Raw genomic sequence first — 128,100 nt, forward strand, 5'->3', positions numbered from 1 at the left:
CCACCTGCGGCTACTCTGCTTGCCATTTTTGACAATTTTCAGAGCCTTTGGTATGTTGGTCCTCACTCAACTACCTGATGAACCTAGAAATTATGGAGTGCTGGAGACTGGGCAAGTGCTTGGGAGACAGCTTGCTTGAAAAGGCTGGGTGAGATTTCCACCTTCTGTTTCATCCGAATCCCACTCATCATTTGAAAAAGTTTTGATCAGGCTGTAAAATCAGTTGTGCTCCAGGTGGTCCTGGGCTGCTGGGAACGGACATGTGTTTCCTCACAGCATTAAGTGCTTACGAAATGGAAACGCTGCAGAGGCTGCCAGTTGTCGTTTGTTCAACGAGCAGAACGGTCAGCAGTGATTATAATGCACCACCACACCTTGGGTTTAACCCGTGAACCACAAGCAGAGCCCCTGCAATAAATATAAATAAAGCTGAGAAAGGGCTGCTGATACATAAATAAATAAAACCATCTGCTAAAAATTGATCTCACCTCCCTTTCAAGAGCCCCCACCCCACCCCCCAAACAGACGGTAGCTGCCAAATGCATGTGTGCTGCTTGCCTCTCTGTCTAGAGAGCCATGGTGGATAGCATTTCCAGACTGGCATGAGTGGATCCTTCGCGGGTCACTGGCTCGGTGAGTGGACCCTTTTCAGTTCAGTGCTCGAGCCTAAGTCATAACACACTCCTGGATGAATTGTGGCAGAAGTCTGGCAATCAAAAATGGGCAATGGGATACATGTGCTGACAACAGACTGTATGCCATGACTATTGCAATAGAAAGTTTGATGTGCTTTAAATTTTATCTTAAAATTTCTAGTGGCCAGCTCCAGTCTCAAGTTCTGGGGTTTTTTTTTGTTTGTTTTTTTCCAGAAGACTTTTTTATATTTTGCTAGTGGATGCAGCGCTACTTAGACAGAGACACCTTGACAGGTTAACCAAGGTTATTTAAGCCAGCAGGAATATAAGGTCTGATGAGAATGAGGTCTGTGTGCATTGAAGACCCATTAACTTGGCTATAGGTTTGGATTATTCTACACCAGCAAATTGTTTGCATCCTTTGGCTATGTAAATACTTTAAATTTTTACGGATGTCACATAGAATGAGAAGAGACAATCAAAGAAACTGCTAACCCAAGCTAGGTAATTAGAAGGAGTTTTCAGATTTTTGTGATTGAGAAGCACAAGACCCTTTGTTAAAAAAAAAAGTTCACCCTGAGTCCTTGACCAAGATATTTTGAGATACTTGGGTGCTGAGGAGGACTTACAAGACTGCCCAAGCATGATGAAGAACTGGGTGGAGTACACATAAGTGGCAAATAGATGTGACAGAGAGCATAAAGAATTTTTTGATGGAGCATTTCAACCTCTTTGCTGAATGAGAACATGGCCCAGGGCAGGCAGATCTGCCTGGCTGAACATTTGCTGGAGGATAAGGAGATGAAAACAGAAAATAACTGCGTGGATGTGTTATGCCCTCTCCTTGGGCCTTTCCATCTGCAGGGCTGAGGGCCATGCCCATGCCTAGAGGATCCGTGATACATGCCCTGGGTAGGATTACCCACCTCATAGCCTCCTTGCCCTTCCTTTCCTGTCCACACTTCAGCCTGCTGCACAGAATAGATTATACAGCCAGGATGGAGATCAGAGCATTTGTAGCAGTCAAAAAGGTATTTTATAGCAAAGTCAGCACACATATAGACTGTCTTAAGAGAAAAAGCTATCTACCATAAGTATCTGTGATCAAAGGCATTTTTAAGATCCAAAATATTCAGAAGTAGCCAATATAAACAAGAGAGAAAAAATACCTGTCCTTTTTCCAGCCTGATGTGCAATTTGAACGAGGCTTGCACACCTGCACACCTCTGCAGTGGGCCCGTGCCAGCTTGGGCTTGGCACCTGGACCAGCTGGGGGGAGCAGGTCATCACGGTGAACCCCGAGGTCCTGGGTGCTGAGGGCTTTGCAGTACCCGCCAGATGGGTCACAGCTGTACGACTGCTGAAGGGTTTTCAGCCCCTGAATTTTCAGGCTGAAAGATGAGGCTAACTTCATGAAAAGGCTTCAGCCGCTCTTCAGCCCCTCTGTCCTTCAGGAGAGAGGTTAAAGAATGACTGAACTGAAATACTTCTGCAGGGCAGCTCTTCCCTTCTACAAGCAATTCCCACCATAAACTTCTGAATAATAGAACATGGGATAGCAAAAAGTCTCATATCAGCTCTGTTTAATGAAAGCGTAAGTTTAGTGGCAAGTATAAATTTTAGTGGCAATAGTTCCCCTTTTCTACTAAGTATCACAGCCCTAAACACATAGCCATAGCCTCCCCCCCTTCTAAGTACTAAAAATTTCTGTTTGAGAGGGAACAGTCAAATGTTTTCAGGCTGTTTTGTTGCATTTGTCATCTTGCTGGTTATGGTATTTGAAGCCAGTATTTGTTTCAGAGGCAAAGAAAGTTAGTTTTCCATCAGTTCCTCTGTTTGTTTCTGGCACTTGGTCTGCTGGAATTAAACTACATTTCTCTCTTTGTTTATAAGCTGTTCTCTTTTTCAGCTTCAAACTGTAATACAACCTACTATAACTGACTACTATATAAACTATTATACTAAATTAAAACTGTTTGTTCATGAATTTCATTGTGAAACTGATATTAGATTTGGGGAAACGGTTTTGTTTCAAGCCTAAGGATTCTTTTCTATTGAAATTTCAGTATTTGGAGAAATCTGTCACTGTTCCTATCTTTGTAAGAGTTGCAGACAGGGTTTGGTTTTCCATTTACAAGGAAGCAGCTTTATTTCATCAGGTTAATATTGCCTCATTTAGATTTGATCTTGCTTGTGTTTAACTCTGAAGTCTCCTGAGATTATTTGAGACCCACCATGGTTTTATCTTAACTGTGATTGAACAGTGCTTGATATCTTTTCCAATTACTATTTTCCTCATTATAATTTTGCCTATCATCCTCAATGTACTGGCCATTAGTAGGAGGAATTAGACGTAATTAGTATATCAAATAAGTATTTTTCAGATGTCAAACAGCAAGAGCAATAGGTCTGCAAATCACCTCTGAGTACAACCTAACTGAAAGCACATGCTAACTTCTGGTCTTCTGAGAGTGAAGAAGGAGAGTGCTTTCATCAGAACCATGTACTTTCTGCACATTGAGATATTTATAGGTTCAGCTTTCTCATTTAGTCATTCTGTTTTTCATCCAGTGAGTGCTGTGCCTTTTCAGCTAAGGAAGAGATATGTTCTGCATCTGTTATTTTTTGGCTATTGTTACCATTAATAAGAGTCTTGTATTTTTATTTTCAAGGACAATTTATTGTACTATATCTCCACGCGACGTGGCTGATAGGAACCAGCTTAATCAACCGCTCATGGAAGAAAATGCATCTAGAATTTTAACTAGACTAAGCAAATGTGAATTACTTCACTGCTTTTAAGCAGAATGCATATATCCAAATTAAAGAAATGACTTTGCAAGTTTATTTGGTACTGTTGACACTAGACCAATTTCATTCATCCATCCACATCCACATCCATCCTATTGGATTTTACTGACATTATCAAGTACAAGGCTAATGCCTCTTGCTAATCCTCAGCTTTAGCAGTCTTTACTGTTGTGCATTACCTCTGGGCTTGCCTGTGAAAATCAAGGAAGGTACCTTAACTTTTACAAAAGATGTATTTCAGGCAATCAATTGGACATCTCATTTGGTAAAGGTAATGCTTCAGACTTCCGATAGCAAGAAGTCATGTTTCAGATGACTTTTTTTTCCTAAAGAACAAATTAAGAAGAATTTCATGTTCTAGTCTGGGTTGGGAGATGCCAGTTTTGCTGAGTAGTAGATATTGTGGGGGACCTCCCCAGTTGTACCCTGGTATATCTCACACTTACGCAAGAAAACAGGGAAACTCCAGAGTCACACAAGAAATCCTATGCTTTTGGTTGGTTCAGGTTTAATTAGAAGAAAAAATATTACATATTGCACGTGCACTGCTGCTAATCCCATGTATTGAAAAATGTAAGTCCAATTCCATGAAATGTGAGATTAATTAAAATATTTAGGCTTCCTCTGATTCTTGGAGTTTGAGCCTTTAAGACATCAGAGGTTTCTTATTTCATTTTCATATTTGTCTTCCCAGCCATGTGGGCTAGAAACTGCCTTTTTTAAAAATAAAGTTGAGATTCTTGCATATTAAATAAGTTGAGCTGATGGGCCTCCAAAGAAAACATTCATTACTGTGTGAGTGTAATAAAATCTTTCCACGGTGGCACTGCATGCTTAGTCTTGTTCCTTGTGGGCAGGCTCAAGTGTTTGGAGGACGTTGCTTTTGGGTGGCCGGCTGATCTCTGTCCCTCTCACAGGGGTCGAGGGCAGTGCCGGAGGCCAACGCGTTTAACACAACCCAGTGGATTCTCCTCATTATTGCTGCAAATCTACAGTTGAGTTGGTTTCCTATGTTCCTCAGAAGGCAAGTGTCTGCATTCATCTGTTTTCAAGATATACTTTTCTACTTTATACTTCTGACCTTAAAATAATGCTTTTCTATGCTTTTACCATGACAAACACTATACGAATAAAAATGCAGTTTTCTCTAACACCTGAGAGTCTCGGGAAATATCAAAGCCGTGCTGAGCTAAACAAAGAGGAACTGCCAACATAACAAAATAAAGTAGGCCTCCAGCAGCTTAGCACCACGTGTTTTCATTTCATAGATTTAGAATGGTTTCTATTAAAAAACCAGCACTTGCCCAGTTACATAATACTATCATTTTGTGGACAGCAGTACTGTAACTGTCCTTATAAAATATGGTATTATTTCAGTTCATTTTCCAAGAACAACTTTTTCGCTTTACGTCTGTTAAGTCTAAGCAAGCAGAATGAAGCTGGTAATTAGTTTACAATGAAATAGGTACACATTTTATAAAACAGTAGTTCAGCACTAGTCGTACAGGTGAGGTGAGATGTGCAGGAAAGCACTGGCACGCCTAGAGTTGCTGTAATGTTGTGTTGGACCCCATTGACAGGGAAAGTAAAGCAACAACATAACTCAAACTATACCGGTGCGCAGGGTCTGCGACACAGCCCGGGAGGGGTCCAGGGCCTGCAGCTGCTCTCCTGTTTGCATTTCCTCGCACTCCGGGTTATGCGAGCTCTTCACCTCTCTCCAAAAGAGCGGGCTTCTCTACAGGACAGATGTTTGTTAGCACCGGTGGATTTCGTCATGAAAAAATTCCCTGTGCTGCAACTGAGGCTCACAAAGAGGCAATTTTCTCCAGGCTGCAAAGGTGACTACTGTGCACTATCCGGAAACGACAGGCTAGAGTTTCCGCAGACTCTTTAAATAAAATCCAGCCTCTCCAGATTATCAACACTAAGGCCTGCAAAATGCTGCCTTGGCACTGGCCAGGGAACTTCAAACCCCAAACCTTTTATCGTTGCACACTGCTGTCACAGTCAGTGACATCTCAGCGATATTCCAGTTTCCAGAAGGACGGAGGGGCGGAGGAGTGGCGTGCTGAGAGTCCCAGAAGGGTATACGTAGGTCATCTGGATAGACATTGCTAAGCTGATTTCAATGGACGCACACAGATTTATGTCATCTGAAGATCAAGGCTTGGAAATGTTCCCGTCTCTTAAGAAAAAAAACCACGGCTCATTGTGCTCTTTTCCTTCTCTTCTTCTTTTCTCTCACACTTTATTTGTCCCAAAGTTTTGTTGCAACCTTCTCCTTCCCCTCTTTGGTATCATTTTCGACAATCAATTGCATGATCTTTATTTTTGGTTTTGTACTGCTACATAAAGTCTTCTACCTGGTATATTTCCAAACCCCGACGAACACGAAAAATGAAATGAAGTCAGATAGTTGGTGAAAATTTTCAAATTTCATGTAAAAAAATAAAGAAAGAGGACACATTAAAAAAAAGTAGAAGAAACAACATTTCAGCAAATAACTGTGAAATCTCCCATCTCTTTGCCCTAATTCACAGTCGGAGCATTTGTTAAGTCCCTCTTCAAAATAGTCTTCTGTGGATCTCCCTGGTTTGCAGAGCTGTCATTTTGCATCTGAAAACAAAGGCAGGCCCTGGAGTTTGTGTTTCTATTGGACCAGTTCCACTGATTTCAGTGGTACTACTTGAGCAAAACACCACTGTTTATTGAAGATTAAAAAAAGAGAGAAAAATTCAGATATAAAATCTGAATTCAGATCTATTTTTCTCTGGGAAAATACTTATAATGTCTGAATAGATACTGTTTGGCGCTTGAGAGTGTTTCGGAGAATAGTCTGTACTACCAAGAAACAGTAATTTAACTCAACACAAAATAGCAAATGTCTACAAATTGACGACTTACGGCTGTGTGCCGTTCAAGACAAGAACCATACCATGTTGGCCCGAGTTTTTAATATATGATTTCTTGCCATTATCATTCTAGATGAGTTAAATAGAACAGTGGAGTTCTGAGGATATTGTCTCTGTGCTAATAATCACAGTATTACTAAGTGGTAATTGTTTTAAAATGTAAGATAACGATTCCTGACACACAGCCAACTACAAAATTACCTTCTTGTTAATGCTTTAGCCTGAGAAGAAAAAAAATGACTTGGGACTCATTAAATCATTAAGAAATATAACAGGATTTTTCTTCTTTTGCATATGTTTGCTTCTTCTGTCTCATCATTCTTAGGAATAAAAATAATAATAATAATCACAGGTCATTTTGCTGTCATTTATGATCTTGAAAAGTTTTTCTTGATCTCAATATAATGACTTTACTTAGCTTTCCTGGAATCAACATGGCATTTGATTCTGTAAATTTTTATTAGAGAAGAGCCACATTTAAGATTAATCACCTTACTTTTTTCTTCAATAATAATAATGGATTGTGGGTTTTTTTCTTAGATGAGGAGGAGATTTCTGTCCCAAAGAACATGATGGGAGATTTGTCACTGACCGTAACGCTGACACCACAAATTCCAGATGCTGACCCCTCTCACGTACTGCCCAGCACAGCTACAGCACGAGGACCCAGTACGAGACACGGGGCCACGGGACTGTCACAGGGCCGCCTTGGGATCCCCTGGCTGCAGGGAGCGATGGCAGAACGATGACCCACCTGCTTGTGCTGACGGGTTGCTCCTCCGGGGTCGGGGACCGCAAGGCGGCGAGTGGCAGGGTCAAACAAGGGAAGGTTCTGGGGAAAGTGTCACCAACCCAATACCAGAATAATCTGTGCACCTTGATAACCACTTCCTGAGGGACCTCCCCAGCAGCACAGAGTGCATTTCCTCACCCGGGCTGGATGAAGCAATCAACCATCATGAGCCAAAGCTGCACAGAATTACTAGTACCCCTGAAATCTCTCTGCTGGGTCGATCTCTGTTTTTCTTCACTTAAAGAATGTATCTGGATGTGCTATTGTTACTGGAACAACCTCTGGAAAGCATATGGTGACTCCAAGCAACAAAACATATTTTATTAATGTACCATGGGTGATTACCAAGACATGGTTGCAAATTTGAAAAAATCTGTTCTTATTTAAATGTTATAAATGAGGCTTTAGGAATGACTCAGATTTGCAAAAACTGTTTTAAAATATTTCTAAGTGTGGTTTTTTTCATGCTGATGGAGATGAACAATAACATCATGGAAGTAGCACTGCAGAAAAATGAGTACATGAGGGAAAATAAGGAAATCTGAAGCAGAAACCACAGTCTCATGGTTAAGGGAAAAAAGAAAGTATTTGCTGCAAGTTGTAAGGGAAATGTAACTGTTGGATTGACATTCTAAGTCTGTTGTTGGGGTACTTTGAGAGTAAATGTTATTATACCAAGAAAAAAGAGACTGTCGGGTCCTGACAAAACTAGATGCCAGAGATTTGATTCATCGAGCCCTGAGTAATTCTTAGGTGTAAACAGAAGCCCCCAAACCTACTCCTACGTATTACTGAAAACTTTCACTGTTTTGTTTTCTCAGCTGGATGAAAGTTGCATCACAGTTTGTCTAAAGAAAGAGCTTTTTATGTCAGAAAACATATTCCCCAGTAAGTCGCAAGAGACCAGTCTGTATAGCAGAAAACGCAATAAACTGAGATCAAGGGTAATCCTTACTCTGAGAATACAATGGTAAACACAGTATATTTTCTAACCTAGAAAATCTCTAGCTTCCTTGGACATACTGAGTGATTAAGCCACAACCTTTTTTGCCTTCTAAAACAAGAAAAGGGTTCTTTAAGAAAAGAAAGAAATAGTTCCACTAATTTGGTTATTTTGGGTCTGTCCTTGGGGTGTTATTTACTTGTGCTGCTGCAACTACACCAGCAACATTTGAATTTAGTGATGTTCATACACAAAAAGTATTCTGAGAGCTCTAAATATCTTTCACAAATGTACTGGTGACATTTTTCGTGGGACTTGTGATATTTTGCCTTTAGTCCTCCTTCCATCTCCCCAAATATTTACATTCAAGTGCTCTTTGGGATCTGTTGCATATATTTCAGACACGTCTTTTCTGCATTTGATGGGAACAGCAAAGAAGAAAAGGTAATTCAGCCAGGAAAGTCCGGCTCCTCAAAGAGAATGGTAAATAAGGCAACTCAATTACCCTATTGTACCTTGGCAAGATTTTGAATACTTCTGGCTTGGTATTTTCCCAAAAAGTCAAAATTGTCCAGACATAATAATGAAAAATACAAAACAATCCATTTCATTTCTAACTAGAGCAGATCAGAAAACATGCTTGCATTTATTTTTCTTCTCTAAGTCTCAAGTGCCTCAACTCTGTATTTTGTTTTTGTGAGACTCAAGTCAAAGGAAGAAAGAAAAGTAGCCAAATATTAAATAAACGTTTCTCAGAAAAGACGTGACTGTGATAGTCAATCATGATAAGTCAATCCGAGGTACTCCCTGGATTATCTTTTTTTTAATACCAAGAGGAAAAAAAAACCACAATGATTTTTTAGAGATTTTCAAAGAAATAATTTAAAAAAATGCAATACATGTTCACCTTTTACAATTCTATCCAAACTCTGTAATTGTTAAAGACGTCTTAAACATTCTCTGGTAAGTTGACACCAAAATTGGATGACTAATGTTTTTTTCCAATTAAAATGTGGCTTTACTTAAAAATAGATGTACCCATTAAAACTTTTCCACCATTTTTCTTTTTAAGATTGATTCTCCTCCTGTGAAGAGAGCTGTGCACCCATAGGCCTGAGTCAGAATTCTGTCCGTATATTTTCCAGTAAAGTGCTTCTGTAAGACATATCAGTTGTATCTTTACAGTGCTTCTGTAAAGAATACATCAGCTGAAAAGAACTTCATTGTGGGTGTTTCTGAAAAAACAATTGAGACAAATCACCAAGGTTAAGGCACAGTGACCTTCTAACTGAATACACTAAAATTAGAGATGATTTCTTATCCACACACCTAAAACTCCAAGTTGGCAAGGATTTGCTGTCTTCACCTTTGTATTCAAAGCACATATACTGCTTGTTTGCATCAAAGGCTAAAGACCGAACGCGTTGCAGCTAGCACGTTGAAGTCGGTATCTTGCTATGCCTGCTTCAGTAGCAATCTATGCCACCGTGCACTGACAAGTTGATTTCCACTCCCAGCGAAAGCAAGAAATTAATGTTTGAACATGGCACTCTCTGAAAAGGCAGCTGCCTCTTTCTTGTAACATCTTCAACCTTTTTTTCTTTTTTACTGAACCTGAGATTTACTCATTAATGCCTTAACTTAGCCATTAGAAAAATATACTGAATTACATAGTTAAAGCATTCCAAACAGAAAAGGGGAGAGAGAGCAAGAAAATAGAGACAGAGGGGAAAATTCCTTTGTCTAAGCCTTACTCATAAACTGAAGTCGAGGGTGCTTGCTGTCTCACACCATCAGACCTTCACGTCAAGTATTTCAGCGAGATCCGCAGACTTTCTCCCCAGCCGCAGGAGAGGCCAGCTCAGTATCAAGGCACGCGAGGCCTCCTGGCCAGCCACTGTGGTCTCTGCTGAGCTCTCGGGCTGGAGCGGGTGATCGGTGAGTCCGTTTCACGCCAGGATAAAACCTCTTGGCCCAGCAAGTCCTAATCCAGCAGTTTGCTCCGAGGGCCTGGGAGAAGCAGGTTTCAGGGAGGCGCGGCAGGGCACGGCACTGCTCCAGCTCACCTCAGTTACCCGGGACCAGCCGCCTCGTGGTTGCTTCCTACTGCACCTCGGCCGAGAGCGAGCCAAGACCCTGTATGTAGGTGCCGCTTGCAGAGCTGCAGCCCTCTCCCCACTGTGAAAAAAGTCCTTTGAATTCTTGGGGGGTTTCACAAATAGCGCGAAGTAAGGGGAAAAAAGAGAAGGCAAAAAAATATGCTGGCTGATAAGGATAACCACAGCAGCACAAAGTTGACAGGAGATGTAAAGTAAGATTTCCCTCAACTGCAAAAACCTATGGCACTTTGACAAAAGTTGCTATTTTCTTTCACGCTTGCTGATGCTAGAGAGTCCCTAGGGCCTACTGGGGCTCCTGGCTGATGAGCTCATGATACTTACACCTCTAATAATCAGAAGTTATTCCCATGTGGATGGGCTGATAGACAGACTGACAGAATCTACCTGCAGGGTAGAAATTGCTGTGAAACCATAACAGCAGCACTGAGAGATTGATTTAGTGAGCTGCTGTGTTTTTCACTACTCCCCCGGAGTCCTGTCCACAGGGATAGGATTATTCTGTGCTGGTGCAGAAAAAGAGGTGGGCTGAGAAACTGAGCTACAAATGAACCACTTTTTTACTTTTTATTTTTCCCATGGAAGTTGGAAGGACTCACCTGGGTCCTTCAGTTGGAAAAGCGCAAAGTAGTGAGATTATTTAACTTCTTGATACTAGTTTGTGGACTTCTGATGCTTAAGTCACCTGGCCCAGACTTCTGCCCAGTATAGCCACAGTAGAGTGGCTGCCATGAAATCGCTCGATCTGAGGGACTGTCAGCCGCTGTGGGGCTCCTGGCAGTGCCCTCTGGTAGTCTTTGAACCATCATAGATCTTTAGAGGAGCAGAAAACCGCCAGCTCTTCCCATTTTGGACACAAGGAGATAGTACCAGTCTAGGCTCTGGAGCCTAACCAACTTATGGACAAGGGGGTGGCAGTGCTCTTTTCTCCTTACCTCTATCTTTGCATTTAGCCCTGGCTTCTGGAAGCAGCTAGTTTCTATTCCTCAATTTATTCCTTGTAATCTTCACCATTTTCAGCATGTGGTATTATTGTTCACACTACTGCTTCTTCAGCTATGGCGCTTGCTTTTTATCCCCTGAATTCCCCTGGGCTTTACATCCTAGGGGCAGCTGTACACTTTGTGCTGGTAAATTTAAATTATATTTCTAACTCTATTTGTATGGAAGATTAGTAGCGAAGTAGGCTGAAGAGAGGCAGTAAGTCAATCAATGAATTAACCTCCTGGTTAAATGCCTTAGCATGTGACAGGACAAATGCATCATGATCCTTCTTTGTTTTAGAACCGTAAATTTCAATCAGGGAGATTAGTGCAGTTGGTAATGGCCTAGAATGTTTGCCTTAAAAATGATACCCTAGATGTTGGCCAGCAGACAAGGATTCAGCCTCTAGAGGCTCAACAATACGCTCACAATATGAAAAATGTGCTCTTATCAAGGAGTGGAGACTCCAGGCTCAGTATTGATTCAAATTTATGAGCGTATTTCAAAGGCAGCAGAGGGTTTATTTAGCACAGACGACTGGCTGAAAACAATGTTTAGCTTGCTTCGTAGGGCTGGGCAGAGAGGTAATACAGCAAGCACCAAATTTTCAGCCTCCTTTGGTATACGTGCAAAACTGCGTATGTAGAATTGCTCTCACGTTCTATAAGGGAGAAAACCAAAACCCTTCCATCTGAATGACAGACCGGACAGATCACCCCGCATCCCTTGAAGGGGCAGCTCTGGCACAGAAGCACCCCTTGGAGACAACCTGCAGTGTCAAGGAATTAGCTGTGTGACAGCTAATATCTGGGCAACTCTGCAGCTCTGTGCCTGGGAGGAGAGCAGACCCTGGTTCCCTGGAGAGAGCTAGATAAGCTTCTCGCTCATTAACGAGGACTGCAGAGGATCTGGTCCCTTTCCATGCATTCTTGAGGAAGTGACATTTTATGACAATAACTAATTTCGACTAGAGATTTACTGTAAATGTCCTGGTCTCCTTGTGGACTAGCCAACTTTGACGGGGTCTTTTTCTGAAGACATGTTCTTTCATAATTGCCCATCATGGATTAAAACTTGTGCCATCCTCTAATTCTATCGTGACTAAAGTAGGCTCATACCTTTTAACTATAGCTGTGTATATATTATCTCACAGGTTAATGTGGCAAGAAAAAAAACTCAAAACCACCAGCTCAACTCCCCCCCCCCTTTTTTTTTTAATATTCATTGACTGTCTTAGACTTCTTGTTTCTACTTTAAGCCAAAGATGACGCATTTTATGGGAATGATTCCTAGACTTAAATGTTGCTTGAAGCTTGCACATCCTTACATACATTTTTAAAGCTTAAGAGAGATATTTTAGATTTTTTCTAAAAATTAGAACCTTCTCTTCTATTTTTCATGACCTTCAGCTATTGCTTTCTCCAAACTCTTTGGCCTTCTAGATGTGCCTTATTTCTCTCTATTAGATCATATACAAATTTAACCATGATAAAATAGCGGAGTTAAGTTCTCTCAGGAATTAATCTGAATATTTTTTTTTTCATTCTCTGATTTGCATTTTTAATGAAGATATATAACCTTATGATAGTTTTTAAATGTGAAAAGCATTATATATGTTTAAAAAATCTGTAAAAAAGATCTGTACTTTGTTAAATATGATGGCTAAAAGTTCACGTCTTAAACTCAACTCTTTATATAATTCATACTGACAAAATTTAGAAAGGTGACCTTGATATCTGAGCCTGTCTTGAACAGATAAATCTAAATGGGGTTTAGTAATAGCATCAGAAGTCTTCCTCCTTCCTCAAGATAACAGGAGGGAAAAAGGAGAAACAAAAATAGAAGCTACTGAAAAGAATGTATATAATTCTCCCAAGAGAATTATAGAGAGAAATTATGTAGAAATAAATAAATGAGGGAGCAACCATGGGAATAATGACATGGTCCTTTAAAATCATAACAAAGTTTTCAAGAACCGAATCTTGACACCATTTAGAAAGAGATGACTATTGCATTTAAGTAGGATTGAAGCAGTTACAGTATAAAAGTGGAGAGCAGTAAAAATAGATAATAACTTAAAGGCATAAGGAACCTTCCTGGAGAAACAGATTTCAGTTTGGCCATGGTCTGAGCCCTGGCACATGCAGAGAAAATTGTTTGAAGGATTCCCAATCTAGGGTGTCACCAAAGCTGTAGGTCTGCCATTGGTATTCCTCAGTATCCAAAAAAAAAAAGGCAACAAAACCCTCAAAGGCAGCAAACAGTATTTTTAATGCTCAAAAGTCATTAAATCTATAAGTGAATTAAAAAAGATTATAATTAGAATTTAAAAAGAATTTTAAAAATTGGAGCCAGACTTGACAACACAGCAATTCAGTGCGCAAAGGTCCCATGTCAATTAGCAATGTTAAGACAGAAATAGTAGATGACACCAGGAGAAGAGTAAATACTGTATATTCTTTAAAAGTAATACGGTAATAAAGAAAAATGACGTGGGTGATACTGAGCTTGGACAGAGCTGAGCAGAGTGTCCTACTCTGTGCTTTCTGTGAGACCTCTGCCAAAGACAAAGCTTTTGTTTGTGGTCCTGTCACCCAGACCTCCATTACTGCACGTGTTAACGCAAAGTTCCCTGGTAAGCCTTGTAACGTGTATGTTTGTCAGCTTCTCCGCAGCTCAGAAAGCGCCACTCAAAACTGGCTTCTTGGTTTGTAGGGGAAATCCACTGCTGCTTAAAGGACCTTTTACTGAAGAAGTTGCACAGAAACTGGATTTTGAGGGCTTGTACTTGTCCTGCATAGGAGAAAAACTGTAACTCTCTTTACATCATAGGAAATAAGGGGAGAAAATATAAAAGAAAAGTAATGGTTTGGACTTTAACTTAGATTCAACATCTGATAAAACAATGTAAATACAGACTTTTGGAAAAACAGAACATTTGAAGTAAAAAGGGAATTGACGTTTCTAGGTTATTCTACATTAGTTTAGTGTTATTAAAAGTATTTATTTACATCGTTTACGATTAGAAAAATAATTTGGCATCTTGTTAAAGGCATATTTTCTTTGCTCTAGGTATGTGAGTAGTTAATACAGACCAAATCCCCTTCCCCGCAAATTATTTGTGGCAATCCAACAGCAATTTAGAGGAGCAGACAAATGAAATTAAAAACATGGCACAAAACATTAAGCTTCTTATTTAACAATTTCATAGCAGAGGTGTTTGCCGCTCTTATGTGGGGTTCATAAGCATGACAGGAGAATGCAACAACTCTGTGAAGCAGAAAGTACAACGTGTGTGTCTTTTGAGATAGGACCATTCTTCTAACCTAACAAAAAATTACAGCATAAAGATTCTCTAAACTGAACTATGCAAAGATGTTTATATTGTGTATTATACTATATTTAGCTGATATACCCCGAAGAAAGAATTTCTCACTTAAAGGGAGACCAATTATATAACCTTTGTATTTTGAGGATCCATCTGGAGAATTTTAATCACTCAGACAGCATGAATGATTCATGTCAGCTCGGCTTACAATCAATTGCAACATGTAAGCAGCTCTCTCATCAGCACAGGCCAGCAAAAAAGGCACCTTGATAGAAACAGTGCTGCTTACAGTGTATGGTATAATGCATATTAAGATTTCTGTTTCTCCTGATATTCATCAGGAAAGCAGGATACCAATAGCAGCAATCCTGACAATATATAGCAGCAGGGACAACTTTAGCACAAGCTAAGATTTATTACACTGAGAAACAGTGTAATATATTTTCCAATCTAATAACACTGACTTTTACTGATTGATTTTTAAAACATTTTGTCCAATAAGCTGTGCTCTTTTATGCAGCAGACCAATGCTCTAAACCTGTTTAGTATCTGTAGTGAAATCATCCTCTCACTCAAGACAGAACATAAAACCCAAAAGAACCCAAATGAGGCAGAGCTGACTGGAGCACCTTGCAAATGAGGCAAATGCGTTATTTGAGGTTTGTTCTGAAGGAGCTAGAATAAAGGTATTCTAGGGTCATCTGTCATGTAAGATAGATCTTGGCATCCTCCAGGCTCTAAATTACAAAGAAGCATTGCCTTTTAGTCCATTTTGGACAGAAAAACATAGTCAGATGAGGAAGGTAAAGAAGGAGATGAGATGTATAGGACAAAGGCATTGGAGGGAGAAATTGCAGTTTGGATGGAAATATAAAAGGAAAAAGAAGATGAAAGACATTAGTAGAAGCGTTACTGAATGCGTGTGCTATCTGTACTCTATGGAGATTTTATATGTAGCTGTGTAGTTATCACTGTCATTAATAGCCACGAGACTCCAAGAAAAGCTTTGTATGTTTTTTCATTGACTTTCCAGCCAAAGAGAACAAGATCTCCTCTCTAAACATAGAATGAATCATCCTGTAAAATTTGCAAAGATGGTGTCACTGCAAACAAGTGACTCTAAATCTTCATTTTGTTAAGTAGAATATACCCAAAATTTCTCATTATAGGGCATCTCCTCTAGGCTTTGAATAACTTACATATTACTTGTCCACATTTGATTTTTTTTAAAGGTTTACTTCTTTCCCTTTCTTTGTTGAACTTCTATTTTGCTGCACAAACTGAAATTAAACCAGAGATCATGTGACTCCCAATGCCCATCAAAATTAGGAGTTTGCACTACTTTTGAAAATTCCAGATTAAGAGCTCCCAGTTTTTACCAGGTCTTATTGTGCTGCTTTGGCTGATTCACCTTTCTCTTCTGATTTCTTATTTGTAAAAGAGTGATAACATCCAGTCATCTCAGCAATGTGGTCTGAGATTCACTGATTTATAGCTCTTTATCTTATTAAATGCCATGAAAGATACTAACTGTTACTGCTACTGCTTAACAATAAACTACTATGGTTTTTTGCATTCTATTGCCCTGTTCTGTTAATAGCTTTGTTTGTTACTAAGCATACCATAAAGGGTAATCTGTATAGGGCAAAGAGCCCTTTTCACTGTCGGTGATGTAAAGTTGCTGCAGCCTTTTGTTCTGAAGCATTCAAGTAAGTTTCCCCAAAAGACTAAGTTATATTCCCTGTATTTATAAAGTCTTGGATCTTAGACCTTTATAAAGATCTTAGTGTGCCTGTTCATTCTCAGAGAAGCAAATACTCAGTAGAATACAGATATGAGAAGGCCAAAAAAGGGCAATGCTAACCTTTTCCACTTATTGTGAGCTTCACATGTACAAACTATTGCATTAATATTGCACTAATGATGAATATGGGTTTAAGAAGCACAAGACAGGCAAGGCTCTATCTGCAGCCTGAATAAATGACATATAAAAATACTGCAGTTGAGGTCAGCTCAGCAACAACAGTTATCTGCAGTTATTTGCAGGATAAGCATAACCCAGGCTTTATGTCCTTATTGTTGATAATGTTGGAAGGCATGCTGGTGTAGCTGTAAGCCTTATAGAAATTTGAGTCCTATGTTTCTATAGGGGAAATTTAAATAAATATTTTTCTATTTCAACAGCTGTAGTAAGCTTAGCTGTATCCTTTAATTTCTCTCATCAGTCAGTTTGGATTGTTTTTAAATGGGGATCATAGAGGAACCATATGCTCAAATATATTCTTAACACATTGTTCAGCCTAGGAGAACTGAATTTGCTCCTTAGGAGGTTAATTTTTCACTGTAATGTTGCATTCTGATTGAATTTCCTAGCAGTAGGCGGCCTGTTACATTGTACGACAAGGGCCACTTCAATGAGCACCAAAATAAAGAGGCAGAGCAGCTCTTCTTTTAAGTGCTTCATTGCAGCATATGAATGGCAGCACAAAGGTTTTGCAGAAAGCAGTGGTAAAGGCAGATGGTCAGCTAAAGCAGAAAATTGTTATGAGATACTGAACTCATTATTTGAAAAAAGTTTTTTGTCATATAGACTCAGAGTCAAATACGTAGCTTGACCTGTCTTTCACTCTCAGAGGGATCAGTGGTCTGTTTTAGGCCAGGTTCTCAACTGTCTGTGCAGTCACCAGAGTTATATACTATAGCTTTTTTAATCTGTAAATTCAAATTTTATGAGGTCCATGTTCCATAGAACTAACAGTTTGAAAGAGTCCATATGCACAGGTCCTGTGTCAGATCCTTTTGCATGTAAAAGACTGTATACTTCCAAAATGAGCAGACAGCTCCAAAAAATTGCTGGCATTGAAACAGCCAAGGTTGTCTTGAGAGAGAAATATTAACAAAAGTTCTCTTTTTTCAGTCTTGTATTTGTTTATAAAGGAAGTCCTAGAAAATGGATGACAAAGAAGTATCTTGAGAGTCAATTGAAAAAGTCTCCACCTCAGTTCCATAAAGTCATCACTTTGCCCCAGGTAGATTAAAATCTAGGTTGTATTTCAGGTATCAGCTTTGTCAGAAGCCTAGGCCGTGGAGGGGAAGCAGATCCTGCAGCTCTACAACAGAGCAGATAGGTGGTCTGTAATCAAATGCCCTGAAATGGACACTTTTCTGTTTTCCTCTTTGCTCCTTTGCTCTGTACAATTAAAAGGGAAGGGACACTTTTTTTTTTTTTTTTTTTTTTTTTTTTTTTTTTAAGTAGCTGTGTTTTCTAGCAAAAAGACATTGATAGGAAGTTCCCTGATCAGTTCCTGTTTTAAAGTTTTCTGTTATTTTTTTACTTATCAAAATTAAGATTTAGTAATACCAGATGGACTTCAAGCTCATGAATATCAATACTTTTAAGTAACCTAAGGAATCTCAAACACTCCTTGGCTGCTGACTATCCAAAAAGTAGAGAAAGCAGAGTAGGTGAGCCCAAGAACATATACTGGAAGAACTGCAAATAAAAGTACGGCTCATGTTCCAACTGAAGATCAATAGTGTTCATCTTTCGAGACATGCAGTCTCAGCTTGTTGCCTGTCAATGGTTGTTCAGGTGGGAAGGATAACCACTCACTTGCACTTGTTCTTGAAAGGCAACAAGTTTCCAGACAGACCTCAGCTTGATAGGCAGCAGCTCTCACATTGCCTAGAAGGAAGAGAAGAATTAGGAGTCTTAGGACTAATGGAAATTTTTGCACTGGGCATTACATAAATATAAATAAGTACTTTCATAACAGTGTAAATCAGGATCAAGTCCATTCTAAGTCAGCGCTAATGTGGTATAAACTGGTGGGCACAGAAGGAAATAAAACCCAGGAACACTGCTCCCTGCTAACTGCATATGCTCTTTGCAGCCTCCAGTAACAACTCTCAGCATGGGAGATATTTTATATAACAACATCTGGCAACATAATCCAAACAAAACAGCAGTTCACACAAGGGTATGTGAGCAAGCTTGACATGTGCTATTTATTTATGAATTTCAAAGAGGTGCCTGTATTTAGTTTTCATTCATATATTCCGTATGTCCTCTGAAGAGACCTTATGTGTGGGCTGTGTTGACTATCAGACCATGTTGTATTTAGGGATGACATGACCATAGCTAAGGAAACCTCCAATTGACAGATACAGATTAAGGAGAGATTAATCACAATTTCCATACCATACAAAGAGATATGGCAATATTTTCAATAATAAATACTACTAACATATTCAGCAGTGAGGAATATTTACCTAAATGTTAGAAAAGGGTTATGCACTAGATACATACTGTATAATTGATTGTAAGAAACATCTTGACATAACATTGAGTATCAAACATAAATAGCATGTTTTGATCTAGGAGTGGTGCGCAATCTCCCATTAAGTAGATCTACCTTTCACTGTTTAGATGGAGCATATCTCAAAATCTAATGCCTTTCTTGATGATGGAAGACTATGCGTGCCTAGTATCATAGAAATCATATCTATGCCAGTCATTTGATTGAGATCATGATGAACTCAAGACCACAACAGTGTAACACTTCTGTATCTAAACATGGATCTGTTCGTTTCCTCTCCTATCTTCTAAGATCCTGAGTGCACAAAGAGACCTCAGAAATAAAAGATACATGACTAGATAACTTTGTTGTTACTAAATTACAGATCTGCAATGTCAACTCCTTGCCCCCTTTGGAAAAATGGTATAGTTTTACAGTGATCAAGAATCTTAAGGTACCTGATTTTGACTAATGCAAGATTTCCGTATTAAGATCTTCTGGTCAACACTTTAACTAGATTTCTCTCCAATTTTTAAATTAAAGCCTCAAAAGGGATTTCCAGACACTCTGCAAACACATTAAGCTGGTGAATTTACATATCTCCAATCTAAAACCCAACGAAATAGGAAAATACTTTGGACAACACTTGTATGAAAACAGGTTTCTAGAATACCAAGATATAAAGCCTAAAAATTAGAATCATTTTATCCCCACATACTGAACTCATGACAGTTTCCATAGCTGGAATGAGAAGTTATAAGGCTGGAAGGGATATTTACGGTTTGACCTGCTACACAATACAGACTAGGAAGACAGTTTTATTAGGTTATTTCTACACCAAAACTCGTAACTTTCAAAGGCATTCTCCGTTCTCTGTCACACCAGTCACCAGTGAAGTTGTTCCAATAAAGTTTAGCCTTGCCATGAAAAATTTGTAGCTCATTCCTATTCTGCATTTTATTTGTTTTATTACTAGGTTTCAGCTACTAGAGCTGATTATTCTTTCATTTGTTGAGCCAAAAGAGCCCTCTACTGTTTAAAACCTATTTTCACTGAGGGAACTTCTAGTCTACTGTCAACTGTTGTGTTACATGAGTGTAGAAAAACAGTTTGCTTTAGTTGTTGGAAAACAATCTTGCTTATGCTGGCATCATTGTTATAGCCCTCTTCTGAAACCCTTCTAAATTGCCAACAGTTGCACGGGCTGTCATTGCAAACACTGGCATTTCAATCGTGCTAAAATTCAAAATACTTTCTCCTCTGTCCTTAAGTCTCAGATCTCACCTTGAAATAGTTATTCTTCAAAACATCGCAGTCAAAAAGGACTCCAGTCAGACATTTTCTTTAGTGTGAATGAAGTAACCACAAGTAAAGACATGTGTGTGACACCATTATAATAGAGAAGACACCTATCTACAGTACTGTTTTGGACTGCATGTCATAGCATAATCGCTCCATCCAGAACACAAAAAAGGAAGGAAAGTTTTACAAAAGTAGGATGACAGTGCTTGCAAACACATTCAAGGTTTCCAACAGTACAAAGACTGAAGCTTTTTAAAAGCGTAATTTATTTTAATAGCTCTCATTAAAACTATGGTTCCTAAAAACTTAGTACCTTTAACAAAAAACTCTGCTTCTGTAGAATGAAAGAAATTTGCTTGCTGAACCCCCCAATTTTCATTCCTTGAAAGTTTGTTATGAGAGTTAGTTATATGCTAGCTGCTACTATCCCTCTTCTGACAGGAGGATGTAGGTCCCTATAAACCGTGCACAGCAATCCAAGCAGCCGCTCGAAAGGAAGACGTGAGGACCTTCTGACAAGGAGCACCAGTGTCAAGGCGATGGCACGTTACGTCCCTCTGCCCACCGCAAACGTAAGGGTTGTGCTGAGAAAAAGAAAGGAGGAGCAGACAGGGCAAGCTGGCTGTCACGGTGGGTGCTGCAGATACATCATTACGAATAGTCTTTTCTCCCTCTGACAGCAGCGGAGGTAAACTCACTCAGTGGAAGACTGAGTCCAAGAGAGTCAGGACTAGGTCATCTATTCCAGAAAACCAAGGCACGAAGAATGAAATACTAATTTTTTCTGTGCCGGTTTTGCATCAGTTAATTGCTACGCGTGCCTCACATTCTTGCCCGAGCAGCCGAGAACAGCATGCCCTGTGTACTTAGCTGTCGCAGTGCTGGTGGGTCTCAGCATGAACTGTGCAGGAGGCCGGGTAAACGAACATGCATGTTTCTTAATTCGTTATTAATTATAATTGGCATTTATGTACCATTTCATTTAAATTGATCCAGTGCATCTGAGATAATTTTAAGGAAATATTCAAGAAGCTGAAACCAAAGAGGCTCTCTCAAGCCAGACTAGCGAACCTCGGTTCAGACACTGCCATTAGCGGCCCTGCAGAACTCTCTGTGGATCTCACTGAACAGTGCAACCTGCATTAATTTATTTCCAACAGCTGATCTGTAGAATGGCCCTTTTCCTGGTCACTAGGTCTTCCTCACCTTTTTCTGGCATTTCTGACAAGGAAGATGCCCAAGTTACAAATTATTAGCCCAAATCTTAACAGCAAGTTAACTGTGCACACAAGATTGGTTTTATTACTCCTCTGGATATTGTTACCAAATCTCAGTTTGATTCTCTAATTAGTCTGTTTTGTTAATTAATTAGGCTTATATATCCATACTGTGAGAATGTTTTCTCAAGTAATTTGTGTTCTAGTTGGCAAGGCTCATTGGAATTCGACAGAGAACCTGAACGATGCAGAGATTCAAAGTTCCTGTTAATTTAGTTTCCTACCTTCTTGTTTTTATGAAATACATATTACTGGTATTCTGGATGAGGAACAGGCCAGGGCTTCAACTGACTTGTTAACAGACAAGAGAATTTATGTGGGGAGATACATTGTAAGTATCTTGGTCACAAGAAAATGTTATTTATCTTAATTTTTATTGCAATGGGTTATCATCTAAGGTAAAGTCATAGTTTGACTTTGAAACAGATTTTAGGCTTTGTCTTGCAATAAACCTATTTCTTGGCTTTTCTTATGGCACCTGACTTCATGCAGCCCTACTCAGCATGGCCTATTGACTTCAGGAGGAAATCAGCCAGGCTAATGCATGGGGGAAGCTCTAAGCCACCACTGTGCGCATGCTGAACCCCACAGAAATCGTAACACCCTAAGGGAAGTAAAACAAATCACAGGACAGGTGGGAAAAAGCATATCACGTGCACCTAGTGTTTAGCACCACAAACCCTAAATTGCCATGTTTATTGCTCTTGAAAGGGTGAGGTAAAGTGAGATGAAATGAAACAACTGACAGCGACTTTCTATAGCACAGTCTGACCCAAAGCGCGTACGTGATCCTCGGGAAAAGCCGGCATCATGACGGAGAGACAGCGCTCCCAGGGAGGCAATCAAAAGCAAAGAAGATTTCACACTCCTCCTGCTATTCTCACAGGAAAACCTCTTCTAAACTATTCACCAGGCCCATTTGCTATCAGTCTGCGGGATACAGTAGCATTTTCTAGGCATCTTTTTAGATTTCCACTTACAGTTTAAATTAATCTATCAATCTTGGACTTTATTAATCGTCACGGAATACAGGCTGGTATAGATCCAGGAAATCAAACAGGCCTCGGCAGGAGGGATTTTTTTTAGAACAAGTAGCACAATGATCAGAAAGCAAGAAACCCCCTGAAAGAGTGGCTCCCAGTACAGGGCGAGAGACCCACACTCCCTTTTATTAGTCAGTCGGGATCACTCTTTGTCTCGAGCGTGCTTGCACACTATGCTTAAAGGTCAACTTGGCTGTTGTTGCTGTTTATTTGGTATTATAATTTGCATTTATTCAGAGATGCAATAGTAGCAATTTGAGCTAGTCCAGTCTGACCACTATGGTGTGTTAATCATTAACTACTCAGAGCCACACAGAAAGAGGAATTAATTAACACCGTAGCACCCACACATATCACCCTTGCGATGACATCAGCCTTTGAGATTGTCATCAGGCATTTTTAAGATTTTTTGTTCTTTTTGTCTGAAAGCATACAGTTCCCCTCAGCTTCCATAAGGAGAGTTAAATATCCAATTATAACATTTTTTACCATCTAGATCATGAGCTTATTCTTCAGAATTGGCCTGAATTAATGATAGGTGTGGAAAAAGGAGAAGTTACACATCATTGTCAGCTGCATGTTTTTCAGGACAAAACCAAATCCCTGACCCCATTTTTTAAACCCTCATTAGCAGCACTTCTGAAGAACGTCAGCCCGCTCCGCGTCTCGCCAGAGAGCCTGTCCTGGCAAACGAGGGGATTGCTCTGTCACAGCAAACCCTCTGTCAGGCTCAGGAAGCCACAGCAGCTCTAAATACGACACCTTCCTGATGCTGGGCAAAGGTTTAGCAATCTATCGTGCGTCTGGAATGACAGTGATTCACTACCAGAACCTCAGAGAAATTAGCACTGAGCCAACTGTATTTTACCCATGAGAAGTCCAACTTATACAGACACAGTCTTTTTCCCATATTAACCTTAACTTTAGGAGCTATGAAGCTTTCAGAAACCCCCTAAATTTTCCTTTCCCTTCTCTTTCTTCCTTATATTTACACCTTTCCCCCTTCTGGAGTTGATCAAAGACCTGTCTTGCAACAGCAGCTTTTACAATGTGATCTTCTGACAAACACAATCCACCTGTATGCTCCCAGCTTCATGCAAACTATTTAGTACATGATGTGTTTCCCACTAGCTCACTAGCTGGTATTTTGTAATTGTATACAATTACATATAATATACATTATAAGTATCAATGTACACATGTAAAATAGAGCCACTATTGTATAATTAAATGTTTAAGTAAACACTACACTCATGAAACTTTATAGCAACCCTATAAAAGCACTGATTAATCCTACATCTTTCTATTAAAAGTACATATACATTATTAAGTTATACTGAAAGTTATATATTAAGTGTAACTCAAAATTTGTATGTAAAGTTTGCTCCATTAGGGAACTAGCCCAGCTTCAGTGAAAAGCATAAAAATTCAGCACTGCCTTATTTGCTTTGGAAAGTAACATTTATGGGAATCATCTATTAATTGTCATCTTTTTTTTGTGATGAAGTAAAAAAAAATAAAAAAGGCATGATTATGCATTATCACCATTTTAACCAGGAAATTTGCTCTGAGATGAGACTTGAAAAATGATATTAGGTGGAGAGAGACTCTTACAATCCCTTTTATAAACAGGATGTTTGTAAAACTGGTTCATAACTTGCAAGTTGCGGGTTCTTTAAGAAATAATATGGAAAGCAGACTGCAATCAGATGACACTATTTCAACAGTTGCCAAGATGTTTCTATCATCTTGTCTGCTCCTCTTAGGATGTTGGAACATCATTAATAGTCAACCTATTAATGAATCTTCCTAATACGAATTTTCAGAACAAAGTTATCTAGTAATATTGATTCTTTGTAAAATACACGACTCCTGCACATGTAAGCACAAGTCCACACTGCTATTAGCTCTTATCAGTTGCATAAATATGATTTTTTTCAAAGGAGAAAAAATGGAGAGGGTGAGTCACACAAAGTTTAAGCAACATAGTCAAGTTCACACAGTAATTCGGTGACAGAGCTAAAAGTAAAAATCAGCTCTGCTCTTCCTTAACATTCTGACCTGGTGGCTGGACCATGTGTTGTTGCTTGTGTGAAGAGACTGGTCAACCAGCAAGTGTAAAAAGACAACTTCAGTGTCTGGGGGAAAGAGAGAAACTTTAGAAATAAGATTTTGTGTCTCTCGAGTACTAAATCTGATCTTGTCAGAGCGCGGTTATCTTCGCTTATATGCTTAAAGGTGAACATGAGCTTCTGATTCTCCAAGATTAACAGCATTCGATAGTTTATTTATAGAAGCACAATCACAGTCCATTCTGAAGAGACCAAAATCACAAGCATTCCATTTTAAACCTTTCTCTATAGCACAGACATTGAGTTTCAGACAAGTAAATGAAAGAGACCGACAAACCAAGCTATAAAGGTCTGTCAGTAAAGACAGTGGTACCTCAATAGAATGTTATTAGACTGATAATCAATTTTTCTGATATACTGTGGCCCTTTTCTTAGCAAAACCAGCTATTTGAAAAAATCCAGGAGTTGAAAACTTCAACACTGTAACAAACGGAATATGAAGCCATGTGAAATGATGGCACAGGAATTAATGACCAAGCTACTAAACACCTCAGGTGCCTAAGATGGAACTTAGAATTAGGCATTCATTAATTGATAGCAGAAGCAAAAATGGGAAAGGTGGAACATCAACTAGAGGACAAGAGTATACAATCCACAACTGAGAATTCATAAAACCAAGAGTGGCTTTTTCCCTTCTCTCTGAAAGGTAATCTCTCCAGACACCCTGGGGGAAGTTCACTGGGAGGTTTGACCCATTAACTGCAGCAGTTGCTTCTGCTTTTGGAAAATACAGATCTGTAAGCTGCACATTCCCACCTTGGTGTGGCGGCCTGGGATTTGTGGCCTGAAGACTGGATGTTTAGACTCACCAGGCTGGCTCCAGGCCCTGTAAATGCTGGGCTCCTTGCAAAATCCCCACAGCTGCGCGTGGCCGCTGGGCACGGCTGCAGAACCAGTCTCGGGGCTTCCAAGAGCTGCTGACACTGACAAGTGGTGCTGTATAAACACCATTTCATTAGGGCGTTTTAAAGGGAAATTTTTGTAAATTAGAGCTGGGAATTTTGTTTGCACAAGGTTTACAGCAAATGGACTCCACATTCCAGGCAGGTCATAAACTGAATTAGATTGTGGTTTAAATGTGAAACCTTGCAGTGGTTCACCTCTCTTGCTGTCACTGTGGTGGATAAGCAATGAGGAGGCTATTTATGCAGAGGTAAGTGTTTAAATACTAGCAAGATTGTATAAAAAAAAACCACAAACCCATCCCAATAATCTTAGAAATTGCAAGGATTTTTTTTCCAGATTAATGATTATCTGTGGCATTTGGCTGTCTGTCTGGAATTTAGTGTATCTTGCTTTGCCTTTCTCTATTCTACTGTTTTGTTTTAAACTTTTAGTGTTTTCCAGGGCATTTTCAACATTGCCTTATAAGTATTTTTTTTTCTTTCATACCCTGGACAAATAGGCAGGAGGAATTTATACATGATTGGGCGAAATAAAAGGAAGCAAATATTTTCCATTGCAACTCTGAGGTTGGCCTCCTCATGTAAATCATTTATGGAAAATTATGTTTAATGCTGTTACCCAGATTCTCCAAGATAAAGGAAGATGAATGCTAAAGCTGCTGCACTGTAATCCATTAGTCTGGTATGTATGATGGATTACAATTAAGTGAGCCACACAGAAAACAGCTGTAAGTGATCCTCCAGCTGACCTTAACTTTTGAAGCTAATTTTCCACCATCAAGGTGAAGATACATCTGCTACAGCAGTAAAAAGCCTTCTATGCACATCACATCCATCTTTCCCGCTGTGCTCTCCCTCAGCTTGCTTAAACGCTGTTTACCACGCAGGCTAGGACACAGTATATGTCTTTTGTGTGTGGGAAGGTCTCAGAAGGCATTTCCACAGTATTACAGCAAGGCATGCCAATCCTGTTGGGACATGCCTTAGGCAAAGCCAGCAGGCAGTCCATCCTCTTCCACTGCTGGTGACCCTCTTTTCAGGGGCCTTCTGGCTCCTTCCCTGTGATGGCCCTGCGGTATGCAATCCACTGTCATTAGATGTACACACCTTTTCAGTGCTCCCTGGCTTACTGCAAATGTAGAAATAGGCCTGTCCTGTGACAGGAGAAATGGACTGCCATCTGCTAAGTTCAGCATACTGAAAAATATGATACTGAAAGACGCTTAGTTATTCTGAATAGATTCCTGATTATCCTGAATAACTAGCACTGACTCGTAGTGAATCACGGGGACATACGAGGAGACATACAGGCCAATTTGATCCACGACCAGTTAGGACACCTGCTAACCTTGCATAACCGAGCGCTCTTCTTGTGTGCATGGCTTGCAGCCCTCCCCCTGCATTCACAGACAGCAGAGTCACTCCGGTCAGGGGAAAACCTTCCCGCCCTGCTCAACCTGCTCACACTGAAAGCTCAAAGAAAAGGGCCTGCTGATTCAAGAACTACAATTATTGTAACTGTGCTATTAAAGAAGTGGCTGACAGTAGCTGAGCTCATCATAAAACATCAGGAAAGATGTCAGTTGCCCCAGATTGTATCCATATTAGTTTACAAAACTAATCACTGTAGATATTCACAGCTGTTAAAAAGCCCAGAAATTTTCAGCTGCAATCTACATTCCACATATGGCAACTTCATTGGGAGGACATACATTGTTAGTGCAGTTTGCTTCTTCCTCCATATTTAAGAGGAATATACGTGATTTAAATCAAATATGTCTATAAAACTCATAAAACTCCCAATGGTTTGGTAATGTGCTGCCTGCATACCTGGAACCTCATTCAGGAAAAAAGTTTCAACAGTCTGCTCTACTCTTTTACCTGTTAACCTTGTAAGGCATGTAAAAATCACATCAGATATGTTGGTGCAGAAATACCAGCGTTGGACCATCGCTGGCTCATGCATGAAAGCAACAGCAAAACTTCCTCGCTAGAGATGGCGCATTTGCCCCCCGACAAAATGTGTAACACAGTATTTTGGTTAGTTGGGGGGGGTGGAAGGCCATGACACGCTTCTGTTAGCCTCTCTTTTTCTTTACGGTCAAGGAAGAAAATGTTATGTCACCCCTTCTGGGACATCACGCTGCGTGAGTTAGCTGACTAAAAAGAAGGTCACACAATCTTCTTTTATACCACAAAGCATGCACAGAACTGATTTTAAAAATTCATAATTCAGCGAGATCTTGAATCTCTCAATAATAATCACTACGTTTCCCACTTAAGTCTTTATTCCACACAGTTTGTCTTTCTAAGTTCAAAGGGAATAACATAGGATTTCATCTGTACACAGTGAATGTTCTACACAACTGTAACCTAGCCCTAAAGTCATTTGTTAGGAAATCAAGCAACTTGCCATGTTTTCGTGTCAATAGAATATTTACTGGCATTTAGAAGACAAGCTGGTCTGTGAGCAGTAAAGTTAGTGAAGTATGATTTCCTCTGGATCTCCATCCTATGTCCCCTATACAGGCTCTCCGTAATAACTGGGTGCCTATGATGCCCCATTACAGTGAGCTCCGCTTGTCTTCATGCCTACTCCTCCCCACTCCTGAGCAGTGTCTTTGGCTCTTTTTCCCACCATCTAATTGCCATTTTGTCAAGAAAATTTATGTGCTTTGGTTGGTCTGAAGTATCTGTACCTTGATAAATCAGCCAACTAGCTAAACACAAGAGAATATTGTTCAACAGTGCAGTTTTCCATTACTGCTTACTAGTTTGACTGTCTTTTCACTGTTCAGCCATGGATTTTTGTACTATGTGAAGGAAATTTATTTGCCATCTCAACTTTTCCATTTGATTCAAATGAAATGAGTCAGAAATTCAAAAATTAATAAAGAAGAGAGCACTGCAGATGGACAGACGTCTTGAAAACAGAAGAGGAAGGCAGCTACCTTGGTGACAGTGCAATACAATGGGACAGGAATTTCCAAAGACCTTACTACACAAATTACTTCCAAGGAACTTGAATGAAGATAGAAAAATAGTGCTTCTGTGACACCCTTGTCAGTTTGTATTTGTCAGAGATAATCCAGATGTTTATGAAGGATGTAACGTTTTTTATATAATCACAGCTTAAAGATAGGTGTTTACGAGTGACTTCTACTAGAGATAAAATATCATGACCTGATATGACTGTAATCTTATTTAAGATACATGAAGAGTACCTTAAAACCTAACACCATCTCTCAGCCTTAATAAATAATCAAAATGTCTAAGTGCATGATGGAGTTCTCTGGAGAGAGAGAAGCTAAGTTTTCATTTTTCCCCAATCATTGGAAAAGAAGTCTTGTAATGATCTTGAGCCTTTTTGAGTTTCTGATGGGATTTTGACCAAAGTGAATGAAATAGGAACAGTGAATGGGTTTGAAGTGCTTATTTATATTCAGAAAAAGAATCATACTCAATATTGCTTCAAATCACCTGTAAGATAAAATGGGAAAATAACTATGTTGCAGTGTTATGCTTTCATAAGAATTAGGCTAACCTCAAGGCTTAGGAAGTTTCCATTCCTGCTGATGTCCCATTCCCAGGGTTACCAGTCTTGCTGCCAGTTCAGACAGGAAGTCTAATGACCTCATTCAAAAACTGCGGCAAACCTTATGAGATTTCTCATGAAATGGAGCCATGAGACTGTGTCCACTGAGCTGAAGAAATGAGCAATGAAGCATAAAACAGTCACAGGTGTGAATGCAAGTCTCAGCAGCATACGTGTATTAAAATCTGTGAGAGTGACAGTGAGGATTAGGGAAGCCTACTTGACTAGGTATCACGTAGGCATCTGGAGAAACAGCATCGTATCTGCCGCGGCAGCCCGCTGGGCGTCTGCCTTTCCTCCGATCCCCTGGCAGCGAATGTGGAAACACGTCACAGCTCAGGAAAAGGAAGCTGACTCTGGGGCACACACATAAGGAACACTGATAGGAAAAGAAGTGAAGCGTCACAGGCAATAACAGCCCATAACAGCATCTTTGAAATGCCAGGAGCATTCTGGAACTGCTTTGTACCAGTTTTTGTTATCAATTCCAGTGATAGCAGCAAAAAAGTAAACAAAAAGCTCACTTGTCTGGATAGTATTCCAAAGAAGACAGCAGTTATTATTAGTCATGAGTGATTTCCTTTAAAAATATTACCATTATTTCTGAAGCTGAGATTAGCTGTTTAAATCCTGATGAATGCTTCTGGAAATGACTCTGTTCAGCTGACAAGCTTATCTGGCCTCATATGAAGCTGTGATATTTCACTTTGCCTGCACTTCCAGTAAACAATATGAAACAAGCAAAAACAATCTGAACGGCACTATTGCGTGTGTTTGTCCAAATTTCAGTATTTCCAAAACTCAGACTCAGTAACCTAAATGTACTCTTAATGAGATAATTCTACCAAAGTCAATATTATCTCTAACAGTGTTATTACCATTAATACTTGGTGCTATATAATCACACCATAAAAAAATAAATCCTGCCTTGGATATCTTCGAGCCTAAATACAAGGGGCGGGGGGAGAAGAAAATAGGGAAGCTGGTCCATCTGAGCTCCTTTCAGGAAGCTAAATACTCAAGATATTAAAAACTGCAAGGAAATGCAGATGAGGCAACTTGGCCCACTGGACACAGCAAAATATAGGTTTCCTGATTACTATCCATTGGCCTATCCTTTTCACCATGATGCCTCCCAGAAGAATTAGTCTGAAGAACATGGAGAAATATGTTAATACATTTCTCATTGGTGGGCATTTTTGATATGAATTGGCAAAAAATCCTCTTGAACTTTTTAATTCATGTCTTTTCATCCACTAGTAAACATCTGCATAACCTTAAAGCTTCATTGCATCTTTAGAGCCTATCACTCCTCCTTTCAAACAGCCTTATCCAACATGCTAGCACAAGTCCTTTTTTAATGGCTGTAAGTCAGGTTCGAACAAGTTTATTACATAGCTGTAAAATTATATTGTCATATCCGTTAATGTAAGTCTGACATTAATCTTTGATGCCTGCTAAATGACAAGTGAAAACTCATTTCAGAGCTTGTCTTTCCCATAAATCCTTGCATTTTCAGTGTTTTAGTAAGTGAATGCATTATAGAAGGTACTTAGAGTATATTCTCAGCAACATGATTATGAAGATTAATAAAATTAGCTCTTCTCACTTTCAAACAAATATACCAGCCATAAATAATGAAACTTCAATAAATTACATCAAATCTGTTCAGATGTGGATATAAGCTATGCAGGAACATACTTATCATATGGAAGTATCACATTATGTATTTATTAATCCAAATGAATCACTATGAACACTACTTGTATCTGAAAGGAATCATTCCTTGCTTTTCCATCTTTAAAAATCAATCCTTAAATACAGGAATATTTTAAGGACTGCTCTCTGATGATCTCACAGTTCTATTACTGCATTTGGCACAACCAAAACTGCTACGTTTATGTCATCTTCAGTTCCACCTGACTTTTGTCCATGACTTCTCAGGCTGCTTAGGCTATGGATAGCCAAGAAATCCTGGCCTTTGAGTAAGTTTCAGACAAACTCCACGTCACATTTCCCTGCTGCTGCCTGGGATGTGTTAAACATACTGCTCACATTCTGCATGGCACATGTACAGCAATTTTGGTCCAGGAAATACCAGACAGAAATGTGAGAACCATTATTTTTTGAAATTCAAGTGTTGGCAGGTAGACGATGTCCACAGGAATCAGATGGAAGTGACTGTTTTCAAACAAACCGAAGGAAAAGGAGGTTCCAGCACACATCACCCTCAGCCTGGGTGTGGGTACCACAGAAGCATATTGTCCCATTTTCTCTAAGTGTTGCATAAAGCTAATGTCATCCAGTCATTTTTGTTGTCCCATTATTATTTCCATATTAGACTTAAAATAAAATTCATATTTCATTTGTCTGTTCTTTGATTGATGCAAATAACTATTTAAAATCATTAACTAATGCAGATCTAGGGTGTTTCAAATGCTGATAATCCAGCCAAAGAAAAATAAAATTAGTAGTCAGTTCCTGTTTCTATATTGCTAGTATTACAAATTTTTGAATCAGTCCCTTTTCTACTGTTATTCCTGTTGGCATTAATCCAGCAGTGATTGCCAAATGCCAGGGTAATGTGCTGTCAACATTAGATCTACAGGCATTCTGGGATACGAAGAAATGTAGTTCCCATCATAAAGAAAAATGATTGAGTTCTTTGCAAAATGCCAGATTTTTTTGTTGTCTTTATTTATGTCATAAGCACACTGCTTAATGTTGTATTTCTTTAAATGCTGTTTCTCCTCATCTGTTCAGCATGCAAGGGAAAAGTAAAGAAAGCCCTGGAAAAGAGTACACAGAAAATTTTCACTTCTCCAACAAAGATGGACTGATACAAATATATCCGATCTAAATACGCTGAATAATAGGGATGCTGGCATCCAGTCTGTGCTCCACATTCGAAAGTATTTCTGCCATGAACTGAGCCATCACTTAAGACAACTTTGGGATGCTCAACACATGAAAATTCTACAGTTCCTTTTCTAGCTAAGAAAAGCATTGATATAGTGAAAATGATATCACAACACAGGGAAGTGTAAAAGAACAAGGAACTATTGTTTCCATGGCAATTCAGGCTCCTTTTTTCAGAAACAAGTGAAAAGGCAGTATGATGAACGATTATCTGAAGGTCATGTTGTTCTTACCAGAAAAGTTAAAGAGAACACACTGGTCTAATTTCCCCAGTTGGGGTGCATGCTGCATTTCTAAATAATTAAAATAAGTAATTGCTAAAAGAAATAATTGCCTCAAATGCCATCTGTTTATTTTAAAATCTATTTTTCTAAAGGAAATAGCAGCCTGCTCTTGAGGGAGGGGAGTATACCTGCCTGTTCTTTAGAGTCACTCGTATATTTATATGCTCAGAAGACAAATGAGAAAGTTCCTGTGTATTTTTGGCATCCCTAGCTTGGTAAAATAATGGCATTCCTTTAAACTCAAACACCTCTTAAAAATGAATAAAATGTGTCCATATGAGATCTTGTTTTTGTATCCAGCCAGTTTTTGAATAAGAGCCATTTTTTCAAGGCTCTGTCTTACCAAACAATGCAAATAGGCTTTTAAGTGCCTATATACAACAAGGATGGATGCAATATATATTGAAAAGTAAGTAGAAGGGCTCCTAGTAAGTACCCATCTCAGTTTACACACCTAAGAAGTAGGCATTTAAAATATATAAATGTTAAATGCAGTTTAGTTTTTATTTTCCCAAATGAATTTTATGTTTCGATTTCCTCTGAGATGTTTTGACCTCACTGAAAGCAGGAGTTAAAGCTTTATGTGAAAAAGAATTGAATGTTTAAAAAGTGTAATTCCTTTTTCCTGCTCCATTTTGTTGTCTGTGATTTACTACAGATCCAAAGTACAGAGGGATAGAAACTTTACTGGTGTTTGGAGGAAAAGTTATTTTTAGTGTTGTTTTGTTGCCAAGGCATATAGAAACCGTATGTACTACCCTAGAAAGTTACCATGAAATGTTTGTGAAAGGCTGCCTATTTCTTCATCTTTTCTTCCCAACCACAAAGTTTTTCTCCAACTAAAAATACATATGTTCAGAAGAAAAGTCGCAGGAGTCACCGAACAGTTTAAAGCAGAATTGAGCAATAAACGTTTGATCATGCACTGTGTAATATAAATACAAATGAAGATCTTGAACCAGGACAGTTCTCACACATACAACTATATTTTTCTTTAACAAAAATGCATTCCTGAATCAGAACTTCTTGAGGTTATGTTTACTGACAATGAGATACAGAGAAATAAGGCTGCCTGGAGCAAGAGGAGAGGAGTGCAATGCAAAGAGCCCCGTTCTCCCAAACACCGGTCAGAAGCAGTTCGATTAAAATCAGACAATTTAATAGTAGCAGAAATGAAATCGGAGCTGGGAAAAAACAGCTCAAGTCACAGAAAAGGTGGAAAAGGATGCTGCTTCATGGGGGAGAAGGGAGAGGTGGAAATAGATAGTTGCTGGAGATCCCAGAACGGAGTGTGAACTTCAGGAGTGTTGTTTAAGCTGGCTCAAAAAACATGTGCAAGTACAGCCTTGATAAGCTTTCACTCAGCTTAGAGAGAAACATCATCTTTCAGATAAACACTTGTTAGGAACAGAAGGGGAAACCCTTGCTCATTTGCAGATAACAAGTACTTTGCGTTAAGCTTCTGCAGAAGAAAGATTTAAAGCAAGAGGTAGGTGAATTGTACGTTATCATTGGCATGATTCCATTAAGGGAAGACAATGCTTGTTACAGTTGTTCTAAAAAAAATATTAGTTTCTTTTATCTCCTTCTAAATCAACTGCAAGTTTTTAAAAGCTATTGTGATATTTTACAGGCAAAAATAAGAACCAGCCTTTCTTAGACAAAAGCATCCCTTGGTTACAATAATGAGACTTCAGTGATCTTAATACTCCCATGCCACACTAAGAAGAGAAAATCTCCTTTCTTGTAAATTGGATGCTGCTAGGACTATTGAAAAGAAAGGTGCAAACATCTTGTACTGAGAGAGAGACAACTCCACTTAGAGAGGGGCTTTTGCATGGTTCCAGCTTGTTGGGCCATACAGGTATGCCCCGAAAGCACAGTTGGACCTCGTAGGAACCAGCGGTGTGTGCATATTTATACGCACAGGAATAACAGGCATTTTTCTCAGAACACTGAGCTCAAGGGACAACTCCCTCTGTGTACTCTGACCATGTAGGTGGAATATACGAATTAGCAGAAAGTACTAAATGCAAGAGAAAGTAAGTACAGGAAAACTAGATATAGACACAGGTATAGATACAGGAGCAAGTATTGATAGAGATATGCTTGCATGAGTAAGCCTGGGCAGGTAAGAGTCAAAGGTTGCTGCCAAGAGGAGCTAGATATGCAAACACAGAGGGAAAAGAGAGCGTTGTTTGATGTTATTGAGGAAGGTAGATGAGCGGTTGTTGCACTGTCTGCGGTTCTGTGACATCCTGTCAACCGCAGAAGTGGACGTACACAAGAAAGCCAGTAGCTTCTTGAGTATCTTAACTAATGTAGCCTGCTGGATACATGTCTCACAGCTGATTGTGAATTCCTAGCAAAGCTTTTCTTGTGGCTGAAATGCCCCCAGAGGCATGGCAGAGAATGACTTCTGTTTCTAAGAATGTGCAGGTTCACACTGGGGCCTTGTTTCTCAGATCACTTTGTAAGGGGCACTTAAGATCCTCATCACTTTGTTGAATTTGCTTGCAACCTGTCAGCAAGTTCAGAAATTATTAGGGATGAGATAAAAGCACATAGACACTTGTGACATGAGCCCTGTTTCTTAGAAAGCTACGTTAAAATCTGAAGAACTGGGGAGCACTTCATATCTTTGCATGTCAGAAATGACTTGGGTTCACTGAGATACATAGTGGTAACCACATCTCAGAGGGCCAGACGTAGGAACTACCTCCTCCAGCCCAGGTGCACCAGCAATTTGCATACGCAAATAGCACGATCATCTCACACACACAAAAAAGTGAATATATATATTAATAAGCTGTTGGCTACATAAATACTGATGGATGGTCTAGCTAATGTTTGGGTAGATATTTGTGAGTCATTTAAAAACATACCTATATATTTATGAAATGAGCACAGGTCTCATATTGGCAGTAGAAAGTTTTTGCAGCCATACTATATGCAGCTATATTCATGCACCTATGTATACACACATATTATGTATACTCTCACCTTTTAAAGAGGTCAAATTCCAAGATTACACATTGTTAGAATAGACATGATGAACTTTAAGAATTTAACTTTTTATAGAAAAGGTAGTATTTTATAAAACTGTTGTATATAAAAAATGTTTACACACTTACATTCTTGAAGCAATCACATGTAAAGCTGCTAAAAATAAACAATGTAAAATTCTCCCAAATCACATTACTCAAGTCTTTCACTAATGTACACTTGACTGTATTTTATGGAAATATTTCTTGTTATGCTTGGAAATGTAAACCCTCTTCTGTTTCTATATACACTAATAGACAGCTGGAAAGAGTTAAATAATCATTTGCAGCTAAAACTCTTTGAGTTACTGAAAAAAAATAGCTCATTAATACTGACATAGAAAAATCTTTTTTTCTGTTGATTCTGTAGATATATGAATGCTCACAATATTTGCAAAGGAGAACTGTGCTGAAAATGGTAACAAAATTATGCATAATTTCTGTAGCTCAGGTTCTGCCCTAAGAAGTTAGGAACAAGCGAAGACAGGCATGGATACTTTGGAAAGGGGAAAAAAAAGTTAAGAACATCTGTGAAATCACTAAGACAGAATATCCAGGATATTTAGTCTGCCACTGAATATAGAGAGCAACCAACTATTTTACACAGCATATTCAGTGGGTCTTAGCCTCCACACTTTACCCAGTCACTGTCCCCTCGTAACAAAATGTGACAAAACCACCTATTCTATACAAAGTTCTTTGAAAAGCTTGATAAAAAGTGATTTTTCATGAAATAAAAAATGTTTAAAAATATGTATTTCAAGACAGGTTTGAAAAAAACAAGATTATTTTATTCTGGTTTTGGAAAATTAAAATAAAAATTCCCACTTAAAAATGAAAAAGTTACAGTTTTCAAAATTTTTAAACTCTAACCCTGAAAAATGAAATCAGAATTGCTGGTTAAAACACTTTTTAATTAATTTGTGTATCAGTAAAAGGCAGGATCACAGACAAAACATAATCTCTAAGCTTTTGAGATAGTGATTAAGAAAGCAACAATAATAATCAAATATATGAGACTGGATTATCCATAATATGGAACCTAAATATACCAAAACACATAGTTACTGACATATGAAATTATGTTTATTGCAGTAGTAAGCTTATGAGAAACACACACAAACTATCATTGTAATAAAGAGTGGATGGTAACAGATGTAGTACTTTCTCTTAAATGACTGGACAACGCCAAGGAATACTATACACATGATGAAAATATAACCCAGTACTTCCAGCACAATAGGAAGGAGAAAAATTCATATTTCATTCAAGCCAATTGTTGGGTATTTCCTTCAGCACTGTAAGTTATTTTAGAGGTATGCAAAATATGAAAAATAAGATTTTATTCCCAGACAAATCGATTTCATTAACTACACTGGGGTGCATGTGTGCAGCTGTTAGCACAATATTTCCTAATGTGTTTAGAAGATGTTTCAGAGAAAGAGTAAAATTCAGGATCATTCCCAAAAAGAGAAAAAGAATTGCTGAAGAAATGTGTTCTTCCTGGTTTTCAGTTGGGCTGAGTACAGTTACCCCTAGAAGCATCTTAAGAACTGCCCTGCACTATGTATTTAGTCATGCTAGTTAGGGAAACGAGGAAGGCTGAGATTATTTCACTGCTAGAAAATGATACTACACTTGCGAAAGGTAAAATATATATATTAAATATATATATATAAAATATATATATAAAAATAGAGAGAATTTAAAGGGAATATAGTGCAACAGGTACAAAATGAGGATTAGTTGATCCAGATACACAACATATGTATCTACTCATATGCCAGTGTCAAAGCACAAACCAGAAGCAGGTAGGTTTCATGCAGAGCTCTGTGTGCACACCCACCCATCCCATGCAGCCTCTGCGGAGGAGAACCATCTATACGTAAGCAGGGAGGCAAGACTTCTTGCCTGTTTTATTTTTCTTTGAATAAATGCTGTCTTGGATCAATTGTGTGTAGAAAGACTGAAGACAAGCTTAGAGGATTTAGCTGAAACTGTCCTGTAACTCTGTGATTTTGGAAGAAAACATAAAAAAAGAAAAGAAAAAAGAAAGGCAGGAAAACAAAAGCAGCAAGCTAGCGCTCTGGAGAGTCACACCTGCCAAATGCCGGCAGAGCAGAGTGCTCTGCCTTCCCAGCGTGTGTTTGTCTATGTGTCTGGCTGGTGAGTCCTACGATCACATGCATCCCTGCTCCTGCCCCCTCCCTCCTCAGCCCTCCGTCCCACTGCACTCCTCGCAACTTTTGCAAACTAGCCCAAAGCAGAAGCAGTTATCGCAGACAGGCTTCTTTATCCTTCTTCATGTCCTGGGGACTTGCCAGCTGCCAGGGCACTCTGTTTTCCGTGTTTCCAAATAAAGTTCTGGGACTTGCAAAGGAGATTTATGCAAAAACAAACGATAATGATTGCCCTTAGCAAGAATGGCTTATGTTCTCAGCTCTGCCTTGCTCTCTGTGCCTTTGGGCTGATACTGCTGGAGGATTTGTCCCAGGCTCTACTTATGGAGGATCAGGATTATTACCTGCAGGAGATTAGCAACAGGGATCATTATTATTCCTTTCCGTATCCTGGTGAAGAGTATTTCCCTTTCACGGAGCAACCCGGAGAGGAAGGAACTATCCGTGCTGCAGAGACAGAGGAGGAGCACCCAAGGTTCAAACCAAGCAGGAAGGAGTTAAAACCGAAGAAAACCAGCAAAAAAGGAAAATCTATTCTTGAAACTCCACCAGGTAACTTTCCACCTCCTCCTCCAGAACTTGGAATCTGCTGAATCTCATGCTGACTGTGACTTTTAACATTAATGAATATCCAGTTAATGATAGTCTTGGTAATAATAACAATCAGTGTGCTTGTGTGATGATGATGACGACACATTAATTTTTAATATTCCACAGATCAGATCCTCAGCAGTTGTACAGGCATTTTTAACCCCTTCCTCATCAAGTAAAGAGATTTGAGAGAGCTAATGTATCAATTATGTTGCACTCTGGCTAGTGTATGGACTTTTCCTTCTTAATTACATCTGACTAATGACCTGCCATTAAAGCTACAGTTATATAAGCTGATGAAGAAAGGCAGATTCTGTAGTAAGAGCTGGTGGTATATGGTGACACCTTGTATTATTCCTTGTTATTTTAATCTAAGAAAGGCTTCTGAATTAATTTTGTTTATGAACTTGTGAATTACTTTGATATTTCATTTTAAAGCCCTCCAGAGGAAAATATGTAGACAAAGACCTTCCCTGTAAAAGACTAAGCCATAGCAGACTCAATTTAATTAGTGACCTGTTAAATAAAGGAATGAAGCAGCAATAAAACTGCATTTAAAACAGGACTGCCCCTAATTCCATCTTTCTATTGCTTGCATTTGTTTATACAGAAACATGCAATTGTTAAAATCTGCAGAAATTTGATCAGTTATTACAGCATAGTTGCTCCCATTAAGAACTAGTTGCACCTCTCTGAAATAAGAGTCTGTTCTTGTGTTCTCTGAACGCGTGGTAAGCTCTTTACTGTTTTGGCACATTTAGAAGTAAATTTAGCCCATGTAATAAACTTAGGAGTTGTAAAGTTAGGGGCCAAATCCTGTTCCCCTAAGGCTGAACTCTAATTTACTTCAGAAAGAATCTTTTAATATTAACAGCTGCAGCATATGGCACAAATTTTGCAAGTAAGTCATTAATACATGCAGTACAGCAAAATAGTGAATGAGGGGTCATGTAGTGACATTATCTTTTCCAGTTACATGAAGAAGGTATTAAATGTAGAACTGTCACTCAATTATCCTTTGATTAGCAAAGATCTGAACTTATAGTAAAATATGGTTATAAGAAATTACCATTTCTGAAATCTTGAAAATTGTTTGTGGGGCAGCCAATTTGGAATGCCAGTATAACTCAAGACAGAAAACACAGATGACAGAAGATATACCTTCTCTGAGGGGCATAGAGACATGAGACATCTGTAGCTCTGGCCCCCTGGCCCTGTTAGGGGCCAGCAGCCAGACAGCAGCTTCCAAAGCAGATGGTACTGCCAGGGCCATCTGAAGTACTGCCTTAAAATGCTTATTATCTAACCATGGGTAGCACATGGATTTTAAAGCTACTTCAGCAGAAGCCAGGCTTTTTCCTCTATGTGGCAGAGACAACCCTGAATTCCCACTGCTAGCGGGATGTTCCCATGAGGTTTCTTGTCTGTATGCAGGATTTGGTTTGTAGCCCTGTGCACCTCGCCTCCTGCTGCAACTGCACATAGGTACAACACAACGGGCCATATTGCTGCCTTCGAGCTATAAAGATCAGTTGAACAAAACACATTTTCACTGGCAGAATTTCCTATGCAGTCTTCTCTGGGGACAATTCTCTGCCAAAGAAAGGGCAGATGACCAGAGCACTAACTTGGAACTCCTGAAAACTGCTAAGATTCATCACTTGTCCAACAGCTGTTCTGCAGTTCAGCTCTGCTTTCAGGTTCCCTGTTGGCTCCTTCCCCATTTCCCTGTCATTCTGGCTTCACAGATACTCCAGTCTCCAGTAAACATAGCAGCACCATAACAGGGATGAGGATATCACCTAATTTGCAAGGACAATGTTTATCTTTACTGTGAGACACGCCTTTTGCCTATTCCCTACCCAACAGGGAACACCTTACAGGTTTTGTAGCAGATAAGTGACAATGCAACCAATTAGGACCTCGGACTTCCTTCCTTATGTAACACTGATTCCTTCCAGAACTGTTTTTTTCTTTTTTCTTTTTCTTTTTTTTTTAGGCACTGTGGATAAAGTAGCACAAAATTCAAACTGTATCATACTTCTGGCTCACTGGGGGAACAAAACGAGGTCTTACAGACAGTCTGAATTTGGGCATTTCCTAAGAACTTTTGGTTTTACAAATGAAAGCACATTTCTTTATCTATAGAGGAGTTTATGGAATTAAAAAAGACAAAAACTCCTCAGATCTTCCCCCTAAAACCCTCCATCATGTGCCAACTGATCGAAACATGCAGGATTCACCTTCTAATTTACTACTTTTTAACTTCAATCCCACCTTCAATCACTGAGTCCAGTGAGTCTTTTTTCTTCTGCATTCATTCAGGTAAATTCTTTCTCCTCATTTTCCTCCTCTTGACAAGACCATGTGCATGGTCAATGGAGAAGCTCATCACCAACATCAACTTAGTTTGTGCTTCCACAACTCTTTTGAGACAGCTGAGCAACCAACCCCCAAACTTTCAATAACATGTGCAATAAGAGCTTTTAAAGGTTATAATGTTGTCAAGTCCATGATTTTTACAAAAAAAAAAGCCAGAGGTACAACTGATTCCCTCCACTAAACTTTTGATCATTGATCCAGAGAATGGAAGCTTGATACCTACTCAACAAAATGGACATTAGATTTATTTTTATGTCCAGAAAAGCAATGTATTTGCTTGGAAGCAGCCAAACTATTTTAACTGAAATAGCCATAATAAACTAAGGCAGACGCTCAGCAAAGAGAACGGTTATCCTTTAAGATGTAAGTAACTGAACAGGAGTCTTTTAACAGGAAGCACTAGGCAATTTTAACTGCAGACAGTGTTAGAAGTTCTGGCTATAATATATGAAATCTCTCCTCTTTACTCTCCCAAAAGCAGGCAAGGGCACCATGCAGCAGTCCAGCTGTACAGATTACATGTAAAATTCCAGCCAGTGCAGTAACACTAATGCTTAGTTGTGTGGAATCAGTTTAAAATGAATACCTGAAAACCTGGCCCCATGCAGATGTGCCTAAAAGTAATACATACCTATAATTTTTCACATTTGGACTGTTAAGAGGACAGCTAGAAATACTAAGTGTGGCTACTAAACAGATGACCACAAATAGTAACAATGAATCTAGTTCTGTAAATTTATGTGGCTTGTATATGTATGTATATATTTATGTGTTTATACACATTCCCAGAATTGGGCTTAATTTAATGGACACGTAATAAATACAAGAATCTGTTTTTTGTGAGGCTCACTGGAAGCTGGGCATGCTGGATTAATTAGTTTTTGTAACAAACAATAGACTGGCTCTGAACTGGAATGAAGAAGGCAGAGGAACACGAAATGTGTGATGTGCCCTTTGGCTGAGCAGCTGGTACTGATCAGCTTTGTATCAAAGTCGAAATCAAACACAAGTCTGAAGGATGCAGCACATTACAGAAGACATTGACTTAATTTATTCAAGCTAATTACTGCAGATGAGAGAATATGGATATTTTCAAATTGTGAAATATTATTATAGGAATAAATCCTATGGATGCTAGTGGGGTTGCAGTGACTTTTTTAACATATTGTTAAAATCAGTATTTGCAAATACTTGAATCAAGTAACAGTAAAAAGTTTCAATCTGCTTTCTTGTCCCTTAAATGAAACAGTACTAGGTCACCCTTGGAAGGTAAACAGTTGGATTAGCAGATCTCTTTACATCTGTACTTCCATTTTCTAATTCCATTCCTGCTTATTTAGGTCTTGATCCAAAGCTTGCTCAAATCAGCAGAAAGAGTTTCATTAACTTCAATGTTTTTCTTTTATGAGGCCTTTAATAGAGCTTAATATATGCCTTCTCAGTGACCATCTGTAGGGCAGATCCCTAGAGATGGTTTTAGGACACTGTCTGCATACAGGCAAAAATTTACCAGGGAGAGGTTTATGGGGCTGTGGTCCCCATCAGCACTGCTTAATGTTGCATATTTGCTGTAGGTCATGTGCCATGGGTGAACAGCTCCCACTACCATTCCTACTGCTGCTGAATCTACCACAATTAAAATCCCTAATTACGTACTGTTGCATACTTCTATTGCTTTTCAGTAAAGCTTTGAAATGACTTTGGAAAGACAAGGTTATAAACATTGAGGTGACACAATTCTATTCCGTATCTCCTTTTATATCTAACATTATACCACATGCTCCAAAGTTTCATCTACCCAGCTTTCGTTAATTTGAGACTACCTATCAGCCTCATGAAGAACAGATAAAGTTGCTATTGACTCCAGTGATACTGACCCAATTTGGAAGTTCAAATGAATGAGTATCAATACAAAAAGTGAAAGTATGTGGCAGTTACTCATTTTTAACCTCTGTATGTTTTCTGTGGTTTTATTACTTGTCCTTTGTCCTAAGGTGTGATGATAGTACACTGCAGTGTTTGATTCTGAGAGGTGCTGTGCATCCAAATTTACTAGCTTCAATAGAGGTGATGGGAGTGCCACACTGAGGGAATTAGGTCCTGTTAAAATTTATACTTGTTATAGTGGTTCTTGTTCTAGCCATAAAATAATTCTGTCTGTGAAATTTAAGAAGCCATGCTCATTTATATGCCAGTGCTCAGAATGGTTTTTAATACAAATCTATTTCATATTTCACAGATCTTTCAGTGCCTGAACTCTAGGTGAATCCAATGCATGCGTGTACTAGTTATCATCTACTACGCCCTTTATCTGAGGCTTTCCCCAAGCTTATTGAAACTCTTGAGTTTTCAGACGTGCCACTGTTTACTTGCCTTGCCTTTGCTTGTACTTGTGTAATGTGATTGAATGTTCAATAATGTTTCTGTAATTTTTTTCCTTTTTTCAATTTCTGTAGTACATAAGAGAATCTCACAGGTGGGTCTCCCACTGGAACAGGTGTCACTTTTGAACATATGAGATAGGACACAGTCAGCTGTCACAGTGGACAGAGCCTGCTTGTGTGATTACCTTCATCAGTGTGAAAAGCAGTAGGATGACCCTACTAGATCTCTGCTTTCTGTCAAATTTCAAGAGACACCAGGGCAAAACCAAGTATTAATCAAGTCTGAAAATAGGTCAAGCAGTGGGTACTTATCAGGACTTCCTCCCAGGCATGAAGGAAGCCCAAAGGCAGTTTTTGAACAAATGGGTGCTGAAAATTGCCTTTGCTGGGAAATTAGCAGTAAGAGATGAATTATGGCACTGTTCCTACTCATGCCTTTTGGCAAGGTGCTACACATAGTCTTAAAAATTAGCACTATACCTTAGTTTCTAGATGCTTGCCATTTGCCTCCCCTTTTTGCTGGTTTCCTCATGTAGTTTGGTGTGAGTGCAGTTAGTATCACCTCATGTCCTTATATCTTATCTACTAAAAAGCTAGGAATGTGGCCATATAGCACAGGAGGATGCTAGGATGGGGAGAGAGATTTGCATTCCCTGTCTGACAAGGAGTCAGTGAGGGAAGGCAAAGAGAGGATAAAAGGGTCAATGCAAGCAACCATGAAAATTATCTTGCAGAAGGAATTTGTATGTATAAAAGCAGAGTCAGACTGCATTTATTGAGGCATTTATCAGGATAGGAGAAAATCAAGAACTTGGGCAGAGTTCTTTGAGTGAATGAAGAGAGATACTATTCAGGAAAAAAATGGAAAGATTTTGGTGCAAAACAGTAATGGAGACCTGAAGAGAGCATGAAACAATAAACAGTTTATGAGCTCACTGGCAATTGCATATTGGTTTGTTTACTATTAACAAGATATGAGACAGTGTGAAAGGTGAGATTTAGCTGTAGCTGAAGATACATAAGAAGAGGCCACAGAAATATACCAGGTTTCCACCTAGAATTGAAGATGTAGGATAGAGAGATAGTCTGTGAATCAGCTATGACAAAATTGTGGTTTTGGTTGGGACTACCTAGAGAAAAGACAGAAAAGGAGAAGGGGTAGGATTTAAAATCAGGGCCTGTGAAACTCTCCCAGGAAGCCAAACTGGCAAGAGGGAGGTTCTCCAGTTGATACACTGAAGGAGTACCTAGAGAGTTAGGAGGAATCTAGGAGGGAAGAGAGTCATAGTAGTAAAAGTATTCGGAAAACTTGAAGTCAGGAGTGTTGAACTTTGCTGGCAAGTTGAAGATGGAGTAACGTCTCAGAGCTCTGGCTAGAACGAAGACATTAAAAACTTTGGCAAGACTCATTTTAGTGAAATGCAAGGGCCAAAAACCAGACTGGCCCAGAGGCTAGCACGAGTCTGTAAGAGAGCAAAGCCAGGAGTGTTTCAGACAGTGAGCTTAAGAGTGAAAGGTGTGAAAGGAAATGGGGCAAGAGTTGGAAATACAAAAGCAATTCAGATAGATCAGGAAATAAGCTTTTAGATTAGGGAATGGATTCAAGAATCATAAGGTAAAATAAAGTTTGGGGATAAATGTTCATGGGCTGATATTTAAAAAGACTATTGGTGATAAACTACTCTTATGGCTACTAAGAAGAAATAAGAAAGGATCTACAGATATTACTAATATTCTTGTTATCTAGTCTGTTGGTATCCTCTCTGTTAAACCTTGAGATGATTCCCATCTCTGAGAAGTTCACAGGGAGAGGAACCCTCTTTTGACCTAGAATGTGGAGTGTAGTTTTAAGAGTTTTGCATGAAGTTTTTATACCAGTAACTTTTAATAACCAACTCATTGGCCCTAGATGCTCCTTGGAAGATCTCCCACAAATTTTAATATGACCTCAATCATGTCCTTTTTGCCAGATGTTTAACAAGTAAAGATGAAAACATGTGGCTTTTAATGAGCATTCTTTCATCTACCAGCTTCTATTGTCTCCTCAGCACATCTACAAATAGAATGAAAAAATATATCTGTTCCTTTTAACAGCCCATCTTTTATAGGATGTCACACTGAAAGAGGCCAAAGAATGATTAAGAATGAATAAACAGCAATGCCTCTCACCAAAAACCTTTCTGATTAACGTTTCCCCTAGCCATGCCTTTACTGAACAATGTAACGTTAGAAAACTTTAGAATAAATACATTTGATTAAGCCAGAGAAGATAATTTTTCACCATGATTTGCCCAGCAGTCTTCTCTGTATTCACATTAATTTTTAAGGTGATAAAAGACCTCTTTAAAAGAATAAAAGTTCCACTGAACATATTTTAATAGTATGAATCTTAGTCTAGACTTGTTTCGGAAATGACGACATACCACAAATCACTCACTATTTGAACTTGTTTTTATCTTTTAATGTTATTCTCTGTTCAGTGAGCTGGTTAGCTCAATAATCCACGTTCAGATTTCACTTACTTTTTTTGGTTTTGGAAGGAAGACTTCTGTCAGCTGCGTGAATTAGACTCTATAAAAAAGATGAAGTATTTGCAGTTGAAGGTATGGTAAAGGAGTAGCACTTTCTTTAATTTTCAGTATCTGATTTTTTTCCTGGGATTTATGAGCCATACCCCATTCATTGTCTTTGTAAAAAGCAGACTACCAGAAGGGTTATTCTTGTTCGAGTACAGTCAAAATTTGTAGTTTGTGCTTATTCTATATGCAAAGGATACCTCAGATCTGGCCCTCTTGTCAGGCCTCTGGTGTAGTTTAGGAAGCATTGTTCACTTGTTCCATCTTGTGGCAGGGCCTGTCTTATAAAGCAGGGTTTTCTAAAATAAATGTACACAAATATGTGCCTTTTATACTTATTTTTGGGATACTTATGGAAACCAATCAAAAAAAGCTCTAATTTAGCTGAAATCATCTCCTGTTTAAATTGATTATACATGCCAAATACCTCATGGCCTTCATTCAGATCAAATAAACGCTCACAGAGAGAAAACAGTGGTTGATAATAATAATCATCATTAATAATAGGTAACTTTTAACCTGTTCCTGAGAGCTACCTTAAGATACAGTTTGGTATACTGATTAATAGGCCATGAATTAAAGATGGCATTAGAATTTTTTTTCATGTTTTGATGACTTTTCATTCAAGAATGGTTTTGGCCATCTTATCTTCACAGTTATGCCCCTAATTTGTAAGTTACTTCTCTATAATGTGCCTGAACATGCTTTCCATGCCCTGAGAGAATAAAGTACATGGACATGAGAATGAGGACGTTCAGAGAACCCTGTGGCTAGCAGAGTAGGGTGCCTAAAAGTGCAGCTTTTTGATTAACTTTGGGGGTGGAGTGAGTCCTTCCCTGAGCCATGATACTGGCAAGAGTCCATGCAGATACTGCTCACTAAGCAATAAAGCTCTCTCTTCAAGGATCTGTCTAGCTCCTTTGAAAGTCTTTCTCCGGGGAGTCTTCCTGTTGACTTCAAGAGGTGTTAGGTGTTTTGTTTGTTTTTTTACATATATTACCAAGTAATGGAAAACACTAGCAAACCTTTAGTAAAAAGCAATACACTCTGAATTCATTACTGCTGAAGCAAATACATTTCTAATTTGCTTGTAATACAGCAAAAGGAGCATTTATGATTTCAATCACCTAGGGTTTTTTGTTCTGGTACGTGGAATAACAGGATATTCTAAACATCTGTTGTGTGTGTTCGAAGAGTTGGAGCACAATCAAAAAAAAGCAAGTCATTTTATTCTTCATCACTAGCCAATTCTAAATCAACTTGACAGGTGCAAAAGGAAAGCTGTTTCTCTTTTCTACCCAGAGCTAAAAATGGCAACAGAAAGGTGAGAAAAACAAGTGGAAGAACGAAAAGATGCCAGATGGGATAATCCCTCTAGCCCTGTTTGAATTACATTACAAAGAATTTTCTGGAGAGTTCATTGATAGGTATCTAAGTCCTATTCTTGACATAAAGTAGTTCCTTTCTGCTGAAATAACATACTAACATTGACAAGCAATGATTTGCACTGTGTTATTATCGTTAGCATGGAGACGTTAAAAGATAAGCATTTTATTCCTTATTTACACCATGGCTTTAAAGTGACTTTTTGGTTCTGGAGTGGTGTTTAAAGGAGCTCTCTTATAAAAGCATATCAGGCCCAATGCACTGTAAAATACATTTTGCAAGAATGTCTTGTAAAAAAGTTATATGAGATATCACTAATATATGAGAGCTAGAGAAATACATTTTATTCTTGGATTAGCAAGAGTGAACAACTTCCTATTCTGACAGAGTAGTAAGCCTTAACATTGCACTGCATGGTCTTTGTGTGGCCAGGTCAGTTGAAGGACAGTAGGAAAATCATAATTGTGGTTCCTGTGCTGTGGGTTCGTGTCCACAGTGGTTTGACCTTATATTCCAGAAGATCACATAAAAGCCAGCAAGCTTCAGGAGAGTGTAATGACTTGCAGTAACTATTGATCATGGGTGAAGCTGAATCACTGATTTAATAATGAAAGTACCTGGATACAATATTAATCTTCTGTTTATTTCTGGTTACTTACAGTATGAGAATATTGCAAGCATACAGTGCTGTTAAACAATAAATACATAGCTCTGCTATATTCACAAGCGTTAGCAAGACGATGTATCTGAAAATGTGCTGCTGCATCCAAGAGTCCACACAAGAAGCGTTGTGAATTACATAATGAATGAAATTACATGAATACATAAATTAAACATAACTCATGTACTGAAAACACTTTTTTTCTTAGTTTATCTACTCCATAGTTTCTAGCTACTGACATGGAAAATATTACATTCAAACATTCAAAGTGAATAGTGTAGCTGATTAACCTTTTTTTTTTTTTTTTTTTGGTTAATCACTTACAGATGCATTTGGGTTTAACTTCTTTCCATTAATGTGAATTGTCTAACAGATTTCTTGTGTCAGCACGTGTCAGCTTTAGACTGTGAATTAGATGGAGTGTGTTACTGGCAACAGTATTGTTCTGCTATGATCAGCATTATTCTTGAGCACTCAGTTCAACAAAAAATACAAATTAAATGTTCATGAAGTTGATATTCCTTTTTTTTCCTCTTTTTACTTATATTCTTCTAGAAATAAAAGAGTTTTGAAAGATGGGTGGTCTGGTGTTCAAGACAATGGACTGCAGTCTCAGAGAGACGCTTCTGGCTTTTCCATTTTATAGACTCCGGTAACTAACCAAGGTGACACCCAAAGCTATGGAGATTTTCTATATGCAATGCCTGTGGAGAATTAGATGCCTGAGAAGGGGTCTAGCCAGTATGTAGAATGTGGAGAAGACCAAGGAAGGGTGTATGTCTTGCTGACTTTCTTCACTTACAGGATTGAAGACAGACATATGACCTTAGAAATGTGGCCACAGGTAGGAGTGATTTTGGTAGTGGTGGTTGATAGTGCAGTTGATATTTCAGTACTTCATCCCTCGGGAGTTAATAAAAAACTAAACTAAAATAATAATCTTTACCTAATCCTTAAGTTTGAGAACCATCTTTGTTCTCCAGCCCTCATTCAGCACTTCCTGACCTTATGAAAAGTGGAATAGCTCCAAGAGTTTGGGCTGAGAGCACCTATACCTTAGCAGCTTGATGTTCAGCAACATTCCCTATGAGATGTGCGTTCATGTCCGCAGTGAGAGTGGTTTAGCCACCTGGGCTGTTTGAAGTGAGCTAAAGGAAAACAGCCTGTGCCACTAGTTTGACTGATGGCCGTGTTTGAGCAGAGCCTGGTATGTCGGATATATTTAGAGCATAATACCACTGTCCTCTACGCCCAATACATTTCACCTCTCACCTCTAGGAACACATATTAAAGAATTCTTTGAATATATTGCCATTACCATCACAGACTTAATATATATGCACTATAGACTTTCTCTCTTCCCCCAGACAGCAGGGCCTCACACTCTACCAATGCATACATACACACTGTACATACATACATACACAAGTAAAGCCCCACCATGGTCCCTGCAATCGGACCAGCGCTAACACTGTAACAAACTGAACCTCTGTTGATTATGAACTTCACCCTCTCGCCCCTGTAAAACACAAAACCAAGAAGGCTACATCGGCTACATTCTCCACTCCTTGCCTCTATAGACCAGATTGCTTGGTTTAACATCATAACTTTAGCTCCTATGACAAACTGCAGGCCTGGTCCCTGTAAAACACACAGCCAAAGTCATTACAGCCATTCAGGAAGTCACCGCTGACAACCCACCACTCTGTCCCTCCCTCCCCGTGGTATCTCCTTTGTGGGAAGGGCAGGCTGAGGCCATCGCTTCACACCCCCCCACGCCAGCCGATCCCTAAGCCCTCCTCTCTTGCACAGCCTTTGGCACCTCCCCGTGCCGGCGGCCGCATTTCTTTAATTCCGCTCTGCGTGAAGGACCCTCGAGTGGTGACGCTGTGGAGGGCAGAAGGTTCCGTGTTTAATTCCTAACGGGCGGGAGCCGCCGCGCAGCCGGATTGGAAGCCGGCCGCGACCGGCCACGACCGGCTCGGGGCGGTTCCCTCTGCCTGCAGGGGGAGCTGCTGAAGCCCTCTCAGTCCTTCACAGAAATGAGAGTTTCTGCTCACCTCTTCAGAGATACTATATTTTATTGTGACAGGTTTATGGCTCTGCCCTGCTGTCAAGGTTCTCCTAAAACATCTGTCAAGTGAGGGGAAAAGTTCAGCATATCTTTAAGGAGTTGATTTCGGATCTGCGTTTAACACTTCCTTCCACCACTACCACTGCTACCTTCCCTATCGCCAGTTTTGGCTTTAACCCACATGATCCAAGCCATGACCGAGGTAGTAACATATGGAATGCAAAATGCTGCAGACGAGTTTGATTTATTTGGTATTGCTAAAAATAAGCAAGCAACAAATATGCATTTGGTGTTCTTTGGTGCTTGAATGCCAGTCAAATACCAATCATACTGCCATTTTGAGAGAACTGCTTATACTTCTACAAAAGGAACAGCATGGGAAACTTCAAAATACGATTAAAAGTGCTAGTATAGGAGTTATGCAGCTAAAATGCCACAAAGCTCTTTGAAAACACAGAGAATACCACAAAGCTATTCCTCCAGAAATGCACTCCATACTTTTATTCCATAATGCTGAATCAGGTTCTGTTTCTCACCTGTTAGCACATTGAGAAGTACTTTTTGTGCTCAAGGAAGTTTGCCTCAAAGTTTTTCCACGCCACCTCATGCATACAGTGCTTTCCACGGTGAAGAAAGTCCTGCTGTTGCGGGTTGGAAGGAGGACAGGCTGTCCAAGGCAGCAGCTGAGTTAGTGATAAATGCCAAATCTTAGCCTGCATCCTTCCCATCAGCCCATTCACGTTGCAGCAGAGATGAAGGCTGTTGGTGGCAACATATGTTGTTGATAGCACAACAGTATTCTTCAGGTGAAGGATGTCAAACCTCGGTGGGCAAGTGGTATATGTTTGGATTTATTTGAATGGGTTCCTGAGCAGTCCTCATTGGGTCTGCAGGTAAGTATATCACTTCAGGATGAATCTTCGGGCTTTCGTCACTGAGCAAGCATACTTCTTAGGATGCATGCAATTTTGAACTCACTGATAACTCACAGGATTTCTTTTGAAGCTTCTGACACACTTAGCTTTGCTTCATTGAGACCTCCTATGTGCTAAATGTTTAGCCTGTAGTTATGAGCCTTTGCTGGACCAGGGTTCATTGTTAATCAAAGCAGAAAAGATGTTTAGACAGAATGGATTTTGGGAATCTTTTGTGAACTGCACAAAGCAGCAAGCTCACAGGAAGCTGGAATGAGGAGGAAGGACCTCCAAACACTCAGTCATTTGATTTGGAGAGTTGCCCACCCTTTGAGATATTTGCCTAAACCTTGTTTGAACTGCGTCGGCGCCTTTGCTCAGTGGCACGGCTCTGGAAGCTTCATAAGAGCTTCCCTGCTGAATTTCCAGTTCTTTCCTCTAAAATATTGAGACCCAGGCCTTTCTCAAGATATTTTTAGCAATTCTTTTTCTGCAGACAGGAAGCATATAGGCTTGTGAAAATGCTGAGCACTCAAAATTTAAGAGATATTGACTGAGCTTTTAAAACCACAGGATCCTGATGCATGCTTTGACTTGAGGCAATTTTTTTCTTTTTTTTTCTTTTCTTTTTTTTAAGTTCTGTAAATTGGCTCCCCCATCACTAGCTCACTAGCTTGAAGGCAGGTATAGAGGAGGAGGTAATGTGGAAGGACTTGGGCATGCGGGAAGTGCCATCTTCACAACAGGACCCGAAAGCTGAGAATGTTAAAATTCTTCAGGCAGATTAGTAAAGACTGCCATGAGAAGCACAGCTGGTGAAATGTGGGAAGGACGGAGGATGACTACAGAATGCTTGCATGTCTTCTGAACTCCTTAAAAATCATGCCTTTTTCAGAAATGACTTTAAGAAATAATTAACTGACTGTGCAAACTGGGCTCTGTGCTTAGATTTCTTCATAGCTGGTGCATTTTTCAGCAAGATTCCTCTGCTGTGCTGGGTTTTGTTTTCCTGCAGTGGACCCAAAGACTGGGGCATGGGCCTGTTCCCACACACCCATTGCTTACACCCCAGCAACTTACTCTTCTGCTCTTTATTTATTTTTATTTTTTTGAGCCTGGTCACATTTCAATCCCTGTCTGGATTTTATTTCCTTAAATATTAGAGATTTAATTGTTTCTTGAAGATTTACTTCCTGTTGCTTTGAACTTTTAAATACTTTATTAGTTTTCAGAGTGATTTTCATGGGTGCCTCAGCTTCAGCTTAGGATACTTTAAGGGAAAGGAGAAAGCTTTGTTATATGAATTTCTAAGTCTTTTGCTTTTCAGGACTTCGGGGTATATCAAAAGAATCTCTGGTTATTTTCTGTGCGCAGTTGGCTATTGTTTTCATCCCCTCATTTGAACAGTTTTCCACTGGGCTCAAATGTATCAGCTACTTCTGACTTTTTTAGTACTGTATTAGAGCTGAGCCTGAATCAACAAACCTATTGGTTTTGTCTGTCAAAAGTCTGTCAAAAACAATAATTAAGTAAAAAGCAAAACAAACCACCAAACTTATTCCTTCTTTTACTGTACTCCAGAAAATGCAAACTGATTCCTTTTTAAGGGTTGGGAAGGAGCACAAAGTTTGAAATCAGGTTAATTGTAACCACACAATTTTCTTCTGAAATTATTGTATGAGCAATAGCTCCAGGCACTATGATGACTATGCTCTATGAGGAGTGTTTATTTTTATTCATTCTTATTATTATTTCCTATGAAACAATAATAACAGATGTGTTCTTTTTTTAAAAAAGCAAATGTCTAAACTTATTGCTAGATCAGACACACCAGATCTTTATAAAATTGAGACTTACACTTTATAAAAGGTTTTAAAACCAAGTTGGATTGATTTTAGGTATTTCCTGTCACAGGCTCCCTATATAGGTCAAGTATTTAGCCCAGATGTGGAACCTGGAGGAAGGATAGACAGGAACTGAAGCCAATCTGTGCATGGTGACAATTGCGGGTGGAACACATAAATAAACTCTCTTAACACTGAACATTCATTTGTACCACTTCAGTGATTCTTCCTTTTATTGGGCAACAAATTAGTTACAAGAACAGTGATGTTAATTGGAAGGGGCTGGTTTAAGCAATTTTGGTCTCTCCTCTCTCCTCATTTTCATATGAATGTTTTCTTGGCAATCTCTGCTGAAGTGCTCAGCCCTCATTTGAGGTTTTTACTGCTTTATACATAGAGGTGTTTGTGTGTAATTATATGTTTGTCTATATGCAGGGGAAGTAAAAGTTAATGTCACTTCTAATTAGCAGCGTTTTCTTTGGTAAGATTTTAAATTGACAAGGATTAGTTTTTCACAAATCAGCAGGAAAGAAATGACACTAATAAAGATTGTCCTGAAGTATTCAGCCAGGTCTCACTGCACATACAGATTATTTCTAATCTATGTTTTGTTGGTAAATGCATATTTTTAATTTTAATCATGAAAAAAAATGAAAGTAAGGTGGCTAAAAATGACATTTCAATTTACAGCTAAGATCATTAAAGACTGTCTGTGGCCTAGAAGGATGGCTCGTACTACTTCATCACCATACTCTGGCGCTCAGTTGTTCCCGACCATGAGCCAGGTCAGAAAGCTAAACCAACAGAAAACCTGTCTACTCAAAAACCAAGAACTGGGTAGCAAAGAGATCTTATCTTCTTCCCTGATTGATTTGTGTTAAGTTTTGGACTGCTTCATGAAGGAAGATAATACATCTGTTTCACTATCTTATCTAGCACACTTTCTACTTTTTAGGACAGTTTGGTCAACGCTGGAGCTTAAACTTGATTAAAACTTGCATGGCCCAGGAAAAAGCTATTTCTGTTTCCTCAAGTGTGACAGATTTACTACTTAGGAATGGAGGTGATTACAGTAGAGGCAATTAAAAGTTAATGGTGCATCAGCACTAATGAGAACTCTTTTACAATCTTTGAAGTTTTTCCTGCTCTAGGTGTATGGGCTTAATGGGTATGTGGGAGAGAGAGAGAAGGAGAGGAGTGGGGGATACCAGTGCAGCGTCATTCATTTCAGTGGAATTAGGCTTTTCTAAGAGAACTAGTGGAGATGTTCATGTGTGTTTCACCACTGAGTCTATTGCAATCTCAGGTATGTAGTTCTGATCCTTGAGAAAGAGGATATGTGATCTCTTTCCTATGTCCTCCCACTTGGATACTTCTTTTGTGCCACCTGGGATTCCTGTTATGCTCCAAAAGGGTGGCTCTGCAGCAAAATCCTTAAAGTAGGCAGAACTCCTGACAGAGTTATATTTCTAGGACCCAAATTTTGGAAAATTTCCAGGTTATATATGTCTTATTTAGTCAACTGGAGAGGCAGCACCCTGTTCTTCAGAAATATGCCGCAGAGGTCTTGAATTAAATTTACCTAATTGGCATGACTGAAGATTGATGGGAACAGTCTAGGAAAAGAATCCAAGGCTGTTTTGGAGCTAATCAAATGGAATAGTTTTTGATGAAGGATAATATTTTCAGATTTCTATTAATTTGGAAATTTGTTACTTAATTAGTAATCAAGTTATTGTTTCTATTCCATGTCAGGATTTGATGTCATAATACCGTCTTCTTACAGACTACACACAAACTTCTTATATTAGACATTGATATTGATCTGGGTGGATGTATTTTTTTTCCCTTTTCCCTCATTTCAGTAAAATATTGTGATATCAGTCAGGATCCTGATCCTATAACAGATATATTTCCTAAACTCTATTTAATTCTTGATCAAATTAAGGAAAGACATTTGCATGTATGTGATGGTGTTAAGGAATTTCCTGCTGTCACTCTGGGCAATTGTGCAGTGTGTAAAGATGCTACTATAATTTTCACAATAAGGGGGGGGGGGAAATAACTGTATCATCATAAATCAATTTTATACCTGTATAATGGTTTTCATGCAGTCGTATAGTTTTGGTGAAATACGTGCAAATGGAAATATAAGAGTGGTTAAACTTTAGTTCTTTAAAGGTACTTGTTTATTTGCCAGAGTAGTATCTTAAGATAGTAGTTGTCTTCTTTCTTGATTTTGTACTTGCTGACAGTATTCCAAGTTTAGATGTTTATTTTTAATAGACATGATTAATGTTCTTATTGCAGAATCTTTGGTCTTGCAGTATATCTGAGCAATCTGATATTTTCAGATATTTCTGGCATGAGCACATTGGACATACCCATTTAAAATAGTAATTTTAGTCCTACATTCAGCTTTTCTGAAAGCAATCTGAGTCAGTTTTTTGTCTCCATTGTTTGGCTAAGTCTATTTGTTTCGCTCTGGAAAAAAAAAAAAGAATGGTTCTTATTTTTGATGGCTGTACTCAGTTTTGTGGCTTTTGTTGGAATTGCAGAAAGTCATCATCCTGTGCTTCAGACAAACATTAGAGGAGACATTTAAAAATGACTAGCACATAAGTCAGCCTCACTCAAAGCTCATAATAAAAAGTTAAGAATTGATCTGATATTTTTATAGCTGTATTTTTTAGCCATTAAAGGGAATAATATGTCTTTTTCAGAGTGACTAAATGCACATACTGCTTTGTAGAGAATATGGAGGATTCGTCAGATTTGGATACAAATGAGTGGATACCTTTTATTACAAGCATCTGGATACTTTTTCTGGGACTATGCCTGCAGTGATACTTAAGGAATGTCTATGGTGATGGTCAGTACTGTAATTCAGCTTGCTCTCCCTTCAGGTTTTTTGTTAGGGCTGGAAGCGTCGACCAAGCCTGAAATACGAGATGCTGTTGAATTCCCGCCCTGGTCCTTTACACAGGCACACAGCAAGGCAGGAGTTTCGCAGCTCCCAGTTTCCGACTGCCCTATCTGCACCCCCACCCCACTTTTTCCTCTTCCTTTCTCCTTAAGTAGAGAGACATAGGGAAGGAGAGACAAGGCCAATTTTAGACACATCCTGCTTTATAAGTAAGCAGAAGAAGCAAATAAACAGGGAAAGGCTGTTCAAGCTGGAAGGTGAGCTTCCTGGGTATCGATGCAGGTAAATTTACCAGTGATCTGCGCCCCTCTTGCAGTATTAGGGACTCCAGATTGGTTCTGATGGCCATTTGTGCGGTATGCAGAGACTCAGTGTATTGGCTTGTTCACTGTGAGCTGCAGCTCTGAGTCATATTTCTATACGTACCCACTTTTCCTCTTTGAAGAGGCTGCTGTCTGTGGGCACGTATGGTTGCTACTTTCCCATGAACAGAAAGGCTACAGTTAGCAAGAGTCTGATCTGGGAGGAAAACTGAAATGCTGCTTGTGCCCAGCGTGTTGGTTTTATGCGTGTTGGACAGAGGTTCTGCATTGTCCACATCATAAATCACATCTCCTTCCAGGTAAACTGTATGATGGAGGCAGCAGCGTGCTGCTCAGGGAAGGTTATGTGGTGTCTGAAACCTCTGGAGTCTGAAAACTTGGGTAGAAAGCCTCCAGAGAACAGGCTTTCTGGAAATTCCTGCTTCCAGCTGTGCCAGGAATAATAGAAGCTCATCCTGCTGAAAGTGTTATTTTTTCATATCTAGATTCAGTCACAACACTGGACGTCCGAGGGAGCAAAAATGTGAAAAAAAATAGTAAAAAGAAAGGTGTACTTTCTGAATCTCAAAAACATTTTATGTCTAATGTTACTTAAAGGGTCAAGATAATTTATTCTTTACTTGCCTTGGATTACTGAATTTTCCTCAATGTTGGAAGCAGGCAAGGGACACTATTACCCTTGCAGAGAGTCTATACCCTATAACCTTTTAAAATAAATTGTATGTCCACTTCTGCCATCTGGTGCACAGTGTATAGGTAACATAAAGTTACAGTGCCACCTTTCGGAAAAGCATAAATGCCTATAACAGAAATGTAACTCATCTTGTTCCCCTATCACAATGAGAGCAGGAATATACAAAATATATTCATCTGGTTCAGATTTTGTGGCTTGTTGACTGTGGTCATGCAGGAAAGTGGTTCGGTTGTGCCCAGTTATGTTGCAGATACCTCTATTCTCTGCAGAAGCAGAAGAAGAAATGAAAGTTAAAAATGAAGCAGAGCATAGACTGAATTAATAAATAGTGCACAGAAATGGAGAGTGAGAGAGAGAATATGGTGTGATATATATGAGGCATAATCAGTATACATCCATATGCCAACGTAGCTTTGTCAGACCCCCTTGTTTCTGCAACACAATGCAAAAAAACAAAAGAAAAGTAATTGTGTTAGTTTTATAAGAGTTTATAAAGTGCTCTTAGCTCTGATTAGGGCACAATTTCTGATATTCCTGAATAGCAACATTTGAATTTTAAGGTCCAGTCAAGAGCTGAGGTAGGAGAATAAGAGAGTGTTAAGTGTCTTTGCACCACAGAGCTGTGTGTTGCTGGTAAGAGGTATGGTTGGGACACAACATTTTTGGCCTTGCCTTTGAATAGGGAGTAGGCAGATCCCTGGTTCTTCCTCATAATGTGCGCATCTACATTTCTGCTGTGTGACATAGATAAGAGAGGTGTTTTGTTTGGATAACAACGGCAGTGAATAATGCAGCGGAGGAAGGCTTCTCCAGCCATTTGCTCTGAGTAGGACGCGGTGCTGGTACAGCCGTATTGGCTCATACCTTTGGCTTTGCACGCGGGGCACCTCTAGCTGCAGCTGCCTCTGCCTGTGGATGTGCTCTTGGTATCAACAGCAGTCTCATTCGGTTTTTGGCTTCATCTAAAGCCCATGAAAATATTCTTCCTGATTTAAGGAGGCTTTGGACCTGGAACCTCATACCAGAGTTGCTTTTTGTGGTTTCAGATCTAAAGCATTTTTGTTAGTTTTTTTTAATCTTTAACAGCAACCATGAAGAGAAACGTGTGTTATAGTTTTGTGATAATACTACCCCTTCCTTCCAAGGGAAGTCCCCAATGTCTTAAACCTACGCAGTATTTGCTGCTTAAGCTAGAAAAATGCATGGCTTTGATACAACATTAGAGCACAATAATGTTGTCTTAGGATAGAGAAAGTTTTAGTTTCTATTTGATCCTTTGAACTTCAAACTGGGACTATAATTTGGTATTTTAAATTCTATATTGGGGATTTGTTTTAAGTGTATGTTGTTTGCTTTGTTCCTTTGCTGCTCTGGGAATGGGTTTATAAGAAAAAAAATAAAAATAAAAGCAAACTGTGTGCTTGAAAAGTCTTCATCTGCCTGTAGTGCTTCAATTAATCTGGGGTGCATAGGTGCCAGTGGCCTGAATTCAGACTAGGAGAGAAACTAGTTTGTATTACTAGCAGTACTTTGTGCATGAACAAAGTCAGAAGGTGGGAAAACCACTCAGACTGAAATCAATAAACCTGTTTCCAGGGAAAAGCTGGGGCAGACCAAGTATAGAATGTGACTCATGAACATCTGTCAAAATTTCACACTTCTGTGATCACATCTTCAAAACAGCAAAATTTAGCTAGACTATATTCCCTCCCCAAATGGTTTAAGACTGTAAATATAAGAAATTATTTAGAAAATGGAGAAGCTTGTTCTGTTTAATTCAGCCCCCACAAAGGCTGTCCATAACAGCAAAGCAATCCAAACAGATATTCAACAACTAACTGCTTGGTAGAAAAGTGCATTTACAGTTATTGCACCACTCAGGTGCATTAAAACACTTTGCATGTCTGTTACCTGAGTATTATTTGAGACATAGGAATTAGACTGTCAAAGTTTCCATTAAAATTTTCCACTATTAGAAGATGAATTATCAACTACACTTTTTACAGGAAAACCTCTAAGGTTAGCTATTACAGTCAAACTTATTATTCCGACCTCACTAAGAATATTTGTGTAAGACTATAATGATCTAAAAATTGGATCAAAATAGTATGAATAAAATAATAAACTTCATGTTTTTTATCCCTAAAAATATAGGTTTAATTGTGTGCTTATCTTCCATATGTCAGTAGCTTCACAGGTTTGCAGCTTCTTAGTTAACTATGTTTAAGTATTTTGCTTAAATGAGGCCTACATTCTGCACCTATCCTGAGATGGTCCAGAAGAAGAAATAGAGAATCAGAAATGAAAACTACATCTGCCTTATGAGAGATGATTTTGCTGTGAGTTGCCTGACCACACTGTTGACAAGATAGGTGTTGAATCTGCAGGGAACAAGATTTTAGGAGAGAGGATTAGACCATATCCAAGTGTGATAAGCAAATGTGTAGCCATTTACAGGAAGAAGAAACTGATAATGATTACAGTAATAGGTTACTACTAGACATAGAAATAGCATCCTAGAGCATATCAAACTGGCACCATCCTGATTCTCTTCCCAGCATAGACAAGTCATCTGTCATCAGCTGGCACATCCTTGTCCTTGTCACTCTCTCTTTCTGGGCAAACTGGCCAAAGGCCGAGATATGCAACGTACGTTTTCTGACGCTGTAAAGTGGCCTGCATGAGAGGGCCTGATTTTTAAAGGAACTTTAGTCTGTTGTTACTGAAAATCATACTTGCAGTGTATATTTTGACAGAAAATACACAATTTACAGAAATCAGCTACACTGGAAGGATCACGAGGTGATCATGTTTATCACAGTGAAAATCTCATTCACCTTCTACTAGTCAGTAGGAGTTCTACTTTTGACTTTGGTGGTGCAGGCATAAGGCCCAAATGCATAGCTACAGATTTCAGTGAAGAAGAATACCTGGCACTAAAACCATTATTTGTATAGAGAAAATTCTCTGTCAACCTGCTGTCAATGCTGTCTGGACTTCCACTTGTCTCCTCTGGACTGTTGTATCTCTATAATATAACTACCCTTTTGCCCAAATAAATGTTTTGAAGTGCAAGTGGATTCATACCTGTTTAAAAATGACAGAGCTCCTGGAGCAAAAACATATTTGAAATAATAAAAAATAAATAGTCAGAGTACATTCAGCTTCCAAATGTCGGGGGACTGTCAGACTGCAAAAGGCTGATATTTCTCTTTTACAGATCTGAGTATCATTGTGTGCGAGGAGTTAGACAAGCACAGACTTGTGGGAATTAAAAAGGATTATAGGTATGGCTCTTAAAAATATAAGTAAAGGGAAACATACTGCTTTTTTTCTGTATGAAAAGCAGAACATGCTCCTAAATTGATTGAAGATATTCTTTAAATAAAACAATCATTTGGCTGCCGTGCACCCCTCAAACAACAATAAAGAATGATTTCCTAAATGCATCCTTATTAGATAAAAGAGCTATAAAGACAATCAATGCTTATCTGAAAATCTTTATTTATAGCAGAAGAAAATAAAATAAATAAATAATTTAGGCAATAAAGATGAACATGAGTGTTTTCCCTGCTGTATCTTCTGCTGATGAAATTAATCTGCATTTCTAAGAATGCCTGCTAATAACATTGTATGATGGAGAACAGATAATATTGCAGCAGAGCAACTATAAGGGCATATTTATACTCTAGGTATAAAGATGACCAAGCTGGCTCTGCAGAAGCTGTGCTTTTTAACCAGAGCTTTAGTGGAAGGCATCAGTAGGGTACAGCCATCATGTAGCTGCAACTGCTCTCAGACCTGGGCTAATATTGCTGCACAGTGCAGAGCCATGCAGAGACAGTGCTGGCCTGAGAAGGGGTCTCGGTACCTCCTTCAGGTAGTTCCATGATATGGGTAAGCTCTAAAATGTAATGCAGCTTGTTGTAATGTTTGATTCAAGAGATGAGGCTGTGATTGAAGTAATTCTGAAGTGTTTCCCCCACTCCCTATGGCAAGGGATGAATGATGGCTAACAGTATTGAAGCATAAGAAATGCCTTACCGACCTTAGCTGTGATAAAATCATCCATCTGGCTGGAAGAAGCGTAATTGAAAATATTAGACATTGAGATATAGCCATTTAACATAGCTAATAGGAAAGTTATTTCAAAATGGAAACCTTACAAGAACAATGTTCAAGATACAAATTTTATTAAATCTGATTCCAAGCCCTGTCTCTTTTTAGGCCTTGGAATTAATTAACTTGATCCAGACGTTTTATTAGTGACTCATTTCTAAAATGAATACCTATTTCTGGTTGAAAATCATGCATGTCCTGGCTAGACATGGGCCAGGAAGAGAGAGTCCATACCTACCTCTTTGAACCTCTAAGTTTAATGCTTGCTATTCTTCTGCTGTAAAACATAAGTACTGTGGTTAGATATTGATAGATTTTGTTAGTAAGTTATTATGTACATAGTGCATGGATTTAAATGTCATGCAAACCCAAAGTTAAATTTCCTGTATTTACATGATTTCTCTTTTAACCCATTAAAGAAATGACCAAATAGTTAAATCATTTCCAGTTAAATTTATAAGGTTTGAGCTGGTCTGACTATTCATCTTACCTAATTTCTATAGCTTGCGTATTTCCAAACTAGTATGAAGAGTACAGAATCATTAAGGCAGTCTTGTAGTCTGTGTGACAATTTTCATTAATATATGGAAGTTTTTCTAAAATTACATAAAATATATTAAAACAATGCTTTAAGAAGTACCATTTTTATGAATGCCATAAATCAATTTCTTTTCCTTTATATTTGTTAAAAATAATTAAATTGTCCTGGATATCTCTAGTAAAGACAGAGTGAAAAAAAAAAAAAAACTAAATAATTTCTCTAAAACTAAATTTAAAGTATAACTCAGGAGATATATATATATATATATATATATATACACACACACACACACACACACACACATACATATATAATATGTTTTCTTTTTGTCCTGTAGTGAATTGGCAGCTTTAGGTGGATTGTATTACATTATAGTGCGTAACTGGGCTGTATGGGAAAGTTTGCCTTCACCTTCTCTACACATTACACATCAAAGTTTATATTTAATATTTTGGTATAACATACTTCTCTTTTTATTCTATTATTGATGATTAAGTTCATATACATGTGGAAAAATCAATATTTCTAAAGAGTTCGCAATAAGATATTATGGCTATTTATAGAAGACGTAATTACATTTAAAACCAAAATCAAAGATTTTCTCATGTAGAAAATGGCACAGATTTTATATTTTGCTGCTACTGCAAACAACAGACTTGATGAGTCCCAGATTATTAGCCTTATGAAGACCTACATGTATGGAAACATATAGAGGTCAATGGTCTTTCGTGGAGAGAATGTCTTTTATAAATTTTGAGTCAGGTGCTGGAGCAAAATACTTGATTTTTCTTATGAAAATAATAAAAAAAAGTCTTTAAGTGATTTGGTAAATTGGTAAGTTAGTGCAACAAATTTATGGCTAGAAATGATAGCTTAAATTCTAGTTCTCATTTCCAGAGAAAGCATGTTAGGTGTTCTCATTCTTATTTACATAAATAATAATGCATATAGAATCCTATTAAATTGATGGTAGAGATCTGAATGATTTCACCTAAAATATTGTAAGGCTTGAGGTCATTAAGAGAGGACAACATACTGTTAACAGTGTATTGCATAGTTTTCATCAGAGGTATCCATATTATGTATCATAGATAGCTTTTGCCTGCCCTTAAAGCCTCATCTTGCTTTCATTGAAAGCTCCCATTAGATTGAGCATTTCATAATATTGGCCTGTTAATCTAATGCATTTACAGACAATACAAATAATTCATACTTAAAAAAGTAAAGATGAGTCAGGCATGTTTAATTGAGATGCATATGACCATTTTGGAGATATTATTAGGCTTCAGTTTCTGTAGAAACAGAGATAATAGACACAAATAAATGCAGGCATTTTTTTCAGTCAGTAAATAGCCCATGCTGCAGTTTAAGGAACTCTATCTGAAATTCACAGGCAAGCCAAGAATGTTACAGCTTTATAATATGAATGTTACTCTTCATACTAACATTTCAGTCTGAATAAGACCAAACCTGCTTCTTGTATGTGCACAGATAAATATTTTTTGCTTGGTTTTCTAAAGAATGAGGCCTGTTTGGCATGGTTGTGTGGAGAGGGTTTATACGCCTGCCAGTAGTGTCTGTGAGCGTCTCGCGCTCCAGCAGCAGTTGAACCCACTGGATAATTTCAGCCAAGTTTGACAGACAGCTAGCAGCCTCACAAAGAGTGTGTTCCTGCGGGTTTCATGAAAAGAGATCTCGCTATGGAAGAGAGAAATTCTCCTAATATCTCTTTGGAGGAAGATGGGACTACAAATTGCGTTGCTGTTGTTCATACAGAGGAGTGGTAGGAGGAATACCAGGGCTGGGATAGCTCTGTAAGCATTTGCTGCTCCCTATTAAATAACAGAAAACTGGACTCTGAAATGCAGTTTAGAAGAGACCACGCTTCATTAGATCTGTTGCTGATGGAGCTGGCTATTCACTTTGAGGAAAATGGTCTACCTTTTTATTAAGTTATAGTAGTGCCTGTAGATTGCCCTCTAGCCTTATGTTAGGTGCAGCGTATAAACATCAAGTTAAGTGAAGTTTTGTGAAGTCCTGAGTATGTAAAAGCAGTCTGCTTTTATTTTAAGCTCAGACTTGTTGTCTGATCTTGACAGTACTTTCGAGTAGTGTTTGAGTACCTGAGAACTGTGAGACTGTACATAGAAGAAAATCTACTGAAGTGCAAAAGAGTTTGCAGGATTATGCCCTTAGACTGATTTCCAAGTACATCTTAATAACTGAGCTTGTTAAAGAAAGGCAGGAAGTTCCCAGCTATATAATTTGCTCCCAGTAGAGCTCTGTCAGGGCCTAAGACTTGTTCTACTCAGAGTGCAATGAAAGATGAAACACTCATCTAGAAGGAAATAAAATTAAAACAATTAGCCAATGAAACAAAAATCCTCTGAGCTACTCCTATCTCTGTTTTTCCTTATGAGTCCTGTCTCTTCTCTGTTTTGGATAATTAGATTGAAAGCTTTTCTAAAAGAGGAACTGTCTACATTTTGTCTCCTGTGTAATATGAAGATCATGGGTGGTACTTCAAAAATATATTAATATTTAGCATTTGTCTTTCCTGTCTTTCCTTGATGAAAACATAGAATTTTGGCCATGGATTCCGCAAGAATTTTTCTAAGGATGAACAAAGAAATACCAGTATGAATTGGCAGTTTGTAGTATTTTTCCTGAGAGCTATAGAGGAGAATATGAAATCACATACATGTTCTGCCAGTTAGTGCGTGGTAACACAAAACTTTATGTGAGGGCTAGACATGGCCAGGATGATATTCTTGGGTACATACTGTCATGAAGTTTTGATGAGCAATTATGAATATATGTAAGCAGTACACAGGTATAGAGCACGAGGATAAATTCTTTCACAGTTCTGCAGCAACTGTGGCACAAGTAAGTTTTCAGTCACAACTTTCAAGCAAGGCAATAAATTAGGATGGCGTAGGGATTATAAATAAGGGTGGTCTAGGGATCAGAAATGCAGTCAAGGATTCATGACTGATGCCTCTTTCTGTCATAACCTGTTGTGCAAATTATAGCAAACCACCTGCACACACACAATAGACTTCTTGCAAAAAAATTCTGGCCTGTTCCCAAAACCAGAGGTGTTATGATCATGGCGCTACAAAACCAAGTCTAACCTAAAAAGTACCAGAGCTATACAAGCATTAAATTGCTTTCTACTTCTGCCCTATACTGGCTTTGCCATTCCAGCTGGTGCTGGCTTTATTTATTACAATTTAAAAGCTCCCCAGATGTCTCTCTGTGCTTTTTGTTCATGTTCTGTGAAACACTGATAGTTGATCTTCCCACTCTCATCCTAATATTTTAAGGATAAATATGCTAAGGACTGTGTGGGGCTCAAATACTGTGGTGACTGGGGTCATCTTACACCAGAATGTTTTTCTGATAATAAAGAAATAGGCTCTTTCTGAAGTCTTATCTTCCAAAGCCAGAGCTCCAGGCTGGAGTTTGCTGCATTACTGGCTCACTGTAAAGGCAATGGCATCTGCTTTTCTCTGTTCAAGGCTTTGCACAATTTGGAGCTTAGAGAGATGGCCCCTTGTTTCAAAACTGCCCTGTTTGTGCTTAGTCATTACCTCCATGGAGTTCTGTAGTCCGGCCTCCTGGACCTTTGTAACAGATGCTATTGTGCAATGTGAGCGACTGTGATTGAAGTTTCCAGAATAGATTTTAATTAGAAACATAACTTCATACAGTAGCTTGGAATGAGCGCAGGGGAAAAAATCAAAACAAGAGATGAAAAAGAAAATGCCAAAAGAGAGACAAATAAAAGGCCATTTTATTGGCATTTTGTACTGAAAAATACTTGACGGGAAATATTATGTATATCTGTAAAAAACAAAAGCATATAGCAAGCAGTAATAACTATATTATGAGGACCTCAAAGAACCAGATCCTCAGCTGGTGTAAATCAGCATTGCTTCATTGATTTTATGGGTGCTGCCACTTTGCATTGACTTCAGTGGTGCTATACTCATTTATACCAGCAAGGACCCTGGCCAGTTTGGCACAAGTGAAAGAGAGAAATGTTGAACACTTGTTTATGGTTTGCTTTTTTTTTTTTTTTTAATTTTAATCTTTTGTTTTGTAGATTGTCCTCCACTTGGTCTTGAGACATTAAAAATTACTGACTTCCAGCTACATGCTTCCACAGCAAAGCGATACGGCCTTGGGGCCCACAGAGGAAGGCTTAATATTCAGGTAACATCCGTTTTTCTTCTAAGTGGTAGAATGGCTTAAGTTTGTATTGTTCTATAAAGAGAACCAATGGATGGTTATTGCTTCTGACTCCTTTGTCAGCTCATGTAATTCAAATGAAGGGGAAACATTGGAATCACAACAGTGAATAAGGTTGATGGATTACTCTTAAGGTTGTGGGGCATATTTCCTGGTTCAGAAAATGCTCCACACTGAATGTGCTGCAGATTCAAATCCTTACAGAACTCTCTGCCTAAGTAACAGTGGAGGTGAGGTGGCACAGAAATCTTTCTCAGCTATAGGAAATCATCCCAGGTCTGTTAACAGTGAGAGTGAAATGAAGCTCATGGACTAAGTTGCCTCTTTTTTGTTGTTTGCTTGTAATTAATGACAGTGGTTATTTGAAGTTGTGGTTTTAAATGAAGCACTTACCCTAAGGCAGCTTTTCAAATGCAATGAAAATGCTACAAAAAGTGCTGCAGTTTAGAAGCCACTAGCATACAACATTTGTCTGGTTTATTTTATCATTAAGATAAGCTGTTTTTATTTTATCATTAAGAGTTGTGCATTGCAGGACCAATTTCTATTTCCTATGTTTTGTGTTTCTTTTTTCTACTTTATTCATGCTACTTGCTGAATTACAGCTGATTCCAGTGTAAAAATATTCTCCTTGCAGATGAAAGTAGAACATTTAAAACTCAAATTCATGTACTAGACGTTGGCCACCAAGTCAAGAGTGAAAAGTCTATTTAACTTATTGGTTAGCTTTTATTAAACCTCCATTAGACATTTTTTCTCTAGCTGAACAGAATTGCTAGTTAATGAAATAAGAAAGGAAGTAGGAACCATGAACTCCAATCAGCAGTACTATTTCACATGATGCCCAATTCAGGATAATGGTAGGCAGCTGCTGGAAGGCAACAGCTGTGGTGCAATTCCTCCTTTTTTGTTGAGCTGAAACAGTTCTGTGAGTTTATCTAGAGGAGAACTGCTCTATTTTTTTGTTTGTTTGTTTTAATGGGTTGGCTTTTATCAGAAAAGCTCAGTAAACCTGTTCACTATGCTGCTATGCAAGCACCAGAATTAACTCAAGGTTAAGGCAGGAGCATGCTGACAACATGGAAAAGGGAACGGGCCCTTTCCTTTCAGAGTGCACGTGGTGTTACACCAGTTTGGGTTTGATGTGAGACTTACTTGCAGCCTTCATGTTTAATTTCTTTTGAGATCTGAGCAAGATTCTTTGCTTCTTTATTTCATATTCTTTGCTAGGAAAAAAAAAACTGATAATCACAAAAAGAGTATGTAGATGATGTTCAAGTGTGTTCTGTAGGAATGTTTATTTTCATAGAATCATAGAATCGATAAGGTTGGAAGGGACCTCTGGAGATCATCTAGTCCTCAGGCAGGGTCACCTAGAGCATGTTAGACAGGGTTGCATCCAGGCGGGCCTTGAAGATCTCCAGAGAAGGAGACTCCACAACCTCTCTGGGCAACCTGGTCCAGGGCTCCGTCACTCTCACAGGGAAGAAATTCCCCCTCACGGTCAGGCAGAACTTCCTGTGCTTCAGTTTCTGCGCATTGCCTCTTGTCCTGTCACACGGGGCAACTGAAAAGAGTTTGTCCCCGTCCCCTTGACACCCTCCCTTCAGGTACTTGTGCACATTGATAAGATCCCCCCTCAGTCTTCTCTTCCCCAGGCTGAAGAGGCCCAGCTCTCGCAGCCGTTCCTCGTAGGGCAGATGCTCCAGCCCTCTGACCATCTTCGTAGCCCTACGCTGGACTCTCTCCAGTAGCTCCATGTCTCTGTTGTCCTGGGGAGGCCAGAACTGGACACAGTACTTGAGATGAGGCCTCCCCAGGGCTGAGTAGAGGGGCAGGATCACCTCCCTCCACCTGCTGGCAACAGTCTTCCTGATGCACCCCAGGACACCATTGGGTTTCTTGGCCACAGGGGCACATTGCTGGCTCATGGTCAACTTGTCATCCACCAGCACTCCCAGGTCTTTCTCTGCAGAGCTGCTCTCCAGCAGGTTAGCCCCCAGCTTGTACTGATGCCTAGAGTTACTTCTCCCTAGGTGCAGGACTCTGCACTTGCCCTTGTTGAACCTCATGAGGTTCCTCTCTGCCCAGCTCTCCAGCCTGTCCAGGTTTCTCTGAATGGCAGCACAGCCCTCAGGTGTGTCAGCCACTCCTCCCAGCTTGGTATCATCAGCAAACTTTCTGAGGAGGCACTCTGTCCCCTCATCCAGGTCATTGATGAAGTTGAACAGGATGGGGCCCAGTACTGAGCCCTGGGGGACACCACTAGCCACAGGCCTCCAACTGGACTCCACGCCACTGATGATGATGCTCTGAGCTGTGCCTTTCAGCCAGTTCTCAATCCACCTCACTGTCCACTCGCCTAACCCACACTTCCTGAGCTTACCTAGGAGGATGTTATGGGAGACAGTGTCAAAAGCCATGCTGAAGTCAAGGTACACAACGTCCACTGCTCTCCCCTCATCTACCCAGCCAGTCATTCCATAATAGAGGGCTATCAGATTGGTTAAGCAGGATTTCCCCTTGGTGAATCCATGCTGGCTACTCCTGATCACCTTCTTTTCCTCCGTATGTCTGGAGATGACATCAGAATGAGCTGTTCCATCCCCTTTCCAGGGATGGAGGTGAGGCTGACAGGCCTATAGTTGCCTGGGTCCTCCTTCTTACCCCTTTTGAAGGCTGGAGTGACATTGGCTTTCTTCCAGTCCTCAGGCACCTCTCCAGTTCTCCAGGACCTTTCAAAGATGATGGAGAGCAGCCTGGCAACAACATCCGCCAGCTCCCTCAGTACCCGTGGGTGCATCCCATCAGGACCCATGGATTTTGTTATAGTTTTGCTTGTGTATATACATAGAAACCGTGAGGTATGTGATATAACTTCTCTCTGAATTATTTATATCAGTTCCATTTGTTGTGATCTTTCACTTTCCATGGCTTTGTAAAGGTTCAATTATTTAAACACCGAAATGACCATACTTGTTCAGACTAGGTGTCCTTCTAGGCCCCTGTCCTATTGTAGCCTTAAAATAAACAAGGAGTGTAAAAGTCTTGCATATATATGATAGTGGTGTCCAGAGCTTCCAGTGGGAAGCAAAGAAAAGGGTCTTTTGCTGGGAAACTAACAGAGGAGAGGCGCCAGGCAGCTTGTACTTCCAGAAAGCCCTTGAGGCTAGAATTAGACTGAGTTTCCATACGTGCATTTGTTTCTTATGGTATCCTGTTGCCAGTTAAGATCTCAGGGGCCTGCCTTTATCTTGCTCCATGTTCATCTGCCGCCGCCTCAGCTGCTGGTTAGCAGCAGTGTCCAGGCACTGCTGATTATAACAGTAATGCTTCTGCCACTTCTTTGGCAAAGCTTTCATTTCTGTTTACTGTGAGCATAGTGTCTCTGCCTGTACAGCACTGCAGATCTTATGTCAACTCCAGAGCCCTGCACAGAAGTCTCAGATGAAAAGACCTTTAGTCCCAGTGCCAATTAAAATAGTGTTTTTACTTCTTTGTTCTCTAATTTCAGATCTCTGTTTAGAAAAATCATTCTTTTTTCCTATGAACAAAAGTTTTCATATCATACTTGTGCTTGGTATAGATTTTCATTTTGTTGTTATTCTCTTAAAGTGCATTAATTCCATAGAAATTCTGATTACTGTGTGAAAGCTATGTTTTGATTCTTTTCTGGTATATGGACTAACCTGACTTAAGAAAAGTTGAAATAAGGAAAAAGGGATCAGGAGGAAGTAGTAACATGGCAGGGGGGGATGCTCTTTCTTTAGCCCCGTTATTTTAAGGCAGTGCATAATTGTAATCATACCCTTTAGACTCCTCATATTCAGTGTATAAATTAAATATATGCTAAGCTTTTTATCAAGCCCAGCTGAAATCATGGGAACTTAAATATGTAATTTAGGGTGCTTTTTTTTAAAAAAAAAATTTACACACACACATACAGAAAAGAGAAGACATAGGAGTGAAAGAAGAGCTTATCTGCAATGTAGAAGACAAATTTACACCCTGATATGTACACTTATTGTAATACCCTCATTCTGAATGAGAAAGAACCCTAAACCAAAAATCCCCCTTGAAGCATTGTCAGTGATGTATCTGGTCCATTGAAATTGGTGATATTTCATCAGTTTAAGTGGGATTAGTACAGTGCTGGTTCAAGGTGCTCTGTGGATCTTAATACTTTCTGGCAAGCACTGGTTTTAAACCCTAAGGCTGCTTCAAATTCCATCTTACTTTAAAATACTTTGAAACCTTTTCTTGAAAAACGTTATAACTCAGGTCAGTGATTGTATTTATATTTTCCCTTGTTCAGTTCTCCTTGAAAAAACTGTCTTCTGGTGTTAACAGAATTTTCTTTTGTATCTTCAATTTATATGCAAACTTCACTTTCTATATGTCAGAGTTAGTGCAGAGAATTAGGTGACTTTATGTAAGTTTGGCAGATGCAGTAAAATTGAGATAGCACACCTGAAATTTTGTTGAGTTTTCATACTTTAGAAAATGAGAAATTTTAGGATTTGAATATAAGTCTGTATTTTTCAGGTCTTTCAGATCCAGCTAGACTTGGACTGGCAAATGAGGTCAACAGCTGCATCCTCTTTTGTGGCTTAGGTCCACCTCAAAGTGTATTTTAGTAGAAACTCTGTAAAAATGGATGTAGACAAACCCATCAATTTCTGCCATTCTAACACTGCTGTGTCTGTGTAATATCCGCTCAGTGGGAGACTAAGGGATGATTCAGACAATTTAATTAACAACTGTGTTCTTGGGTATTTATTTTGTTATATATGCAATAATTAAGGTTATATCAGTGACGAAACAACAACTATATGCCAAAGTTTAAGATCTTTGTCTTTAATGTAGATTTACAAAATTTTCTGTACTCTTCATTTATAATTGGGAAACATTTAAAAATATGTATTGTATTATATGTATTAAAAATTTAAAAATATGTATTCTTAGGATTGCCTGAATGGCAATGATAAACCCATGCAGAAGATAACCCATGCAGATAAACCAATACAGAAGAAATGCCATAATAATGCATATAGCTTTTGAGGGCCATATGGAAAAGCTTCTGTGTATTCTGTGACTCCTATGGTGCAAAACACTTCATGGATTTTAGTAATGGGATGAATATCCATAGACCTCAGATGCTACATTTCTTTAAATGCTATTTCAGGTGTGGTTAGAACACATCTTACTGAAAAAATCTTGCAGCTTTTTCATTTTTGAAAAAATTTAAAAGACTTTGTGTTGTTTATTGCCAGCATAAATTGGGATGTAGGTGGGTGTTTGTTGGAGTAGAATTGGGAGCTGGACATTCCTGAGTTCTTATCCCCTTACATTAATTTGCTGTAAGATCTGAAAGTCTCTAGTGATGAAAACTTTTTAATTCTAGGACTGAGAATTGGCAGAAAATTTTCCCATGTGCCCTATGCTCTCCTTTGCTACTTTCAGTGAATAAGGATGTTTTTCCACCTCTAACTATTCTCTGATGGGATTGGAGTTGGCTTTTTAGGACTTGCATAACTTGGGGGACCATGCAGATAACTTCTCTGGATAAAGAGTCCATTAGGCCAATAGGCTGTTTATGCCCTTCAACTATATATTAAATGTATATTTCAAGTTCTTACTTTTTAAAGAGACTTAGCAGTAGATTTTTTTTTGCTTTGAGTAAGAAAAATATTTTGGAAGCTCCATATAGCTGTTGAGAATGAAAGTCTTGGGTGTCTTGGAACATATGCTTGAGTAAAAAGAAAAAGTGGAATGAATGATGACTTCATGTTTTCTTTTCTTTTTCCCATGAAAGACCTTTGGTTTTGTGGTTCTGATTTATGAAGACAGCTCTGCCTTTTTTTTCAGGCAGGTGTTAACGAAAATGATTTTTATGATGGTGCTTGGTGTGCAGGAAGAAATGACCCGTATCAGTGGATTGAAGTAGATGCTCGAAGGCTAACAAAATTCACTGGAGTTATCACACAAGGAAGAAACTCTCTCTGGTCGTAAGTACATGCTTACTTTTCCTCTGTGACCGGAGGCTTTCAAGCCAAGGAACTTGCATTGTATTGTGTTTTCTTTTTCTTTCGGGAAAGGGGAATAATGGAAATATAATGTTAAATAATTGAACAGAAGAACAATAAAAAGCAAAGTGTTTATATGTGGCATACAACACAAACTTGAATATAGCAAACTTCTCTAGTCATTATCTATATAGAGAGTAAAGGAAGCAATACAATTTACAGGCCTTTATTCTCACTTTGTTGAACTTGACTGTATTACATTTCCTACTTCTTTGTCACTATTTAACTTGGTTAGTTTATCATACTAATGAACAATGAGTGATCTGTGACATTTATTAGTACATAGGTAATCACTAGATAACTAGTAAAATTCCACAATATGATTCTTAAATTAACAGTTAATATTTATTTCTGTATTATTTTTTAAAAGAAGAGTTTACAACTAACCAAACACATGCAGTATGTTTTGATCAGAGCTTGAAGAACTTGAATGTTGCTACTAGATATGCTGTGCTGTATTTATGGATGGCAGGAAGACTCCGTGGAGTTATAGCCTCATTGCTGTATGGCTTTTAGGAAGGACTGCTTTTCATTAGAGGCAGTTCTCTTGTTGGCTTGCTGAAAAGAGAGAAAATACAGTACTGTAAAGCCCAGGAGCTTGGCTTCTGGGCCTGTAGTGCTACTGCTTTCAAATGCTGAAAGCACTCTTGAGCTTTTTGGATACTGCTTATTTTACAGAATTAGAATATTTAACTGTGAAATAACTATTTTGCATGGAGCTGGGTGTATTTGTGTGCGCTTACTGGGTTGTGACCTGCTTCTCAGAGTAGATGTGCACTGTGTTTTAGAAATCAGTTCTTCCATTCATACCACTTCTCTATGGACATATTGGCCAAAGACCAATTGCTCATGTTTAATATTTAGTTCACCAAAGTGTGAGGCTCCTGAAATGCAAGAATTCACTCACTACCCCCCAAATATTCGAATCCCATTTTGCACTGATGTTAATCCTACTAAGGAAGAAAGCAAACACTGTATGTGAGAAAATTAAATGGAAAAAGGAAAATTTTCCCCTTTGCTCTGCTAGAAATCTCTACATTCGCATTCAGCTTGAGGTTATAGTTTGATGCAGTAGGGATGTGAAAAAGGGAGTGTGTGTTGTTTGTTTGTTTGTTTGTTTTTAAATGCTTCCTTCACTAGCTCTGACTCTAGCTAGCATTGCTATGGAAGATACCAAAAGTACTCTGCTGACATCAGTGGAATTACTCTGTAACACAGCCCGTGTAAGTGAGGTGAAAATTATGTGCTAGGAATAGAGTAATCAGCTGGCCTAAACAAGAGCTGGAGGTTGTGGTTTATTTTCTTCCTGATCTTCACAGTGTTCATTCACAATCTCTTTTAATTTCTTGTTGGATCTTGCTGCACTACATCAGTGAATAATCCCACTCACGTTGCTAAATCTTCTTGGCCATGTAGGTTGGGGATGCACAGCCTTAGATTCTTTGTGGCCAGATCCCTCAATTAATAAAATATGCATGCTGTACAATAAAGGCAAACCCAAAAAATACCACTGTAGTTAAGAAAAAAGAAAAAGAACTTTTTTCCTTTCTACACTATAATTTCTGGTATTTCTTTTACACATTGGTGTGGGAGCAGGAGCCCTTTTGGCAAGAAGGTTTCTATATTTATTCCACATTGTTCTGTGTTAGGTAGATAATTATTCTAGCAAAGGCTTATTCCTTTCTGTATTTGTACTCTTGACATCTCTGTTCCTTTCGACACCAGTACTGCTTTGCTTTATTTTGTGTTGCTATTTTTAGTTTAGCTATATTGTGAGTTTACAGCAGGACTTGATGCTCTATATTTGGTATTCACTGTATTTTTTAAATTTATTTTCTTTGATGACTGAGTCTTGTTTTCACCCTCTCATCTGTGCAGAGTCAATTAGCAGAACTGTGAAGGTCTGCAGAAGGAGCTGGGTCAGTGCTGGGAGAACAGATCCAGGTTCCTCCTAGATTGTTGTTCATCTTTTCAGAAAAAAAAATGCGTATTTCTGCCTCAGAGGAGCAAAGGCAGGTTTGAAGAGGCTAGCAGTATGCATCTGCAGCTAGGGCAGGCTCGTGTCTGCCAGAAAGGATGTCCTATAAGACTGGGCTCTGCACTGTGGGAAAGAGTAGAGTAAGGTCCCTGTCATGGATAGTGTCCTATCCTACCTGCAGGTTATAGATGAGGGACTGTCATGGAGGTGGTCCCTCTGATTAGGATGTGGTGGCCTCTGTCCGACTCAGTTGTTCAAATCAGGTGCAGGATCTCCTTTATACTGAATAGTAGCAGTGACACCAAAACCTGACAGCTGGCTGAAGTGACAGCTTGGTAGACTTTCTGCAGTGCATGATTAGGAAGATGTGATGTTGCTGTCTCATAAAGTGTGTGTATATATGAATGTATGTATATAAATATATATGTGAATATATATGCACACATTTTGCATGTCCAAGATGACCAGTCCTATCATGCATAATCCTTACTGTAACAGACGTGGGTTAAGCTTCCACCAATGGTGTTTTGCACTTCTGCTAACTGCCAGAGTTTTTGCTGAACAGCCTTGGCAGTGGGACTGGATTCCCTGGAGTACACCTCATTCATTTTCCGTCCTCTCAAGTTGTATGGGTAAAATCTATTTACCTGAGGTTTCTGTGGTCTAGTTCTGCATGTGTAAAGCCTTAAATTTTGAAAATAATTTAGTTCTCAAAGTACCAAAGTAGGTGTCTGCATCTTCAAAAGAGTTTTGCCTGACATAGGCAACCCTTATCTGAGCTAAGAGTATTGTTCTGGGATTTGCCAGTTTCTGAGCATTCTGGGATGTGGTGATGGCAGATGCTACTTTTTAAATTTTTTTGTTGCATCTGAACAAAAATGTTTTTTTGTTGCGTCTTTTCAGTACGACTTTCTTCCTGAATTCTTCCTTCAGCCCAGGAGGTGAGAAGGGAGAAAAAACCCTGTGAAATCATGCTGTGGAGACGAGCTACACAAAGAGAAATTCAATCTGGATAATAATAGAAATGATAAGCATGGAACAGACGTTGTGCTAGAGTGGAGTTTGAAAGCATTTGGTGGAACCTTTGGCAACACAGGGAGACAAGAGCTTATGACGTTAGCTAAGGGCGTTTCAGGTAGTGAATTGCCTTTTATAAGCTAATCCAGGAGAAACAGGCTGATAGGACTTTTATTGGTGTGGATGGGATCTTTTGTAGTAGTTTTGGATAAATGTGTGCTAGAAAAAAAGAAGGTTCATTAGCTCCCGCCTGTCAGTTTTAGTGGCCACAGTGCGATGGCATCAAAAAGCACTATTTATTGTATGAGAGTTTGTGCAAAAAGATACTATTCTGTTACCTGAAGGACCTTCACAACTTCATGAAAATATGTGACAAGAATATAGTGCATTCACAGCCAATAGAAGAATATGGTGGAAAATAAACTTACTTTGGGTAGGAGAGCCAGAAAACACCCATCTGCTCTTTTGTTTTGTATTAGAAGCAAAAGCTTGCCAACCTTGAGAGACAAAGTAAGATTTTATTTAATCCTTGAAACTTTTCCAGCATGAAATAAAGAATGAAGACACTAGGATATATGGTAAGTTTTCCAGTCCTATTATATGACAGCGATGAAAAAAAAATCAAAAAGGACTATTTTTTTCCATGCATTGAGCAAGAAATTTAATGTTCAGTGGGGAAAATTTGCTTAACATCCACTATGAGCTTCTGCCTAGATCAGGCCTGTCTCTGTCGCTTTGGCTTCTCGCTGCTAACTTGAAGAGTACACATAAAATGACAAGGGAAGGCAGGTGAGGACACCTGACAGAATGCTGCAGCAAATTACTCTGCTTCTTGTTGCAGAGCTGCAACATTTGAGATAGCAGTCTGGCCTTCGCGTCTCTTTGTATTACTGATGCCCTAGTCAAAGCTAGTGTACTGATACAAAGCAACCTGTTACTCCTTTTTGCCAGCACTGGCAATTGTAGCCTGGGTCTGCTGATGACTACTCCACCTAGACAGTTTCTACAGGTAGTCCCTTAACATCAGCGTTTTTCATTGGCTTTAGAAAATTTAAGACAATGGATGAATTTAAGATTACTGTTAGTACTTAGTGCCATGAATTTGTGCATTTGCAGTCTAATTTTTTATATGAATATATTATATTACATTATATTTCTGTTCTAAGTCACTATTTTTACTTCTCCCACAGAATGCTTGCATGCCTCTCTTTTGCATGGTCTCATCCTACTTCTTTTTTTTTCCCCATTAACGATTTGCTTGGAGATACTGTGCACCCACTTCCCTAGGACTGTATGTGGAGTACAGAGAAGATATAGGTGGTCTTGAGCCACTGAGAAATGACCTGAAAATGATAATAGCACCAGAATGAAGGTAGAGGGAAAAATGAAAAGCTATTAGGGTAACAAGAACCAGCATTCATCTGTGACAAATGGATAAGGTTAAATACTGCTCTAGAAGCAAGAGTGCATTTGCCCTGCAGAGCTATATAGGGAGACCATGATCATCACAGCTCATCTCTTTGGGTGAAGCACCAGCTAGTCTGCTTACTGCTTCTTACGAGCAAACTCAGTCTTCCATGGTTTCTTTGGATATCTTTGTGTGGCCTTGAGAAGTAGAAGCATATCAATAAAGAGAAGCGAACAGGTTTCAGTGGCCTAAGTTAAAGTCACTGTTTCCTGTTGAGCAAGCATCTCCAAGTTCTAGAACCAAGTATAGTCATTGGTATGATTTGAAGCTGGCCTGATCTGTGCCAGCAGCCAAGAGATAACTTACCCATGAAAATTAGTAAGTGAAGGAGAAGAGAGAATGACTAACAAGGGTTGCTGAGCAAGAGATGGTATAGAAAGAAAAACTAAATGTGATGAATAAGGGACGGGAGATGAATGAGCAGATGAGTGGGCAAAAGTAAAAATAAAGGAAGCAATCAGGAAGGGAATAAAGAGTCAGGAAAAGGAGGAAGAAGGGAGGAACAGAACAGAGACAATATAGAGCAGGAGAGATTGCTAAGGGTAGATTAAAAAAAATGCAGCTGCAGATATGATAAGAACTCTTCAACGTCAGTTTGTCTTTCCCAGTGCTGCTTGAGCAAGTTGCATGTGTTGATTGTGTGGTTATACTTTTTTTTTTTTTTCCTTTTTAAACACCTGCTGCTGCCCTTTGCTCTGCTTGCCTTTCCCAGGGCTCTGGTGCCTGAGCTCTAGACCTGACAGCATTGTGGACAAAGGGGCCAAGGTGCAGAAACAGCTTTTTAAAGTGCAGGTAACCCAACTAGAGAAAGAAAGAAGTCATGCTTAGTTAGTACTGAGTACTTGTTTTGTGAATCTTTTCTTTCATAAAGAAAAAATACTTCTATTCTGAGTCCAATTCTGTACTCAAACTGCACAGCTATGAATTCCATAACAGTCACTTGGAATCAGATCATTCTACTTTTCTCTTTCCCTTTTGTACCAAGCACAATTGGGCCTTGAAGGAAAATTCCTGAATTTTGAGGAGTTCTTCCTTTTACCAGTCAAAATAAGCACAAGGACTCGATGACTGTAGCTCTTCAGACACCTGAGGCATTTTTAGGAAATCTGAAACCATGCCAAAACACTTTTTCATCCTCAAAAATGGCAAATGCTGCTTAGATTTTCCAGAAGTTGTGCAGATGTTTTCATATTCCCCAGATAAAGTGGGGCCCAGCTGCAAGAACCAGGACTGCTTTGACTTTTGTGCTGAAGATATTTGAAAACTCGGAAGTGACACAAATGTGGGTTGATATGAATAAGAGTTAACAACTTGAGAGTGAGCAGAATGTCAGTTCCTCCCTAGGATGCTGGAGTATAAATGAGAATATTTTGAGATTAGTGTTTCTGGGGAGTTATTACACTGTTTCAGTAGTAATGTAAGTTAATAGAAGGACATTAGTGGCATCTCTTTGCAGAGCTGTTTTGCTTCTCTTCTCAGGCAGGAAGAGCTATGTGAGTGATGTGACCTTTTAGAAAGGCATGTTACATCCTATTCTTACAGAGGGCTGATGCTAGCAGCTGGGATTTAGCTGGGCTACAAAGGGGTTTATGGCTGAATATTTGGGGGAGAAATATGATATGTAATTCTTTTTATTGCTGCCAAGATGTCTTTGTGAGTTTTCATGAACTACATATATTTTAAACAACTATTCAAGGCTGTTCTGAGTAGGACACTGAAAACATCATTGTATAGTTGTGCCATATATTTAAAGCAATGATGTGATAGTTAAAAATATGCACTCTTTTGACAGAAGGAAAGAAAATATTAATCACTGTTAGCAGTTTGGCAAAAATCTAAAAAACATAGGAAGCGTATTTCCCACAACCCAAACAATCTTTTGGTAATTCAGCACTATCTTTTGTATCAAGAAAAAAACCACATGTCTAAACAGACACAAAATGTACTGAGTATTAATACAAAGCTTCAGACTGTTTCCACACACAGGATGTTTGAATATAGAAAAGAAGATGCAGTGTTTGTTGGTAACATGCATTGTTATCCTTGATAGTTCTAATAAAATGCAGTCTTTCTGCCACATCAAATTATGCACTATTGCTACATGTCATGAAATAATAAAATGACAATATAATGTGGAAAATCACGAATGAAATATTCTATACAAAATGCTCAAATTGCAAAGCCAAGTTTTGAAACTTTCATAAAGAAATCCAAAATAGATTTATTTCCAAATATACATTTATTTCTGGAGCTTTAAGCTAAAGGAAAACTTTAAAGTGTTAGTTAATCCTTTAGGGTACAGATTTTCTAACTGTAAATTGGGTAGAGGTTAATCTGAATGTCTTGCTGTGAGTCTGCAGGATGGTTTTAAGTGCAAATATCTCACCTGACACCTCTCCTCAAACATGGCAGGCTATCCCACTGCTCCAGGAGAACATGATGGTTGCACACATCAGGCAGCCCATCCCAGACCTTTTATACACAGTTATTCAGAGCATAGCATCAGCCTTATTAGTTTCATATCTTGATGTTTTTCAAATAAGTCTCTGTTTAAGGGGGTTCCTTATCAAGTCTCTGTATTAAGAAGAACACTTGCTCAAAAGTATAATTCCTGTTTAACTACGCTGACTGGAGGCATCCCTTTGTAGACCTGCACAGGGACTAACATTATTGCGGCTTTTCTGGAGTCACTGGGTCTCTCTAAGTGAATTGTTCCAAAACCACTGAAATCATATAGAGTATGTTGATGGGATTCATTAAATAGTCTGAATTCAGTGTGTGCGTGTTAAAAAACCCCTCAATGTTACTGCAATTCCATTTATACTAATGTTTCTGAGTGGTTTTTTTTTAATCAGTTATACTTTTTGTTAATTCTGGTTTAGTGGAGTCATCTCGTGGGTTTTTAGTTGTTGCAATGTTAAGTCAGCCTTTATCAGCTTCAGCCTAGAGTGTTCTTTATTTATTCAACTTGAGTATTGCCACTAATTCATCTTCCACCACAGTTCTTGTCCTGTGTAGAATTTGAAGAATGTATGCCATACAGCCCAGCAGGCATTTATAATGAATATTTGACATTTATTCCTGACTTTAGGAAGCTTGTTTTGTGACCTGCTTAGATGACTCTGTGGAGGTGGAGTTCCATGACAGCACACCCAGAAATGTATTTATACTTCCACAAGTTTGCTTGACAAAAATGTCAAAAGTGATCACATTGTGTTGTGAGTATGAGTTGTCATGGTGTTCTCACTCAAATTATAGCTGTTTTGCCAGAGAATAAATGACTCATCATGCTAGAGCTGCTAAGGAATAGGTCACTGCCATGCCCACAAGCAGTGCTTCTGAAGGGTTAATTGGTACTTTGCACCCTGGAAAGTGCAGCTTTGCGTGGAGAGAACTGACTTTTTACAGTGAGGCTGGATGGAGATACTGAGATAAAAGAAAACCCTGCCAGCATAGGCCTCTATCACTTCTAACTTAACCTCCATGGAAGGGGCTAAGATGGGGAGTTTTAAATTAATGAACTGAATCATTTAGGAAAAGTGTGTATCAAGTGAATACAGGCATCTGTGACCACAGATTATTCACATTTAGTAATCGCAGCCCTAAATATAGTGATTCTTTTATACTCTATACTCCTTTCCTCTCCCTTCCTCCCTCCCTACAGTGAAGAACAACTTTTCCAAGTCAGCATTCCTCTAGCATGTACCAAGCTGAACTTAGCCATATCTGTGTGCACTTGGTAGATGTGATCCCTTTCGGCATTACTTTAAATATACTCACAGCTGTGTACATAAATGGTGGTATTTGCTGCTCACTCAGAGTTTTTCATTCTCCAATGCTTTAATATTTACAGGCAGAAGACAGAAAGGCATAGTGAGGCAGTGCTGAGCTAGTTCAGCTGGATACAGCAAGGGGCCAAGCAGATATATCTCCTCAAACATATAACCAATATGTAAAGATGTGATGGACACAAACAAGAAGGAAAATTAAAAATGTCACCCCCCAAAAAAAGAAACTTGGAAGAAAAAGAATTGCAGCTAGCTTGTGTTTAGCAGATGTAAGAGATCTGAAAGGGAAAAGGCTGGTATAAAATGGATTTCAAACATGTGCAGATATTTTTGAAGAAGGGCAGCCTGTAAATGCTATATGTTACACTGTAAAATCTTTGGGGCAGAGACTATCTGACCCACACAACAGGCTTCTGGTTTTCAGATGCTGGTAGTATCTTAATATGAAGTGACAGAAAACACCAACTGTTAAGACCAGATTTTCAAAAAAGATCAAACAATTAGAGATTAAAATCTTGTAGACATCTTAATGGAAGTGAGAGCTGTTGGGTGGCGAACACAGTTGCAGATCTGACTCCTCCTTACTAAGCAGAGCTTTGAAAAATTTGTCCGTAATTCATTTTGAGCATGTGAAATTCTGGCCCTGAGCTCCTCTTCATAGGGCCTCTGAAGAAACAGATTTCACAGCAGTATATTCATTTAGGTCACCAAGGAGCTATTTTAAAAATTAAACATTTAAAGTTTTCAATTATATATATATATATATGTATATATATATATATAAACCTTTTGCTATGCCAGCTCCATGTCTTAAATCACATGTATTTTAATTAGTTTGTAAAACTTTGCTACCTGTGGGTACCCTGGAGATTTTTAACTTGTCTTATCTTTGAAACTGTTGGGCAGTGGGTGCTTTAAAGTGTTATCAGCGTAAATATTGTATAATATTAAAGATTTAAATTTAGTTTTGTGAGACTACAAATTATTTTCTCAAGCAGAAAGTCATTTAACTTCCAGGACACTTTTTTTATTGTATGATTACAGATTAATGTAAGGTACCCTTTTTTAAGAGATTCTTCTATTTCAAATGTTTTGACTTGTCAGTTTATGTTACCAGAGGATACAAATCTATGCAAATGCCCATTTTTATTAATTTGAGGGGTTCTGTAGTGTGAATAAATCAGATTATCATAATGTTAAAATAGCAATATGGTTAGCTGGAGCCAGGTCCATTGTAGACAGTGCTAACCTAGTTTTGCTGGTGTTCACTAGTCTGATCTGCAGCATCTCTGCCACTGTGGGCTTGAGCCTCTACTGACCGGAACCTGCTCGTCTTCCTTAGTTACCTTAAACCATGAAGTGATTTGGTGATATGGACAAGCACCCTTAGAGAAGAGGATGACACTGAGATTTATTTTACTTTTTGCTTATTTAACTTTCCATAAGTGAAAAACTTTGCATTAAAATACTATGGACAGCAGATCCTGTTGAAGCGAGATAAAGCCATATGCAAGTGCTCAGAGTTCTGAGCTGATGTGCTTGCCCATTGGAAGGAGGCAAACTAACAGTCTGGGACGTCTCTCTGTCAGACTTCTAATTTGGCACTCACTGTATGTTGTGGTGCTTGCGTTTGTCTGTGTAACTTATAAGAAAAGGAAGAGAATTATACTGCACAAGGCAGAAAGATGTTTTGGTGATATCATGCTTTCTTTATATTCAGCAACCATACAGTATAGATATACAAATAGTTCGTATTTAGATAATGGAAAGCAGATTCCCCTAAACTGGCCTAGGTTGTAAGAGGTCTGCATTTAGTTTTCTGCTTTGAATCAGTTTCTCTACCTGTCCCCGGGCAAGTTACTTAGTCAAGTTTACCTCAGATTGCCTTTTCCTTATGGAAATGGTCAAGTTGGACATTTCCTGAATTTAAAATAAGAAGATGTTCAAATATGCCTCATCTAAAGCTAATCTATCATGGATAAAAATGAACTATTTATCAAAAAAAAATGCAGCATGTTGAGTAATTTTCAATTGTATTTTGATTTTTGCATTTACTTTCTGTGAACCAAGTTGATTAATCTTTGCAGTAGATACTGAGGCTTTTCAGATAGGCTTCTTCTGTAGAGATAGAATAGTCTGACATACATTTTGAAAAAAGATTCTTAATGGGAAGCATGTGAATCAAAATGATTCCTTGCAAATCTGTATCTTGTGATCCATTTCTGGCATCAAAGAAATTTTTGAGGCAGTTATGTAAGTAGTCCTTAAGTCCATATAGGATATAATGGACTAGAGGTAACTTCTAATACTTTCAAAGACAAACTGTCAACCAATCTACATTTTTCTTTATAAGAAAATTACTCGATAATTAATACACTATTTTCTTAATGCTACTTTAGAGCTATTTGCGGAGTTATGACTTAATAAAACCATAAAATCAACAAATATCTGTGATTTTGTCTGAGTAATGTTATGGTAGGTAAGTTTTGGTAGAGTGAATTCAGAAGAGCTTCTGTACAACAACAGTAGGGATATGCTAAATAATTTTAAGCTTTATAGTTTTCTTTCAAGCTTCCTTAGCGATGTTATTGTTCAATGCTAATATGCCCTGAAAAGATTTAACATGAATTGCTGGAGAAATTGATGATGTCTGCAAATCTCAAACCTGATAAGATGGATCTTTGTGTCATCAGGTACCAAAACAGAGTAGATGAAGTTCCCTGATACTTCTAGAATAAGACTTTGCTTTAGCTGTCATATTTCTGTGATGGATTTCCCAGAAAGCTTGGGATTTCTGTATATAAATGAATAAACTGGGCAGCATGTACATATTAAGTTCTTCAATTCCAGGAAGCATTGTGCTTACTGTAAACAGACTGGCTGTTGATTCAAGTATGTGCAACACATCCATCTGCTTTCTGGAAGTATCAGACCTCCTAGGCTGCACATGTGCAGAAAATCTGCAGCTTTCAAGAAGATTTAGCATGTAAATGCTGTTCTGCTGGTCTGTAGCTGCAGCAATGTCAATGATTTAAAGATGTTCAGCTGCCTAGTCAGAAGCACTGTGCGCCTACTAGTTTTCCATTCTAAAAACATGAAGATGTTCCCATTCCCCATCATATGGAATGTAAAGTCAAGGCAAGATGATGTCATTTTTGAGGAAAAACTGAATTTATGACAGTCTTCTTAGTACAAACAGAGGTAGTTTTTCTTATAGCATGTGGGGAAAAAAAGGATAAAGAATTTAGGCCTCTAGAGGCAGTTTTGTTTTCAGTGCTGATGGGAGAAGTGCTGTGATATTTGTACTGCATTTAAACAAAAGCAAAGTACGTGTTTATTCCTTACAGGCAAGCACAGCCAATAGGATGTTGTATACATTACCCTGATTTATCCCCTCCATGCTCCTCTGTAGTCCTCTTAGTCCTCTTACACTGCAAATGTGCAAAACTGCATGTAGTCCCATTTGTATTTTAACTGGCAGACTGCCTTTGAAAAGTATGTCACTTGTTATCACTCAAGATGGATTACATGTAAAACTGATCTATGTAGGTTCTCCTTTGGGACAAGTGTAAACCTTTACAAGTGTATGGAGTGAGAAAGTTGAAATACAGAAAATAAAACTCCCGGCTTGCAAGTATTAGTGTAACCATCACGTATTTTCTTATGTCAGTAAAATCAACTGTCTTTTAAAACATTTTCTATGTTCTGCTCTTCTTACAAAATTCTCAGTTGCACAGAACATCAGCTGTAATCTTGATTTTTTTTGTCATCTTGATGTTCTATTTGAGTTTTTTTCCAGTGTTAAAGAATGTGGATGTTGTTTGTCCTCTTAGTTTTATTTGTGTAGGTCAATTTAAAAAGGTCTGAAATATTTCAAAAGCAATGATATCTTTTGGTTTATAACATTGCCTCTTTAAGTCATTCAGCCCGATCTTGAAAAATGACCAAGAAGAATATTAAAAAAAAAAAAAAATCTCATTTAGTATGCCCTGAATAGGTACAGCTCTCAGTCAAACCTGTGAGTTTTCCTCAAGTGTACTTTCTTGTTCAATCTAAAAAGTTATTTTTTCCTTTTCCTGGAATTTTGATATTGGCCATTCTCTAAATTCTGAATTTCTGTCTATGCTAGATGTAAATCTACCTGCCTACCATTAAATGATTACAGTGAAATCTTTTAGTGTAAATGCCAAGTTATTGCAGCAGTTGAAACAAGGGAGGAAAGTAGTTCATATAAGTTAACAGAAACTTATATAGTGTGCTGAAGACATTGGCTGTATTGTTGCATGTCATTTTACAGCTAGAGTCTCGGGATGCCAGCATGGCACTTCACAGATCTCCAGCAAATCCTCTACCCCAGGACATCTCCCACTGACAGGCAGAAAATGGTATCTCCAGAATACTGCTAGCTCTTTAAAGTTGTTTAACAAATGCTGCATGTGTTTGTGCACTGTGGGTGATAGTCAGGTATTCATCTTTTCAATACAGTAACAAGAAATTCAGTCAGCTTGGCAAAAGTCAAAATTAAGCAATTTAAAATAATATGAGTGGCAAAATCCATTCAATTAAGAAGTCTGGTTAGTGATTTGCAAAGGACAGATTTAGTGTACAACAGAGCTGGGTTCACACAGTCATTTTTTTTTCAAAATCAGAGTAGACATCTAAATTTTGTTGACTCTTTTCAGGTACTACTGTACTACCTGCAAAAGCACTTGTCTAAATCCTACTCAATAACCATTTAATCTTTGTTCTTTAAATGTCATTGTAAGTCTAGACTTCAACTGGAATCTTTTATATAAGTGAGACTACCCCTACTGTAGTAATAGTAGTTAGTTTAGCAATTAGTCTAATAGTTTGAAATCTAGAGTTATAACTTTGTGCTGACATGCATTGACGTTATTTGGATTGTCATTATTTGGAGGTCACTTTTTTGTGCAAGACAAAGTTAGATCAATGTCTCATCTTGCAAATCTGGATGAATTTGTGGCAATTGAATTCTCTTTTGCTGTCCCCTGCTTCTTGGGCTCCACTAGAAACCTGACTGTTTTCCAGGGAATACCTGAAGACTTGTTTGTCCCTTTAAACATAAGCACAACAAAGTCAATTCCTGCATGTTGGTGGTAATTGATTAATGTTATTTGTTGCTTATTAAAAAAAAAACAAATAAATTTGCACTTGTTTGGGTGCAGTATGACAGGAAATTTTTCTTAAGTATGTCTTAAGAAATGTTTAAAAAATGAGGACTGTTGGTTATACGTGATCGGTTTACATAAATGAAAGTACAAGTTATAGCATCCTGAATTGACTGAAAGGTACAGAAGTACCTCTGAGGCATGACTGTCCTCCAATGCACTGCCTTTCGAGACCAGATAGGTGTTAGGAAAAAAAATAAACTACTATTGCCATTTCAGACCAGTGAGTCTGAGGGAAGAAGCAAGGCATTAAATCTGCTCTAGATAAGCCATTGATCTCAAGACCCTTTGTATATAAAAGGAAAGGAGAGCAGTACTCCTTTCTTCTGGAAACATGGAATGTTACCTTGTTGGCATGTTTTCTTTTCTTACATGTGCTAGGGTTTTTCTAATCATCTGTTAAACCTAGATTTGCATGTCACTTTTTCAGCCAAGTGTTGACATGACTTTGCCAAGTGGGATTTCCATTACTAGCAATCTTACAAGCTTTATCACATTAAACACAATTTGCAGTCATTCTAAGTTATAAAAAAATAACTTAGATGCTCTTTGTCTTTTTCAAGGAGTAACTGGGTGACCTCTTACAGAGTATTGGTGAGCAATGACAGCCATGCATGGACTGTTGTCAAAAATGAATCTGGAGATATGGTGAGTATCACAAAACAGACTTTTTATGAAGAAGAGCAGAGAGGAGGGAAAGGTGGGGGGGGGGGCTGTCCACATGGAGATTGATTTGTCAGGCTGTTTTATCAGTTTAAGACTAAAAGGCAACATCTCCCAGTGGCCCTACTACTCTGATGTGACTTTAAAAGCAAATCATATAATACAGAGAGGGACTCAGAACATACTCATATACTTATATCACAAATGTACATGTATATGACTTTGAATGTGAATGCCACCTTGTCAGGGATCTGGCCTGTTTTGAGAAATGTTTCTCATGTGTGGCCTTTGCAAGGGTGAGAGTTGGTCTACTGCTCCTTCTAAACATCTCATGTCCATGTCCAAGTGCATGTGGGCTAAGGAAGGATGTGGAGCTCTGACTCCTTTGCCTCTCTCTGAGGGGTGCTAAGAGATTGCTCTCTTTGAAGAGCAGTTCGGGACTGAACTGCCATCAACCTGGGGCTATACCAGATGATTTTGTCTGATTCTGTTACCAAAGGTCCCAGTAGAAGAACTGATCTTGCCATTTTCATGTTTGGCCTACGTAGATTTTTGAAGGAAACAGTGAGAAAGAGATCCCAGTTCTCAATATGTTACCGGTACCACTGGTTGCACGCTATATCCGTATAAACCCTCGATCATGGTTTGAAGAAGGTAGCATCTGTATGAGATTGGAAATCTTAGGGTGTCCTCTGCCAGGTAAGAATCTTTCTCAATTGATGTTAACATGGCTGCTTGTACCAACACATAGAAACTTTATTTCCTTATATATCTTTGTTCTTGATATAACCACTCTTTAATGGCAGAGCTATTCAAAAGGAAACAAAAATACCTGTGCAGGTACACAGACAGTATCAGGATAGTTCTGTTCAAATGCAACAATATAGCAACTAAAAGTAGTTTATCAATAAGCCGAGATTGCATGGATGATCTACCAAAATTTTCTGTTGTGTGGGCTGAAGTGCAATACAGTTAGTCTTACTGAGTGCAAATATACTAGATAGGCAATAGAATTAATGTCTCAAGACAGTCACTTGCAGATATCAAACTTTTAAGGCAAGAAAGAACCATTCTAATTATGCAGTCTGATTTTTTTCCATCGTATAGGCCATAGGGCTTCCCTGAATTAATTTCAAGCTGAAAGCTATGACTACAATAGTGTTTATCCATGGGGGATGGGTGGAGGATATAAAAATTTCTAGCAAATTTCAAATGTTATCAAGTCCAAAATGATCCCTGGTTAAGTCTCAGATGATGGCAAAAGATCTCATGTTTTGTAAAGACTGTGGAAACCACACATCCCAATATTTAGCACATATTCATGTTACATGTTTCTTTTATCAGATGAATGCAAAATACAGTTGGGGTTTGCTAGATACTGTATACAAAGTAAAAACTTATTGAAGGTCACTTCAAGAAAAGGGTATTCAAGATTTCAGATTTTGCCAAACCCATGTTTCTGTTAAGCATATTTTATGTAGTTGCATGATGGATTTGTGTATGTGTGTATATTTAAAGACCTGTTTGTTCAAACCTGTTCTAAATTGCTAAATTGTTACTAATCATTCCAGATCTTTCATCTGCTTTTTTTTTTTTTTTCCTTTGATCTTAAATTCAAGCACCTTGGGGATAGCTCTCTCTTTTTTTTGCAGGGGGCTATGAATAGTATTTTCAGAAATACTAGAACCAGAAAGAGAACTGCCTTTCCAGAGCCTATCATTACTGCTTTAACTGTTCCTGCTGCTGTTCAGAGACTTGCTGCCTCCAATTCCACTGTTGATCTAGGGTCTTCACATGCCAAGCAGAGGTAGCCTGATTTTTGTCCTTTAGAAGTTTAAATATTCATGGGGAAAAAAAGAAGAAAAAAAAAAGGACGAAAAAGAAAGGAAAAGAATACAGGGCATTGAAGGGATAATTCTCTGAAGAGAAATATGGGGCAAGTATTGTCATAAAACCGAATCAGTAGATGTATTAACAGTAAGTAATGGAAGTTTACAGCATTATGCAACTGTGGGTCAAAAAATACATAATGGACCTGAGTGGCAATGACAAGGAACGTCCTGTGTATGTGAATATTCATGTTTTCAGGAGAATTCTAATCTGTTTCAGCCATGGGTTTAGAAAACTCCAACCTTGTTTCCTACTGTACCTTTTACTCTGGAGTGGCAATTCCAGACACAGCATTTCCTCTCAGCTCTTGAAAGGACAACTGAAACTGGTGGACTGTCAGAAAGCAGTAATTTATCCCAAATTCCTATATAGGCTTATAGAGAATAAATCAGCTCCACTATTTAGAATACATGGTGTCAGAATGAAGTAAAAGCAGAGCTTTCTTTGATACCATGGCTCTACTGGTATGCAGGACACACATAGAGGTCTCCAAGGAATACTTAAGATGACACACTAACCATTTCTGAGAGCAGCTTACAGGGAAATTCTCAAAATTATTCTCAATTCCAAATTTTATACTTAAGTCAAAAAGGAAAGAGTGAAAATGTGGATATTATGAATGGTGTTTTTTGTTAAATGCAGTTTTTATTTATACTACATTTGATATACACACCTACAGGGCTGAATTCTACTTTGGACTGTTGACAAATATTTGTCTCCCTTTGACTTCATCAGGCTGTATCAATGTGTGAAGGTGTTACTGAGATCAAAGTATATTTGCGTTAAATACAAGTGCACTTTTGCTGCTGAAGTGGATGCTGTTAGAACTTACTGTGTACCTTGGATTAGAATGGAGGTGATACCTAGCTGCTACGAATATCATTTCTCCTGGTAGTTGTTTGTTTAGCTGGTTCTCTGCAGTGGCTAATTCAGTTTAGTTTTGAAAGAAAATACCTTAATCATCCTTTGAGTAACACAATGGGAAGGAGATGTATTTTGTCAAAATGTAATTGGACTGAAAGAATTAATAGGTTTTGATAAGCTGCTACTAACCTATTTTTTTAGCTCAGAAAGAAGTGACATTTCTCTCTCTCAGCTCATTTTATTCATTGCGTGCAGAACTCTCTAAACAAAGCTATTCCCCAGGTTAGTGGGCCTTTCCATTTATGATTTTCTCCTCTGCTGTAGGACATGATGATGACTTTTCTGCAGTTGTCTGTAACTGAATTTCCTTACCCTTTGTAGGCATCATCTTACCCATTGTGAGTTGGATAACTGACTGGTTAGGCCATGGGACCAGCCTCTTTGAAAGCATTGATCTAATACACTGTATTGACTGTGGGATTAGAAATCAAGGGTTCTCTTGTGACAAAAGGTTTCCTGCATAACATTGGGCAAGTCTCAAAAATCCATCAAAATCAGTAAGTGGAACTCTGTCAATTCACACGACTGTAGCAATAACATTGTGGGTCAAATTGGACATAGTGAGATACTAAAAGAATAAAAGTCTGCAAAAATACAAGGTAGTTCTGAAAGTTTCTCATGACTGTGAATTTGCTTTCCTGTCTTAAACTTGTAAGGTTAGGTTTCATATCTTTATTAAACCATGAATGCATTAAGTGGGCTTGCATTGAGTCCATAGTGTGTATCAGCTTTCCATCCTGTAGGCTCACAAGGGAGGAGAAGAAAGGAGTATCAGATAAAGAAAAAACCTGAGTAAGACATTAGCATTCCAGGAAAGCTTATTAGCATTGCCAGAGTGCTATGAAAATGTATGGAACAACTAGGACTTTGAAGCCGTAAAGCTCCATTCCTGCAGTGGGACATGTTAATAAACCCTACTACATATGTTACATGCACAAAACATTGGAAACATTGTGAGAAAACAGTAGATAAATGCATCAGAGGAGTTATTGATTATGTAAACAGTAGTAAGATGCTTGTCATCTTTTTCAGTGAAACGTTTATATTGTTCACAACAAACATTTTGGGGGCATTGTAGGGTGGTTTTGACAAGCCGTCCTGTCCAGAGGAAGATTTTACTATTACAGTAGTTCTACAGAAAAACTGTGTTACCCAACAGTATTAATGCTATCTTTCAGATAGCAGAAATGATTTGTTGTTTCACCAAGGGAAAGACATTCAGCTGTAGAGGAGAGATGCCAGAATATCCTACTTACAGCAGAGGATCAGTGCTGCCATTACTAGCTGGGGAGAAAGAAGAAGAAAGCACCAGCATATAATTCTGTCTCTAATTTCAAAAACATTACCATTTACACAGATGTAGAAGGACACATGCAATCTTTTGTAATTGCCTCAGAGGGTTAGATGTACTTTCCTTTACTGTTTTTTCTCAACTCTAACAAAAATCTGAAAGAAGTTGCATATGATTAAAAGGAGAGACAAAATTAGCTGGGTGTTTCATGCATTTATGTATGCTGTAGAACATTCAAAGCAATAAGCCATTATTTTTAATGGAATAAATTTGTGATAAAATTACTTAGTTTTTAATAATTCTTATTTAGAAAGCAGTATCACTGATATCATGATTATATCATCACTTTCATCACAAGACAAAAACTGATTTATAATATTCCATGATTGTGTACTGTCTTTTGCAGTGAATGCATCATTCAGTGTTATTTTTATTGTTTGCATTATCTTCCTAGACTGTTTGATTAAGTGTTAGGAGTGTGCTCATTCTGTATAATGCAGGGACCTCCTAGCTATATCTTTGGTTATAAGTGATTGTTTATGCAGCACTGTTAAATTCAGTGAATTACTCAGGAGAATATATTTTTTGCTTGGAGTGCTGGTCTGTCCTTGTGTTCCATTTTTACCATTGCCAAGGTAGAACTTGATCTTAAGAAATTTAAAATCTTTTTTGGAAGTTTGAGCAAAGACTGAATAGAAATGAGTCCAAATTCAGTAAGGCTTATTGGAAAATGGCCAATGTATTATGTTTCTCTATACTCATCAAGACAGATGTGTAACATCACCCAACAATACAGTGGTTGTCCTTAAAAGCTTTTCTTTCATATTTTTTGTCTGGAGAAGTATTGCCAATGTTTAGAAGTACCCTTATTATTAGAATTGGACTGTATGAGCCCATTTGAAAGATCATATGTTAGTACAAAACCTTTAGCGGGCAAAAAAACCCCTATCAGATTCAGAGTTTAGTTCTTCTCTTGCATATTTTTATCATTCAGTGTGCTTAGAGTTAGTTGTGAAATATTTGACTATGCATCAGTATATATAGAAAAGGATTAATATATATTTGAAGAATACCAAAATCCCATGTTAAATCAGCAGTGGAATACTTTTCATCACTGCCATGAAATAGATGATGTGAAAATAAACTTACGATCATCTGATGTGACTGTCTAGATTTTTTCAAGATTACATGTACAGTGTCTGTGGTATGTTCAATTTTGTGAAGACAAGAAGACAAGTCAAATTCATTTATATTGCATTAAAATGAAAAAGTCACTCCTTTGCAAGAGGATATGCTGATATTTTAAGGCAGTCTAAAGGATTTAGACTATTCTCATTTTTAGTTAAAATTTATCTAAGTCACTTAGAATGACTTAATTATCTCAGCCATTTGTAGTATCACGTAAGCACCACTTCTGAACTTGCAAACTGCATCAGTATGATACTATACAATTCAACGTATGAGTTCGGTGAGAATACACGATGAACAAATCATGTTAGGATTTTATTAAATGAGAGAATTTTGGTCATACTGTTTTGTGAGTGTTGATTTAATCTCCTGAGCATTGCAAAGCTCATTTCATACCTTTTACATGTAAGTTAAAAGAGCATCACAAACCAAAGTATGTGTAGGGGGAGCAGCATGCTCTTTTGTTGTTAGCATAATGACTGGAAACTCATTGGAAACATCAGGATTCCACTGCTTTACTGCTGTGTAGAGGTGTAATATACCTGAATCCCCATCTATATGTCAAAGTGCTCAGCAATCAAACTTCTCTGATATTCGATTAAATTTATGGAAAAAAATATGGAGTTGTGATGCTGGAAAGTAGTTGGACGCTTTAGAGCCAATCTCTTTCTTTCATGGAAATGCAGATAAGAAAGACTTTGTAGTCATTTGTCCATCTTTACAGAAACTATAAATAGAAAGATGAATAAAATGAGCTACCTTTATCTGCAAACTTATAATTAACGTGTCTCGTAACTTAAAGATAAGTTAATAGAAAAAAATTAATATATTCCTCTATATTCATGGGAGTGCTACACTTTTGAAGGATCTTTTCTCCTTGGAAGAAGGAGAGACTGTCTTGCAGTGGTGCCATGAATAAATGAATGTATTTCAATTTAAATTCTTCTGTGGTTTTACTTTCTTGGTCTCTCTTTTATGAAAGCAAATAATTTTTACCAGGGTGGACCTAACAGAATTTTTATGCCTTTCTGCATACCCTATTATTTCCTAATCTGTATTCCTGCTGCAACAGAAATTCAGTGATCCAAGCAGACTCATTGTAGACCCTGGCAAAATATGAATGTTAATTCTTTAGAGAGCTGTCAAATTGTGCACACTTTTGGGGAAGGACCAGAAATACAATCATCTTCCATGTAAGAGGATTTTCTTAAACTGTCTACCATTTCTACTATACTCACCATCATTCCCATGATATTAATGGTTGTATGGAAAGAATACCAGGATTTGAAAGGAGTGGGTTTAAAGTGTTAGGAAAAAAAATCGGTTACTGTATGTTTTGGCTTCTGGTGATAGAGAAAGCCTTCAATATCCTGGCAGTTTTATGATGTTTATATTAACTTTTACAACAGAAATATTTTTAGAAGGGTAAATATATCACTTTGACATTATAAGCACATTGTGACTTCCTAGCAGAGGTATTTTTATGATTTGCATTTCTTATACATTTATATATTAATAAATTATTTAATAATAAATTATTTATTTAATTTAAATTAGAATGGGTTGACCTTCAAGCATTTACCATTCCAGAGTCATCTTCAGTGTTACTGCAGCATCACTGCTGTCAATATACTTGTGTGAATTTAGCCTGCAGTTAGGTTGGCATGAGCACCTAAAAATGTAGATGCATTATTTGAAACTTAATCCTCTTGGTTCTTCAGAACAAAGAAATTGCATTTCCTCACCTGGTTAGGCTATAATTCAAATCAATTTCCAGGTGGTTTGCTATACGTATTCTCACTGAAAGGGACAGAAGGCATAGAGCAACTGGATTTTGTAGGACAAAATGTCTTTTGACTTTTTTGTCAAACTTAAAGAGCAATGCTGGCCTGACCTTTTAGTATGTCTGCTATAGGTTAGTGAATGGAAGTGGAGGAAAGTATGAAAATGGAAAGTAAATAAAATTATTAGAAAACATAGGCAATATTGCAGGAAAGCTTAATGGAACTAGCACATTGCATTTTACAGAACATAAATAGTTCAAGTTTTGCCTTCCTGACACATAAGAAAGGAAAGAAATACTTGAAAAATTTCATGGGAAGAGAAAATACTTAGAGATTTTAATGTCAGTTGAAACATACATATGTAAACTTATGGAGTCTTTTTACATGTTAAGAGTTAACCTAATTTAATGACATGTTTGCTGCTGTAAGTATTATTGATGTATTCCTGCTACTAATATTTGTTCATTTAATTTTCAAAGTAATCAACTGGTATGTATACTGTTAATAAAAAAAAAAGAAAAAAAAGAAAAAAAAATCATACTTTCTTCTCCAGAGACAGAATGACACTTTAATAATATTTGTTTAATTTTTTTTATTGCTGTTCGAATAGAATTTTGAACTAAATCAGGATGATTTTATGGGAAGGGGAATGGTTTATCATAACAGCATGAGAGCCACTGGTCCAACAAACTGTTACTCAAACTTCCAAACATCTCAGATACAGCAGATAAGGAATGCTTCCAATCCAATGTTTTCAAAGTAGGCCTGTTTATCTCTAAGATAAATCACAACAGATTGGGCCATGGACATGCTAACAGGGAGTATAAAACTGAACCCTCACAGTCTTAGCTTTTTATTTATTTATTTATTTATTTATTTTATTTTTTTTTTCCAGGTGAATGGCCAAAGCACTCACCTGAAAAGTCAAGAAAAAGATTTTTGTTCCATCCACATCTTCTGCTTTGATACTGTTTTTTTTAATTGGCACTATGTTTCTTTATTTAGATATTTGATGTTTTGCATTCTGCCAGCAAGTGTTCACACAGAACACAGAAACTTATCAGTTATATCGCTGTAAAACTGTGTTGCTAATTTTAAACTAAAGACCTCAGACTTCCACAAAAATGTTTAGGAAAATAGTAAGAAATATTCAATATCCACAGTGCTTCCTTTCTGTATTTTGCAGGCAGTGCATAGACTCTGAAAATGCTCATCAATAATGCTTCAGGATAATGCCCTATTCCTTATCATAGTAATTTATCAGATACAAGGCAGTCTCTGGGGCTTTTTGCCTCTGATGTGATTTTTTTCCCAATCCTTTTTTCTTGCCTCTGACTCATCATTTTCTGATGTCTTTTGCCCTTTTCTGTAGCCTTAGGGTGCCCTTTTGCTTTTCTGTTAAAGTTCAGATGTTAGTGCAGTGTAGTTGTCTAACAAGCTGATACTTGCCACCTCCCTGCTTCTGTCTGGTTTAACATGACTTGATTTGTGCAGTAATTAGTAATGTTTCAAAGCTTTTGTTTCTTTGTGTTTTGTTTTTGAAAACCTGCATTAAATTTGTATAGGACATTAGAATTCAGATTACTGTGTGTTTCTTGAATGCATTGTATTTAACCATCTTTATGCATGAAGTGGCTAATAAATACATAAAAACTCTTCTATTTCTTTTCTCAGACCCAAATAATTATTACCACCGAAGAAATGAAATGACAACCACAGATGATCTTGATTTTAAACATCACAACTACAAAGAAATGAGGCAGGTAGGCAAAGAATGTAGTATGCGACCTTGTAGATGGAGGATGGGTGGGTATAGTCTTGTGCTGAACCCTTAAGAATTTGATTTCTACTTACTAAAGAATATTTTAAAATGGTGTCTTCTTTAGTGCATCTCTGAAATGTGATCTACTGGCACCTGAGTCAACTTCATTTTCCTTCTCTGTAAGAGATGAGATTTTCTAATAACATCTCTTGTATGTTCCTTAACAGATGTTTGGAAAGCAATTCAGTGTTCATCAGAAAGCCTTAATATTTTTTTGTCTGTTAATTATACGTAAAACAATTGGTATGTTCTACAAACGATGAAAGGAAGCAAACTATGAACCTCAGGATTAACTAAGTACTAAGACTCTTGTGAACAGTGCATATTCCCACATAACAGCTCATCTAAGGCTCTTGAAACCAGTAAGAGTCTTTTGGCTGATTTCAAAAGGCAACAAATAAGGCTTCTAATGCTTCCATGCTCTATTATGTTTCCGCATTGCTTTTATAATAAAATAGATGAGCAATAGTTGATGTTATAATAAGATGTGCAATTCTACAGCCATGGATGGATGTTTTCCCTTTAAAAAAAATTTGGGAAACATTAGCAACAAGATTAAGATGACAATATGTGAAGGAAGAGAGTTTATATGCAGTAGGTTGTTACCTTTGAATGGAGTATATAAGAGATGAGCAAAAATACAAAGGGTATTTTTCTTATAATGTGGCAAGCATATTGTTTGAATTTGTTTGTTAATTATCAGACTTTAGCATTCTAGTAGAGATGTCACAGTAATAGAAACTGCATCTTGTATTATGCTAAACTATGTGTTTTCTTCGCTAGCAGTATGATAGGAATGATCATGCTATCAATGAAATTATTTGGGATTTAAATTGATGTGGATGCAAATAACATCTGACCCAGAGGCTCATAGCATATAAATGACCAGGAGTCTTTTTTAAAAAAAGACAATTCCATTGGTGTAATTCTAAACCTACAAACCTTAATCTTGTTCCTTTAACTTCAAATAGGCAATTTTGTTGTTGTTTTAATCTTGTTTTGTATCACCACAGAAATAGGTGTGGGTTGTGCTAAAGAAATATTTCTTCCTGCTTTCTTTTCCAATAAATAGATAATAGGTTTAGACTTGAAGTGTGTGAATCATTTGCTGAGCTGAATTTTCAGGGTATTTATACTGCATGAATCACTATTCATTTTTATTGAGCAATTGTGTACTGAGTCACACGTTTAGTTCAGTAGATATTTCATAGCCTGTATTCCTTACCACAAAGATTAGACAAGTAGAAACTCAATTGGCACAATTAGTGTCAAGAACAATAAAATAAAATGTATTTTAGATTCTAATTGCAGAAAGACAGGTTGGTCAGGTTAGAAATATCATTGGAAAAAATACAGCTTTCAAACAGGATGCTTTTCTACTTCTCAAACAAGGTGAAAAATTGTGACTGTTGGGGCTGTGAAGTGGTTAGTTGTGTACCCTATCTTCTGCTGGGCTCTCCCAAGTTGTGTGTGTCAGCATAACACATTTATTTAGAACTCATTGGGATAGTAGGCAAAAGATTGTCTGTTGGATTGCAGTAAGTGTTATATCCTCAAACCAATTCTTTTGTGATACCATTGAACTTAGTAATTTCTTTCCCAAATCAAAAATGGAACAATAACTGTCAATTTCCTCAGTGAACCTGAGGGGTTTTTTGTAATGCAGAATAATATTGTCAGTTTTGTTATCTACTTCACTGCCAACCATCTTTAGAAGAGAGTCACTCTTAACTCACATTCCTTATCATAAATGCTAAAGAAAGAGGAGGGTGTTCCCTTAGTCACGTTTTAGAAGTGTTATATTACATTGCAATGTGTCAAGTATTTATAGAGGGAGGGTTTTCCGTAGTGTCAGATTATTTTAATAGACCTCTCAGTTTTGGAAGATCAAATTTATAGCACCAATTTTTTCTTTCAAAAGAGCCTTCAAGATTCTTGTTTCAGTCGGTGGGAACACTTGCTGTATCTCATACTCAGAAGTAGGAATTGTCTTACAGTTCAAAAAGTATTTACATGATATGTTTGAGTTTGTATAAGAAACTATTAAAGAAGTTGACAGATATCCCCCAAAATAGTTAAGGAGGTGGGCATTTGAGTATACATGTTGCTTGAGTATAGTACAGTCATGATGAAAGAGTGGAACTCCTCTCCATTTTCACAAAATGAAATATTTTATTAAATTGAAAGCTGGAGAAAATCCTGTCAAATAAGCTGAAAATATTTTTTTTGTGTGTTATGACAACCTATTCTGAAGTAAGATTTTAGTCAGCTACACTTCACTATATAGAAAGTCAAATCTGAATCAAGACTGAAGCTTCAACCTTGTTTTTGTAATCAGCTGATATAACGAACCTGGATCATATTTTGCTTAGGAAATAGCAGAATATTTGAACAGCTGTTGTTTCTTCCCTTGGCAAGAGGCAGACTCTAAGCATCCCTGAAGTCTTGAGTTGCTCTTTGTGTCCATCTCTGTCTATGGAAGTGATGTAATGCTGATGCAGAATGTTCTGAATTCAAGATCACTGTGTATGTTACCAATAGAATAGGTTTATTTGATGGTGAAAAAACCAAGTCTGGAAGACTAGAGCAAAACCCAGCAAATATTTGACGGCCTCTAAAATACCATGTGTAACATACAGCACTATCAGAGACTTATCAAAGCTCAAGAAGGAGGCAACTTGTAGTTTGGCCTGCAGCAGAACAAGAAATACAGAGACCTCTGTACCTGGCTTCTTGTAGGATTCAGATGTCCAAAAGCTCTCTACGGAAGGTAAAGAATAGCTCTAATTGACTGAATCCTTCTGCCTCCTCTAAGTTTAGATGGCACTTAGACCTACATTTAAAACACGCTTACTGCAAAAAGGAGGAATTGAACCTTCGGAGACCAGTCTTGTGGAGCTTCTTCAAAGATTGCATGCAGTTTTTGCGGGGGGCTAATAAGATAAATAATTGGTAGTGGCAAACAAATAAGGACTGTCAAATATGAATTACTACTGAGTGTAATTGTGGAAATGTTTTACAGTCCTGCTGATTGTTAATAAAGTCATGACTGACTATTATCATCAATTGTATTTGACAGTTTGTACAAGTGCATGGAAAACACTGTGACATTGTAATGTGTACTTGAAAAGATACTCAGGTAATAGTATTTAAATATCCTACAATGAAAATTTATACACATTGAATGGTAGGCAGATTAGCCATTAGTTTTATTGAAGACCTACAATTGTCACTAGAGCTAAGCTAGGGAATACGGTGTTAATTAATATTAATTCCTCTTCTCTTCCTTTCCTTCCTCTATTTGTTTCACAACTGTTGTGTTTTGAGATTGTAAATGTTTTGAGGCAATTACTCTTTTATTGTGTATTGACAGCTCAACTGTTGTTGAGCACAATGAGATTCCACATAAATATTTTGTGCACCCATAATATCAGTGCATTGATTATGATAGTGCTGATGAAAAAGGTAGAGCTGAAACTAGCCAATTCATTGAAAGAGCATATCTAATTCCATTTTCCAGTATGTATGTGTGTGTGTATATATATATATACATATATATATATATAAATACATATATGTGTAAGCAATCTCTGAGATGAGCAAATGTACAAAAATAACATCATTTTGGTCTCTTTGCAACATGATTGTAAATGGAAGTGAAGTCTTTTATGAGTGGAATTTTAATGATGTTTTTCCCAATGTGAATTGTGTTTCCACCTAGATTTGTTAAGTGGTAGCATGGGAATTGGACGCATCTAATTATTGCATTTTTTTAAATCATCAGCCTTGTTATCATCCAGTATTGTTTCTAAATTAACACTCTGTGACCAAAGAGTTATGTTACGCTACAATACTTCTTCAATAATGTATGCACTATTATTTATGAAAAGACTGTGTAATTAATATTCCCCAGGGTTCCAATTCACAGTAAAATCCTTATTTCTTCTTTAATTCTTTCAAATGAAAAAAGATAGATTAATTCTTATTATTTGAACCTATTTTTAATAGCTTGTTATTAAGACTACATAAATTTTCAGATGCATGTTTCCTTTAGTCTGCACAAATGCCCAGACCAAAATCAGTTGTTTCAAATGGCCATACAGGACTTTAGCACAGGGTCTATTTGCAACAAACAAATTTTAGAACACCAAAGTCATCTTTATTTTGTTCTCAGATGGATTACTTAAGAATATCAGTATTTTATACCCAAAATGTTGTACACACAGATGTAATGAATATTAGTGGCTTTACATAGTGTTTGTCAGTATTACGCTGGAAATGAAATAAATGCATGTCTACTTCAACTATTCCTCTTCCTTCAACAAGAATGTGTTGTAGATATTGGAACTGGCAGCTCAGAAACAATGCTTAAAAGTTTTTCAATCGTTCTTGACTGTAGTTCGAAATGTATTGGAGAAGGGAAGGAGTATAGAGCATAAAATTTAGAAATTTTCGGGAGTGTTTGCAGACAACTTACACATTTTGTTCATATTCAGGGAGCCTGATTCAGATGTCTGTAATACCATGAGAAAATAGAACAAATTGTTTTAATTTTGACCACTCATGTCTGTGAATTTTAACATTTAACAGTTGAAGTTCATTTGTAGGCCAATTTAGGTTCCAGATATCCTTATCAGGATGACATCTGCATAACTACATGGATTTAAACAGAACTGTACCCTTTGCCATGACCTTCATTATGCACTTTATTGAGCTGTTTAATTATGTTTTGGTATGTCATGCCATATCTGTAGACATGATGAATAGAATAGATTTTGACAAAAGGTATGTTCTTAAACTGGATTATCTAAGGTTGTTGGCATTTTCATTATTGATTTTATTTTTGCTAAAACAAAGTAAGCAAATTCTGAGGAATCTAATGTACTACTTATTTGCTGAAGGAGTGTATCCTGCTGTGTTTATGGGAGTCTTTCAGATGACATCCAGCTTGTTATTTTGACCATAACAATACTGCCTAAAGTAATGATTTTACTGTATGAAATTTCAGATTGTAATACAAGAAGATTGGGCTTGGTTTCTTCCTAAATAAAGATGGCAGGTGTAATCAGAGTTCTCCAGGACAATAGTGTTTAATGGATGATATCCTTATCTCTCGGTTTGTCCCCCCACATAAAGTGAAGGAGAGAGAAGTCTGGGGAGACTGCCGTGCTGGTAACACACTAGGTCTTCTCAAGTGACTTCAGTGTATTAAATCACAGAGTGCACTGAAAGAAATGTAAAGGTGGTAAATTACCTTCCAATGCACAATGTTTTCAAAGCCTCTGTTTTTTACTACCTCTTGGTAGCATAGGCATAAGTGTAACTGATTGTTGTTTTAATTGTTATAATTCCTGTTTGACTTTCCCCCTCATGTTCTTAATTTTGTGTTATTACAAAAAACTCTCGTATGTAAGGATTTTGAACCTCATCAACACTGTGGTGCTTCATCAGGCAGCATTCAGTTTGTTTTAGCTAAACAAATATTACGTTATATGGTAGCATAGCCGTAACACCTGACTTAAACATAAAGCTTTTACAACTAAAATGTAAACAGAACAGAACAGAAAATGATCAGCTTTCGCTACAACCAATTTGGAATAAAATAATTAATACTGGATATATTTTGATGATGCATTGTCTAACTGTATGCCATTTTTTTCTTTGGCAGTTGATGAAAACTGTGAATAAAATGTGCCCGAATATCACAAGAATTTACAATATTGGAAAAAGCAACCAAGGACTAAAGCTGTATGCTGTTGAGATTTCTGACAACCCGGGAGAACACGAAGTTGGTTAGGATTTAGTCTAACTAAATCTTTTGGAGGGTGTTGGGCTTTGGCTTTTTTTCCTCTTCATTCTGTATATCTGCAGCAATTATCACTGATGAAATTATATTCATGGCAGCAGTGATTTATAATGTGTGTGGGAGGAACTTTAATGCTGTATTTCTAAATTGGGAAGAGGACGGTGAACACAAATAGAAGGTATTTTGAATGTAGGATCAAGTTCTTTAATGATGATGACCTTTATTCCTTACAGTAAAAAAATAGAAAGTGGATTTTAGTTCTATGGAATGGATTTTAGTGCGGGGATTTATAGAGAGCTGGATGGAAATTTCATTTTTTCATGAGGTATATGCATTGCAAGCAAAGATGGATGAAATCTCCTGGTGAGTGTGGGGATACAATTTTCTATGGTGATATAATGCATAGCATAGAAACCCATTCAATCTTTGGCCCTTCCATGAAGACAAATAAAGATGTTATTTTGATACTGTCAAGTACAACTGTCGGAACAGGAGAAGATTATGTTTTGCTACACCAAAGGGATGCCCTGATACCCCAAGGAAGAGTGCTGGGATGCACTCCAAAGACATCTTTTGGCTCTAAGTGATGGAGGGCTGCATGACTATTTTTACATGGTTTTAGATGTTCTCTGTCAGTAGATTTGGGGCCAATCTTAGACCAGCAATATAGAGGCAGATCAATAGTTGTTATTTGAGTTTACTGCAACCTGGTAGGTCAGCCTTCATTTTCTGGGACTGCTTGTCAATACTTATATAGAGCTTGGGATTTTGAGAGAAGATGATAACACACAGGTTTTCAGGCGTACTGAAGCTTGGAGTCTTCCTGTGTGAGTTAGTGTAATCCTTAATTCATTAAGTGGCATTTCAGTTCTCTATTTCATAGAATCATAGAATGGTAAGGTTGGAAGAGACCTCTGGAGGTCATCTAGTCCAACCCTCAGCATAGCCCATATGGGGATTGAACCCGTGACCTTGGCATTAGCAGCACCACGCTCTAACCAACTGAGCTAAACCTGCCTGTTGATTTCCCAAAATATATCCTGATTTCCCAAAATATATCCTTAAAGATGGGTTAATCTGGGTAACATCAAAGAATTGCAAGTAAGACCATGACATGTTCAAATTAAAAAAGTGTTTGGTTGCTGTATGCACTAGCTCAACAGCAGAATTTACCTATTCTTTAACTGGAACAGGCTTCATAACCTCTTCTGGGGGCAGCGGAAGACTGCATTCTCTGAATACGTCACCCCCCATTACATGGCTGGGAGTGGGCCAGACACATCTGCCACACCAGTGGCTACACACTGTCTGCTTGCAGTCATTCGGTAATGGCTTTCCGTTCACGTGCCAGGGGATTGCCTGGGTTTCGCTGAGGAGGAGAGCAGCAGGAAAAAACCTGCACCACCAGAATATTTCAGCTGTTCTGCCTTGCCCTACCTTACTGTCATCTGAGAATCCTGCACTGAAAAATTGCAAGGAGTGTACTCTGGGCTGGACAAAGTGTCTGGGTAGCTGGGATCCAGCCACAAGCTGTACATTGGACAGTTTTGGCCTAGTGAAGCGGGTGTTTGAGAGTGTTATTGCTCAACTGTCTTTGCTACAGAATGCTCTTCTCTGCATAGCTGGCATCATTCCTAATCAGCTCTGAAGTATTTAGTAGTTGAATGCAAATCCTGTGGCATTCCTTATAATCTTGACAAGTAAATACAAACCTGATTTTTGATTAGTGAAGGGAAAGGAGTGTTTGAGGCCAGAGAACAATTATATAAAGTCATTGACTGTTTATCTTCTAAGAGTCTTAGTATCTGTCCTAACAGACTACCACTAAGCGATGTCATGTTATTTTTAGACTAACAGAACTTTTAAGACCTACCTGCGTTATGGTGAAATTTTGAGTGTAATTGAAAAATGTGTTAATGGAAAATGTATCTTAGAGGCTTTATACAGCAATTTCAAATACTACTGGTATATAAGCCTGTTCTTATGTAATAGCAACAGAAAATAATTGTTTTTTGTAAAGTTATAATTTCAGTTATTGTTTGTTCAGTTAAGGTGTTTCTTCAACCCATGTTAGATTAGGTGAAACATTTCCTATTGACAGCAGTGGGTTTTGATTACGTCCTTTATTTGCTGCTCTGGTTACATTTCTGTCCAACATGTTTTCAATAGGTGAACCAGAATTTCGGTACATTGCAGGAGCCCATGGGAATGAAGTGCTTGGACGTGAGCTAATCCTTTTGTTAATGCAGTTCATGTGTCAAGAATATCTGGCTGGGAACCCACGCATTGTGCATCTCATTGAGGATACTAGAATTCACCTCCTTCCTTCACTCAACCCAGATGGATATGACAAGGCATATCAAGCGGTAATATGGTTATCAATATATCAAGGAATTAGTTTAGTAATATTAGATTAATGAAATATGCTTCTGTTGTCATTACTTTTTCAAAGATCCTATTTTTAAGCAATCAGAATAAAGTAAAAAATAAACACATAAAAGCAAGCATAAGCCACTGAAGCATCTTACTCAGAAAACGCTGTAAGAAACCATACTCTTTGTGATTTTGACTAGTAGGAGAGTATGTACAGAAAGGAGAGTCTATGAGACTGCCAGAGCAAACTGTGCTAAAGTATGCAGATCAATGTGAACACCGTTATGTGAAATGAAAAATCATGCAGTCTGTTTTATCTAAGGAAACCAAGCTATGAACATGAAAATTTGCATTCCTCTGCAGCGGAAATTTAATAGTGCCTCTTTAAGGATAATATAACATGTTGGGCATTGTAGAAATTCAGTCTGGAAGAAAAAAAAATCAAGAGGAAAAATTACAGGGGCTGTGGTCAGATGCATTGGAAAATCTTCCAGGGTAGTCTCTAGTAGCAGACTAGAATACAAAAGCTGCACTATCAGCCATGAAAGAAATACATACTGTCTCTGCTAGAAAGGAGTCGTAATAGAAAGTTGGAAAACAGTCTTAAATAGAAACCTGGAAAACAACAGAGTATTTCAGCTAATCCCAGGTAATTTTTCATTTGTTTTGCTTCACTTTGTTCAAGATTTCATACAAAATTAAAAAGTCAGTTTTTCATTTCAGTTAATGAAACATCTGACTCTCTCTCTCTCCTTCTTCTTCTTCTTTTTTTTTTTTTTTTTTTTTTTCCCCTTTTGGTAAAGGATTATTCTGTATCAGAGCCTGTATCAGTGGCTCATCAGAGCCACTTTGCTGAGGGCTCATAGGTTTTTGTATTCTGAATGGCCATTCTTTATGTTTTCTTTGTTCTAAGGGTTCAGAATTGGGGGGCTGGTCTTTAGGACGATGGACTCAGGATGGCATTGATATCAACAATAATTTTCCTGATTTAAACTCTTTACTCTGGGAGTCTGAAGATCAGAAGAGTAAAAGAAAAGTTCCAAATCATCACATTCCAATTCCAGACTGGTACCTGTCTGAAAATGCCACAGTAAGTAAATCTGGCTCCAAACAGAGAGAAACAAAAAGACTGAAAGGGTGAGCTTTAGAAAATATCTCAAAAAAGAAGCAGCATGTAGATGAAATTATGTATCTGATGTAATTGTCTAGGCTTCCTTGTATAAAAATGGCACCACAAAAGCACATTTCATCGTCATATGTTAAAAGCTTCCCTTGGGTGTAATGAACTGCTTCCTGAAGGATTCTGTTCTCCCTGGTGTACTGAGAGAGCCTAGAGGACTTGATACCCAAATTTTGAGAAGCAACAATTAGACAAAGAGAAACCCACTTCAGGGGTCAGTGCTATTAGTCAAACTTCTCCCTAGGTTTATAACATACAAGAGCTCTTCGCAAACCCTGTCGCCATACAGATTTCTCATGGGGTTTCTTTTGATTTTCTTGCATTAAAATAGCATTCCTGCGTAAATCACAAACATTAAGGTTGTGTTACTTTTTATGGGTTGTTGGTGGCCTCTAAAACACTGCTAACAGCCACCGTAAAGAAGCCTTTCTCTTTGACAACACTTCTCGTGCTGGCTGCGCACTCCAAATTAAACAGCTCCAAGTGGGACACCTCTGTCTCATCTAACTATGAAGAAAGATCATCAGATTTCACCTCTCCAAACAAAGCCTTTTTTTGTTTCTTCCTAGGTAGCTGTTGAGACACGAGCAATAATAGCATGGATGGAAAAAATTCCTTTTGTGCTAGGTGGCAATTTACAGGGAGGAGAATTGGTGGTCGCATACCCCTATGATATGGTGCGTTCTATGTGGAAAACCCAGGATTATACACCCACCCCGGATGACCATGTCTTTCGCTGGCTTGCATATTCCTATGCTTCCACTCACCGGCTGATGACAGATGCTAGAAGGAGAGCATGTCATACAGAGGATTTCCAGAAGGAGGACGGCACTGTTAATGGGGCCTCATGGCATACAGTGGCTGGAAGTAAGTATCTGTAGAAACTTGATTCCCTCTAGCATTAATTACCCTGTTAAATATGATAATGCCATACCTGCCTGGTATACATCACAGAGGTAACGGTAGGAAACGTTCATTGAGAAGAATATTCTTCATCTGAAAATCTGCTTTGTTGCATTTCATCAGGTATCAACAGACTGACAGAAGTGCCCAGTAGCCATTTCATTTACTACTGATGTTTCCAAAAGTGTACATGCAATGCATTAGTTATTTCATATGTTTAAGACTGTCACCAGTAAAGCATACTGTGTGCCAGATAATCCTAGCCAGCATTCAGACTGATTCAAAAGAACAGGCCAGTCCAAAACCCCCAGAATGAGGGAATCTGCCAGCCTTGGCCATCTCGGAAGGTACCAACAGAAAGTACTGCAGACAAAGAGCAGAAGTAACCAGTGCCAGGACTGGTGACTCCTAAACTGGCCAGGGATGCTTGGACTCCAATGGCCCTCAGATAAGAAAATCTTGATATCAGATCCTGCTCACAGAATTCAGTAGCAGATCACCCCCATTCACATTTGCTTCAAGTTATAAAAACATGCCACAGAATGCTGCTGCTTGCCTGCTACTGTCCTACTTTTAAAAGGTTTGAATTGGCTCTGTAGGCATTTCTGATGCCAGAATAAATTACTGGCTGCATCATTCACCCTATGCCCAAGCCTGTCACCCTGTCAAACAGAGCTAAAGGGAAGCTATGTCCTGTAATACAGACAGAGCATCAGTTTCCAGGGAAGCCCAATTAGAAGCATACTTTTTTTATCAGCAATAGGCTCCATCACCGCTATGTGCCTATACTTAAGCAATCCAGCAGACTTGGAATGGGGGCTCTGCTGATTCATCATAATTCTCAAAATCTATTTTTTGTCTAAGTTCTTAAGTTAGACAGCATATTCTGTGAAATAAAGAAACAAGCTGTGTGCCTGTCATCAGCTGAATGATGGTAGGAACAACAACTGCAACAGTAATGGTAAATAGGTGTAAGTGGCTGTGCAGACCAATTTTTTATTAGAGCTATCTCTTGTTTGTAATTTGCAGGTCATTTCACTGCGTAAACATTTCCAAGTTTTGGACACAGCTTTTACTGTTTTTACCTTGGCCTATGTAAAGTTAATGATGGCCAGCCTTTAAAGGCTAGAGCCAGGAACTAAGTTTTCTTTTCAAATGTTTTTTCACTAGGTTAAAAAAGCACTGGGTTTAATCCAAGGGAAACAAGACTCAACCACTTGGATCAGAAGTCCAATGCCTGACAATACATTTCTATGCATTGTGCAAATTCTGAAAAACTCAGGATGCTAACTTGACTGCTTAATTATTTAATTTATGAGTTTAATTTTCCTAAGTGCTATAGAAACATGATTATGAATTGATCCAAAAAAGATGACACTGGCCATGTCACTAACAGATACATATTAAGTCACATTAAGTAATGCTCTGCAGTATAGATTCTGAGTAGTAAGTTGGTTTCTTAGTAACAGTTACATATTGGATTTGGTTCATCTGATTTGTTTTATTGCTTTGTGATGTTTCTCATTGCATTTTACATCCTACTTTCTGCCATTATAATAAAACTTCCAAAACTGTCTTTGAGAATCACTAGAATATTGTTTTTACCTTCGTTCTTTACACCTCGGACTTTATGCTAAACTTCCAAGAGTATGGTTAAAGACCAGCAGAGTGGTTTCAGACAAATCCTTCCAGGCCCCTCACCATGACTTTCTCTTCTGACTTCTGTGAAATCATACCTTTTTTAATCTCTGCTTTCTGCATGTATGCTGTTTATTTCCTTGGAGAGGGGCAGAATTTGAACCAAAAGTTATTAAAATTGCAGGTAATTTTCTTACAATTTTAATGAGTTTTAGATCATGTCAAAAATGTCAGAGTGTCTGTAACAGTGGAAAAAAAAAAGGAGAGCTTGGGAACAGTTTCTTGGAAAACAAGAAGCTCCTGTTCATCTGCATAAAGAAGTGGAAGGGAATGATTTGTGTGGTAAGGAGAAAAAAACCCGTATGTATATGAAAATATATAAATACATAACTTTTTAAACAACTGATAGCAAGTTAACCACTCACACCTTCCATTGTGAAGGGTTGTCCAAACATGATTCAGGTATCTTCAGATTTGATGACAAAGAATTGCTCTGATACTGCTTCTATTTATTTCCCTCTATAATGCCTTAACTATTTATATCTAATTGTATTGGTCATTAATATTTTTCTTTTCTGTTTATTTAACCTTCAGCTTGAAGTGTAACATGCTTTCTTCTCCTAAACAGCTGCTTAATGTCTGCTTTCAGGGTGATGTACGAATATATTGCTCGTAGAAAGCTTTCCTTCATTTTGAGTATTTCCTTGACACACACACACACACAAAAAAAAAAAAAAAAAAAAAAAAAAAAAAAAAAAAAAAAGCTCGAAGCTGTCCATCCTCTCTGTCCTCACCCACCTGCTGCATTTCGTTACAGTGGTAATCCATATAAACCTTTCGCTACTCATGCCTGAGAAAATTTATAAGGGAGGGTTGTGATCCCTTTTCAGCACTAGAGTGTTCCTGGAGAAGTATGTGCGCCACACACATCTTCCACAGGTATCAAACACCTCTATATACCTCTGAAACCCAGCTGTACTATTCCCTGCACATATTCTGGACTACAATGACTGCAAATTCTTCAATAATTTTAAATATAACATTGCTGCACTGGGTGAACTGCACACAGGCAAAGAACATAAGAATTTTTTCTTTTTATTCCCAGGGCTTTCAAGGCTGGATTTGCCTGTTCAGACACCATGGGGAGAGTTGCTCTTGGCAACATTAAACCATTTTCTTAAATGCATGTATTAAAACTGAGCAATTACTGCATATTGCAAAACATTTCACAATAGATTAATCACGATGCAATACAGTATGTGAAGAGAAAATATTTGTGACTGTTTCTCAAATGGAAGAGAAGCACATTTATATGGAGTATTATATGCCATAGTCTGATATTTTAGTCTTTCACCATCAACAAATGTGAAAAGCTTAAGATCTGTGTTACATAATCCTCCTGCTTTGCATCTAGAAGGCACTGAGGGGTCATTAAGTCCTTGAATACTGCTGTATGGTAACTGGACCAGGCTAGATATTTTCAATCAGAAGTACTTAGTGAATGCATTTCCTGCTAATTTTGCCACTGTAAAATACAATAATTAATGATCATTAATAAGCATTTTCTCAAGTTTATTTTTTATTGTAAATATAAGTGAATGATAAGAAAGAAACTCCTATTTTTTATTCCTCCAGCATTCATTTACTATATCATGTTATCTGTGTGATTGTGGAGAACTGATAAATGGAGTTCCCCAAAGGAAAATAATTTTGAGAATCATGAGAGAAACATGAAAAACAGAAATGTTTCAGAGATCTGTATTTAAATACAGTCTTGCCTAGTGCTTAGAAGTGTCAGGACTTGGGCTTTGTAAAGGAACACAGCTATCTCTGTAATGCAGTTCATCAAAGGTCAAAGGCATTGAAGCTCCTTTTTATTAGAGCATATTTCTAACAGAAATCCTTATTACAGAACAATGGTGTTGGTTCCAATCTTCTGCAAAGTGGTGACAGAGAGAAACAGAATTGATCATTTCGTTGCTTACAAACTAACAGATACCACGTGTAGCTTATAAGAATTTTTACTATCTTGATTTTTGTGCATCTCCTATCACTTTTATTACTGGAGTGGGAAAATAATTTGAAGCAAGAAAGCTATTTATTCCGTCAGCTGTTCTGGTAACTGTTTTTACGTAGCAATCACTGTGTGCTCATTACTTTGCATCCTGGCATTTAGTGTTGGATAAATTAGGTTAATTGCTCTACACTCATGCAAGCTAATGTACACCATGCCATTTCTGCTCAGGGTAGTCATAAGGATACTGCTCTAAGAAAATGTGCTGAGGTTTCCTTCTCTCAGCTGGAAACCAGATTAGTAGTTTGTTTTTGTGAAACTGATAATGTGGAGAGCTATATGCAGAAGAAGAGATGGTAGTTCAGTTATTGTCTCTTAGCTGTTAATGCATAAGAAGAATTCTGCCCTTAGAGTTTTGTAGGTATAAACTGCAGTATCTGTGAAACCAGAGTTATTCCAGTAAAAGAAGGGTAGAATTTGGAAGCAGAACTTGAACTGCATTTGTGATTGAATTGTCAGTCAATCTGCTGTGTGGGTGCTGGCATTATTTATTCTTGTCAGTACTCTCCACTTGGGAGACAAGACTTTGCATGCCAAACCGTCTATGTTTTATGGCTGCTGCCTGGCTGGGCCGAGGTGAGGAGCCTTTTGGCCCACTGTTGGCACCTGCTGGCATTGCTGTGCCCAACACTGCGACAGAGAGGACCAGAGTCCTCAGGTCAGCTGGAAGTGAAATCAGACCTTCAGGGGGATAGCTGCTCTCTGGGATTGTGTCCAGGCTTAACAAAACTCAGCACTTCCTTTTAAGGCGAAGCACAAGCTTTTCACTGCAAAGAGAGACCTCCTACCTGATGTGCATCCATATTTCCCATCAATATCACAGAAACTAATCTAGAACAAATTTTTTTTTTTCTTTTTCTTATAGATCTCTAATTCCTTTAAATTTTTTGATGGCAGAAACATACTGCTGTTTGTACTGAAGTAAATCAGAGACCTGATGCTGGAGTGACTAGTGAAAAGGTAGCACAGGGGCCAGTGCTATCACACTTCAGTCTTGTGTGCTCTGTTTTAAAAACATTGGCAGGACTCTTGTTTTGTTAAATGTATGGCTCTGATGTTACTCATGGTGCTTTGTTACAGGAGACGTGGCGTTCTTTAAAAAGTATTTCCCTGTTAGATCTGCAGACTGAGTCAGCTGGATAAATAATATCTGTTATTTATTTTGCATGGAATGATCTCATCAGCAGACTAAACAAGGATATATAATTGTTTCTTTTCTTCCCTTATTGATAGGCATAAATGACTTCAGCTACCTGCACACAAACTGCTTTGAGCTATCCATCTATGTAGGCTGTGACAAGTATCCCCATGAGAGTGAGTTACCTGAAGAATGGGAAAACAACCGCGAATCTCTGATAGTCTTTATGGAACAGGTATTTGACAGAAGTATAACTTCTGAACAACTTATTGTATCCTTTATGATTGTGATGGAGTTGAAGTAGAAGCTCTGGCTTTCCCTGAGTTTGCTATGACCATCCATGTTTGGCTTTTGGTAGGGCTATAACCTGGAGGAGCCGCATTGCTTCTGGAGGCTTCTCCTAGACACTGTTGACATTCTGCAGGCTGTTCCTGCAGAGCAGAAATTAGTTTAGCACCACATAGTTGAGTCACCCCTTATTGTCTTAGATGTAGCCTTTGCCTTTCATGCTGTACAAACACCATCACTGAGGTTTTCAAAGCAGTCTAAGGATTTCTGATCTGTTTCTTTCATGACTAATTATTTTTCTTCCTTTGGTCTGGTAGAAATTTCTGTGAAAACCTACTAGATAGCTTCTAAAAGCCTAGCATAGCTTTTATGCTTCATTTTCTACAAAGTATCCACATGAATTAGAAGCTAGGCTGCTTTGTGCAAATGTTCCAACTGTTACCTCAACTGTTACCTGCATATAGCTTATCACTTATATGAAAATCAGAAATGGTCTCTACGATGCAAAGTCTGCCATGTGATCCTTGAGGTTCACAGGGCTAATGTTCATTCAGCCTGAAAAGCTTTACAAAGAGATTTCACTAATGACTTGTGGTTTAAATGGTAGAAATTACATGATTTTTTGGAATATGATTTTTGGTATTTGTGATAGAAACCTTACCAATAAGAAATAATGACATACCACTTCTATCAGACTGTTTTAACTTAAGATGACAAAATAATGAAGCTTGTTAAAATTTAATGTGCATGTAGAGCTTTCTAGGAATGGCTACCTGAAAAACCCTTACATCTACTACTCTATCTGTTTGTTTTCTCTGTCTGTCTTTTGAACTTGATGCTTCGGGAATCCTAAAAGAATTTGTAAGCTAATGCAAAACTATCTAATGCCTGGTGGGTTAACAGTATGTTAATAATCATATTTCAAAGTTGTATGAACCATGAAGTAGGAGCAGAATAAATTTAATTCCCACATGAAACTAATGATTTACTGTGCCCCTCTAATGATATTACTGGATATTGTTGTTGTATAATGTTTGTTTCTTCTTTCAATAGGTCCATCGGGGCATCAAAGGCGTCGTAAAAGATATACATGGAAAGGGAATTCCAAATGCCATTATTTCAGTAGAAGGTGTTAACCATGACATTCGCACAGGTAAAAAATAAAATGTCAGTGCAAATGAACAGATCTTTTTTTAAAAAAAAGAAAGGAAGAAATAGAACTACATTGCAACTTTGAAGTTTTTTCTGAGGAAAAGTCAACAAGTAGTATACAATCCAGAGAGCACATTGCAGAGGAGTAGTACATGAGGAGGGAGTCACTGCTTTCCATGGAGCAGCTACTTAGACAAAAAGAACAGAGTAGAGGTAGAGTTTCTCCTTCCTGCCCTCTCTTCCTCACACTTGCATTACAATATTGAGGAAGTAGCCTCATATCTGCCCAATACCAACAGGTTGAGAAAGGCCATGTTAAGAAAAAAAAAGAATCCTTATTTCCCCTTTTACTATGTAAAAATAATGAGAATGTAACCCAGAATGATTATAGGACTGAATAACGAAACTGTAGCAATACCTTGCTGTATGAAGAGTGCTTCTGTGGCTGTTAACTGTTAAGAGAATTTAAATGTGCTAGAGATTTGATTTAGAGATTTGTCCAGAAGAGGAACAGCTGTTACAGGAAAGGAGTTTCACACACTTACAAGTCTTCTGCAAAGCATCACAATGTTATGAAAGATTTCAGCCCAGAGAATTAGTTTTCAGTATTTATAGTCTTAAAAAATGCACAAGTGGGCATTTATCATGTTTGTACAGTCTTGAGCTCTACCTAGATATTGGTAAAGTATACTCAGTGTAAGCTCCAGGCCTATTTAAAGGTCCGGAAAGTAGTTATGGTACTTTTGTGCCATGTTTAAAGTACTGCTTTAAATAGATACTAGTAGCTATAAGATTAATAGTAATACCAGTATAATTGTTGTAGGTAAGGGCCTGGACGTTGGCCAACACCCATTACGTTTGTGTAAGCACTTAAGACACACACAGACATCAATGTGCTTGTGAGTGCTGTCACTTGAGAAACAGTAAATGGGCTATAATGACGAGTGTCGTGTAACCACCGTGTAACCATGTAACACTCAAAGTGAAGGTGGCACAAGGATAATAAGATGGTTGTTGGATGTTTATGGAAAGGTAACAGCGTGCTGAATAATCAAACAAATCATATTGCTGTATATTCCAGGATTGGTTTAATATTAGGAAAAAAAGAACACTGATTTTATGTTTGTTTATACCCTAGCTTGCATTCTGGGTCTTTCATTAGCTGCATAGTAAGTGAGGTACAGTAGGGCATGCTTTAACATCTTAGCTGATTTTGATTTATGGAATAGTATGGCTCTTTAGGTAAGAGACTTCCAAATCTTTAATGTTTGCCACGGTTAAGTATTTGAGCTGATAATAAATCTTGAAATATCTAACTTAGTTTACAGTTAATTTTATTTCAGTGCTACTGCGTCTGTTGTAAAAGAAAACATTGAATAGCAGATATTTAATAAGGCAATAATGTTTCTTCCTTAAATATTTCAAAACGGGACCACTGGGAAATGATAACAGGAATAAAAGTAATCAATTGTTTTTCCCTATTTTGAAAGGCCACCATAAACTGTGGGTTGTATTACTCTGGTAATGGAATTACTGTATTACTCTGGTTGAGATCAAATAAACTCTGTAGGTGATTAATCTCCAACTCTCAATATACTGGATTGCCACATGAAAGAAAAATCTCTTTAAATGACAGCAAATTTAAATGCATATGGAAAAGAATCCTGGTGGCACATGAAATAACTAACCAAAAGACTAGAATCCGCCTTATAGCGCAAAGGAAACTTGGAATTATTCAAATTAGATTTACAACTGAACTTTCATGACTCAAGGCAATCTGCAATTATTAATAGAAATAAAAGCACCTTTTTTGTTTGTTTATTTCCTTAAATAAGAAACGTTATAGTTGAAACTATGCTTGAGAATCACTTTATAAATGGGGACATAAAAGTTCTATCTTGTTTTATATAGATAACGATGTATATGTCATTAGTCTTTGAAATGGGAAAATTTATGTTGTAGCCAAAAGCTGAAATGGCCTGAATAACTCCACAGGAGGAAGACAGATTGTCAGCATTCTCCTTTCATTTATACCTTTTAAAATGAAAAATGCAGCCATATAAAAACAACTGGTTTCCTTGGTGAAAATAATTTTAAGTGGGATAAGAATTATAGCCATTATCTTTATTCATATAACTTTTGCTTGAAGTGAGTTGGGCTATAAGGTAGCTGCTATTTCCTTATAGTTAATGGTTAATGTGGTCAACTACCCTGTAAAGCATACAAAAATTGTCTACAAAAGCCTTGTTTTAATATTTATTTTTCTGCTTCTATCTGTGCACAAAGGAAGTGCACAGAAAGCACTTTTGTTACTTTCTCTTGGAAGTACAATATTTCTTACGGGAAAAGGAGACTTGACACTAAGCTGATAGTATTAATAGGCTAATTGAAATCATTGATTCTGTTGAGAGTAAGGGCTTTGTGGAAGATTATTCCATTTTCTCTTGATGCAGATGTAACTATTGATTTAGTTAGAGTGATTACATGGTATTATGGTTAGACGTGAACTATATTCTGTAAGATAACCTTTGGAAAAAAGTTAATCAATTGGATGAACAAATACACCTGGACACCCATTTTTCACATTTTACAAAGAGAGTTTTCTGGGTTGCCTTCTCGCTCCCCCTAGCAGTGGTCAGTGGACTTTCCATTACTGAGACTGAAAGGAGTTAGAAAATACTTCTGATTAGGCTGCTGGTACAATGGCCTGTCGAATATCAAATAGATCCTCTCTTTGTTCCTGAGTTTTGTGTAGAGGCGCAGCATAATCTTGAGATCAGGAAAGCCTTGAGCAAGATGGGGTGCCATCTCTAGATTTACCGGGGAGACTGAACGCTAGTGGTGTCTTCCTGAGCACAGTTTCTTTTCATGCATGCCATTTGAATCTTTGGCAGAGGGTAATATTTGCCATCTAGCAGCTGCTCATTTTTGCAGTTCTGTAGCTCAGTAGCTTGTAGTAACAGTTCATTACATTAGTCCTGTCTAATCATATTTCTAATGTTAAAACTGTTTGGTCTTATTGATGGCTGCTTGTTCTGTAGAGAAAACTAAAGTAAATATTCTTACATACATTGGGCATGCAGCGCTATGGTAATTTTTTCTGGGGAGCTTTAAGAACATTAAGATAGATTTTTATTATGTATTTAAATTCATGATATTTGGTTTGTTTAAGCTTAAATGTGTCTCTTCATTCTAACTTAGGATCTAGCCTATCAGGCTTAGGGAATATTCCTCTTAATTGAAGTGTTTTATGGAGTGTACTGACACATGTATTTAATTTATAATAATACCATCTTTTTATTATTATACATTATCATTTTATCTGAGTGGACATGGCAATTCTTTTCTAGACCCAATAGGTGGAGATAGATGTTGTCTGCCTCCAGGCTGCTCCAGCTGGAGCCTATTGTTTTAGTAAATATATTATTTACTAAATTTATCTGTATCTTTAATTTTGTTTCTCCTGCCATCTGCTCTGATTTTTTTTTACCTACTCCATTTAACAAGATTTTCAGAAAAAATCCTTTTAGTCTGGTATTAAATTCTGGGTAATGACAGCTGACAGAGGGACTAATGTCTAGTTATGTGTAAATTGAAAGGAGGTAGATAAAGTGCATCCTGCTAACAGTTTAATATCTAGGTCTGTTCTAATTTCCTGATAGTGCCTGAATGTGTACATTTTTTATGGTGATGTGCAGAGTTGTGATGAGCTGCCTGTTAAATATATGTTAGAAAAATGTGGGTCAGTTTTGAACCCCAGGGGCTAGAGTAAGCCTCTGAGCCACAGCTGTGTTCGTAGTCATGCACTGCGTGATGCACAACCTTTGCCAGCCCTGCAGTATCTGAGGAGACCCTGGTCTTGGAAAAATATTTTGAACCAAACTTCCCTTCTTTTTTTCCCTTGGTAATGAGGTGCTGCTTCAGCAGAGAAGCATGACATTGCGTCAGGTTGGCAGTCCTGCACAGCAGTGAGCTGAGACCATCAGCCCCAGCCATCGTGCTAACACACTAGCTGTAGCCAAGGCTTCCTGGTCCTGCAGGATACCAACCAGGTGGCCTCCCACCTCACTGCCAAGCATTTGACAGGGATTATGGAATGAAAGCTACTTTGGCTCTAAGTCCTTCTCTGAGGTGGCAACATATAAAATACAGGCACAGCCAGAGCATGAACTTATAAGCATTTAGAACTAAGAATGAGCTTCCAGAGCTAAGTTCAAAGAACCTGGGCAGCTTTAAGTTCTGACTTTTGGCTAAGGTCCCTGATAGATCCAATAGTGAGGGCAAAGATCTACAGAGCTCCTCAGAAAGCCCCTTTTAAGCCTGGTAGGACTCCTTCCTTAAAGTGCTTGAGAACTGAGAAACAGAAAATCTGGACCATTACCATCACCTCAAGTAACATCAAATTACATGAAAGGAAAACCCAAGCAGTTTAGTGTGCAAGAATTAACTTGGTCAGATGTGCTTCTTGCAGATGATTTGCTCAGTCTTGGGCAACCTGCTCTAGGTGATACTCTCTTGAGCAGGAAGTTAGACTAGAAGATCTCAAGAGGTCCTGTCCAACCTCAGCTATTCTGTAATTTTGTACTTGCAGTCAGAAACTGCAATATTAGACTGTAACTGATATTAATCTTTTGCTAATACTTGCTATTTTAAAACGTGCTACCTATTTCACCAAGTCCTAAATTAAAATCCTATTTCTTTAAGCAGAGGTTAGATAGTCCTGTTTCATCAGGACTAATCTGGTCGTCTTCAAGTATAATATTTTTATCCAAACTAGTTTTAGCAACACAGTGCATTGCAAGTGACCCAAAGCTAGTAATAGTAGGGTTGTCTGTTCCCATTACTGTTAAAAAATACCTCTTCCAACCATAGATATTGCATTTTCATTTATATATAGAATTGCATATCTGAAAGTGCACTTTCATTACATGGAGGGTTTTCCCAGGATAGAGTATAAAATAAATTTTAGATACTAGTTTTCCCTCACCTTTCTCCATCCACAGATAAACATACTTGCTAGTTAAAAATGCTACTACAGAAGAAGTCTAAAACATCATAAATGTATGTGAGTAACCTGTCATCATCTACAGAAGAAAAATGTCCTGATTCAATGAGAAGTTAAAATATACTTTGCTTTATGCACATGAGTAGTTTAGTTGGTTACAGTAGCACTGTTCATGCATTTACAGGCAGGTAAGTGGCTAAGTACTCTGAGGAATTATGGTTTGCAGGAAAATCAGTGTATTAAAGGACAGTGTAAGATATTATTGAAAAGGAAGAGGATATTTACTTATGAAGATCTGTGCATTGATGTTATGCATTTACTCACTGGCATACTCAAAAGCATCAAATCCTGTGTGTCCAGATGGTCTGGCAAGGATCACTTGTCCCCACTGTCCCTTGGTTTCTCTTGATTGGCAATGACAAATTAGTTTTGGGGCAGATCTTTTATACCCCTCAGGAATTACCTGCTGTTACAGAGTGGTCCCTTTCCTCAGGATTTTGCTGACTTCAGCCTACAGAAATCTTAGGACAGATTGAAGTCCATTGTCCATTTTTTGTCATTTTGAATGTAAGTTTTTGAAATACATATACTTGGTATGTTTTCTACTGGGTTAACAGGAAAAGGAAGGGTATATTTGATATAGAGTTATCTAGTTGCCACCTTCCTGCTAAGAGGAAGCAGGGTTGTTTTCAGTGCTGTGATCTTACCAGAGGGTAGGCCTTTTTGTACTCACACTTTAACACCTTCCTAGACTCTACCTTGGTAATAGTGTCCTGTGGACAGTGTCCTTCACTATCATTATAGGCCATTCTTTTAAACCTTTTTTCCTTTTTCTCCCCATGTTTGCACACACATACTGGTTTTATTTTTTGCTTGATTTTGCTCCAGTATTTTATATTGCCCCATATGTATTTTACCTATCTAGACAATTATGTGGGGGAAGTAAGGTTATTATTTAAAATTATAGAATGTTGAGACAGGAAATAAAAATAATAATAGCTTTTCAAGATGGCATTTTTCTTTCCATTGCTTAGCAAATGGAAGCTTCATTTGTATTTGACAGAGCTAGTTGTATTTGCAAACAGCCAGGTCCCATGGTGCTGGTCCACGTTATTTATTACCTTTGAACCAAGAACATGCCATGAGTCTGGTTGTCTATGAGGTGATCTCTGGGTTGCTGTGAAGGAGGGATGCAAGGGATGCAGGATGTGGAGTCTGGCATGGCACTCTAGCTTTTAGAAATCATATGTTCAGCTAGCCAAGTGGCATGTAAGTACATAACTGCTAAGGTCACGACTATGTTAGATAACGGTTTAGACTGCAGGCACCAAAAGCACTGTTCTGAAAATGGTCTCTTCTGATTTTCCTAACAGGAAGTGATGGGGATTACTGGCGTCTTCTCAACCCTGGGGACTATGTGGTTGGCGTGAAAGCAGAGGGCTATACTGCAGCCAGTAAGACCTGTGAAGTTGGCTATGACATGGGAGCTACTCAATGCGACTTTACAATCTCCAAAACCAATCTTGCAAGAATCAAGGAAATCATGAGGAAATTTGGGAAGCAGCCAATTAGTCTGTCAGTGCGACGGCTCAGGCAGAGGGCTAGGCAATGGCGCCATCAAAGATAGACTCCTGCCCAGTATCACAAGGCTTTCACAAGCTCTGCTTCTATCAGCCTGACTGTAGTAGTAGTAAGAGTTTCATAGCCCATCTTTTAGTACATATTTTTTCTGTACAAAGTCTTTCTGTTAGTAGAGCTGGATGAATAGTGGATTTTTCAGTTCGGTGAAAAATCAGAAACAAGATTCCATTCAAATTGAACCAGAATAAGCCTCAGGTTAGGGGGAGAGGCAGGAGGAATGAAAAAAAAGATGTTTTGAGTTAACACGAAATGAGATACTTTGCTTTTGGGTTATTTGTAAATCAGTTTTCTAAAACAAAAACAAACAAAAAAACCCTCAAAATTATTAGGAAGAAGTATTTTGAATGAGAAGCTGAAAATTACTATTTTAAAAGTAAGAAATAGATATTTTGCAATTCAAAAAAGTTTTGACACTCTTCACTCTTTATTCTCATATAAGAGGAAAGCTGGGAAGGGATAACTTCTTTTGAATATCTTTGAAATTTTTGTTGAATTTTCTATCCTGCTTTCCCTGAAAATCCATTTTTTGACAAGCACTGTGGTCTTCAGGGAAAAAAAAAAAGCTGAAGCAAATACTGCATCTCAGTCTTTTGGATTGTTTGTATTTAAGGATATCTGATGATTCCAGAACTTAGTACCCAGAGTGTTTTCTTCTCTGGATTTTTAAGGCTATATTTTTATTCTGTGAACTAAATATAACCGAAACGGCATTGGACAAGGGCTACTGTAGTACTGTGGAATGGCATCTCCTCTGTAACCCAGGAGAAGGACTTGAAATGAAGCTTTTCTTGTGGATAAAGCCAGTCATATAATCTGTATGAGATGAGAGGCTTGGTCACTGGAGTGTGCATAGTTCACAAATCCACTGACAACATCTTTTTCTTGATTCTGGCCTACCTACCAAGTATCTTCTGTGCTCCAGCACACCTTGTACCACTGTCTTCCCTGACATTTAAAGGATTTTGTGGTCCTCTCTGTGATCTGCTCCCCTATCTTGTCATATTGCCACTACAGCTGCTGCTTTTCAGGCCTCACTACTCTGAGAGCTGGATTTGAGCTTTCTTGGCTTATAAGTAACAAACTTGTACAGCAGGACAGGGCTGAGGTTCAGGAAAGATGCAGATCAACTTTAGGAGAGACTGAGCTAAGCAAACACTGGTCAAATCATCAGCTGGTGAAAATCAACTTTGTTCTGTTGGTTTCAGTGTTATGACTGTAAGTTATACCAAATGAAGGTCCAGCTGTACATTTTTATCCAATCAAAATTCTATGGATAAACAAACACCTCTAGTGTGCATGGTAGCATGACTGCAGTATACATTTCCAAATACAGTTCTGTTTAAAACGTTTTCATTGCTATTACAATTCTTGCCTAACTTGATATGATTATTGGAAAAGATATTCACCAAAGTATCATTCAAAACTGAGGAAAAATAAATTGCAAGTAGAAAACTTACTGTGAAAATACAATGTGCCATCTGTATTTAATTTCTCTTTTTCTTATTGACAAAGAATCTTGTAAACACATAAAGGGCAAAAGTTTGCAGAGTGAGTAATATAGCATGAACCCTTGCATGCTAAGTAGTCCTTTTCTTAATTATTATTCCAGCCTGTATTTTTTCTGCAGATACTATTAAATAACAGCAATGTATTTGACAGTAAGGGCACAAAGAGAGTAGCAGGGTTCATGCATAATTTTGTATAACTGAAATTATGGAACTCCAGCTCCTTGCATCATTTAAATTAAACAGTAGAAGTAAACAACTAATCCAACCATTACATTAGCATTTTGAATTACATTTTACTTCATTCTGTTCACCACCCTTACAACATTCTGTATGCCACCTATTTTTGTACTGAAAATGTAGCACCAGAGCTATCAAGTAGGTTTTTTAGCATTTGAGAAGGTAATAGTGATGTCATTTTTTGCCCAGGCAGTGATGAGAAATAATTTTGGAATATGGGGTGATGACAGAAAACAAGTATTCCTGCTATTTTGTCAACATTTCAATTACTTTGGCTTATTCATTGGCATGTGCAGCTTTCCTTGTCGTCAGGATAAATTGTACAGATTTTGCATGCTATGAACTGGTGGAGTTTCTTAGGTGGTTTCTCTCTGGAGTCCCATGAATGTTACCCCGTCATCTTACTGCTGGTAGTCTGCATGCACAGGCAAACAAGGTAGAAAACAGCCAAATTAAAATCACTCTGCTAATCAGTTTGAAGCTAGAAACCACTAGCTGGACAACTGTAGTCCAGACAGGTCAATTCTTACTCTCTGGAAATAATGTTTCAGGCTGTCTTCAGATTTGCTTTACAGTCCTAAAGATACCTATGCTCTTTTCTCAGGTATGAGGTTATCTGGATAGGAAGATGTGTGTGATTCGATAGTAAGAAGTGGATTCGGTGGGAAATTCTGTGAAGTCTAGTAGCTAAAAGTAAATGTACTCTGAAAACCTCAGTAACGTAAGTAGCCTAAGGTAGTGGCCTTGGTCGTGATTAGTGCTTATGAACATGGCAGAAATATGACTAATGTAGGTGACCTTATTCCATTTTAGTGCAGGCATTGCTTAAAGCTAATAGGCTTCAAGCCTGCCAGTGTGTATTTGTCCGTGCAGATTATTACTATTTTTTGATTGTTCAGGACTTTTAGACTGGAAAACAATCAGGTTCAATGGACTTCTACTATTAACTTCAAGTCTGTAAATATCTTAGCCCAAGATACCCTTGCACTAAGCACATCTTGGGCTAAGATATTCACACGCTTCTGCACTTATGCTTATGTGTGCTCTGAATATAATAATACTTAATTGAGAAGTTCCCTGTTTACTGCTATAATCATGCATTTAGGGGTTAAAATACTCCTTTTCTTTGAAATACCTGGCAGTGCTATTTAATCATGGCTAGAGAGAACCAAACCACAAGCCAATAAAACCAGATACCAATATTTTCTGTTCATCTACCTTTTCAATGTCTTTAGAATAGGTAATTTTTCTAAATTTTGTGCTTTTTATCTCTTTTCCTTTTAGTGTTGTAGGAAAAGAGGGCAACCATGCAAAAAAGATAGGAAATAAAACTTGAGGATGTATACACTCCTTTTATAATCACAGATCCATTTTAACAGCTACATATACGAGCACTTCCGTTAGCTTTGATCTTTCCTGATACAAAAGAAAAAAAATACAATCTTTTGCAAGTAATAAGAGATTCAGCTACACAATCTCACCTACACAGTACAGGTTCGGTAAATAAAAGACTAAACCTGGACATATTTCCCCTTCCTTGATAATACCAGCCATCAATCATCTGTTTCCTTGCAAAGCCCTGACAATCATAAAATACAGTGTGAACTGGCTTCTTGTTGACTATCCATGTCCTGCTATCCAGTTATTCATTTTTCATCTATTTAATTACCATAATATTTATCATTATGTATCTTAATTTTTCTCATCCATGGTAGTAACTACACATACTTACAAGTACACTCACTTCTTGAGGATAGATCTCGGTATGTGCAAATCAACATCGGAATGCTGAAGCCAATGAAACAATATCTACTTACAAACATTGATGCAAGTGTACTGAATCTTCATAATGTCTAACCCGAATTTAATCTCCTGTCTACAGGAGACTTGTTACCTGTATTTGAGTGTCCATTCCATTAGGACATTGAGCTCTGCGCGAGTAAAACATACTGATAAAATACAAATGTAAACAAAGTTAGCAATTATGTTGATGAAGAAATGCAGTATTCGGTTGGATATTTTAAGCCTGTTGCATCTTTTCAGACTCTTTCACAAACTACTTTCTCTTCCTCTTGTCTATATATATTACATTTTTTTTTCCTCTTTTGCTTTAGCTCATTATTTTCAGTGAATATCAGGGATATTCTTCTGAAGTCTGTGTATTTTAGCAGTCAGTGATAGAGTTATGTACCCAGATTTACTTACCTCTTTCATCATTCAAGAGCAGGGGCTTGACCTTTTTGAGAAACACCTGAGTGAAGATGCACTGAGACAAGTAGTTTCACACCAGATTTTCATTAGTTAACCTTTAACTAGGTTATTAGATTGGCATCTAATATGTTTGCTATAGATTTGTACTAGCTGATAATGCCTATACGTGGAATCAAGAGTGCCTGTTTACCATTTATCTTCGTAATGAGTCTCAGAATGAAGTCAGTGAGATTATAGACACAAGCCTGAGCTAAGGAAGTGTGGTAGCTCCTGCTTCAGCATACTGCTGCAGTCCTTACCAGAAGATTATAAGTGGTTTTAGGCTTCAGGTGGTTAACTTAAAGATTTTTAGGTCTCTATTCTAGTATTTCCTTAATTTTCTAAGCTTAAATCACATCTCTACCATTAGTATAACATACTTACTAGACCTAAATTTCTTTTTTAAGGTCATTTAACTTGAGATCACTTTTTTTTTTAATCTCACTTTGACACTGTTTTATATTTTTTTGAGCAGTGAAATTTGAGTTCAGTGAAGCCATCACTGTGACTGCAATCTTGTGCCTGGAGCAATAATGCATTAACTAACCTTTCTCTGCCATCTTCTGCTGATGCAGCCTTCATTTACCCTCATGTATTGCCAGTTTGAGTCTTCGGTGACTTACAGACACATCAAGTCCACAGTCCTGTGGGTTTGTTTGTGAGCTCTAAGTAAAATGTGGTAGCTCTCCTGTCTTCTTTCCCCGCCAAGTTACCCACTTTATTTGATGGAGATTTGGATTACAGCTTCGCATGTAATTTTAAAAACAGTGCTCTCATGCTCATTATATGTTTCTTGCTCATTAGGCAGCAAAAGGAACTTTTTACGCCTTCCATCAATTCTAGAGAGGCTGTATTTACTAGACTGTTTGTGGGATAATATTTCAGTTTGTTACTGTCTGAAATGAATACATTTGCCACTCATTTTCTACAGGCAAGTATATCTTTATTCCTTCTGAACCAACATAAAAGCAACACAACTGCATATTACTGAGTGTGAGTGATGATGAATATTAAAATTTAATCACAGCAGTTTTTCTTTAGACACTCTTAAATATTTGGGGATAAAATCTGTCAATGTATCAGGTGAAGACGGGCATCTCTGATGTTCAGAAATGATTCAGGAGCTGCTAACCTTTAACGATCCTAAAAAGTTGTGGATTTTTGTACTTTTAAGTACATGCAAAAGTAGGAAGGTTTCTAAATCCCGTTTATGTCAATAGAAAATGGCAAGAATGGCATTTTGAAAAGCCTGTTAAAAATATTTAGGCAGTGAGCTTAAAGGTACTTTTTAGCTGCATTTGTGCATATTTAATTGTCTTTTCAGTTATACGAGTACCTTTAATAATCTAACACAGTGGCCAGCTCCGAGAGGTTACATCTGCCTTCCCCTCCCCTGTGCCTGGTGATTTGTATGGCCTGGTTTAAACAGCATCTCACAGTTTTCTGCGCAGGCAGCTTTGCTCCACTCTCTTTACCAAACTGACCTTCAGAGATGCTTCAAGCACTTCTGCCTCTCAGTTACTCAGAGATGAAGATGAGATCTGGGTCATCCGAGCACAGCTAAAGCGCTGGAGTCACGCTTGGATAAGGCACCTAGGCTCTTGAGGTGTATCAGTGCTTCTGAAACTGTTACTGTTCTCTAGCAAAATATTACAAAGGAACATTGCACCACTCTGCAAACACCCAGTCTTTTAGCTTAGTACTATTCTATGAGAAAGTGTGGACAAGTTAGAGAGATTCATTTTCCTGGTCAGGAAATAGATAGAAAAATCTGAAAGACTGACAAACTACAATTTTTTTTTTTTTTTTAATGTTAAATGATAGCTCTAAAAAAGATACTTTGTATTCAAGTTCTATAATTTTTGTGAGACTTTATAAAGAAGATACGGGTGTATTTAAAGATTATTATCTTGCAATACCAATGAATCCCATGCCAAAAGCTACTTCTCTTCAGTGGGTTAATAGTAAATCACTCTGCACTTTGCTCTGTCCTGAGAAGTTGTGATGTTCAGTGTAAACCAGGGCTGAAAGCATCTGAATCATATCCTCTCATAAGGTAAAGAATCAATGTGCACAAAATGAATTTCAAGGCCAGCAAAAGGGATATGGAGTAGGACCTATCTAGATCTAAAGATACATACGAACATAGGGAGCCAGAATGTAGCTTCAGACATGGCAGCTTGATAAGTCCCAGATGGTGGGAGCCCAACCAGGCTTGTGTTAACACATGAGTTTAAAAATATATATACATAAGGGGCTGTTCTATGAGAATAAGTGTAAAAAATCAAATAACTTTAGCTAAGTCAGGATTTCAAAATTTCACTTTCTGAAAGCAAAACAAAAATGTCTTCTGCATACTTGAAATAATATTTATAAATAGTAATACCAATTCATGATTATTAAAATAAAAATTTCTCTTTTCTTTTAGATTCTTTTTCTTTCAAATCTGTATTGTATTTTCTGAAATACAAATGTTGTTTTTTTAGAGGAAGCAGTTAGTAATGATTCCCTCCTATCATTATATTCACTAATATCAACCACCTGATATTTTAATTAATTCTAACTATTAAATGTCACTTAATTTGTAGCAGCTGTTTTTTAGAATTCAATACAACGGTTATGTCAACATCACAATCATTCTTGTTCACTCAATACTATCCAGAGAGCTACAGAAATGAGCTTTCAGGGCAAACCATCATTTAAAGGTCTAACAAAATTCCACCAGCCTTATTGTCAGCAAGTAGAAATATGAAAAATGGAATTAGTTTCCGTGTTTTAGATGTGACAGAAATTCAATAGCTAGGTTAATAAGGATCAATGACAGCATAATCTCACTTGCATAGACCAAAGGGATTTAAATTCAAGATCTGTTTCTTACTGCAAGGACCTGGTTGTCATTATATGGCTTCAGGTGTTCTTATAATGTAAAAGGCTTTAAAATCATATTCCTATTTGTTATAGCTTTGTAAGCTCTCTAATTCACAGGTGAATTGAATCATTATTTGGCTGTCTCCTAAAGACACGACACAACTCTGACCAAAGTTGCTGACCAATGCCTGTGGACTTTGTGGTTGGGTCAGGCTCTCAGAAGCAAAGCTGGTAGATTTACAGTATAATCTGGAGCTAGAAGTGAGTGGAAGCTGGATGAAAAACTCTATTGTTTATTGCTGTTATTGTAATTTTAAAATACTAAAATGTGTTACTGGAGTGATAGGACTGTGGGAGGTATTTGCTACCTGCTCTGACTGAAATGCTGCAGTAATGTTTCACTGTGTATTTTATGCTTACTACTTGCTACTTCTGTCTTAAGAAGGTTGTCAGTGATCAGTTTAATGGGTTTTGGTCACTTTAAATTCAGTTACTAGTGGTACTATATTGTTAATAACCATGCTACCTTCAGCATTAAGCAATGTGCAGAACATTCATGATAGGGTGGAAATCTAGCAGTATAAAACCAGTTTCTAGCTAATAAAAGTGTTCTTACGAGTTAATTGATGAATTTCTGCCTTGGCTTCAGGAACAATCTATCATTCATAAAGCTGTACAAGTCTCCAGAGAGTGCTTTTTGGATTATCACATTCTTCAGATGTATTATTAATTCCTTGGCTGCTTGATGATTTGCTCTTAACAGACTGAAAAGCAAATGTAATAAGCACTTGAGAATGCATGGAGTTTCACCTGGCCACTTGCTTGGTGACTTACTAATGCTATTCCTGGGGACAATAATGAAGAGCAAGCTCTCCCCTTTTTTAAAAATGCACCATTAATGCTAGTTGAGAAGAAATACTAAGGCCCTGATCTGCATGCAGTGTAAATCAGCAGAGCTTCACTGAAACTTGTCCTTGTAATCTGTGGGGAACTTGTTACCTTTTTAGATCTAGTGATTGAGAAATAGGAACAGAGGTAACTTGAAGCAGAGAAAAACTGAAGTGTGGAAAAGAGGTGCCTGGTTTGTCTAGGAAAATCTTCCCCAAACTTGCCTGCTCCTGAGTTAGTTTTTCAGATAGTGTTTGCTTTTGAAACAGAATGAGATCATGAAGAGAGAACAGTCTTTGTAGTGGCATTTCAAGATTTTCAGTCCAAACCAGAGAGTTCAGAAGCAGATGTTGGCATATTTTTTTTTTCCTCCAGATGTTGCTAATGGTAACTTTAAATAACAGAAAATGGTTCTGAATTTTGGGAAATGGTAGAAGGGGGCAGAGGATGCATGTTTTACACCAAGTGAACTGAAGAGAGTTGGGCTAGAGTTAGAGTTAATCAAAGCAGCATTCCTTCAGTGAGGTTTTGATTTAGACAAACATACAGGTGTGAAAAGAGGCTTAAGATCTCTGGACATTCCTGGGGAAAACAGACGCTAAGTGGAGCAAGCATGAAATAAGCCAAGTGAGAGCTCTGTTTACCTACTGCTGTGCAGAGCATTTGGCCCATAGTAGGCAGAGGCACAGCTCTGAATTATCAATGTCCCATAGCAGCGCATCTGGAGAGAGGCGTTGAGTTTCTGGAAAGTTACTGCAGAAGTAATATGAACTGCTGAGGTTTTTGAAATAGTCTATTCTCAATTACAAAAAAATGAAAGCTCCATTGCATTGATGGAAGGGGAAAAAAAATTCTAGGAGGAAAGGAAGGAGTAAATATGGATGTTAAAAGGGGAAAAAAGACAAAGTAATACTGAGTGTTTATGACCCACAAAAATCCTGGTGTGTCTGCATTTGTGTGTGTTTGTGTGGGCATGTTGTATACACTTCATATGTTTACTTTCAGTAGACAGAAGTGATTACCAGAATAGGCAGCCCTCAAGGGACATTAGCACTGCATAGCTGCCAATTGTTTGACATTAGAAAAAACAAACTATACAAATGTAGCCTTATTATAGTCACACTCAGAGCGGAGTGTAGGAGTCTGTAGTATTTATCAGCCTTCCTGGTTCTGTCTCATTGAGTTTGTTTCACTGAGATGAATCTCCAGCCTAAGAACTCAAGATGTAAAATTGTGGTTTTAATATCCCTCTTTGTCCTGTTCTAAAGTCCTTCTAAAACTGTTGAAAATAACTCCAAAGTCTCCTGTGACTTCAACATCTGAAAATGCTGTTCTGAAATATTTTTTTTTTCTTGGCTCTGTTGTTTGAATCAGGTTATAAAGAGTAAGACTTCAGGAAGGAAACAAGAACAGCTAGCCATTTGTTGAATCCACACCAAACCTGTTGATATCAAGACAAAATTGCCCAGATGCTGCATTTGATAGACGTTCTTATTAATAATTCAAGAACGCTAGTCATGGCTCAACAAGAGTTCATTTTTATATGGTTCCTATTGAGAAAGTATGATGATTTTCTGCATCTAAATATGTGACCTGTTCCCCACTTGAATGTTTGTAAAAGCTCCAGCACATTATGGGTGCTGCTGTAAACAAACTGCTAATAAGTAATGTGTCATCTGAGCTCTGGTAAAATGTTGCCAATGCTTCCAGTTATACTGCAGAGCTTCCTAGGAGAATCTCTGCTTTTGTTTTTTAAAAGAAATAAATTTTTTGCCTTGTGAGTTGTAGAAAAAAGCTCAAAGTCAGATGCTTACAAGAAGCCATGGCCAAGTACCAATGTCCTCAAATATATTTTTCCCTAAATTTCATTATTTTAAAATAAACTCATGACTTTTATGAGCCAGGCTAAAAAATAGAAAACATTAAGTAGATAAGATTATGAGAATATTTTGTCTTTCATTTGTTAAGATTGCTTTTCTTGTAGCAATTGTGTGTTTATCACTAATACTGAGTTTATAAGCACATTTTCTGGATTTTAGGACACCACTTTAGTCATGATATCTGTTGTTTCCCTTGTTCCTCCCTCTGTAAGTTGGATGCACAATAGCTTAAGCAATAAAGATTAGCCTTGCAGTGATAGACCCACAGTCCAAGTCACTGCTGCAAGTCATTACATTTTGGAGAAAGAAGGTTTTGTAGTGTCATGCTGCTGGCAAGAGGAAGATGTGGAGAACAGCTCTGGTCCCTGTAGAGGTGGCATCCCAGTAAAGATAGGCTGGGACTGATACAGAAAATCTGCACATCCGGCATCTCGCAAAAGCTGGTTACTGGTTTGTGGTGGTGTAGATGACTGTGAGAGAAAGAGCATACAGGGTAGGAGAAAGTGAAAGGCAAGTGCTGGCAGTATGCCCATGCAAAAATACTAGAGGGAGGGAAAGTGAGTGAGAAGAAATTGGGGAGTGAGGAAATAGTTTCCTTGCATTTCATTCCTCCTGTGCTCGGGCAAACAGTACTTCATGTATGAATGAACTGCGTGGCATTGCCAGTGCTAGTCTCTCTTCCATTTTCCCTTGTGAGCACAAAATGGAATGGAAGGGAGTGCAGGCAGCAGGATTTGCATCAGTGTTTTGTATTTTTTCAGGTCACTTGTATACTGGTCAAAGGCAAAGGCATAACTTTTGGACTGCTTCAGACCATAAGCTGAATTAGCTTTCACAATGCATGGATCTGCATGTTATAAAGAAATGCTTTTTGGAGGGAAAGCTGTAAGAGTAATTTTAAAACAGTATCTTGTTTCTTGGTTAGAAGTGCACCAGAACCATTCCTAAATAGGAAAAGTATTCATAAAGTTATAGAGTTTTTGAAATATTGCCTACATCAGCACATTTC

General features: G+C 38.0%; 1 protein-coding gene across 1 annotated transcript; it reads left to right on the forward strand.

Annotated features, from left to right (window-relative positions):
* The first annotated feature begins 37,594 nt into the window (after positions 1–37,594).
* CPXM2 (carboxypeptidase X, M14 family member 2) lies at positions 37,595–118,930 on the forward strand. Its single transcript, XM_062579727.1, has 13 exons — positions 37,595–38,057; positions 65,029–65,138; positions 71,043–71,182; positions 85,264–85,348; positions 85,912–86,062; positions 94,115–94,203; positions 99,931–100,054; positions 102,238–102,434; positions 103,355–103,531; positions 104,191–104,488; positions 109,470–109,609; positions 110,716–110,815; positions 117,193–118,930. Exons 1-13 carry the CDS (start codon positions 37,712–37,714, stop codon positions 117,444–117,446), a joined length of 2,211 nt encoding a protein of 736 aa, XP_062435711.1. The 5' UTR covers positions 37,595–37,711; the 3' UTR covers positions 117,447–118,930.
* The last annotated feature ends 9,170 nt before the right edge of the window (positions 118,931–128,100 follow it).

This window comes from Rhea pennata, chromosome 7 (genome assembly GCF_028389875.1).
Source record: "Rhea pennata isolate bPtePen1 chromosome 7, bPtePen1.pri, whole genome shotgun sequence".
NCBI lineage: Eukaryota > Metazoa > Chordata > Aves > Rheiformes > Rheidae > Rhea > Rhea pennata.

Bases quoted from the DNA above. Each gene is read 5' to 3' on its own strand.
- CPXM2 (XM_062579727.1), top strand. From the start codon at position 37,712: ATGCAAAAACAAACGATAATGATTGCCCTTAGCAAGAATGGCTTATGT. The intron at 71,183-85,263 runs GTAAGTACATGC...GTCTTTTTCAAG, and splicing joins GGAAGAAACTCTCTCTGGTC to GAGTAACTGGGTGACCTCTT. The intron at 104,489-109,469 runs GTAAGTATCTGT...CCTTATTGATAG, and splicing joins ATGGCATACAGTGGCTGGAA to GCATAAATGACTTCAGCTAC.